This window comes from Equus asinus, chromosome 21 (genome assembly GCF_041296235.1).
Source record: "Equus asinus isolate D_3611 breed Donkey chromosome 21, EquAss-T2T_v2, whole genome shotgun sequence".
Classification (NCBI taxonomy): domain Eukaryota; kingdom Metazoa; phylum Chordata; class Mammalia; order Perissodactyla; family Equidae; genus Equus; species Equus asinus.
Genome location: NC_091810.1, coordinates 98,312,082 through 98,456,260, shown reverse-complemented (window position 1 = coordinate 98,456,260; position 144,179 = coordinate 98,312,082). Strand labels below are relative to the sequence as shown.

Here is a 144,179-nt window from a genome sequence, read left to right as displayed (position 1 = left end):
TTTTCAGTAACTGCATTGATACGGTTGGGTAAATAACTGAAAAAAAAAGTTGGCTGTCTACCTCACACTGTACACTGGTGTAAATTCTAAACGGATCAAATATTTAAATAACTTAATAATTTAATTTAAATATTAAAAAATAAAACCATACAATTACTAAAAGAATGCACGGATAAATTCCCTTATAAGATTTCAATAAAGAAGGCCTTTCTATGACTCAAATTTCAGATGCCATAGAGGATTAACTAAGTAAAAACCAAAAATTCTGCATGGCAAAAAGAAATATGTTAAAGGACAAACAATAAACTGGGAAAAAGATCTTTGGTTTGTGTTACAAAAGAGAACCAATATCTCCAATTTATACATGACTCCTTTAAATGAAAAAGTATATATAATTTTTAGAAATTGGCAAAGGATAGGAAGAGATACAGAAAAGAGAAATGCAAATGGTCCCTAAACTTGTGAAAAGATGTTCAAATTCCTCATAAGGAAGTAAACACAAGTTAAAACCGCATTAAGCTACCATTTCTCGCCTAGTGGACTGGTGAATTCTGTCTGCCTCAGCACATGCGTCTGCGTGGCGGGCAGGTGAACTGGGGCAGCCCCCGTGGAGAGCAGTTTGACGCTAAGCACGCAAGTTTGACGAGCAAGCCCTCTTCTGGGTGTTTATCCTGCAGACGTTCCTTCCCTGTGCAGGATGACGTGTGTGAGCTGCTTGTCGCAACAATCCATGCCCACCAGCGGAGGACCGGTTCACGCTCACGCACAGCCAGACGATGGGACACTTCGCCCCGTGGCGCTGTTCACAACATGGACAGCCTCCAGGATGCGCGGCTCCTCAGAGAAAGCAAGGCTGTGCTGAGTGTGGAGGCTGACCTGGGGGGAGGAAGGAGGAGTGCACACTCACACTGCCTTGTAATTGGACTAAAAATCGGAATAAATGAGAAACATAAAGAGGCTGAGGATGAGGGGAGCAAGCTGGGTTTGGGGACGAGGCCGTTTGTCTGTTTGCAGTCACGTGTGGCTGAGAGTTTCATTTGGGAGAAAAACGTCTGGCGATGGTTTTCCTGTTGGTTCTAACAATGGAGCAGACTTTTCAGCGTGTTCCTTTCTGTGCTGGTGTCTTTTATGAATCGGCTGACCTTGTTACCTATCTAAAACACTAAATAAATTAAAAAGCCTCAGTGAAAAAGCAAGAATGAGCAGATCTCATGTGGATAATGAGTATGCTTTAAAAAATTTTAAATTTTGGTCAGACGAAAGTGAAAGAAATCATAGACCATCCCAGCCCAAACACAAGCAGAAAATTCCCCCCAGAACTGGGTCATAAGTGGGACCTTCAGACACATTTGCCAGAGTGAATGGACCAGCCGGGAACCACGTGTGTTTAAAGATTTTTTTTTCCACCCGGACAGAAAAAATCTATCTAGTGAAATGTTATTACAAAGAAACTAAAAACCAGAACGAAAAGGTGTTACTAGTCCTCAATTGTGTATTTTGGCTGAAAGTAACAAAAAAACCTTTTCACAGTGCTGTAACCAGGAGGAAGCCGGCCTCTGACATTGATTCAGACTCAGCAATGTCACAGAATTGCTCCCCAAGCCCCAGACATACATCCATGTTCAAGGAGGAAGAGAGGAGGAAATGGAGGCCAGCCATGGTTTTTATAAGAAAAAAGGAAAAAACAGTAACTTTGCCCAAATCCTCCAGCGCACTTTTCTCTCGCCCCGTTGGTCTGTGTCCTGTGGCCATTTCTAAATCAAGGGCATGGTTTGGGCAAGTGGGTATTTATCCTTGTTGCTTCTGTGCCAGGAGCGGGAAGGATGAGAGCACTGGAAGGGCGAGCTGGCTTTGCTGGCCTGTGTGTCTGCCCAGCAGGGAAGGGCAGGCCACCTGGTGCCGGATCCATCTGCCACCACCTCTCCAAGTGCCACCGCCCTCTTGTCCCGGGGGGGGCTAACAGATCCCCAGCTGCAGGCTTACTTGAGGCCGACTTCCCCTGTACTAAAGGAAGATGAAAGAAGAGATTTCTTTGAGTCCCCTGGGCCTCTACTCTACAGCTGCCCAGCTGTTTTCTGCAGCTGTCAAAGGGCAGTGCCCTTCAACATGGCGCTATTCAGACCTCCTGCTCCTGTTAACTTTTGTAAAGATGTTTTTAACTTTAAACAGGGCTATCAGCAAGCACTTCAATAACCTTTTGAGAAAGTCTGTTCACTGAGGATTCTAACGGTCAAAGAGGCACATTCTGAAATCCCCTGATGGTGTCTGTTTGGCTTGAGTTACTTAGATTATTTCTGCACCTTTGGCAGCTTGGAAGGCCATTCTGATCACTTGAGTTTTAGAGATTTGCATATGACCTTTCAGCCCAACCAGATAGCTGGTGTGAGCCAAGCTTTGCAAAATGGAAGGGAATGCTCTTAATCAGGAAATACAGTCTTAATAAAGTGCCCAACTGCTGTCAGCTTAGAGCATGCCTTCTCTCCAGCAAGTTCAAGTGACACTGAAGAACGATTTAGATATTTTCCTTATTAAAAGCCGATGTTGTAATTTTTGATGACCAGCTTTTTCAAGAAACACTCTGTACTTATGAGGACCCAAGATAACACCCCTCTTTACTGCCCAAGTTCTGAACTAGTAAAATATAACAGTTATTCCATGGAGAACTAAAAGATTGCTATTGCCAACGATAAGGCTACGTTGTAAGACACAACTTAGCTTGACCAACAGAACGGGCTTGTTAACTCCCCACCTCCCATTCCTGGCCTTGGAGTGACTTACCTGGGGGGAATTTTGTTTCAGAGGAGCAGACACTTATCCAGGGTGCTGACCGCCCCAGGTCCAGACGCAGAGCAGAGAGAAGCAGCTCTGTGTCTTTGCTCCTACTTTTCATGCACTAGCTCCATTTCACTGAGCAACGGCTGTTGGCCCATGACGCGCTCCACCTCCAGGAAGGGTCAAGGGTGGGGTGAGAGGCCCGGGGTCTCGAGGGGAGAGCCTCCTCAGGAGGAGAGGTGTGGAGAGGGGAAGAAGCATTTCCCTGAGACACACTACATGCTCCATATGTGGCATCTGTTACTATTATTAATATGCAGACCCTGACAATTTTCAGTCTGACAGCCTTTCAGTGAATTGCGAGATGAGCCCTGCCCAAACGTAATCAGTGCAGCCCCAAGTTGGAAACCGGCAAACTGTGTTCGTAGGATGCTGAAGGAGGAGCTGGGAAAAACGGGTTCCAGCCTCAGGTAATTTTGGGAAAATGTAGATAAGAGAACAAAACGGCTTTCTTCGCCACAGGACGTCTTAGGGTCTTCTATATGCTAACGTACATTTGACGGATGATAATTATATATAATGGACGCCTCTACTTCAGACTTTTCTCCTACTATATTTATTAACATTTCAGGAACAATGCTTTGTTGGTGACTGTTAAGGAAAGAGTAATTTAGATCAACTTTAAATCAACCAATTTACCCAAATACTTAGGAAAAACAACATTAACTATTGTGTATTATATATGTCAGCTTACACCGACTGAGACCAAACGAAATGAGCACATGGAAAACAAAGGACGTTTTACAAAGTGTTCCTACCTTAAAAATATTGCTCTTTTGTTTTTTGACCCAGAGAGGCAAATAAAAGTGGTTAAGCTGATTCTCTCTCCGGCAAAGCTCTCTTGGCTTCAGTTTGGGAGCAGAGGACATTGCTGTTACCGGCCGGGCCCTCCTTCCTGCCAGTGGGGCGGTTTCTGCACATGGGCCGCTTCAGACGCTGTCGGGAAGGAGGCAGGGTTGAATGTCAGGGCCAACCAAGTTAGGTTTCTAATAAAAGCAAAAGATTTAAAAAAAAAGGATTTTGACCTAGCAGTTTATTGCTTTCTTTCTAAAGTTTTCTTTAGAATAATAAAAGAAAAATTGGAAGACATAAGCTTACAATTCTTGTTCCCAAATGTTGCATTAAAAATTATGTGTTTCAATATTAAATTCTGAGTTTTTCTGGTTTCATTCAACCAGTGTGTTCCCGCTTTGGACTTGGCAGAAAAAGAATTCTAACCAGTTTCTCACACTGCGGACAACCGTTCTTGCAGTTAACTTGCATGGCGCTGTGGTTCAGCCTCGGTGTTCGTGTTAAGAAAAAACGCCGCGACTAATATTTACAGAGTGTGTGCCAAGCACATCACTTCATTTGATCTTCACAAACATCTTCCGAAATAGACGCAGTTATTTTTGCCCGTTTCACAGGTGGGGCCTGGGGCTTCCAGAGCGGCCACCCAGCTTGTACAAAGCAGTGGCTTGATGGGCCTCCAGCCGTCTGCAGGGCAGTTTGTCCTCTGACCACATGTCCAGTTCAAGGGTACTTGGAGATGCAGTTCTTCAGACCCATCTGGTTCTCCAAGGTCTTTGCAGAGTCGTAAATTTGTGCAAATCCAAACATACTTTGCTTACTGTTCACATGAATGAGTCTATATTTGGTAACTCCCAAGGCTCTCTCAGTAATTTGAAAACCACAATGTTCAAACCATCCTGGGAAGGGAGGATTAATGGGAAGAAAGAGTCAGCTGATGCTGTTTAGTTGGGCCAGTACAAGCGGCTGAATAAAGAAGAAGAGACTAGTTCAGCCACGGACGGAGTGCTACACGGATGAGGCCGCAGGTCGTGTTCCTGGACCTCTAAGTGGAAATGGATGCGATGCAAGGGCCAGGTCCACGCCCCTTAGGAGCATCAAGGGTACTTTGCGGCTCAGACCGTGGGGAGATACAAGCAGAAACGTAAAGGCCTCAGACACCTGGAAACTGCTGTCAAAATATTTGCCACAAACTATGATTTATTCTGCCTGGGTACCTTGGCCAATGTGCCAAGATTTATGCTTTGTCTGATTTGAATTCTGAAAGGGCACAGGATCACAAATGAGGATAAATTACCTCTTCAGAGGCAGAAATTTTCCCTCGTTCACTTAGATGTGTTGGGTTTTTGTTTTTCCTTCTTTCTCTTGTTACAGCTTGAGAATGTTCTACTGTGAGAAACAGATGATGCCCAGTGCCGTGAAGCGAGAGCACATCAGAGCCACGTTGCAGCCTGGCGCGGCGCACTGTGACTTTGGGGGCCTTACAGTCCATGATGCTAATAATCAGATAATCGGGGATGAGCATCAAATTCGATCTTCTAGGAAAAAGGTCACATTACTCTCCTCTGCTCCCCTCCCTCCCTCAACCCCACCCCTGAGCATTAAGGACTTGAGCTTTCGTCAAAGCTGCTTTATGAGGTGCCAACAGCCCTGAAACAGAGTCCCTGCCTCCGTGAGACGTCCAGTCACAGGGAGATCCCACCCACCATACGTCACACTAGGGAGGCCTGTGGCCAGGGCTCTCGTGGAGAAACGAAACTCAGAGCCGCAAAGTTCAACTTGGCCTGAGGGTGTTGGAGAAGGCGTCACAGAGGGAGAGACATCCGAGCTTGCGGTGAAGGATAACAAGGTTCCGATGAGCAGAAGAAAGTACTAGGTAGGATCTTCAGGCTTAAAAGTAGCTTAAATCAAAAAGGAGTGGTGGGATGTGTGGGCAGTTAAAGGTTATAGCCCCGTGGAAGGCATGCAGACCCAACTGAAAGAGAGAACAGAACACTGACCTGTTGTTTCAGACTCAGCCTGTGGATTGCTCGCTTTTGACCCTGAGGTTAAAGATCAAAGGGCATGAACCCACAGCCAACAAACCCAACCACCACTCAGAGCTTCAAATCAGCTTTTTTACTGCCTTTTTCTTAAAAGATGGCCACATAATCAGATACCTTTAGAACCTTAACATAAAAGATAAGAACTAAAAAAATGCAAAAAATAGACAACATGAGGAAACCAAAACGATGCATAAACACAAAAACATTGAAAGGAAAACTACCATTAACATCTTTAGAGAGAGAAGAAAAGATATTGCTTCCTTGAAGCATAAGCAAAATGCTATTATAAATGGAACATAAAAAAAAAGAGCTCTTAGAAATACAAAAACGTGATAGCAGACACAGGAAAATACTAAGATTAATGCTGTAGAGGAGAGAAAAGCTCCTGCAAAGCGGCTGTCTTCCTCTGCTGGGGCTGCCACAATAGGCACCTGCCTGGGGCCTAAATCAGACACTTATTTCCCGCAGTTCTGGAGGCGGGAAGCCCCAGATCAAGGTGCCCGCAGGCTGGTGACTCCTGAGGCCTCCCCTTCCCCTTCCAGACGGCCCCATTCACGCCCACGTGGGATCTCGCTCTGTGTCCAAGTTTCCTTTTCTTGTAAGGACACCAGTCACGTCAGATTGGAGCCCACCCTCACGACCTCATTTTAACTTCGTCACCTCTTTAAAGAACTCATCTCCAAAGACAGTCACATTCTGAGGGACTGGCGGTTAGGACTTCAGCATACGGATTTGGGAGGAACACAATTCATCCTGCAACACAGACCAAATAGACGCAGAGATGGAGAACTGGAGAGAAGGAGAGCGTGGCAGAGGACTGCAGAGAAGGTCCCACGTCGGGACAACACGAGAATAAAAGAACAGAAAAAAGAAAGGAGAATAAGTCACTTGGAAAGAAATTTAGGAAAATTTCCCAGAATTACAAGACCCAAGTTGCAAGATTAAAAGGTACTGTGAGGGCTGGCCTGGTGGTGTAGTGGTTAAGTTCATACGCTCCAGTTTGGCGGCCTGGGTTTGCGGGTTCAGATCTCGGGCAGGGACCTACACTCTGCTCATCAATCCGTGCTGTGGTAGCACCCCACATACAAAATAGAGGGAGATTGGCACAGATGTTAGCTCAGGGCCAGTCTTCCACACCAAAAATGAGAAAGAAAAAAGGTGCTATGAATATGCAAGAAAATGAGTGAAAAGAGACCCACGGGGGCCAGCCCCATGGCCGAGTGGTTAAAATTCCACATGCTCTGCTTCAGCGGCCTGGTTCACCAGTTCAGATACTGGGAGGCGTCCTGCATACAAAATAGAGGGAGATTGGCACAGATGTTAGCTCAGGGCTAATCTTCCTCACCAAAAAACCCACAAAAACCAAACAAACAAAAAAGAGACCCACACCAAGGCAATTATCAAAAAATTTGGAATACTGGGGGCAAAGGGAAGATCCTATAAAAATCTGGAGAGAAAAGCACACTGATCACAAATGAATGACTAGGAATCGGGACCCCTCCGTCTCCTCAAAAGCAGCATTGAGAGCTGGAAGACGGTGGAGCAATGACTTCAAAAGTGTGGAGAAGAAACTATTTCTCAGTATGAATTCTGCATCAGACGAGTTATGAGTTGAACAGAGAGCAGAATAAAAGAGCGCTCAGATAAGAAGTCTCAAAATTTTATCTTCTTTTTGCAGGGAATTATTCGCCCTTTGCTAACATCTGTCGCCAGTCTTCTTCTCCTTTTTCTCTCCAAAGCCCCAGTGCATAGTTGTTTATTCCAGTTGTAAGTCCTTCCAGTGCTTCTAGTTGGGAGCCACCACAGCACGGCTGCTGACAGACGGGTGCTGTGGTTCTGTGACTGGGAAACAAACCTGGCCCACCGAAGTGGTGAACTTTAACCTCTAGGCCATCAGGGCTGGCTTTCAAAATTTTGTTTTTTAAGTACTCTTTCACAGAGCTTCTGGAGGATGTGCTCCACCAAAATTAGAAAGTAAAGAAAGACACAGATAGAGTGGTGGTTCCCATCCTTGGCAGCCCATTGGAATCAACTGGAATGCTTTAAAAAATAGAGTCATGAGCCCCATAATGATGTTTCGGTCAATGATGGGCCGCATACATGACAGTGGTCCCATAAGATTAGTCCCATAAAGCCTAGGTGTGCAGTAGGCCATACCGTCTAGGTTAGTGTAAGTGCACTCTATGACGTTCGCACAACAACGAAATAGCCTAAGAACGCATTTCTCACATCGCATCCCTGCCATTGTGACACGTGACTGTGCTAATTCTGGGGTCCCTCCTCCAAAAGCTCTGAGTTAATCAGTCTGGGACAAGGCCTGGGCGTCAGGATGTTTTAAAGCCCCCTGGGTGATTTTTATGTGCGCTCAAGACGGACAAGGAAGAAACAACAGGCAGGAGGGACTCTCCGTGGTGGTGGAGAAAGGATGCTGGGACAAAGTTCTCCACTGAGAACAGAGCGAGACCCATCCAAGATGGAGCAGGCAGGAGACTGTGAGAAACCTCCTCAGGTGGAAGAAACTGGAATAACGTCTACTGCAAGAGGCAGAGAGACTGAGACAGTTGGTGGAGAGTTTGGTGTTGTGCTAGTGATAAATATGTAGGGAACAAAACAAATATAAAAACAAGAAAATTATTCACTCCATGGAGACAAAAAAACATTCAGGTAAAGAAAAGTCAACAGCGCCTACTACATGGCTCCGTTGTGAAGAGTTTACGTGAACTCGGAACACTGCGGGGTGGGCACGGAAGCTGCAGGTGTGCAGTGGTGGGTGGGTGGGAAAGAGTTGTATTTTCCTTTTCTATGGTGGGAATTCAAGACATAATGGTTAAAAATAAAATATCAAAAAGTAACAGCACAAGTACACTATTAGAATTTTGAAAATGGTTGCTTCTGGAGAGTGGGAAATAGGTTGAGAGGCTGGGGGATTGCTGTTTTCCTGACAAATTTTGTGAAACTATTTGACGACTTAAACCACACACACTGTTTTTCCACAGGGGAAGATTCGCCCTGAGCTCGCGTCCGTTGGTGATCTTCCGCTCTTTGTTGTTCCCTTCCCCAAACCCCAGCACATAGTTGTATACTCTAGCTGTAAGTCCTTCCAAGGGCCAGCCCAGTGGTGTAGTGGTTAAGTGTGCACCTTCCTTTTTGGAGGCCTGGGATTTACCAGTTCGGATCCCTGGTGTGGACATGGCACCACTTGGCAAGCCATGCTGTGGTAGGCCTCCCACATATAAAGTAGAGGAAGACGGGCACGGATGTGAGCTCAGGGTCAGTCTTCCTCAGCAAGAAAAGAGGAGAATTGGCAGCAGATGTTAGCTCAGGGCTAATCTTCCTCAAAAAAAAAAAAAAAAAAGAAAAATTGAAAAAATTGTAAGTCCTTCCAGTTTTTCTATGTGGGATGCTGCCACAGTGTGGCTACTGACAGATGAGTAGTGTGGTTCCATGCCTAGGCTGCTGGAGTGGAGCACACTAAACTTTAACCACTAGGCCATCAGGGCTGGCTCAAACCATGCACATTTGTGACTTTTGTTAGAGTAAAAATTAAAAAATACAAAACCCAGAAGGACTAAGAAAGGCAAACAATGAGACAAACTGCTGAGGGATGAGAGAGACAAAAGTGAGAACAGCGAGAAGTTAGATCCTGCTTTGATTTGAACACTGATACCAGGGAGGTCAACCAGACCTTTCTAAGGAAAACTCCCTGATGGGCTGGCCCTGCAGACAAATGGTTACAGTTCCATGAGCTCTGCTTCATTGGCCCGGGTTCGTGGGTTCAGGTCCTGGGTGTGGACCCCTTCTGAATAATTCCCTTTTCAGTCACATCCTTGTGTAACTTTGCTAAGTACGTCCATAGGACCATATCCTTCCCCATAACAGCACCTCCCATGCTGTCCTATAATCATTTTATTCCCCACTAAATTGATGTCCAATGGGAATTAGCGCTCTCCATTGTGTCTGACACCCAAGATAGCGTGGATGGCCAATAACTGCTTGTTGAATAAACAGTCAGATGACGGAACACTGGGTTCTTTGGTCTCTTGAGATGGCTCTACTCTGACAAAACCCTCTGACCTTAAAGGAAATCTACAGCAGTTATTCCTTCAGAGAAGCTCCAGCTCTTTCATCCTAACATTTTCTGGGTGTTCTCAATCCACACTGTCAGTGGGGGCCACTGCAACACATCATAAATTTCTTGTGGCAATAGTACATTTCTGTGCACTCCCTTTGCACCAAACTTAAGCTTACAAATGAGCTCTGGGGTAGTTTTTATGAGGGCAGAAATTATACCTGTTCTGTTTACCACTGTATCCTAAGACAGTGCTGGCCCACTATAGAAGCAAAATAAGTATTTGTTGAATTAATAAAATAATTAATAATTGCTCAATAAATTGTTAAATAATTCATTCTAATGAGCTAGAACTGGAAGAAATGTGGTGGTTGGTGGCTGGTGAGAAATAAGACACAAAAATATTGAATGCGCTCATCTATACAACCTATGATCATGGTCTCTTTCTTTTCTTGCTGCCAACTCACTTCAGTTGATACACAATGGGAGTATGGTTGTCTTAACTGCGCTTGGTGATTTTCCAACTAATTCACAAATTCATCTCAATGTTTGCCAAAAAACTGAACTGGGTCCAGTAAAACACAATCTTATTTTCCATATTATTTGAATTCTATCCCCTTGTGCTTTTAAGCAAACTAGAAATGCATATGAAGGTACTGCCTGAGTTGGGTTGTTAGAAGCTACTCCCAAAGGTTCTGGAAAAAGGTGTCTGTGAAGCTTGTCCTTGCCTGTCACTGCTTGTTCCCTCCGTCTTCACAATCACGAGCTACCTGCACCGAGCTGAAGCTTACGACTGAGTTTCAAGAGTTAAATTTTATCTTCTGGTTTCTGGGCAATACCAATTTCTGCTATAAATTAAAAACACATGTGTCGATTTCACATGCATGACTCTTGGAAAATACAGTTCCAGGAGGCATTAAAATTACTCACCAGACTAAAAGCTTTTATTTTTGTGAGCAATTAATGCCATTACAATACTCGGTTACATCTGACGGCTTCATTTGCTGGATGTTGTAGTGAGCAGAGTAGAATAAATACATGTTGATCAGGTATTGAGTTACTTCTGCCTTCTGAATTTCTATCTGACTTTTCTGGATAATTCTGTGTTGAGTGATTTGCAGCTGTTCTCTTGAGGCCGTGCGTGCTGTTACTGATTCCTGCAGGGTGACCGTCTTGGTTTCAGGAGTTCCACAACAAAACACCACAAGCCGAGCCGTGTAAACAACAGAAACTTACTGTCTCAGGTTCTGGAGGACAAAACTCGAAATCGAGGTGCCAGCAATGCCAGCTCCTCCTGAGCTCCGTGCAGGAGAACGTGTCCCAGGCCTCGCTCTCTAGCTCCTGGTGTTTTGCTGGCAAATGTCGGTGTTCTTTGGTTGTAGATGCATCACCCTGCTCTCTGCCTTCACGTTCACGTGGCGTTCCCCCGGTGCTCATGTTTATCTTGGCATCCCAATTCGTCTTCTTATAAGGACCCCAGTCATACTGGATTAGGGCCCACTTGATGAACTCGTCTCTACCCGATCATCTGCAAAGACCCTGGTTCCAAATAAAGTCACATCCCAGGTACTGCGGGTTGGGATTTCAACAACTTTTGGGGGGACACAATTCAACCCATTACAGTGGCATGTCATTGTCAGGGATTGGTGTAAGGCAGGGTGAATAAGAGAGAGAAACTCCTTCAAAGTGCAAAGCTGGGTGCTGAAGGGGCAAAGTACAAGGCCTGGTGGAGAGAGCCAGATGCTCCACGGCTGTGGGAAGGGAGGTTTACTGCGAGACCTGTGACTGCTGTGTAACCCTGAGCCACACACATGTGGACCACATTTTTGGAGAGAGATAAACAGTAAAAAAGAGCTGGATTTCAGTCCCAGCCCTGCCGTTTGTCCAGTGAAGCTAGCCCTGTGTAAGAAAACCAGCTCCGGCAAGCCTCACTTTCCTCGCCTGCAAACGGAAGACCTAGCAGCTTGAGGCTGAAATGTGACACAACGTCAGGTACTCAGAGCTGCCCCCTCAAAAATGGAACTTCTCCCTCTCCTGCCCACTCTTCCATGCTCCTTCCCTGCATCCTTTAAGTCCTAAAACTGCCCCTACCAGTGACTTCATGTAAGCGAACGTTTTGTAGATCATAAGGCAGCTTTTTAAGATAAGCGATTGAAGGACGAGGCTGCGTGTGTAGTGCAGAGTAGAGGGGTGTGAACTGGTCTTCTATCTCCAGCTCCAATGCTGGGCTGGGCGTCGGGGGTGAGGCAGACAGTCTCTGCAGCTCCTTCTACAACGTCTTCCTCTGACCGGGAGCTGTCACGTGGACACATCAGCACCAGTGACTCTTGGGGGCAGTGGGGACTCCTCACCAGGTGAGCCAGCAGGGTCCTGAGGGGACATGCTGAGATCACGTTTTCTACGTCTGAACGAGCAGGCGAGTCATTCCCCTGGTATTTATTAAGCTCCTACTTGGTGGCAGGCGTTGTGGTCGGTGCTGGGCCTCTGCCTGGGAGAAGCTTGCCTTTTCCTCCCATGGGAAAATGCCCTTCTGAGCACGGGAGGGGTCTGCCCAGGCACTGGCCTGGGCGGGAGGCCAGTGAGACCAGAGGGAGGGTCCTGAAGAAAGGGTGATACTGAAGTTCTGGGTGAGAAGGGTGAGCCTCGCTTACGTCTTGGACGGTCCTGATGGGAGAGAAGACTCCTTAAACGTGAGTGCTGTGATAAGGCAAAGGTAAGAGTTGTTGAGCTGCACTGTCAGAAGACACTTCAGAACAGAGCACACTGAGAGCTTTCCAGACTCCTTTGCACAGCATCCTAAAGGCAGCCCTACTGTGTGCCTGACACAGGAGACCATCTACTGTTAAGGACATGAGGAGGGACTTTAGATCCAGGCACCATGGGTCTAATCCAATGGTAAGAAGTACAGACAACATGAGTTCCCGTGGGGCTCCCATTCCTACTGTTGACACTTCCCCCTTCCCCCTACTCAGTCATGCTGAGACCTTGCAAGTGTGTGGGTGCCATACAACGTTGGAGCTTGAACAAGCGTTAGACACCCTCTACTCCCAGTCCCTCAATTTGGAAGAGAAATTGAAGCACAGAGAGATTAAGAAACTTGCCCAAGGCCACTGCCTCCCCCATGACAGGTCTCAAGGCACGGCCTTCTCCACGGCAAGTCTCAAGGCCACGGCTTTCCCCATGACAGGTCTCAAGGTCACAGCCTCCTCCATGACAAGTTCCCTTACTTCCAGCCTTGTCTCCTCTTTCCTTTGGGAATTGTTAATAAGAAACAGCCTTGAGACCATTTTAATTTTCTAATTGTCAATTTCTCTTTCTATGCTTATAAATAGGACGTGGATTTTCTGCCATGTTTTTCTCACTTCTATGAAAATCAAGCTCTCTGTTGGTGCTGAGATTCTCTGTGATTTAAGCTTGCATTGTTTGAAACGGAATTCATTACCTTGGGAAACTTGAATTCCTTCTCACAGTGTTCCTTCTCTTTCTGTAAATAGTCATCTTGACACGGTTTATTACCATGTATTCCCACCATTCCTCTGGCTATTCTTGCCATTTGGTTTGTATTTTCATTAACTACCAGGTGTTAGGCAGCTGCTCTGGTGATTTTTGGGTTCATCCTAATTTTTGGTTTCTCTTTTATTAGCCTGAACTGTTTTGTACGGGCTATCTTAATGGCTGGCCTAATTCCAAATTACAAAATAGGCTTGTGATTAGTTAGATGCTTGCCAAATCTAGTTGATTTCAGAATGAACCATGGTTTCAAAATATTTTTCACTAATTTTTACTACTGGCCTTACATGACAACTTTATTTGTAATCTTGGATTAAAAAAAAGTTATCTCGGAATGATCAAGCCTGGGATGCCAAGTAATTCTAAGTTTGTTCTTCACGGTACTTGAGCCACAGGCACTCAAACAAAGAGATTGTTATGTTAGTTTTATGTTTCTTAATAAAGCTGGTATCTTGCAGGCACTTATTGCATACATTCCCGGTTTTATTAGCATTAAGAAAGAAGCAGTCTCTATCTTCTCTTTTAGACCCAAGCAATGAAGAAGCCTATTAGCCACCAGGTCAACCTGTGGTGACAGGCATTTTGGAAGTCCACGTTGCCACAAATGTTGTTTTGTTTTGACTGTTGCATAGCGTATTGGTAAGCCTATTAAGAATTTCCGGGGTTGACAAAGTCTTCACCAGCTCAGATTATCTGCACTGACCCCTCGATGACTTATTGAGGGAGAGCTGGAATCCCGGGAGACGAGCAGTGTGAGTGGGTCCTTACCCGGCTGTGCTGAGTCTGGATTTTCCAGGCATGCATTCTCCTGCTCTCTGCTCAGGGTCAGAAGATCCCGGGCAGAAAGTCCTTTTGAAGAAGTGCTGCTTTTCACAAACCCCTCAGGAGCGTCTCGGGCTGGATTGCCCTTCTGGGAAGCAGGGCAGATCTGGACTTTAGCAACAGTCGTCTCTGGGGAGCTATGGGAGTTAGTGTGAAATATTGATTGAGCAAGCTCCTAACCTTTCGTAGGAAGGGTTCAACTCACTCATGTTCTTTGGATCAGGGATCAATTAGTCTGATAACCCACATAAATTTTAAGGTGTCTGCTTTCCATTTTCTTGTACCTCGATCACGGTAAATAACATTTCCACATAAAATTAAACTCCATTTCAAACCTCTAGACCTTTTTAAATACAGTGAAGTTGCTTCCACAATCATGACCTGAGAGCATATGGGGCCATCGAGGTTGCTGACCGTGTTGCTTGAAGAGCTCTGTGTGTCCTCATCATGTCAGGCCACCCTTTCTGCCCATCTCACTCCAGCTCCTTGCTTTCTCAAGTGTAGTGATTTCTGCTGTCACTATTTTTTAAGAAGAGAATGTTTTAACAAATGTTCCATTTGTGGGAGCTCTGCATGGTGGAACCCACTGAATTGTGCTGAAATCCCTTTTGTGAGAATCTGGAGAACGCTTCTTTGGAGGATCGATGTGTCACAGCCCTATAAACACAGCGTTAAGGTCAATAAAACATGTTAGGTTTGAAAAAAGTATTGTCTCCAAAATGTGCAACTCATGTATAGATACACATGAGTTCTATTTCCTGTAGAATCCGAGTGCATTTCAGCACGTTTGATATGAAGTAGGGTGGAGCCTCTAAAGTAAGAATCCTCAAGGTCCAGGAAGCTCTTAAAATGTCCTGGTTTCTATGACTGTCAACATGATCAAAGACATACAATTTCAGATTAGAGATCTGTGGAATACTAGATGTGGCAGACGCCTCAGAAATTGTCTAGCTCAACTCCTTCCTCTCCAGCCTTCAGTGTGTTGTTTGCTTATTATCTCACAGATGAGGAAGCGGAGCCCAGAGTGGGTGATTCTCCAAATCCACACAGCCAGCCAGGGACACAGCTTGATGGAGAGCGCAAGTCTCCTGTCTCCTGGCCCAGCTTTTTTTATGGTGGTTCATCACTGCACACCACAGTTTATGGATATAATTTGAAAAGGCCAATTAAATTCTGGGTTGGAACTAAGTTAGGATGTAATTTCAGGTTTTCACCAAGGATTTCAAATGAAATGAGAAAAGAAACTTTAATCTCTCAACTCCCACAAAATCAGGGCAATGTTGTAGAAAGGAGGCTGTTCCTAAATCCTTCCTAACTCTGGCACAGAACACACTCCAGGGCATCCTTCACAGAATCGTGGGAATCAGGAGCACAAGGGGACAGCAAATGGCAGCCCACCTGTGTAGGGCTGCTGAGGAGGAGACTGTGAATACTCAGGAGTATTGATGAGTTCCCTATACTTCCCAGGTTTGCCTGTGGCTAGTTCTGGTTGACAAAACGTGAGTGAGTATGTTGGCTCTCACTTCTAGGCCTGCGTGATGATGTCCTCTGTGTGTCTTCCCCAGGCCCTCTCTCTACATCCTCCCATCCAAAGAATTCCAAGATGGTGGATAAAAGTACCAGAAGGAGCCAGGAACCGTCACAGGTCAGAGGAAGCAGCCCAGCAATGGAGTCTGGTGAAGGAGGACAGATCTTGGAGTGTGCTCTCCAGTCTGGACAGCGTTTGTTACAGCAGCTGGTGTTAACTCTCTGGTCATATCCAACTGTGTTTTAAGTTATATTTATTCACTCATTGGCTACGAGGCCTGGGAATTAATATGAAAGAGGTGGTTGCAGAGGACGTCAGAAAACTTCCTTCATGCAACTCTCTTTTGTCATGTTAAATCCTGCATAGGGTTGGCTTCCAGACTGTCATGCAGTTTGCAATGTCAAACAACTAATTTTTTTTTTTAATGTTTTTTGGTGAGGAAGATTGGACCTGAGCTAACATCTGTTGCCAATCTTCCTCTTTCTTTTTTTTTCTCCCCAAAGCCCTGGCACATAGTTGTATATCCTAGTTGCATGTCCTTCTAGTTTTTCTATGTGGGATGCTGCCACAGCATGGCTTGATGAACAGTGCATAGGTCGGTGCCTGGAATACCGACTCTTGAACCCTGGGCCACTGAAGCAGAATGTACAAACTTAACCACTACACCACTGGGCCAGCCCCAAGACCTAATGTTTAAACCCACAGTTTCTCTTCTCAACAGGTACTATGTCCACAAGACTGCACCGTCCCTGAAGTTGTATCCGACTTTCTCTGGTCCTTCATATACAGATGGTTAAACCTCTGTCTTCCTTCCAGAGGCTGATGGCTTTATGATGACTCCTTGTATTGTTTGCACACAGACTAAGCTGCTGTATCAAAGAGACCCCTCCATCCAAAAAAAAAAAACCCATCAGACTCAAACAGGTAGGACCTTCTTTCCCTGTCATTTAACAGTCCAGAAGAGGTCCATGCTGAGCTCACCTAGGGGCCCAGGATCTGTCTTGTTATTTTCCACCCCTGGGTGAAACTAGCTGATCGGCACCATGTTTGCAGGTTCCAGTCTGCACCATGGAGTGCAAGCAACCTCCGTCCTAAATAATATGACCCAGAGGTTGTATACACGGCTTCTGTTCACGTCCTCTTTGCTGAGACATAATCACGGGTCCACCCCGGCCTGAAAATGCGGTCTCTAGCTGAGCAGCCACGTGCTCAGGCAAAACTGAGGATTCTGTCACAAGACGGCAGAAGAGGAGAATGGACTCTGGGACACGGCAGTCTTTCCCTGAACAACCACATGAGGACCTCTTGGCCACGTTTCATTATCAGAAGGGATCTGTCACGTTCTGTACTTTTCGGTAGTAAAAATCTTTGTAGATGAGAAGCATTGACACCTCCTGAAATAATAATCAATACCTTTACTATCACATAGTAGTCTTATATTTTTTCCCATTATTGAGGAACCAAGGCATGGAAAATGTACTTTCTGTGAGACTCCACCGTATCTCCCCCAGGATCTAGGGAGTCCTGGAGGCAGGAGACCAGCCAAAATAGTTCTCGTCCATCAGTCAGAATGGGCGCCAGCTGTCAGCACACACATGGGTGCCCACCTGCCGAGCCTCAGCGCTGTCTACTGGGTGGGGCCTGTTCCACAGGAGTTTGTTTAGAGTGGAGTGAGGGGCCTCACAGGAAATAATGCATCTTAAGGGAGGTCAGAGTTGAGATTCAAAAGCATAGTTTGGAAGAAGGGAGATTCTGAGCCCAGAGCATTGTCTGTCACTCAGAGTGTTGCCACAACTTCAAATTTGAGTCCTAGGTCAAGGGGTCTGCGATAGCAAGGCAAATAAGTATAAGCATCTTCTATACTATATGGCATCATATATTCTATTATACACAGCGTATTTTATATACATATATTTCTCCCTCCCCTGCCCAATAAAGTCTTTGTGGGATGTGGGAACACAAGAGGTCAATAACACGGTAATTGATGCAATGGAAAGATTCTGTGCTGGAATCTTTGGCAGTAACAGGAGACGGAGTCCTTGGTCAGATGACAATGCCCTCAGCGTCTGGAATCAGCTTTCTGAGCTGTATCCTTGGGACAGGGGCCACGGCTGTCCCCTTGGTGAGGTTAGCAGGAGCAGCCCCTTCGTGGGCAGTGGAGCATAGCTGCTGCCCAGGAGCCGGCAGTAACAGAAGCCAGAGAGGAGGGCAGCCTTGAGTGGTCAAGAGTACTGGGCTTGGTTTGACATGAAACGTGTGTGGTCCCCACAAGATTCTCAGAAACATTTGAGAGGAGCTTGAGAGGATCGGGAATTTGTTCCCACGTCATGGATGGGAGTTAAGACAGAGAGGGACTTGGGTGACACTACCGTGACACTCTCTCTCCATCTCTCCCTGCTTTATAAGCAGGGAGTTCAGGGTCAAACTGCTGGATCTGTTCTATCCAGTGCCTGAGGGAGTTCTGGTGGAGCTCCAAGCGGGCTGCCCCACCACCCTGGGCTTTGTCATCGCTTTGCCAGGATTCCAGAAAAGGGAGGGGCTCAGCAGTGCACACTTTCTATTCAGGGAACAGGCAATCCTGAGGCTAAAATTAAAGGGGACTCCTCAGTAAGACACCCCCATTTCACTCCACTCCGCTGCTTCTTTGGTGTGCCTCGGCCTGACCCGGAGCACCGTTCACTGGTTCTGATTCGAGGCTCCATGACAGAATGAGAGCCACACCATGAAGCAAATCTCCCCTGCTCTAGCCTTTTGTCCCAATTTTCCACTCTAGTTACATCTGCTTATTAGTCTTGCCTCTTAGCTTTAACTTCTTAGCTTTAATCTGGCAAAATAACTTACCAGAGGAAAAGACAGAAAAGTCGCTTTATGAAATGACTCAAGAAATGGTTTGGCGTTGGCTTAGTTGGGATGTATTGAAAATACTTTAACAGGTGTGTTTTGTGGTACAAGGATTAAGGACAATGGCATAAACTCAGCTTGTGGCCCCCAACAGAAAGCAAGCTGGGGGCTGCGGTGTGCTGGGTGCTGTGCCATTGAACGGACAACGATGACGAGACAGACGTGGGTGCTTAGAAGGCCTCTAGCTTCGCGTCGCCACAACCCCCTTTTTGACAGAAAATCAGGCTTTAAAATTTCAAACACACTTCCACCGTTTAAACTTTTTAGTCTGGAATCCTAGATCCCCACAATTTCGCTCCAAACTACCTGGAGAAGTGACTTTTCTTCAGGTTAGATTAAACCCAATTGGCTCTTTGAAGAATTGTCCCAACAACCAATCTTGACCAGCTTCTTCTCTTCTCTTGGACTTCTCATCCTGCTGGTTTCTCTAGGAAAATCTCTCCATTTTTAAAACCTATCTCAATGGTACATCTTTCTTAAGACTTTTCAAATATTTGCAAGTGGATGTCGTCTCCTTATTTGAGCTCCATCATTTCCATGATGACCGAGTCCTAAACCCCCTCAAGTTAGCATTAGCCCACATGTCACCATTGTGTGAATTGACAAAGGTGCCCCTTCCTCAGGATACTTTACTTTCTTCTACTGGAAAATTATTGTAACATGTTAGAATAAGAAAATTACAGCTCTCTGTGGGAAACGTCACACACACACAAATCTACTAGAAGCCAGATGTGTAAGAAGTCCCCTAGACTGTGTGTTACTTTAGATGGCCTCCCTGTTTCACTTACTAGATGGCGAGTTGCCTCTGATCACGGCCAGTGCTGTGCCTGTAAATGCTTGACAACAGGCTCTCAGGGAACAATCAACCTACCAACCACTCAGCCGACCCCTGCAGCCAACCCCGATTTGCAGTGTTGACTGATTTCAAGCTACCAATATGACATCAACTCGTTTGCAAAATTCATGGAAATTTAAAAATCGGCTCTCACGGGCTGATAAGAGCTGGCTCCAGCACACCACGGGCCAGGCTTTGCTCACTCATTGTGCTTTCTTCAAAACTCAGTAAGTATTGAAGAAGCCCTGAGTAATGGAAACGTGGAACTTACAGGTGTTAGAAATTAAAAAATCAGAAACATTCTTGGTGTTGCTACCAAGGACAGCATGCGCTCGCTAGTGTGTCTCTCTTTATTTTCAATGTTAGAGCACTGGGGCAATATGTCTCTTTTATGACTTTCTTCTGAGACTGATGCGCAGAAGTTTCTGAGCACATAACAGTTCATTAGCTTGCCTAAGGTAAAAATAATACCTATAAATAGGCTTTCAGGAAAATGCAATGTGCCAAGTGCAATAAAATCTCAAGGCTGCTTTATGATTAGTATTCCCATGGTCTTGGGTTTCTATTTTCTCAAAGCTTTGCCTAAACAATTCATATTTTAGCTACTTTAGTGGATAAAGCCATAAATATTTTCCTGACATATTAGTGCTTACACAAGGACGGTCCTCTCAGTGGTTAGTCAGCTGGCACGCTGAGATGAAAGTGGGTGATGGGCAAGGCTTGTCGAGAGTCAAGACCCAACCTCTGTGGGACGAGTCATGTTAATTTATAAAGGCCAATGTGTTAGTCTCAGTGTGAGATGGGAATAACGGCAACTCACATCTAGTTATCTCAGATCCATGTGGTATCCACACACTTCACTGTCTAATAACAGGTAAGTGAAGAACAGTAAATATTCTTTGAATTTTTATAGTCCATATATTTTGCCTTTAGAAGATAATATCTAACCTTAACATATTTGCAAAAAGTTTAAATAATTCTGAAGTATTATATAGTGGGTATTTATTTATATTGTGTATTTTCTATGGCTGCTGTAACAAATTACCACAAACTTAATGGCTTAAAACAACACAAATTTATCATGTTACAGATCTGCAGCTCAGAAATCTGACAGGGGTCTCTGTGGGCCAAAATCAGGAGTCAGCAGGACTATGCTCCTCCTGGAAGCTCTTGGGAAAACTCTGCACCCTGGACTTCTCCAGCTTCCAGGGGTCGCCTGCACTCTGTGGCTGGCGACCTCACCCTCCATCTTCAAAGTCAGCCAGAGCTGGAGGAGTTTTCACCTGGCATCACTCTGACCTTCTCTTCTGCCTCTCTGTGTACTTCTGAGGACCCTTGGGGTTGCACTGGGCCCGCCTGGACAACCCAGGATAATCTCACTTTCTTGGGGTCAGCTGATCAGGAAACGTAATTTCTTCTGTAACCTTTAATTCCTCTTTGCCACGAACCCTAACACACTCACAGGCTCTGGAAATGAGGATGTGGACAGACATCTTTGGGGGGGGGGCACTATTTTGCCTAATACATACCCGAATGACAAAAGTGCAATTACATTTTCCTGCTTTACTTCTGAGCAAACTAAGTTTCTGAGTTGCACAGTCTTCCCAAGCTCCCCGGGCCAACGCCCTCATCTGAGCAGAGAGAAGACACTGCATACACTGCTCCCCCAGATTATCACCTCTCCCAAGACTTCAACTTTGTTTTGAGTATATTCTTGCTTTTGCTCTTTCTACTTTTGAAGAAATCTTCTGCTATTTAAAGAATTGTACATTTTGTGTCTTTTCTGTTTCAAGAATGTCTAGTGAGAAAAATGATTCGAAAGGGATCAAGCAAGCCACTCACCTAGAGCAACATGAAAGACAATACGGTGAAAAGAAAAAACAAAATTTGAGTCTTTTAGCCAAATGCCCTCATATTTTTAAAGACCCACAGGCTTAATTAGTGTCAAGGAAAAGTCAGAGGTAACCTCCAGGGGATTAAATTTCAGTGCAGTTGAAAATACAATTTGCTGGCAGCTGGTACAGTATCTCCCCAGAGCTGTGCGCGTGATGACGACCATTGTGAAGTGGAGGAAATGGAGGCTTAGAGGAGCCAAACGCTGGCCGTGTAGCCATTTGGCTGGTCTTTGCATTGACCCAGGCTGTCCCTGGGTCTATCTGGCTCCCTCTGGATTCAGATTTTTCCATGACACTGTGCCCTAATTCCTCTGCATGCTGATATCTTTTGCCATCTCCAAGGAGTTTGGTTTGCAAACATTCCATCTGCCTGCTTTCTGGTTTGAGAGGGCCTTGGTCCTAACTCTGATTTTGATTCTGAGACGATGGAAATTCAGAGAAATTAGTTATTTGCTCAGTGCCGTGATTTAGCAACAGGACTGGAGTAAGAGTTGAATTCTAAATTCCCAGGAATAGAACAAATGTTTTCCTTATCACACAAGTTCTAGCGAATGCAAGGAACACACAGGACTTCTTTCAAAGTAAATGATAATGAATAAGCTTTGAGAATAACATAAGACACTCAAATAAATAAGGAAAGCGTTTCCTGGTACAAGACAGGTCAAACAGCCAACTGTGAATAATGAATAGTTGTGTCAACAGTCTCAGGGTGAACTCCCTTTGCTCTGTCTTTCAGCTGGCGTTGCCACGTGGAGTAATTGTGGAGTTATCACTCTTGTTGCTGAACTTTGTATACGATGTACACTTAGCCAAAGTATTTCCTAACCCCCTTCCGCAATTGTCCAAATCCACCCATACGGTCAAACGCAACTTACGCGTTACTTCCTCCAGGACGTCTTGGGCACGCCAGGAAAGGATATTCCCCTGAACTCTCAAATTTTGTTTTCTCTCTATCTCTTGGTGTATCACACGTTCCACTGCACAATGTTTGTGTATATTTTTAATGTATCCACTATATTAAAATGCCAGCTGTTTTCATTTATTTTTATCTCCTAATGGTCCCTTATCTGTAACGTAGTGTATCACACTTTATAACAGGCGCCCATCCATGAGTCGAATAAGAGAATGGGTGTCATGGGCAAGTGTAGTCCCAACCAAAGAATGTTACTTTATCTTGTTTTCTTTTTACAGCTATTTTTATTTTTGCTTCTAATATAGTACCTCGAATACGGCAGATGTTCAATAAGTGTTTACTGGTATGATTGTTAAAAATAGTTAATGTCCTTTTAAAAATAAAAAAGGCTTATGTAAAGTAATAAAATAAATTGAAAAAGATATTGTTCTTTATAAAAGATAAATGTTTTAGGAATTATTAGCTACAAATGAGTTGATTTTGATTAGCTAAAATGAGTTTTATAGTGATGTACAGAGCTTTGATAGTGAATTGACATAGCTTCTGGACTTCAACATACCTTGGTTTGGCCCCTGGCCTTGTCATTCACTATCTGTGTGAATCTGGGCAAATCAGTTAACCTCTCTGAAACTCAAATCCACCATCTGTAAAACAGGGGTACTAACATTAACCCACAGGTTAGTCACATTAAAGGGAAATTTTATACAAACAACCTAAATTACGTGCCTCACTCACAATAAATGATAAGTATTTCTTTTCCTTCCCACTCTCTTTTTTAATGACTTTTAATTTTCTTAAATATTAATTCTAACTAAAATGTATAATGTCTTCATTTTGGTCAAACAAAATTAAAGTTCACATTTATTCAAAATTAAATATGCACAACATAATCCAAACTATGTTTTGCAAAGCACTTAAGAAGAACCTGGTGTCGCTGGTGTTTTGGACATCTGTTTCTTGTTCTTTCTCTTCTCGGAATGGTGCTTTTTTTCTTTCGAGAAAACTGCCCTTCTCCAACTCTGTAGGGGATCAGTGATAATTTCTACAACCTACCATATCCTGGTGCCCTATCCATGGGGGTAGGCATGTCTCCAAAATGGGCCAGCCAGGTATTCTTTAGGATTTATCAAATGGGGGCTGCAGTCAGGGCCTGTCCTTGCCCTGGGAGGAAGCAGAGAATCTTTGAGCCGGGGCATGGGTGACCACCACGGCTTCCTCTTGGAGAAAGTCGGTCTGTGACAACAGGCTCATGGGAAGAAGGCTGTCACTCACGCTCGCCTCACGTTTGGTAATGTGGGTCCACATATCAGTCGTGGCGAAACCAGCATGCGTTTGATTTTCACATTTTCAACCACAGTCGAATACAAGCAGAGGGTCACCTAGAATTAGCTGGATCTTGCCTCTTCCCTGCTCAACCTTCAAATTTTAGCGTTGGACCCTGCGCAAAGCATGGTGCTACCAAGTGGAGTACTTAGCTTTCGTCACTGGATAACTTACTGGCTTCTGCTTTGCAGTCATAGGCTGTATCCTTAACTTTGGTCAGAATTTGGCCAATGCTAGGGTTTCGTACGGGGGAAGACTGGGGAAGTGTGTGGCCAGATCAGTCAACCCTTTAGCATTTTCAGGGGAAAAAAACCCTCAAACAAACTCCTCTAGAGCACACGCTTTGTTCCCAGAGAACCAGTTCGAGCATAGTCAGCTGAAGGTCCACCTGCTGGAAATTCCCCGGCTGGGCATTAAGCGTTGTGTGTCAATGCCACCTCGTAAAACTGAGATCTGGCCTGTTGGAGGGAGCAGGGCGCTCCTGACCCAGATCCTCTGCACGGATTCCTTGGGTCTCAGTTGACCGAGATACCAAACTGAACAGCTTCTTAAATAAAATAATACATCTTAAATTCAGGGGGATTATATTTCTCTTTTTTGGTCAATTTCCCCCTTATTCCCCTTTCCTCCATATTTTCTCCCTTACTTCCTTCTTTCTTCCAAATAACACTTTTCAGTGACTTTTAAAATGTAGTTTTCACATTATAGGAATATTTAAAATGCAGGGAAAGAAAGGAAATAAGAATCACCTGTATGTAATGCCATCAATCAGACACACTCCCTAATAATTTTTGGCATATATTCTTCCAACTCTTTCTCTATGAAATAACATTTCAACATAGCTGAAGTCATAATATATACTCAACACCGCGTCCTTTTCGTATTTTCCTTGAACAAATCTAAACATTTCCTGCTATTTAGTTTTTCTCCCTGTTTTTTAGTTTTATAGATAAAGCTGCCATGAACCTCTCAGGCTAACGTCTTTGACGCCGTATTTCTGGGGACATAGAGGGTTGATAGCATGTGTGGTGAAGGATTCACACCAAGGTGACTGACAATCCAGCTACTTGACCTCATTTCTGTCTTCCTGGATGCAGAGTAAACTCTTAGGATGTATTAGAATTTGAGATGATCGGACTGGAGATGAGAGCAAGTGCACTTACAGGAGTGGAATCAGATGTCAATATGTCTGATCCCTGAAAAAGTTACTGTTAGTTTCTGGGTAGAAAGGAAATCCAGAAACAGGAAAGTCAGTCCCAATGGCTAGACTCCCAGTCTTCGTCCACTGCCCAAGCTGAGAGCCTATTGTTATTTCCAGCAAGAGCCACTGCTCACTTTGCCGCCAGCCCTCTCCTACACAACCTGGAGGATCTGCTTTGTCAAATAACAAAATAGAAGCCCAGCAGTTTGGCTATGAAGTTAAAAATGACTGGTGTTTCTCAGTGTTTTAGAAGAAAGGCAAAATACAAAGGAGTTGACATTAAGATGCCATCGTTAAAGGAAAGAGGAGGATGCAATGAACGTGTGCGACTTGGACACCAGTCACCTGCGGCTCCTCTCTTCACCTGATCAACCAAGGTCAAGTCCCTCGGTCCAGGGACAGTGCACAGACACTCCTGGTTCCTGCCTAAGCCATGGGATTATGCTTGTGACTCCTTACGGCACTTGGCAACCTTTTCGCTGAACTTGTGAAAACAAATCAGATCAGAACACTATGGCATCTTTGGAAGAATGGGGTGGTGAAAACAAGAAATATTGGTAAAATAGTTTATAGCATTCTTTTTTTTAAAAGATTCAATTTGAAGCTGGCAGAAAGTGCAGATTGTGGAGGTAAAAGCTCCATTTGGCCTTAAGATTTTTCAAGACTTAAAAGCTGTGGGGCTCACACGGGGGAGGGGAGGTTGGAACAGAGCTGACTGGGCATAAAAGCAATAGTCTGAAAAATGTTTGTTTTTATTTTGTATGTTTGAGACTGGAAACTGATAGAACTTTCTGATTTTCCATCTTTGACAGGCTGGAGTTAGTTCCCAATGATCAGTTATCGTCTATTTGGAAAACTCCATCTGTGACAACAGGAATGATAAAGGTTTTCCAAAAAACTTAACACACTCGATGTTAAGTCACACTCGATGTGAGCACAGCCTCACACTCGATGAAACTTTGGTCCTTGTTCTTTGGACTATAATGTGGTCTAAGTGGACTCAGGCATTCACATGGGAGTTTTGAGATGATCTTACCCAACGGTTCTTAACTGGGGGACAGATTAAGAGTAAGGCAGCATTGGGTACATCCTCCTTCTCTTGCTGAGAACTACTGACAGAATCTAATTCTCTTTATTTCAGTGGGAAAAGCAGAGGCCCAAGAGAACAGATTAAATGCTCAAGGTCACTTTGTCATTAGTGGCAGAATAGGGTTGGAATAAGAAAGGACTCGTCTCCTAGGATAGCACCCTTTGCACCTTGCGTCTAGACTCCACGTAGACACTGCAGCAGGAAGCAGACTCCACACCAATGGTGTTGTCAAGAACGTCTTCTTAGCTTCATCTCTTTGTGACATCAACCCCCAACCCTTGGTGTCTCAGCTTCTGAACCCTTTCCTCGCCCAGGGTTTGGCCATGGTGAAACAGGGTTTCTGTGTGAGATTACAGACAGGTTTTATCTGATGGGAGTGGCTGAGAGCGCCCGTGAGTCCCCATACAACTCAGTAACAGTGTAGATATAACTAACGATGTCTGCATGTGTGAGGGACAGCAGGGCATTGGCAGTCTAACTTTGGTCTATCCCTCAGCCCCAGAAAATCTTATGCTTCTAGAGACAGGAGATCCAGGATTCTGGAGAGGTTTTTTTTCCCACCAGAAAATTTCACTCAAGTTTCTCCAGGGGGTGGGAGCCTGACGTTTTAAAGAGCAAGCAGTTGAGGGTCTAGTGCCTTTATGATTTGTACCAGTCACTCCTCATCTCTGGTTCTTCAGCTGCTCTGACAGGGAGGAGATTAAATAACTCAGAGATGGGTGTTCACTTCAAAGCTGGATGCTCCTATTGCTCCAACTACTGATGTTCCTCAGGAAGGCTGTAAGTTTAAGGAAACACATAAGCAGACTTCGAGTTGTCCGTGATCACCGTGGTGAAGGCAGAGGAGATATGGACATCCGTGGTTGGGTGGAAACTATATTTTCAGTGTTTATAATAATTTTAGGAAGGACTTGTGGAAATTAGTCCACTAAAATGTCCACTGAGCTGCACATTTACGTTCATGAAGCTTTTATATATGTCACATTTCAGTAACATTTTTAAAAAATAGTTAAATGGGCATTTTTCAAGAGGCAGGAAAGTCAACACTCATGTTTTGGATAGAAATTCCCCCACTTTCATGTTTTGTTGGAACAAATAAGGATTTTGGAAGTGCAGCTCTTTTGTAAAGTATCAAGGAATGGAACGCACTAAACTAGCCGACAGGACAGGAGAAGAGAAGGACACAAGAGCCGCAGAGACGGGCTCCTTTCCAGGACGGGGCGGTCCCCTCCCAGAACTCCGGCGAGCTAGGGTCTCAGAAGCATGTCCCTCGGAGGCGCCGCAGCCTCTCTTCTCTGCTCAGAAATGCACTTTCCCAGGCCGGACGGCTGACACAACAGGCTTGGTGAGTAATGGGCTCACAATTTCAATTTATTATCAAAATATTTCCATCAGATGACACATCTGGAGAGATAAGGAGACGCAGACTTCCCTTTTGTCACAGCTCCTCGGGCACAGAATCAATGCTGAAAATCCTGCTTAAACCACAATCTTGAGCATCTGTCCAATGGCAATTTTTAATGCAAAGTTCGCGCTTAAAGCTTTTTATCAATATGATTTATAAGTTTAAAAAGTCTTAAATCTTCATCTGTACATCACTTTACAGACCCTGGTTCATAACTATTTATCTTGGTCTGAAACTTCAATATTCAATGATTACCTATAATAACAATTAGTCATAAATGTAGTTAATAATTAAATATAAAAATTATTATTTATACATTACTACAAATCTCTTAAAAAGACCGAGTGTTGAGAAAGAACAAGAAATTGCTTAGAAAAATGCAGGCAGCCTCCGAACCTCAGCTTCAGTCACACCAGGTGCAACGGGGAACAGCGCTGGACACTCATTTCAGCCCTAAGATTGCTTCAGATAAAACGATTGCAGAGTGACTAACTGACGCCTGGCCAAATCAGTTTAAAAGCGTGTTAAGTCCCAAGGCCCCAAGAGGTATAAGAATTCTTTGGAAGAGTTTTGAAGGAGTGTAACTGTTGCAAATAAAAGTAAAAATCAGGACTTAGGCCGCGTGTTTTTAACTCTCAGGTCACTGCTGTGCTTTTGGTGTCAACCGAATCTTCAGCCTCCTCTTTCTCCTTTTGAACAGAAATCTGGTCTACAGCAGGTGGTCAACACCGTTTTCAAGAGACAACCTCAAACTGGCAGATTATAGGAGAAACAGAAATGAACGGTCGTATTGTGTCTGGAGATTGAGCCTTATTTACACGTGAGAAGCGACTGATTTGACGGACATTAGACGCGCTCCTCCCTCACATCTTTCCAGAATAACCGACTTCGAGGTTACAGATGCTCGCCTCTCTGCTGACCACCCCCTGTAAGCACAGTGACCTCTAGGCCCATTTCTCTCGAGTCGAGTTCCCCACTCCTGTGTGTCGGTAAGTCACCCAAGGCTGCACGGCTTCTGCAGGTCACCACACCCGGCATTTCTTTTCTGGGTTCATGTATGAATTCTTGGGGCAATGGAAGGCTTCTGAAAACTCAGGGGAGTTCTGCAAAGTTCCAATAATCCTGCGAAACAAGCAAACAGAAGTCCCGTCAGCACCTGACGCCACGTTCCCAGCACGCGGGAGCTCTAAGAACTCTGTGTGGGTCGAGTGAGTGAATTTGGAATTTACGGTTTAAAGGGAAAAAAACTGGGTAGAACGAGACTGTTGCTTCTCAGCAACAGAAGTTTAAGCAGAGAAGTAACAAGCTACAGGAGCTGGGAGCACAGGCTTTGAAGACAGACGCGGGAGCCTGGTTGTGAGTTGCATTATGTAGCCTCTGTGCCTCATTATCCTTTTCTACAGAATGTGCATAACAACAGTACCTGCATCTCAAGGTTGTCATGGGGAGTTAACTTATAAACATCCCATACCAGTCTGCAAAATAAATGAGTAATTCATATTTGGAATCACAGTTATTACAAGAAGAGTTTGTTCAAAGAAAACAGTCATGATTTTCCCCTATAGCTAGAAAGGGCTCACACAATAACTTAAATAAAAGACTTTAAATAGACATTTGTCGATTCGATTTAACAGGGAAGATAATGGTTATTTTCTTGTTTTCCAAAAGAACTCCACAGACTTGAGAAGCTGGATTCAGCCTGAACAATGGGAAAGGGCTGGAAAATGGCCAGTTTCACCTTATCTCTGAGGGTCACCCAGTGAGCAAAAACACACCGTCCACCCCATCATCGGCCGCAGGCAGAGGCAGGTCAGGACAGCGAGGCAGAGAAGACCTCTCCATCAGCCGGAACAGCTCCTTCCCTTCTCTCTCCTTGGGCCCCCGCCACACCCACCTCGGCTGGGGAGGGGCAGACCACTTTACTGAGCTCTCCATCCAGGCAGAGGCTCCAATGAGCACAGCTCAGCACTTCTCTCCCTGCAACCCTTCTCCACACGGCAGTCAGCATGATCTTCACAATTTAAACCAAATTCCGTAACTCCCTACTTAAAACCTTCCAGGGGTTGCAGGAAATTCAGCCTGCTCTCATGCCCTCCACCGTCCCGATGGCTCCAGCCTACCTTCCCGGCCTTCTCGCAGAGCATCCTGCCCATGGAGGCCGACCACACGGACCACTTCCCCTGCCTCACACCGTCCTCAGGCCTGCTGCTCCTGCCGGCCCCACTCCCCGCCAAGTTACTCCCCAGCAGCTACACGGGGACCTTCCTCAGCCCTCCTGCCTCCGAGGACACCGGTGGACGGCAGATGGAGCCCCCTGACAGTAGGGTGTCAGCAGTGACCACAGCAGGCTGCAGATGGGGGCCGTTCCCTAATTTCTCCTACAAAGGAGGACACTGGAAACTTCTGAAATTAAATTTAGGTTGGGAGCTTAGTGCTTGAATTAATTTGATTAGAAAAAAAAGAATGATGTGTCCTTTCTTATATCTGAAAATTCGAGAACAAATTCACTTGATACCTGGTCGAAGTGATCATGTTTGTGGAATAAAAAGATTTCAGACATGAGGAATGCCTACTGCTCTTTAGTCTTTTAGGTCCCAGGCTCATGGACTCTCAGTTAGAGCTTGATTCCTTGAGTCCAACTCATTCCCACGTGAGGAGGCCCTGACACTGGCTGAGGGACGGTCACCACGGTGGCCTGACAGTTCCTTACACTGGGGAGCCAGCTCCTGGGGGACAGGGACGGCTCTGAGGCACGACGGGAAGAACTGCTCTGCTTGTTTTTATCTTACTAAAAGTTTCAAAGGATTGTGTCTGAGATATAATCACACAGGGGCAAGCACTTCAGTAAAAGTGTCCAAACCCGTGCCCTAATTCTACATTTCTTTTAAAAACATTAAAGAAATTTAAAAAACACAACTCAAAACAAGAAAGTCTTCCCCAAACACCACTGGGACCCAGCAACACCCAACCTCACGCACACCCAGCTCTCCATCCGACCCGTCTCCTCTCCCTCCGTCCAGGGGCTTCACGAAAGAGTGTGATTCTGAAGAGGCAGGCCAACAAGGTGCCAGGGCTCCACCCACTCTCCTAGGACTCTAACTAGTGTTTGGTTGTTGAAAACATCAAACCTGTGGATGGGTGACACAAATAATCTATTTCAAAAAGTGGATGAACTATTAATAAAAATGAACTCCTTCTCTGAGTGGGATCATATTTCATTAACCTTACATAGAACACTCATATGAATTTCATGCTATATCATAACTATGTAGTGCTTGTGTTTATAATAACAGAAGATAATAAAGGCTTTATTGATTATTTGTTAAAGTGGTTTACTTGAAACTTTTACTTTATTGTATAAAATATTTTACTGTGCTGTGCGGTTTATTCCCTCATCAAACCATCACTTGTATAAAAACATCTAGAGGTTGGGGGCGAGGGGACTTGGAGGAGGGTCGTCAAAAGGTAGAACTTCCAGTTATAAGATAACGGGTCCCGGGGATGTAAGTACAACACGATGGCTGTAGTTAACACTGCCGCGCGATACACAGGAAAGTTGTTAACAGAAAATCCCAAGAGTTCTCATCACAAGGAGAAGTTTTTCTCTTTGTTGTACCTACACGAGAAGACGGATGTTAGCTGAACTGACCATGGGAATGATTTCACAATGTCCAAATGTCCTGCTATACTCCTTAAACTTATACAGTGGTGGATGTCAATCATTTCTCAATAAAACTGGAAAACAAAAGCTGTCTCAGAGAGACGGAGTTGAACATCACGTGACCAAGAGTGGACTATATCCTATAACATATCTGACTCCTCCTACCGCAATTAGCTGGATTTTTGAATCACTGAGGGAACTGTGTACAATTAATGAGCCCTCCAACAACTTTTTCCTACTTCTTTTAAATGACCGACTTGCTTCATTCGTGAATAAACTTTCTAATATTTGCCATTGATTACCGTTCACGATTCTTCATGATTCTTTTAAAGTAAGGTCACATTGATCAGCGTCTGTCCCACTATAAATTCATCAGGAAATAAGTGCCTGAATAGATTCTGAGGTATGGGCTGAAGGTCAGCAACTGTTAACAGGAAGTCTACATGGCTCACCCAAATCCACACCAATGTTTACAAACGTCAGAAACCAATGCTAATGTTTAAGGTAAATGGAGAAAACATCAGTATTTCAGAGAGGGTTTAGCTAAATCATGGGATCGTAAGGAACAAAATGTCTACAGAAAACGCTAGAAAGGATGGTCTTTCAAAAGTATTAGAAATCAAGCTGTGGAAAGCATCTCCCACATTATCGCTGTGTTAGTTCCAGGAAGCGCCCTCTTCTCACGGGTGGATCACATTGTGCAACCTAAGCCTCGAAAGTAACACCACACTATTCAGGTAGCACGGACGTTGGCATCATTCTCTCTACTTGGACCTGCTTTAAAAAATCATCAGACCCTCACATATCATTTAGAAACAGCAGATCTGAATAACTTCAGAAACACATCTATAGGTCATATAGTAAATATTATCATAACTATTCCCTGAAGTGACTGGATGGCTAACAAAAACTGGACTTGCAAACAGAAGTCACTTAAATTGCAGATTCAGTTTCTAGAATATCAAGCAGAAATGCTCTTGCTCTAATACTAAAGTTTTAGAAGTTTATTTTAAAGCACATAAGACTTTAGTTAGAAAGAATGAAACAATTACAGCTTAGACCTAACGAATGGTTTACAGATTCCACTTTAAATCAAGTATATTTTGCCTTTTGTTTTTAATACTGTGGCTATGTTAGCATAAGGTCACAAAATCTCCCTTCATTTCAGAAATGTGTCTACATAAACCACTGTGCACAATTTTTTAATAGCATCTCAATGTCTCTTCGTTTTTTCTTTAAAAAATATGCTTTACTTCGTAGAGCCAGGAAGCAGCCTGTTTCCCAAACTAAATGTAACCTCAACCTTTTGCCAAGGAAATCCCTTTACCTCCAGAGAAAATAATAATTTCCTTGACAAGAGGTTGGCACTCCATTTACCCTTTACAAAAACAACAACACACACGTCTATTGTTATGAATGAAAAATAGTCAAAGAGGAATCTTTTGGGCCAGAACAAAGAAAACGAAAGTTACAAATAATTTTATATATTTACAATAAAATATTACATACTTTTACAAGTACAAAATTTTACATATTTATAATAAAATTGTTTTCAGTTTAAATCGGGGATAGAAAAGTTACTTATTTATCTACCTATCAATCACTTAGCCAGTGATTAGTAATTGACATTCTGAACTACACAACAGAAGAAATGAGCAACAGACAGGCCTTGACTGTCAGCTAAGACGGAATGAAGTCCAGATACTTTATTCATAGGGATTCTTATTCTGTTCATGCCTCTCATCCAAAAATCATCCCAGCACTAATTTCAAACACATATATGTAATAGGACCTTCACAGACAGTAACATTAATGCTCCCAGCAACTCTCATGATAATTTAATCCTCATGTTTTTTTAATCAAGAAATTGAGACACAGAGGTCAATAGCTTGTAAATGGCAGAGCCATGGTTGGAACTCAAGTATTTCTTACTTCGAAGCGTGTGTTCATTTTTACCATATGTGTGTAAGGATGTGTTTTCTGAGCTACTCAGAGTGGAGGAATGGGACGGCTAAAGGCAAGCAATGCAGTTAACAGGAAAGAGACAGGAAAGAAACAGGCAGAAAAGCCCCAATAAAAAGCCAAAATGAAAAGTAAAAGTGCATCACCGTCGGTGGCTCTTTAGTGCAGGAATAAATACACATTTCCCCCACTCCAGCTTTTGAGGATTTCAGTAAACTAATAAACAGTGAAACCATAACTATTAGTCATAACAATAGTCCGTGTCATCAAAAAGAAAAGGTTAGGTTTTGTTCAGGATACTGTGTTAATATGGGAAGGCAGAAAACGTACTTTAAACACAGAAATTTTAATCCAGTGGTTAAGATAAAAATGTTGATACTCAAGAGACAAATTTTAGCTATCAAAAAATTAATTAATTTGCAGCCCCCATTCTCTGAGGACACCAGACATACCAGGCATTACAATAACATTACTTAAATTCACTTGAGTCTTTATGGATATATGCTTTCGTTCAGGGAGATGTGGAGGGAAGACCTTTGGCAAATTAAATTGTTACAGTAGTTTGTATGAGCTTATAACTGCTCTCTGTTATCCTCAGAATTAGGTTCTTGTACCTTAACTTCTGAAGACTTCAGTAAAGAAAAAGACAACTTTAAAAATTAAAACTAAAAGTTACTTGGATAAACCATAGTGGGAATTGATCCAGTGACTTTTGTAGCTCATTACCTAAAACGTAGCCAATTTGGATGTCCTAGCAAGACTAAATTTCCCTGGATTATACACATAATGGGCATACAATAAAAACAGTTGTTGAGCGAATGACTCTTGAAAGAACTGTGAAGGCAAACACTAGATGATGATGATGACAATGATGATACTAGAACAAGCTGAGTAAATTCTTTACTTTTTAAACGTGCTATTTAATTGTTTCATAATTGAATGTGGCTTTTCCCCAGGAGTGAATGATCCGGGCAGTATGTTCACTTCTATTTTAGGAAAGGCTTTTAAAATGTAACCCACTACTTCTCCTCTGTTCTCAAACTGTTTTCTAACCACTCTTCAAATTTTTTAATTTGTTTTTGAGACACTCTTGCCCAAGAAGTGTTGCTGTTAATTAGCAAATGAGTGATGAAGTGTTATAGGGGACAAGGCAGACATAGGAATTTAGTCCTGAATAGATACATAGGGAGTTAGGATTCAACATTCAAAGGCTGGGTAGAGTGATTCTCTTTCAATCCAACGTTCTCTTAGACTTTCTGATTTGGGAAGGACCTTAGACATCTCCTAACTCAACCTTTTCCTCTGCAGAGCATTTTTCTCCAGCATCCTTGGGAGGTTGTTCAAGAAACTCTCTCCTGGAACTTGGGGATAACTTTATTCCATGTGGGACCACCTCTAATTACTGGAAAGTTTCCCTTTGTGTTGAATGGAAATCTTTCTTTGGAACAGCAACTCATCGGTTCCAGGCCTAAACCTTTCACAGCCTCTTAGGAAATATCTGTCCTAGCTTTAAATAGAGCCACGGCTCCGAGGTGCCATCTTTGTTGCAATCCATCAAGCACCGTGCTTAGGTCACATACATTCTGAGGATAAGAGAGTCAAGGCTTTGCTTGTGTAGACATGATGTTTACCCCGATGTGTTCTGTTCATCCCGTCTGTGATCCTCAAAAGAAAAAAACCCACTAGATTTCCAAATTTCATAGACGCAGAGTTAGAAAAGGCCAATTTCCAAATTTGGAAGTAATGGAGTCAGTACTAGAGCAAGCTGACTCCTGTTCAAACCCACGCACCTGAAACTGCCTGGACTGTGGACGTCTGTTTTAATGGAGTTGATCGCATACTCTGGCCTGTAGGTCCCACACCACACCTAGGGATGGGACAGAAAAGGAAAGGAGTGTGCTTAGGTTCAATCAAGGATTATTTGTTTGGTCAGACTAGGGGAAAATCAACCTTCTTACTGCAAAAATTAAATTGGAATTCTGCATTCCTCAATCATTTACTCTTCAAATAATGTTCAACCATAGGCAATCAGGAAGATAACTATCATTAATGTGATATGACGGTCTGTTATACCAGTGAAAGTGTCAAGTCAAATTTATTACTAATGTGATCTGACAGTCTGTTACACACAATGTAAGTTGGTCAAATCAACACTCTGCCACAGTTGCTTAAAACAAAAAACTCAGCATGCAACAGCTAACTTACTATGAAATTATAACTCAAAATGATTTTCACATCTATCAATCAAGAGAGAGACGATACCTGTGCGAAGTTCAAGAAGAACAGTTGTTTGTGATTTAGGTCAATTCCAGGAAGTAATTTTTCTTCACCATTCTTTTTAACATAATTTTGATAGGCCTAGGCAGTTAATGAAATAGAAGCATGATGTTTATAATTTCTAAATTTATATCTAAATCTATGCAAGAGACCATGTAACCAAGAAATTAACCTTTTATGTCAGAATCATCATAATAATATATTAGACATGACAACCTATAACTACTTCACGGATTAGAAAGAAAACTAGAATTTATTTACAAATGCTCTAAGAAGAACAGGATACTGTTTAACAGATGATAAGAGACTAGCACATGTCAGATGATCAATAAATGTCAGTTGAATGAACAGATGAGGAAACAAGTGAGGAAAAACTCGTCTAAGTTGTTCTACAGACAGACGGGTAAGTCCAGCCAGTTGGAAGAACGGATTGCTAAGGGAGTCTGTAATTGCTCCATGTGGCTTAATTATTACTCTCAGCAAAATAGACTCACACTGAAACAGACTCACACCAGACTTCGTTGAGTGATTCTCGCCCAAAGTCAAGGGATTCGCTTGAGATCCTTTAGAGGCCTAGTATCCTATGATTCTAAGAATAAGAATGAGCAATTATTGTGGCCCCCTGAACACAGGGCAAGATAGACGGAACCTCAGTTACATTAGGAAGAAGGAATTTAAGTTACTTGAATGTCAGAAAATGTTCTTAACTCTAAGGATTTATGGAGACTGTTGAAAAGCGTAGCTTTTTTGTACTAAATATACTTAAGAGATTGACAGTCAACTTTCTGAGATGAATTACTTCCAATTTAACACAAAGGAAAGTGATCAATTAGATAAGCAGAAGGTATATTTCACATCTTAGAACAATTCTGTACTTGTTGTAGGTGAGGATCTCCATGGCAGACCAGCAACCCAGAGTGTGGTCGAGTTTTACAGCACTGATTCTTTATCTGGCTGTGTATTAGAAACTGTGGGAGTATTAAGAGTGCCAATGCCTCCACTTCAGGCAAGAGGGAGTGGCAGGGACTGGATTCACCCTCCCACTGAAACAACGAAATGATGGCAAAATATATAAAATGACGGTTTGCAGGACACTGGATGTCAAAGGGCAGCGATCTCTGTGAGATGGGAAACAAATGAGGTGACCCTTTGATTGCCCCAGCTCATGGCCTTGAGCGTTTCCAGGGTACAGAATAGAGAAGGGAAACCCAGTTGGAGTCTAAGTGACTCCTTGAGTCGAGGAGAAGGAGCTAAGAGTTCAGGGACACCCAGGACAGGGTACTGGAGCGAAGAAAGCTGCAGATGGAGGATCTCGAGGTCAGACGGCCCACTCAGGTGTCCAGCTGAGAATGTGACTGTGCACGTGAGCAAACCACCCACAGCTAGCGGAAGGGCCACCAAAGGGTCAGAGACAAATGCCCGGGCTCCCAGAGGACGGACGTGGAAGTCCTCTGGACTCACACAGTCAGGTCTCGTCTCAGCAGCGGGCAACAACTGTCTCTAGACTACGCACCCCCCAAGTCCTCCCCGTCTGCCTGTAAAAGCAAGATCCAAGAGGATCAGACCACTTCTGAGGGAGTTAACCATGTCCTAGAATAAAGACAAGAATACTTACAGGAAAACAAAGATATCCAGCACGCAAAGAGGTAAAATGCACATCTGGCGTCTAGTCAAAAAATTCCCAAGCATTCAAAGCAGCAGCCACTCGCTACCCCCAGGACTTGGTGGGGACTCCATTCTCTCAGAAACCCTGCAGCCTGCTTAACATCTCCGGCCTCACACTCTGATCATCATGGTCACTGCCAAGTCCCTGGCCCACAGTCACCCGTCCCGCACTGCTCTGATGCTTCCTCCTTCCTGACCCGACCACCAGGCTCTCCTCCCCTCCACCAAGACATTTCTATGGTGAACGAATAACCCTGTGTCCTCTTCACTCCATGGAACATTCCATCCACTCTTGTCTCGGAGGAGCCTGGTTCTATCCTGGGGACACCTTGCCCCCTGTACCCCCTCAAGGAGACTCTGCTCGTTCTCCCACATGTGGGCTACCTGGGGGTCAGAAGGTCTCAAAACTACCTCACTCCTCCTATTGCTTCCAAGATCAGTATTCCTCCACTCTTGTGAAAAGTCCTACTTTTTCTTGTGCACGTGGCATCTACTAGACCAATCCTTTAAACTTTGTTCAAACCATCAAATAATGACATATTTCATGGAAGGTTTGCAGCTGTATCTCCAGCACTGAGACTAGTGCCAGACACACAGTATAGCCTTCCACCAGTGTCTGTTGGATGCAAGAATGAGTGGAAGGCTAAATGAGATTCTCAGGGATGCTCCATTGACTAGCTCCTCTGGGTATAACAGCTTGGAAGGCACAGGGCCATGTGCTGGCACCGTATCACTTCAGTCCCTCACTGGGTCATTGTCACTAGCTGGCCTTTAATATTAGGCCTGATGTTGATGCTGATTATGGTCCCAAATGCTGCTTTACCTGCAGTGGAACTGAGGGTCCTGTTCAGTGTATTGATCAGTGACACTGAAAAAGTCCTTTTCATGGGGCATCTTTGCTAAAAATATCTATTTTAGAGATTGTTTCTTTGAAAAACATTGCATCCTCTGTGCGACTTGCATATCTCCTTTCTGCTAATATAACATCCTGGGCTTCCTCTTCTCCTCGCTTTCTGGGGGCTTGGAAACTGGGGTTCACCTCAGCCACGATGGTATTGCTCTTCTGGTTAGCATATTTACCACCCTCTTTCTCCCTGTATATTTCCCATTTTCTATTCAATGTCTTTTGCTTACAGTATATGTCTTTCTATACATTATATATAAATTATCTTGTCTTTTGCAAAAGTCTTTAAATGAATGATTAAATATGACATATATACACTCCAACCACTAAAATGGAAAGAAAATATTATTACTCACTCTGTATGCTTGGCCAATACCTCCATTATCTGCAATGTTTTCTCCCAGCGTATTAATTCCATTGAGCTGTTAAAAAAAATAGATGCTTCAAGACCCTTAACTACATTCAGATTGTTAAGAAACCATCGACAATTCACTTAAGATTGAACATATCTAAAACTTCTCAAGAGAATGCTGACGACATACATGCTGTCCACCTGCTAGGTCCCAGGAGAAGTTTCCATACTGGTACACCATGCACTGGGATTGCTCTTTAAAATTATTTGCAGACTGTTGAGTCCACCAGTCAACCAGGTCTCCATCTTTGTTAAAGTTTCTGCCTGTAATATATTTAAGTAAAATGGGAACTCATTCGGTCAAGAATTACAATAAGATCTTTAATTCAAAGTGCAAGGACTGAAATACCACTGTACGGAGAACATAAAATTGGACAGAGATGAAGGAAACGGATCTCCTTCCTCATCCAGAGCTGATGAAGCCCGGCCTGCGAGGGCCTTCTTGCTGACACGCCTCAGGATTAATCCAGATGGTTCAGCTGCTTGGCTCCTGATATCTCAGCTGAGGCCACCAGATAAACACTTCTGAAATCGCGGCTTGTTTCTGTTGAATGGTTTTCACCTGAGTCATGTCTGTTTAATTGGATGTTTTGAGATTTTAAAAAGGTTGATATTTTTATGCCGGCATTCATTTCACGGCTCCAACCCTTCATGACACATTGTGGACTCCCAGTTTCCCTCTGCTTCAAGCACAAAGAAAGAGTTGCTTTCCTGCTGGAGTTGTCCTGCTACCCCTCAGATACATCGATCTTCCCCTTCCGGAGCCACAGCCGCATTTATATATGTTAAATGTTTTGATACTTAATTTTATCATCTTTTTAATAGTTATCTATGATGCAGTGATTAAGAAAAAAGCTGTGAAGACGAGCTACCTGAACTCACATCCTGGTTTCACCAATTCCTAGCTTCGTAACTTTGAGCAAGTTTTTTAGCTGCCTCCGCTTCTTTTCCATTTGAAAACAAAAAACAGGGAAGTACTAGGACTTTCCTGTGAAGACTGCGGTGTAGTCAACTGAGTTAACAGGCACCTACTAAGTTCTGAAACACACGCTTCCCATCTCCTTTCCTTGCTCTGGCTCTCTACAGCTGGGTCCACTTAAGGCCTAATTATTTTCTCTCTATTGTTCTCATTTTCCTTCCACAGGTTGTGAACAACCTGTGTCACAGTGTCAACTCTCACCTCTTTATGCCTCTCATGTCTTCACTATTCTCAACTTTCACTGAAACTCTCCATCTGTTTGGCCACTTGGGGCAGCATATGCTCATTTAAGTGCCTACTGCGTGCGAGGCGCTCAACCAGGCAGTAGGAATAAGACGCAAAAAGCAGCAGCCCCTGACCATCTGTGGTGTAACAGTCTTACGGGAACCTTCCTTGTTGATTTTCTATCTGATTTTAGGATGTGGACCCTGCCCTCTAAGGGTCTGGGGAGGTAAGATGAACAATTATCAAGCAAGACCAAACACTACCATTGGTATCAACAGACCTCAGAGTGTTTTCTCCAGGTGAGTATTTCCTTCATTCTGTCAGAGGGGAAAGCACACATCATTTACCTCACTACCAGAAATTCCTGATCTTCTCAAGCGACAATTTAAAGGGAACACTAAACGTGGGGTGACTTTCAGGCCACTAACACACCGATGAATAAACGTGTTTTTGTGTTGACAAATTATAATACCTCTTCATCAGGCTTATTAGGACACTTCTCAGCTAGAGGAGAGTGTCCCTGGGCCTTACCATTGTCATCGAAGCCGTGGGTGATTTCGTGTCCTATGACCATGCCGATGCCCCCGTAGTTCAGCGAGTTGGACTGCTGGGCGCTGAAGAAAGGGGGCTGCAGAATGCCAGCTGGGAAGACTGTGGGGAAGAAGGCGGTTAGGGGACGGGGGCGTTATTCTAGGGGCGGCCGGGGCTCGGCTCTCGCCCGCTACGCTGTTTTCCAGGATGCCCACTTCACTCAACTGTATACAAACATCTTCTGCGACAGAAACGAACGCAGGTCTTTTCCTACTGATACGACAAAGAGCTCATCTCGGAGCGGCCCCACGATCCACGATCTAGAACCACAATTCACTTGACGGTCTCTACTAAGACTGTTCTCCGCCGTGGGGAGTTCAGAGCAGGGAAAACCATCATCTTCATTCAGGAGGGCTTTCTCCCATTGCAAATATTTGGGAGAAATAGTTACATTTATCCATCTGCAACAGCTTGTTAAATAAACAGAGCCACTCGATCGAAGGTGTCCCCAGCCCCGTAACCCTATTCTATCTCCATCGAGACGTTTACAACTGTTTCTTTCTTTCTTTATGGACGTTGTCCTTCGCTTTCTTGTCTGCCCTCCCCGCCCCCAGCGCCTCAAATATCAGCCCTTTGAGGGCAGAGATTTGTGTGTCTGCACATAAATTTGTTTTTGAGTCCATTTGTTTTCTTCAGTTCATTATCTCCAGCACCCAAAACCTGAAACATAACAGGTGCTTAGGAAATGTGATGAATAATCGATGACAAATGAATGAATAATGAATTTACTGTGGTGTACTAAAGACTTTAAATAAAGAAGTAACAATTTCTATATGTCTACCCTGACACGTGCATTAGTGCGCTCACTTTCTGCACTCAGATGCCTCACAAACTCCTTAAATCTCAGTGTCAAACACCAGACTCACCATTTTCCGCTCCATGCTATCACTCTCTTGACTTTATTATTCCTGCTACAGGCATTTTAAGGGTCTCAGTCACTCAAAGTGAACATTTTCTACTTATCTTATGAAGTCTTGTACAGCTCACTTAGGAAAGGCCCAGGTCGTGCACCTTCCCTCCCGTGTATCCCTGTGTCTGTCTCCTCCACCGGTCTCTCCCACTGCCCCATCCTGGCCCAGACTCTCCTTTCTTGCCTTAAGAATTACTTCATTTCCTAATTGGTTTTCCCACGTCCTGTCTCACCCAGCTACAGTTTATCCTAAGTCGAACCTATCCTGCAGTCAGATCAAGTGCAGCTCTCATCAGCGTCACTCGTCTGCTGAAAACGCTTGGATGGCCAGCGCTGCTCTCTAACAAATACAGCATCTTCTTCCTGGCCTTCGACCCCGCGGCTTCTCCACCTCCCTCATAATTTCATCTTCCATGTTTTAAAAAACTCTAGTATCCACCAAATAACTGAACCATTACGTTCTGTAATTGAAAAAAAATCTTTAGTATCAACACCTATTACCTGCAAAGCCCTGGGTCACTGCTGTGTGGGATGCCAAGAATTCAAGAGAAGGGTCCTGGCCTTCAGAAATGTAAGATCCAGTGACCGCAGAGGAGCAGATGCTGTCTCTGTGTCTCTTGGGTGGGGTGAATATGACATAGCCTTGCATGGGTTTCAAGAATAAATATTAGATACTTACATAGGTGACGCTGAAAATACACCAGGCAATTTAAATTCTCTCCAGACCTTTAAAAAATCTGGAAAGTTGCCATAACATTCAAAATGAGAAAATAATAAAAAAATAAATACTTTCGTCCTTAAAGACTTTTGATGAAAGTTATACCTCACATGTAGCTGCCTGAGCTATCAACAGTGCCAAGAAATTATTTTTAGCTTAAAGTATAAAAATTATGTGCAGTACTTTATTAACTTAAAGTGAACACTATCTCCCACACTATGTACTTTGATTAAAATCCACCCCATTATATAAAATGCTCTTATGAAATGTGCTATCAAGCCTAAACATTAACTGTAAAGATCCTGCTGCTTTAATTACACCCTGATATGCCATTCTTCAGGCAAGAGATAAGATTTCTATGGCTCATATTAAATACTATCTTCAAGTTCAGCTTTGCAAATTATGATTTCTCCTTCTCCTCTGTCAGCTGAATCTTATGATGAGCATTTTTCCATTTGCCTTATCACTGTTTTAGCAGACTTCACAACTGTTGATAACAACCAGCCGCTTAGCTGTGCATTTTTTATGCTCATGGTTGTCACCAAGTTAGTTAATTAAATAAGTCATTGGCCCATGAAACAAAAGACCCTGTTTCTCCTCACTCACCACCACACTTCCCTGGTTTATTTTTTTAAGGCTGCAAGTGACTCAATTTTAGAATCTTTGCTATAAAACTCAAGATTGCAATCAGGTAAAACCAATTCTTGGTGGAAAAAAATTAAATATTCTTTTTATATTAAATGGAATGGCAATATGTTTGGAAACATTTACTCTTAATTTTCAATTCTGAAAATTAGACTCCTAAGAGTGAGTAAGACAACTTTAGAAAATTTAACTATCTCCAGGTAGTCATAGACCACCCAGGCTAAATACAGCAAATAATCTACAAATTTCCTAAAATTGAAAAAAAAATTATATTGTTAATGAAAAAAGAAAATGCAGCGGTAATAAGACTTCCCATCTGACTTGATCATTTCCTTCGACAAGACTTCAAGGTTTAATAAGATGACTGAATGGCACCTGGAACTTACAGAGAAACATTTGACGAAATATTCAAACGCAACCTTTCTGCCAGCATGGAAGGTTGTTAGAGCTCCACGGGGCAAATGTGCAAGAAGAGGAACCAGTGACTGAAACACTCTTGGGATGCCTTCCTGTCCTGGAAGCTGACTTATATTGATGTGAAGTGGTGGGGGTGCATAAAAATTGGAATGTAGCCCATATGTGTGAGTTATGACAAAAAGTGTTGGGAATTGAATTAAGAAGTAGAAATTATTAACATGAGTAACTCCCTACATGATAACAAAACAAGTTCTTTTTTACCATAACATAGAAAGACCAATCCTATGAGAAACTGTATGAGATCTAATTTAGGGTATTTGTGTGAGGGTGGGAGGGTCATTTATGAGACACGTGTTCTATACCAGTTCTAATTCTGTAATGCAGATGATGCCAACCCCATCAAGACAGTGTTGCAAAAGGTACACATCTGTGTATGTATGCGCACACACACACACTCTTCTAGCAAGAAGAAAACTGGATATCTGGATCTTAAATTATTTTTAGTTAAGACAATCCCCACTTTGAAGATTTAAATGAATTGTCAAAGAGAAAACGTGCACATGTCAAAGACTGTTCTTCTTCATGACATGTTCCCTTTCTCTGAACTGCTGTTATTATCAGACTAGCTTATGAAAAGAGGTTAACAAGTTTTTGGATTTCGTATTTCCATCAGATGAATTTATCTTAAGAATCTTTGAAAGGTCTTTCTTATATGTTAAGAACACTTATTACAGAGAATTCTTGACTATTCAGAGGATAACTGTCTACTTTGAGAAATGTCAGGCCACTTTTACCTGTCGCTGTGTGCCTATTTGGTTTGATGGCATTAAATTCAAAATGAAAACATTCCCACGTCTTCTCTGATCAGGGAATCTCTGAGATGGACCAATTTTGAGCCAGCTCCAGGGATGTGGGATAATTCAGAGCCAAACAAGGTCCCGTCTTGACCTAAACTGTTGATCTACTCTAGGGAAGGGCCGAAGAGATGAAAGCCAGGGTGGACCTGCAGAGAGCCTGCCTGGTTTTCCTTGTTGGGGTGAATAAGGACCAGGTCTTAGAAAATCCAGGGTCCTTCCTGAGCCGGATTAAAACGAAGCTCCATCCTTCAGTCTGCCCTAAGGGGGGACCAAAGTCCAGGCTGCCTCGCTGTGCCTTGGGATCCCACCAAAAGTTAACAATCCTGTTCAAGCCCAAATCTAGAATGAACAGATCTCACACCGAGAGAACTACTGGAGGTAAAAAGAGGTCTTCAAAGTGAAGATCCCCCAGAGACAAAGGCAGTTCGAGGAAAGGTCGGTGTGGTTTCTAGGAACACATTCCAAAGGATGGACTGCATGGGGTCTGAGTTGATCATTAAACAGGCTCTGGTCTGAGTTCAGGTAATCATTTCACTGGTTGGGAAATCTATTAGCTGAGACTTTGACCTCCCTGATTTTAACCAAGTGCACAGGCCTTACTTATTATCTATACGTTATAAAAAGACAAATTTTTCTGGGGCTGGCCCTGTGGCCGAGTGGTTAAGTTCGCGTGCTCTGCTGCAGGCGGCCCAGTGTTTCGTTGGTTTGAATCCTGGGCGCGGACATGGCACTGCTCATCAAACCATGCTGAGGCAGCGTCCCACATGCCACAACTAGAAGGACTCACAACAAAGAATATACAACTATGTACCAGGGGGCTTTGGGGAGAAAAAGGAAAAAAATAAAATCTTTAAAAAAAAAAAAGACAAATTTTTCTGATTACTTCATACAACCCATGTTCATGTCATGTACTAAAATAAATTCCAGATGGATTAAGGACTTACTCCAAAAATAAAAGCCATAAAAGGGGCCAGTCTGGTGGCATAGTGGTTAAGTTGCGCCCTCCACTTTGGGAGTCTAGGGTTCATTGGTTCAGATCCTGGGCATGGGACTACACACCGCTCATCAAGCCATGCTGTGGCGGTGTCCCACATACAAAATAGAGGAAGATCGGCACAGAGGTTAGCTCAGGGCCAATCTTCCTCACCAAAAAAACAAAACCCATAAAAATACTAGAAGAAAATGTAGATACCTTCTTAAACTAACTCTTCCTAGGCTTAAACACAAAAGGGAAAGTTACAATCAAATTTTAAAATGAAATAAGGGTTAAAATTTATATTAAAGTTTATCTTTTAACCAATGGTAAAAATCTTGCAGGATTTTCATCATTTCTAATCTAATTAGTAACAGAATTCAAGAAAAACCAGGGTTAGGGCCGACTCTGAGATATTTGTTGAGAACACCTCTGGGTGTACTGCATCTTTGGGTGTCTTTCTACATACTGAGAACCCTTGGTAAAAAATGGCCCCATTTACGTGATACTTAAGAGAGAGTTTAAAGATGTCGAGGTCTTCCCAGGAAGAGAAAAAAATATATCTTTGTTATATAAGTCATTTAGTTATCCATTACATCATTCAGCCATGAGTTAACTTCCAAGCATATTTCTGTGGTATTACTATGAGAGAACATATGAAATTTTTTTCTTTTTTGATCAAAAGTGGTTAAGTAAATACAATTTCATATGGTTCAACCTAATATAATAGACTTTTCAACTTTCTGAGCCTCTTGGAGTCTTCTAGAAGAAAAGAGGATCCAGAACAGGACTGCCTCCACCAGAGTACACAGAACTGCAGGGAGACCACACAGCTGGCTCTGGGAACCTTGAACCACTTAAGACTCTGACGTTTAGAAAGTCTTAACATCAATACAACTATACAGAGGTATAAGGGACTTCTAAAAAGTATTTAGAAATAAAATACTTAGACATAAGATAAACTATGTGGCTCCAAATGAGAAGACAGTAAAAGAACAATACTCAACGTGATCTGTACTAATTTAAATTCTGCTATTATAGTGAAAAGAGGTAAATGGATGCATTTACTTTCAAGGAGCATATTCAATAAACAAATAACTCAGCCTCAGCTGTGCTTTTATGGCGAGTATTGTAAATTGGTCAAGCAATTCACTACACGTTGGGAACAACAGAAAAATATCAAAGAATTATTTAGGAATGGACCTTACCTATCTGATTTCTGCCTGAAGAATAAAATGCATTGACCACAGCTGCACCGCTTATCCACCTGTAGAAAACATAAGAACTCGTTACAAACGGCACTTATCTGATCCAATCTGCCCACAAAAATAAAAGCACCATTAGTATTCCTAGATGACTCTTAACTTTCTGTTTGAAATACTATCAACAAATTCAAATTAGTTCACTGGGGGAGACAGCTCATTTGAAAGTATTTCTACTCCTTGAAAAATCAGAATATATCCAGGTCTGTAATCTGTTATTTCATTTGCATGAATTTTTATGGAGGCATCTGACAGCACAAAATCCATTTGAATGCATCTCTTCGGAAATTGCAATGGATTAAGGTTATATTGAAATGTGTTTAGCTGTATGTTCCTGTACTAGGTAACTATGCCAATAATTCTGGAGTAGTTGACAGAATATTTAAGTACAGGTTGTTAAAACTTCAGATTCAAGTACATTTAAAATTCTTTAAATTCCTAGTTTACAAAGAGGTTTTTTGAGGACTAAGATATCCCTTTGGCATGTAGTTAGCTTTGGGTAATGTGCCTCTGATTATTGCCTTTTAAAAATGTGACATTTCAACTAATTGAGCAGAGGTGTATTTCTGTATGACTGTAAAATGAAGTCCAGGTGGTCTGTGAGTAGATTGGTCTGTCTGTCTGTATATACCATGACCGAGGCTCTGTAAAGAATCTAGAGATTTTATAAAAGACAGTTCCTGACTTCAAAGACTCTAGTGTAGTTAGGAAGAGAAGGATGCATAAATAATTCTGAGACTGAATGAGAAAATGGAAAAAAATGGCTCCCAGACAATAAATCAGGGGCAGGGTTAAGGTAAAGGATGTGTGCCCACTTTCCACGTCTTTCTGCTCAGACGTCATGAAGGCTGCGTGTCAATCACCATTGTTAAGTACTTTGTGCAACAGGAGTAATATTCACATCTTAATAGCCCATCACATACATCCTTACATACTCATAGAATGGCCACAGCTTGACTTCAGTTCACCCCAGACGCCAGCACACGAGCATACACTCATGATAACCATGGAACATTATCTAACGGCTTCACTGTAGCTACCCCACTGTCAGGGCAACAATCCGTGAGGCAATGACGATCCTACTCACCAAAAGGGCAATCAGTACAATGAGGTTAAATCAGAACTGTTTGGAGACCCTGCTTTTCGAGCAGAGCAGTACAACGTCAGTTGCCCAAATCAGCATTTCAGCTACAATGTCAGGAACTATTGTGGGATGTCAGATGAGGGTCCTGTTTTGAGCTCTTAAAAATAACTGAGGGAGGGCCATGTATAACAACTGTCTGATACATCCTAATTAAGTAAGGGTTTTATCTCCAATAACATGACTAAGACATTCATATAAAGGATTTGGGGGCTTTTTAATCCCGATAGCATTTCTATGAATTTTTCTTTAGGAAGAAAAGTTTGTTGACGGGGGCGGGGGGGGGAGGGGGAAGCGGATGAGGGGTGGTTGATCAATGTGTTTCTTCTTCAGTTTCATGTTGTTTTTTAAGTAGAGGAAACCATTTCCAAACAGGGTGGTGCACTGCTACATCAGCCGTCCCGAATTTCATCACAGCTGAGTCATCAATGTTTTAATTCCTTGCAGGTTGATGATTACAGGCATGTAATTTTATTTATTTTAATTAAACTCCAGTTGTTTCCCACATGATTTGTGGTGACTCACAACAAAAACACGTATCTGTAAACCCAGGCACGTCAGACTAAAATCGAGAGATCAGAAACTACATAAGACAAGTTGATTTTGTTGGTGTGACCAAAAAGTATTATAAAAGAAGATATTTATATAAAGAAAGATCACGACTAGGAAAAAAAATCATTAGGACTATGTTTATGTATACTGACAAAGTTATCATGACTTGGGTTAAGTGTGGTTCTGTGTTGTTTGGCTTGAGGGGCGAAAGGAAAATGGGCTCACACAGCCCCCAGGAGAAACACGGTCCCCTGTGGTGACTCAGGCATTTCTGATGCATCCTCAACATTCTGATAGCAAATGGGGCAGCAGATTTTATACGCAAAAAGCTTATAATTGCTAAAATTGTAATTGTTATAAAAGTTAATTTGACATGTTTCCAGGTCTCAGTCGTTTTAAGGTTCAGTTTCTCAATTATGAACTTCTGACTCCGTGATCACATCCTCTGCAGGGACCTTTCTGGGTGATCACACATAACATCAAATCACCAAATCCTTTGGTTCTGGACTCAGGCACAGTGCTAACACTGAAATGCAAAAGGTGCCAATCCAAAATGTTTTCTTTAACAAGTGTAATATGGAGGAAAGGAACTAGACGTATGAAATTAATGTTTCAGACAGCAACAGATCTCAACAGCGCGAGGCAGGCAGATGAGGTTGACAGCGCCCAGCTCCTGTTTATTGGTTTTGTAAGAATATATGTCATACCTTTTGTTTTAGTGCTTTCCTGCTCTTCTGGACATGGCTTTGAGGGGTGTGAGATTGCATTTTGATTAAGGTTTGTAACTTTCCAGCACGGAGGGTTTTACACGTTAAAATGTCCACAGTGAATTATACCTTCAAGAAAATAGGAAGCTATTTATGACCAAAGGACACTCAAATGAACTCCGAATTGTGGCGGTTAGGCTCACAGAGCAGTGTCTGCCTTATCTCCCCCGAGATCTTTCACGGTGCGTCCCCTGACCGCCCGTCCCTGGTAACCACCCAGATTCAAAAGCACAGGGCACTCTGCCCCTGGGGATGATCGGAACCTCAAGTACTGCAATTTACTGTGACCCAAATGTGACTGGACCATTGCACCCTAAGTAAAGCGAGGAGAACAGCTCCAGGCTCAAGGTCTAGTATTTGTGGTCAATCATGAACTCTCTCTCTATGTTAACGTAAAAGCTAAATTAATAAGGCAAAGAAAATACTTCTCAGATTAAATGGTGATGTAACAAAACCCATAAGTTCTTTTGATGTGGAAGCACCTCAACGTTTCAGGAGAAGCTTCTATTTATGGAACACGGCCAAATTTGACTCTGAATAGAAGCACAGAAAAGAGAAAACGCACAAGAGAAGAGCAGACCAAATGGTGGTGATTCTTGCCTTGAAACAACGGGACCCGAAGCCGCCTCTGGAGCATGGAGGCCAGGCACCCGTGCCTCCCAGAGCAGGGCTGGACCCGACAGGGGCCCCGAATGCCACCTGTCCTTTGGCTGGTCTTCCTGCCTCCGGGGCTCGGTGTGCGTAGGTGTTTGGGTGTGTGTGGCGTGAAGATGGGAGAGTGAGAAGCAAGAAAACTTTGCTTTTAATTTCTGAGATATAGTTTTGTCAGGTAAACTCATTCTTGTCTGGGGGCATGAAGGGCCGGCATAGGCAGCGGGGCCCTCCACGCTGGACTGACAATGGGACGGGGGATAAACTGAAGGACCCTGGAGAGGGGACCAGGGGCTCCTCTTCTCTCTGTATTACCCTGAAGGAACCTGAATGGCAATGAGGTGGAAGCACACGGACATCATTTCATGGCAGGGAAGGAAAGCAGCAGTCTGACCCTAGAGCCTTTGGGATCTAACACACCCACCGATTGCAAAAGCACCTGAACTAAAAGTTCTCCTTCCCTCACTCGTGTGTGCCTTTAAAACCCAAAACAACAAAATCGTTAACACCCCTTTCCCTGCAAGCGTTCAACTTCTCAGCACCTAGCGGTCTCGAGGGAACTCCTTTGAAGTCAGCAGCACGATACAACGGTTTTCTCTGTCTTCCTCAAGTACTCTGGAAACGAGGATTCTCATTTTATAACTGAAGTAACCACCGGCATTCTTTACGTTTATTAACATTCTGTCATCAAAACTTCAAAGTTTTCTAGAGACCCTCAGTATTTTCAAACCATCCACATAAGACAGACGGCACCTCCAATTTTCAGGTGGGAAAACTGAGGCACAGCATAGTTATCAAACTCTTTTTCCTAATACACTTATAAACTAAGTGATACAACTGGGAACAGAGCACGCAAGCCAACAACACAGAGGACCGTCTCATCTTCCAATCAAACCCCTGCTTCTCAGCTGTCGATCTGCATCCCACACAAAACTCATTACGATGATGAATGCTGTGTCCTTGCAAATCACTCTTTAAAAATGGAAGTGCTCCCTTTTAAAGTGCTTCACACTTAGGGTGCCCTGTCACCCTAACAAGCTTCAGGATGGTGGCCTCCACACCACCCCGAAGGCCCACCATGACCAGACCGTAACAACAACAGCATCTACTTTTTAATGAGAACCTAAGTTGTGTGGTGGGCACACTTCACAATACACAACACGACGACCCCACAAGGCAGAAGCAGATGTCCTTATCCTCAGTTTATAAAGGAATCATGGAGGCTCAGAGGCATTATACAGGTTGTCTAAGTTCACACAGCTAATAAGCGTCAGAGCAGGAATCTTAACTCAGAGCTGCCCACTCCCCCTACCCCCACCTCCCACCATCCTGCCTCCCTCTAGACTCTGTAACGCAAGCTCTTTCTACTGTTCCATAAGCCGCGATTTTTCACCCAAAGACAAAAGCACAGTGGGACCAAAGAGCCTCACTAGAGCGTTCGCTGTTGCCCGAGAGTCGCTAACATAACTGAACTGTTCTGGGCGACCCACCTGACCGTCTGAAGGTGGAGCCAGGACGCCCGTTCTGACATTCAGCCGGGAAAACCCACTTCTCTTTCCACAAAGGCAGGAGAAACCACACTCTGACCTCCTTCCAGGAGGTGCAGGTGGTTGTTTGTGGCTGTCGGTTTGGCAGTAAGGCACCGTCTTTTTAGTCAATAACTTCATAGGTGTGCACACGCGTGCATGTGTGCCCTCACGTGTGTAACGTGCCAAATTCAGGGAAAGTCCCAACGTGGAGCTACTGTGTAGGGGGATCACTTCTGTCAGAACTTCCTTTGGTGACTTTTCTCCTGATTTAGGATAATCTTGGGACCTTTCGAGAAAGAGCTAAAACGTCTTCCATCCCCTATAACCCTTGGCAACGATGTAACTTCCCATCCTAAGTCGACCGTCTGTCCCGCTCGTTAGACAGTAACTCAATGTGGGAGGGACGTCCCATGTTTGGTTGTTTTTTTAACTGTGGTAAGAATGCTTATCTTGAGAGCCATCTTCTTAACACATTTTAAGCGTACAAACCATCCTCTGATTTTATTCATTTGACTCTCGGATCCCTCATATAGGTGGAATCATGCAGTATTTGTCTTTCTGTGTCCGACTTATCTCACTCAGCCTAAGGTCCTCGGGTTCATCCATCCTGTTGCACATTGCAGAACTGCTTTTATTTTTTCTTGAGGTAGAACAGTATTCCATTGCATGCATATACCACATTTTCTTTACCTGTCAATGGACGCTTAGGTCGTTTCCACATCTTGGCTGTTGTGAGTTCTGCTGTAATGAACATGGGAGTGCAGACATCTCTCTGAGATCCTGATTTCCATTCCTTTGGATATATGCCCAGAAGTGGGATAGCTGGGTCACATGGTATTTCTATTTCTAATTTTTTGAGGAACTGTCATATTGTTTTCCATGGCAGCTGCACCATTTTGTGTTTCTACCAACGGTGCAAGGGTTCCCTTTTTTCCACATCCTCAACAACACTTATTGTCTTCTTTTGTTCCTGATAACAGCCATCTTGATAGGAGTGATGTGATCTCTTGCTGTGGTTTTGACTTGCATTTCCCTGATGATTGGTGATGTTGACCATCTTTCAATATACTTGGTGGCCATTTGTATTTCTTCTTTGGAGAAATGTCTATTCAAGTCCTTAGCCCATTTTTCAGTTGGGTTATTAGTTTTTTTGGTATTGAGTTGTAGAAGTTTCTTATACAGTCTGGAGATGCACCCCTTATCAGATACATGGTTTGCAAATATTTTCTCCCGTTCCATAGTTTGCCTTTTCATTTTGCTGATTACTTCCTTTCTTGTGCAGAAGGTTTTTGGTTTGATGTGGTCCCACTTGTTTATTTCCTGTTTTGTTCTTAATTGTCCCTGCAGGGCCAGCACAGTGCTGAGAGCACGACAGGCATTCCATGCATGCGTGGGCCTGGCACATCACTGGATCCTCCCAGGCCCAGAGTGCGGCCCCGCCTCATCCCGGGACTTGGGGAAGGCGCAGAGCACTGGGCCCCGAGAGGCACTGTGGCTGTGCAGGCTGCAGAGTCATGGAACCGGAAGCCGAGCACCGTCTGGACACGGTCCTCTCAAGAGGGTGCACTGATAGAAAGTTCCAGAACTCTTCTGCAAGGTTCTCCCAGTTTAAAACTTCAACCTTTAGATTATTTAGCTTCCCCCTCTACCTCCCCTTCTTCCTTGAAAACAAAACAAAATCCTCCTGAGTGCTAATTAAAAGCAGAAGTGTTTTTACTGATAACACGTGTTTTGTTTATGACCCCAAAACACATTGGAAAATTGCAAAGTCTGTTGGTTTAATTGGAGAATAAAACACAGAAATCTAAACTTTTCATCTGTTACAACCCATGCACAACACAAGGCCAGTGCAGACGCTGCCATGGGGCGTCAGAGTGACTTGTCCACGTGAGGTCTGAACGCCACGGGGAGTCAGAGCGGTTTGTCTGTGTGAGGTCTAACTGGTACCTGGGCTCCATCTTCCTGGCTGCGTAGTACCGATGAGCCAGACAGCCTTTCTTCCCAATCTTCCCGCACGTGCGCCTGCGTGGAGATGCATCAAGCCCTGAGCCTCCGCACTGCACGCCCACCTGGACAGGTTCCATCACCTCCACCTTTGCGCTGGCTCATTCACCCACAGATCCTGCACAACTGTGTTTCTCGAGATAGTCAAGTTCTCTGCTACAGGGCTCGACTGGGAAGAAGACTGACTCTAGAAATATCAGTGAAGGAGAAAATCAGAAGGGATGTTTTAGCAAGAAGTGAGGGACTTCCCCACCTCTCCAGAGCATGCTCTTTCTCTTGGGCCACCTGACGTGGCCACCAGGGAGGAACCCGTCCTGGCTCTGCTCAAAGCTTCACAGTGAGGGCCGTAGAATTTTGATGCCAGAAAGAACCTTGGTCGTTTTATGGATAAGGAAACTGCCCGGCTCGTCAGAGGCCACAGGGAGTGACTGGAAGAACGGGGACCCCAAGACACGGTGACTCACTGTGCTGGCAAAACCATGGTGTCACTTCACAGGGTCCGAGCTCCCTGCCACGTCTGGAGGTGGGGCCTTTTGGGGGGGGACCACACGGAGCCACAGCTGTCAGCAGCCCCACTTGCTCCAGGGGCTTCCACACCCGTGAGCCCAGGCTGAGAACAGACGGCTGGAGGCAACGAGGGGGAAACAGGAATGAACCAACCGTCCTGTTTGGATCCTCTGTTCTCAATATTAATTTAAATACTGACGTGCTGTTTCCAGAGAATGTTTTGTTAATAAGTGAAGGTTGAATTGTGGTTTTAAAAACAGTGCTGTCCGAGCTCTTTGTTTCCTCGTAGTAGCAGCAACCAAACTCTGCCTTCCAGAGACTTAACTGTTACTCACCCGCCTCCTTCACTGGGTTGTGAGCTCCCCGTCGAGGGCCACATCCTACTCGCCTCCACCCTCTAGGTGGTCTTTGCACAGTGCTCCACACGTTCGAGATGCTCAGAAAAACGCTTAGTGAATTGGCTGCTGTCAGTGTCAGGGTGTCGTTATTTTGACGCATAACAGCAAGAAGGATGCACAACGAAATTAGTCTTTGTGTTTTATGAAAAGCAACTCCAAGCTCAAAGGTCATGACTTACAAACAACGGCACCACCTGTCAACTGTGTTAGGAAAGTCCTGTCCCGAGAAACTGACGACGTGACACCAGGTCTAAAAACAAGAAAAGGAATTCATTTCATTTTGCTCTTGTACATTGTTCTCTTTGGAGGTTTAAGTTTGTTCTACGGACTCTACGTGAGTTACTGTGTTGCCAGAAGTAAATTATTTCAGATACGTATCTAAGTAATCTTGCCATTGGATAGTACATTGTCAATTTGGTCTTATTCCATCTGATAACATGACGTTTGAAATTCTTTAAAAACTGGCACCAAATCCCAAAGAACATAATGTTTGAGATAATTTTGGAAACACATGCTAGGCACTCAGAAACCACAGGAACCAAGACCTTTTTAAATTTAACCCCTTGTCCTCTGCTCAAATGGGCAGAAAGGGGTGCTTTCAGCCAATGATTGACTCAGGTCCTGACTTCCTCAAATTTTCAGTTTGCTAAACAGAGAGAGGGACAGAGATCTCACCAACCTTGATGGTGAAATGCTTGGACGTGGCAATTTTTACCTTACTGGCTGAGTTAACTTTACTGGTATTATTACAAACTGGCTCTTCTGTCGTTTATTCACTCCATAAACATTTAGGAGGGGTCTACATTCTGTCCATCAACATGCAAGCTCTGGTGACACAATTACATGGTTTCTTCTTTCAACCAGGGCTCGTTCAGCTAAAGACTGAAATGTCTGTAGGGTAGAGTGCAGGCACCAGGTGAAGGGGAAGGTGTGATGGGTGCCACGAGGAACGAGGGACGCTCGAGTTCAGACAGACCACGTGAAGGTTTCTGTTAGATGAACAAGGGCAGAGAGGGTGGTCCCAGGAGAGGGGTGAGGAGGAGGAGAAGACGGAGCAAAGACACGGAAGTAGTCCTCACGGCCGGAGCTTTGCTGCAGGGTGGCAGGGTCTACAGGAGTTCTCGAGAGCTACGGGAGGTGCAGAACCTGCACACGCCCTGGGAGACGGGCAACACGGGTGCACCAAAATGTTTTCATCAGGGAATAACATAACTCAATCTGTGCCTTTAAAAGCTCTCCAGGGCTGCAGTATGGAGAATACACTGAAGGAACGTGAGACCAATGGCGACAAGATTAGGGAAAAGGCTGTAATAACTGGTGAACGATGAGAAATATTTGAATTAGGGCAGTGACCATGGGGACGGTAAGATTAGTTTCGTCCTTCCATTTGCCACCTGCGTGACATTTCTGTAGCAGCCGGTGGATGTAAGCTTTTTCCTTTTGGACGAGGATTTGAAGTAGATATCATGCATGGTAGGTGTCAGAGATGAGAGGAAGAGACTAGTCTAGGATGATAAGATGAGGCCCTGGTTTCTGTCTCGGTAGCAATAAGATGGAAGTTGTTGGAAAATACGGGGGAATGGCAAATGCTGTGTTTGCAGGGAGATGGACCACCCATGTGGGATGTTTCACAGGCAGCTAGACATCTGGGTGTGGAGCTCAGCAAACTGACCTGGGCCAGGTACAAGCGTTCAGTGGTCATGACGACTGTAGAAGATGCCACGCAGTGGACGGCTTGTCCAGCGAGAGCATGTGGCGTGAGAAAGGAAAAGGTCTAGAAGGTTACTATTTGGTTAATTGACTGAATTTATTCAAATTAATTGCTCCCTTGAAAATCTAATGCCTTCTCATTTTTCTCAATACCTTACAATATAACCCTACTCTGATCAATAGTTTTTCTCATTTCTAGCCCATCAGTTTTGGGCATGGATACCTATTTTTCCTACCAGACCTTGGGAGTGAGGATCTTAAGCACCTGAAAATGTAATTCACCGAGAGGTAGCTACAGGCCATGTGAACAAAGCAGAAGTGGGGACGTGATCTGCCTGAACACACACTGTGAGGACCTGAACTTGATGTTACATAAAAAGGAAGGAAACGGAGTAGTGACTCATGACTGTTAAGGAGATGCAGCATAAGTCAGAAACTGTCATGCAGGAAACCTCCATAAAACCTGAGGAACTTTTAGGATGCTGTGTCCTGTGCAGTGTTGTCCTCATGACTCGATGCAATCACTGTCAAAAGTGCTCCCGGTATTTTGGAAAGTTTAAACTTTAAACCTAATTGCCAAATTAAGGGCACTGTCTTATAAAAAATTTCACAAAATTAAATGTGAACAAGTGTGATTCAATACAAAAAGGAACTAGCACTAACTCAGGGGTTCTCGCTTGAGGAGGGGACACCAGGGCCTGGGTCCACGCCCACAGGAAGGACATGACCCTCGCGGGTGGAGCTGGCAGTCAGCACCAGCACTAACGCTGCCCAGGTGCCCTGACTGTGCAGGCGGAGTCTGACCCTGCACTCAGCCTACAGGCAGGAGATGGGGAAGGAACCCAGCCTGGCAGCAGAGGACCTCACAAGTCATATCGCACCGGGACCGAGGAGCAGACGCTGACAGAAAGGATCCAAAAAGTACCCCTGAACCATGGGAGCCAGACCACACGTCACAAAAATATCGTGTACAATTCTGGCTTCGATTATCTGTCGTAACGAGAAAGGGACTCGGAGAAAATTGACACGTATGAGGAAAGGGAATGAAAGGCGCAAACTATATTACAAAACGATATGGAACGGGGACCACAGCAACTTCAAAAGGAAACGTCAAGCTATTTTTAAAATTACGAAGAAATCTTCTGGGGTCATGTGGATGGTGGTTATATTAACCATTTTGAGGAAGAATATCTGGGAATGTTTGTAGATAAATTACACGGTGCTAACAATTATTAAGTGTAAGTATTTTTAAAGAAATAAAAATATTCAGACTTGTAAGAAACTTCCCAGATAATACATCTGCCCACAGAGTATTCTTTTTGATGACTTTTTATGGGGTTCCAGAGACAGGATTTAACAACCAACTGTGACATCACCCACATGGCGGCTGGGACATGAACCTTCTCTGACACTTGCAGCCCGTTTAGCACCAGACAAGACGTTTACTGAGGCACAAACCCAGGGGTCAGCAAAAGAAAGCGGTCTCCCCCTCAGGGTGCCTGAAGGGTTCGAAACACGGTGTGAGAACTGAAATGTACTGGCACTTCCATTTGGGAGTTCTGTCCCGCCTGTACTCGGTTTGCTGAGAACAGGACAGTCCCGTCATCAACCGGTCCCACACACTTTGTACCTTCCCCGGCACACTTCCCTGCGGGGGGTAGTTGACTACACCATGTCCTTCCTGTCTTCTGCTGTCATAACGGAACACAATCAAATGTCGCCTTTGACTCTCCCAGTACCAACCACACCTGGACTTAGTCCGTGTTCCAAAATACGAGTTTAACAGATGAACAACCGAAAGAATAAATGGATGCACGCGTGAACTCTGGCACGTCTTCGTGTCAGTCGCCACACACGTCCAGCTAGTGCATTTTTCACTTGCTCACTCACTCGTTAATCCAGCTTTAACTGAAAACCTTCTACGTGTTCAGCACTGTGCTGCGGCCGAGGCTTTAACGGTCAAAAGGAACAGCCTTGTTCTCTAGGAGGTTAAAACTCAGCGGGAAAAAGTCAACATAAGCCATTCTAGAGACTCAAATGCAGAAACACATTCGCTGATCAATATGTTAGACACGCCCATTTTTAACTGAACAATACACCTTAAACTAACAAATGAAGAGCTAACCCCACTAACAGGCAGAGATTAAGAGTGTTTGGAGGCTGTGAGTGGCAGTGATCCTGGCGCCTCCTACGTGGCCACCACAGGTTGAAGAGACGTCACACGGAGCAGTCTAGGAGGGGACGGACTTGTGGGGTGACCGACCGACAGGAAACAGGTGGCTGTGGGCAGAGGAGCTCTGAGTACAGCAAGAAAGACCTTGGAGAAGACTTGAAGGAGCTGTGGGTTCCTAGGGCAAAGGCGTTCCTGAGAGCCTGTCCACAAGCAGAGTTGGGGGGACAGGCCGAAACATGAGAAGAAACCAGAGAAATGAGGCAGTCTGAGGACCTTCATGAAAAGTTTTAAATCTGGCTAAATCCCCAAGCCCTCTCTAGCCTAACACTCTTAGATGCCCTCAGAGCTCTCCACTGAAGAAGGAGGGGCCTTTGTAACATTTTCTAAGTCAGGCTCTTTCTCTTAATCCAACAGAGAGGAGCGAGAAGGCCCTCCTCTGAAGGAACACAGGAGAAACTGGGATATACGTACTCATCCTTGTCCACCTTTTCTCGAAGCTTCTTCAGTTGTTTATTTTGGCTGAACTTCAAGTTTTGAATGATGTTCTCAAAGTACTCATCTTCCTTGTAGTTCAACTACATTACATAAAAGATTTGGGGAAAAATGTTAAAATCAGTGCCTTCAAAATTTTTGCTAAAAAACATAGGGGATATTTTCTCAAATTCTATCAGTTAATAAAGTAACAGAGAGCATTAAAATTCACCAAAGAAGGGTTCAGTCCCACCAGCCCAGCTCTGAGCTCACAGCTCAGGCTGCTCCAGCCAAATGGCCACCTCAGTCTATTCTTTCATAATTAATCAAACGAAACCCAGTGTCCGCCCAGCCCTATAATGTGGATGTCAACCCTTGCATGACAGACGCAAGAGCAGCACATTCTCGTCTACCTCCTACCACGTGCCAGGCGCTGTTCTAGGCACTTGAATATATATTTCACTCTTCTAATCCTTGTCATAATTTCATGAAGATGGGCGGCTATCACCATTTTAAGATTGAAGACACTGAGACACAGACAATTCGGTCACTCGCTCAGGTGAGTGAGTGGGGAGCAGGGATCTGAACCCAGGCAGCTTGGCTTGGAGTCTGCGCTCCACCACTAGACCCCGGCCCCCAGCGCCCCGGCACTTGCTCGCAGCAGCAGCTCATGTAAAATAATCAGTCAAGCTTTTCTTCAGGAGAAGGGGAGGCGAGCACACTGGCTGGCAAGCCCCCGGGTCAGGCCAGGAATCCCTGTCCCCAGATCTGGGGAGGACTGCCCTGCTGTCACCAGGGCCACCTTGGTGAGCACAGGTTAGCAACAGGACCCTCAGGGAGTCTGCAATGAATGCTGTAGTGACTTCAATCAATACTCTTTGCACTGTCACATTACCGAGGAGAATAAAACACTTCCCAGTTCCCAAACAGTGCGTTTTGTTGGTTTTTAAATGGAGAAGGCACAACCTGGTTTACCAGGGGAGGAACAGGCAGACGGTGGGAGGGAACCTGGAGACCCGATTTTTCAGGCCTGAACAGATGGGATGAGGAGCCTGGGTACCCTGCTGGTCATTGCTCTGGTGTCCACCCTGACGCCCTTCAAAGGGCAAAGGTCACTCTCACTACGCTTAAAATGGCACACGTGGAAGTCAAAGCAACAAATTCTTAAATTTCTCAGCACAGAGAGGGCCAACGAAAAAAAAGGCTGAAACTGAAACAAACAGTTCTGGTTCCTGCGTCAAAGGCTTCATACAAGAAGGCCTACGTTTTAGGTCATTTCACGTAACTTCTGCAAACCATTGTTGGTAATGACATTACCACCAGCCCCGGGCATCTTACTCCAGAGTCTTCACAGATTTACCTCGAGGTACTCATTATCCAGTTTGCTGTCATTGGAAATGATTTCGTCAGGATAGCCAATCCTTTCTTTAATTGCTAAGGCCTGTGAAAATTATAATATTGAATGTGAGGATGATTGTGTAACTTTAAACACAAACGCTGTAATTTGCCCAAGACTAGCAATCGAATAACTTGATTTACACTGTTTACGAAAAGAATATCCAACGTCACCTAGAGATCTTTGCAATGGCTTCTTCTTGGAGTTCAAAATAAACACAAAATAGGCCTGCAACTTAGGTTCCAATGCCCTATTCTCACAGGCTGCAGCTTTCCACGAAAACGGACAAGTCATTGTTCCACGTGTATTGTACTTTATCGACTTTTTCTCTGAAAACTTTCCTCTTCGATTTTACAGGAGGGGTAATATTTAGAGCTCCCATTCTAGCATTTTATAATTTATCTTTCCACCTCACTGAACTGGCTGAGAACACAGATATGGGCTCGCAGGTCTAGTGCCAACACTTTTCCTGAATATTGGCTCCTCGAGTTTTTTTCTTTTTCTTTGGTCTCCAGAGCCGGTGCACCCATCTTCTCAAAGTTAAATGAATGGCATTAATTAAACGAGTGGAAAATAGTTTTCCTGTGACACCAGCTCCTATCTAACACTTGCTTACTACCATTTCTATTTTTTATTACTTTAAAATTGTTGATTTTACTTATTTTCATTATTTCATTCTTACTACTTGCTATTTCCACTTCCATTTTTTTATTTCTCAAAGATATCTGACTTTTGATTCTATGATAGCACATTGCTCTGGTTTAATTTTTCACGGGGGATTAAGCCTGTATCTCTGAGTCATTTGGTTTGCCATCAAACAGGTGTGTTTGCCATCAAATGGGTTTTATTACAGATCTGCTTCCTCAGCCCAGGATTTCCTCAGTGGACCAGACGGGATACGTGTCACTGAGTCACTCAGGCCAAGGCCATCGTCATGCAGGTTTTCGAGCCACAAGCTCATTACAGATCAGCCCCCTCAATGGCACTTTCTTTTCCATGAGAGAGTTCTCCAGAGGGTGTTCTAAGGGGCACGAACTCTACAGAAGTAAAAGGTACTACAGAAAAAGAATTTATCGTGAACGACTTTGGGTAAACGCTGTGACAAAAACATTAAGCAGGGTTCGTCACTGCAGGGCTCCTTAGGGTCAAGATTAGGTTGTTCTAAGTGTCCAAGAGGAGACTCAATTTGCCCACTTATTCACTCAGTATGTGTTCAGGGTCCACGACGAGCTAGGCACTTTATAAGGGGCTGAGGATACGACGCCAGGCAAAGATTTCTGCCCCAGAGGGCTGACCGTACAGAGCAATGACAGGCAGGGACATGAGGACCAACTCTCAAGGGTCACGTCTGGGCCATAAAACCCCAGCCCAGGAGCGCATGGCCTGGTCTAGGGTTGGGTCAGGGAGCCTTCCCGCAGGAAGTGTCTCCTAAACGCTCTTGACCAGGGGACTTTCATGGAACAACCTGCAGGCTCAGTGTTTTGTGACACCCCCTTCGGAAATGACGATCGAGAACAATCCACTGGGCTACAGAACCACGTCCGCAGAGTTGGAACGTGCCGGAAGCAAATCCAGCTCGAGCTTCTGAGGACACAGAGCGACGCGGGGGAGCCTAAATTCTTGCCCGGCCACCAGGGTTCTGTGAGAGCTGAAAAGACAGTCCTCCCACGTGAGTGAGCCTGGAAGAGAGCTAGATCTCAGCCTGACGCTCTTAGAATAGGTTCATGGACCCCAGCATCAGGTCAAAGCACTGTCTGTTCCTCCTGCCGCCAGAACTACAAAGGCATAATCAAGCTGCCTGTGAATATCGCTCATGAAGCACGTACAGTTCCACTGGACACGTTACTTCTAGTTTTTACATAATTATCAAGACAAATGATCTTACTAAATTTAAACCTAAGATTTCCTTAGAAATCTCACCTTTATTCTTATGCAAGCTATTAAAAGTCCTAATCAAAGGTGCACAATGAGGTAGAGAGGAATAGTTATAAAAAGGCTCCTTCAGCCTCTTTCTAACTATAGATCAACTTATAATACTCAAATAATACACCACCTCGCATTTACCTGAAAGAAATTTAGTATTATTTCTCCCTAGGCCATCTAAAAAGCTAAATAGGGCATGTTTTAAAAAACTTAGCTGGAAATTTGCATTAAAAATTAAGGGGATATTTTTAGACAGTGGTAGAGGCCCAGCAGATATGTTTCATAAAGGAGGAAGAAAATGAACCATGATAGCATCTTTTAATTATTTACTTGTTCACACAAGATTTTCTTCTTATTCTTTGATGTCTCCCTTGGAAAAAAAGGGAAAATTGGAGATCTTTCAAAGTTTTGCACTGAACACGGAGAGAAGGAGCTGGTCGCAAAGACTTGATAAAAGATGAAAATCATAGAAAAAAATCTTCATCCATGAACACTGTTCCTGGAAACACTACATTTTGAAGGAGGTTGCTTTTATTTTATGCAATCCTTGATTATATTGTTTTCCGAACTTTCTTAAAAGTTAATCTTTTCTCATAAACAAATTTTTCTTTGACAGTTTACCCGGTCCTCCTCTTTACCTTTTCTTCTGCTTTCTTCTTCGTTTCAGCATCCATCCAAGTGAGGTCATCTAGAGTCTGGATAAAAACTTCCCGGATCTGTGCAATCAAATTCTCAACCTCAAACCAGAGGAAAAGAAGACCATTTAGGCCATTAATTAGCTTTTTTTGTAACACAAATTTTAAAAAATAGAGCTATAAGCTGTCTTAAGGTAACTCAACAATATGTTAAAAATGTAAATTTATAGACAAACGGATACATGTGGATAATCATACTTTTAAAGCAACACTGCTATAAGCAACACTAATGATTAACCTGAGGTTACTTTCTGGGTTTTTAAGAAAACACTGACTCTTGCTCACTTTCGCTGACAGAAGGGTTCATAAGCGACTTACACTGACTCCACTGCCTCTCGGACGGGACAGGTGGTTTTCCACTAAACAATATTAGTATCAGAAACACAACCAGACCCTGGGGGTGGGGAGGATGAGATTTATTGGGAAACAATGGCAAATTGCGATTCAGAGGTCCTCTGCCAATTAGTAAACTTTTAGCCAAATCATGGCCCACTGTAACTGCCATCTATGCAAATGGGCTCGGCAGTGCGGCTCGCTGAGGACATTACCACGTGTTTACTCTCCCCAGCAAAGGCCGCCTCCACGTACAGCCTGCCCACAGCATTTTCCATGTTCCCGTTGACGTAGTTTGCGCAGCGTCTCCAGGTGGCTGTTTCTGACGTTGTTCCGTAAAGGGCCTGCGGGAGAGGAGGAGGCAGCGCTGGACCAGGGCAGGGCACGGGGGCGCAGGAAGCGCCCAGGTTCACAGACTCTACTCTTTGTGTCTCCTAAGTTCTTGCAATAGTCACCGCTTCTCCCCACAAGGCGCTGTGTCCTTGTAGACGAGAAAACGTAATCCAGCTGGACCGTTTAAGTACAAAGGATCCGAAAATGAGGGATATTTTCAGGAGCAAGTCCCAGTAGAACTTCTGGCTATTACAAGTTAATATCCTTCCAGACAGTTTAGAAAACAACAACAACAAAATAACACTGTTACCACTGCAAGAAATAAACGTGAAGTAATGTCCAATAAACGTGGCAGGGGAGAAATATGGTAATAAGAAAACACATTCCTGTCTTTTAACGTTTTAGCTGAACTTCCAGGGCTCAGAAGAATTGCATGTGTATAAATTTAAGTACCGATAAGGGGGTTAACTTACGTAAGGGAAATTTAGCAAAGCATCATTTTTACATTCTTTAATTTTAAAAATGTGTCTGCACTTTCTTTTAATGGGTAAAAACTAAAAATTTTAATCAGAGGGTTATTTCCTTTCCCTGACACCAACCAATACGTTTGCCAGAATTCCTCCTTCCTCAATTCTTCCTGCCTTCTCCTCTCACAACAGGAGGGGAAGGATCATGCAGGTACAGCCAATAAAAGGCCTCCAGGTGTGTCCAGGGAGGTGCATTCTCAGTGCACTGTCCACACCAATGTCGTCCATCCATCTGTATATCTACTGTGCTATGAGCACCTGAAAATCAAATTAATTGAGATAGATGCCCCTGCAATTACTTTTAACACAACAAAAAACCAAGCCAGTACTCTTTCACGAACCGCTCAAATTAATCAAACGCATCTCCTTCAAGGGCAGTTCAGTCCTGGTGCCAGGGTGGACATCACCGGGTGGTGAAGCCCATGAGGACAGGCTGTCCTGGGCGACACAGCTTAGACACGTGCAGAACAACCAACATTCGGCATTTTGTCTCTTGGCAAAGTTCACCACCTCCTAGCAGCGTGCATGGCAAGCCTTCATAACCATGTATCTCTTTACCCTTCAAGTCTTAAGAAAAAGAGAGATTTTTTCTTCACCTTGCGGAAAGCATTTCTGGACTCCTTGTAGGTTCGGCTGAGGCTGCTTACAAGATCCATTATGAACCGCCAGGACATTAAATTTTGAAGATCTCTGTATAAAAAAACCCACCACCCAGCAACAGAAAAGATGAGGCTGCAAAGCTTCTCAAGAGTGATATTAAATGCAAACTTTGACGACATGAGTTTTCTGACATACCCACCTGGCAGAGTATTTGGTAAGAATGAGCTTAAGTTTGGTTAAATATTCTGGAGCATAAACAACCACATCTTCCTCATTTGGAATATTAATATTCACAGTTGACATGATTTCATTTGTGAAATTTGCCCAGCTGAATGGCTGGAAAAAAGCAGGCAGAAAATATTCAATAATTATGGATTTTTCTGCTTGGTTCCAAGACTCAGTTATGGTTAACAGGGTCAGACGTGGTTAAGACACCAGTTGCATCACTCTATGATTATAAAAATGGTCAGTTTGATTTTTTGGTTTTTTTTTTTCTCAATTTCTTCAATCAGTTTTTGAATGAAAGTTAGTTCTGCAGCATGATTATTTAGATAGCAGAATTAACATAACCATTTAAGAGCAGAAGCCAAGTCTCTAAGTGGAGACAACATGCACCAGAAATTAAGCCGGTGCCATTTTTTTCGTCTGACCAACTTTAAAGAAAGAAGAAAAGAGAACTCAGCCTTAAAAAGAAAGCTTCCTAGGTGTATGCAAAAATCTAAATGGGTATAAAGTGTTTATCTTTTAGAAGCGGATATTAGTTACAATCCATTCGAGCACGTCCTCCATCCCAGTGGAGCTCCTGCTGTAAATTTAAGCACACGATTGTCACAGCAAAGGCACAGCAAGGAAGCCAAACCACATTTCACTATCAATACTGAGTCCACAGGCATGCAGTTTTTACACATCAGAAGCTACATTTAGATTTGCCTAAAGGAGGAATCTTGTCTTTCTATTATTCTTTAAATGGGAATTTTAGTTATTCAACCACCAGTGGATAAAAGAAAAGAAAGCAGAAGCGGAGATTATGCAAATCTTGCTGAAATGCCACATTTCAGTGTTTGAGAATATTTAAGATTACCAATATCTTAGGCTCTATGATTTTATATATATTTGTATATACATATACTTGTAAGTATACGATCACTTGCTAAGAATGAGGTGCTATGTACTTTTCCTGATTTCCTTTGGTGGTTTGAACCGTTCTTTCAAAACATATTCATTAAACACTCACTATATTAAAAAGTTCCAGGTGAGAAACTCCTAACTCAACAGGTCATGCCTTTGAAAAGTCCTTGTTTACTGTAATTAGTGCCAAAGAGAATTCCATCACTTAATGTGGTGGTTTGTAGATTTTCCCATGAATGTTGCTTCATTTCCCAATCGTGCGCATCAACTAACACAGGAGAAAAGACGCACGGCCCCAAGAGGAGATTATTAGACATCAGCTAGTGAATTACAACCAAGAAAAAAGATGTCAACTGCTGATAAGTGGAATCTATGGGGTGAGTTTTTCTTATCTCTTGTGTTCTATCTCCCCATTATTGCTCTGAACACCTCCACACATGGCCTTGATGAGAACACGGCAAGTTTTATGAATCAATTATTCTTTTCAGGAGTTAAAAAGAAACCTAGTGCTTTTATTATTTGACTGTCCAAGTGTCTGCCTATACAATGGTCTTCCAGAAGGATTTTCAGTTTTAATGTTGTTCAAACCCTTTTTGATGATAGTTTCTAATATTATTGCACAGCAGCCTTGAAAAGACTTTCGCCTTTGAAATTCACTCTAACTAAATATAAATAAAATGATTTCAAATAGAGGGTTTTTTTCCCAGGTCTTGTCATGAAGTCAAATGGTTGATGTCACCTACATTCATTTTGTACTTCAATTTATTTCAATAAATAAAAAAATCATCGAATTTTAATAAACTGTATTTCAATGTTATAATTTTGGAAATGGGACAAGAGATACATAAAACTTGCCACTTACCTTCCCGTTGATCTCTAGTGAAAAGTTCCTTTGGATCTGGGCTAACGTCATTTTGTTGTAAAGAAGTATTGGATCATTTCGATCTTCAGGTTTAGCTGTAGCCTACGGATTTAATTTTTGATCATTATTTTAGAACTAAGAATTACTTAGAAAAATATAAGCAAATATGAGGAAAAGAATATAGGATAGACGTAACATAATTGTATTTAAGTTTTATTCTGTATTTGCTTTGTAACTTATTCTGTTGTATCAAGAAGAAAAGTGAAATATAAGAGATTTTAAGTGTATTCAGTAACAATGATCAAATTATAAAATTCTTCTAAATTCTTTTTATATTTTGATAACTGCCAAACCACATAAGCAATATCCGCAGGTCTCTTTCCTTCTATGGCTAAAGGCCAGCTCCGTTGTGTCGGTGGCTGTTTCATATTATAAATAACTTACTTGAGTATTGTTATCTCCAATTTCTCTCTCAAATACTCTGTCTCCACACGGCCCCCCCACCCCCGCAAGCACCATTCAGTGTCCCACCAAAAATTCAGACAGGAAAAAAAAAAAAAAGCCATGCAATGGTTTCTGCAAGAATTTAAAGCAAGTAAGAGAGAGAAAATTCCCAGCACGCAGCACAGGCTGGCTGCAAGTTGTCGGAGGAGATGTTGGCATGCCCTGCGTGTGGCTGTGCCCCTATCCTGCTAGCCTGCTACTGCTCCACACTCCATAGCACCCAATTCTACTTTTTCGATGAACCAAGAAAGGAAAATCACAAGAACAACTCCCCAACTAGTGGTTGAAATGAGTAAAAAGCAATTTTAAGTGTAAAAGAGACAAAAGACAAAGTTTAAAGTGGGAATTATTTCTCAACTGACAAAGGCTACAATTTCCCCTTTAGGTCACTTATTTATTCATTTATTTAAAAAATTATTTATTGAGCATATCCTGCATGCAATAATATGCGGGACACTGTTAAAGATGCATAGGTGACTCAAAGATGGCAAAGATCCAGCTCAACCTGAGTCAGAGAGAGGAGAGAAAATTCAGACACAAACAATGCTGAGCTAAGACAGTGCTGCAGGCTGAGGTTGATCAAGGGGGAGCAGGTGCCGGGGGTATGAGTGGTAAAACCCAGGGAATGGACTGTTCTCTGCAATTCTGTTTCCAAAACAGAACCATATGCAACTCGTCAAACTGCCATTCATCCAGCTGCAGCCCTGAGCAAAGTCTGGTTCTGAGTGGAGATTTTTGGTTTCACATAGCCCCAGGGAAGCTAAAATTGCCCTCAAAGATCTTCAGTCTTCAAGGTTCTGAGTGGTAAGCAGATGGGGATTCGGGACTGCTGGCTGCTTTCGCATGTCGGAGAGAACTCTGTGGATCTGAGACTGCACCGGCTGTGGGCTCAATCAGCAACCCGGATGCTGCTTAGACAGCACTAATTCGCTTGAGACCAGAGACCCCGTCAGAGGAGCATCAGGCAAGCGAGCGCCAACTCAGACTCCAAGGGTCCATGTGGAGCTGGAGGGAACTCAGGAATGCAGCCCTTGGACTTTGCTGCTAAACTCCTGTGGGATCTCTGTCGAGCTCAGCAGCCTGAGTCTGAACCCGGGGACACTGCACTGTCATGTGGCCAGGCTCAGGGGCTCATCCTTCTTAGCAAAGGGATAGAGACAATCTCTGCGATCACCTGAAACTTACAGTGCAATTGTACATATCAAGACTAAAGCAGCTCTGCTGAATAGCTGGCAATCAAGCTTGTCCTGTGTCTCAACAACAGTTTGACTGTAAATAGTCAGGATTTTGATGCAGTCCACTTACAACAGGTAATTAAGTCTACCGAGTTTAATGTTTGTCAAACTGGGCACGTCTCCTGGCGTCAGGAGCCCGGTTCACTGTAAAATTCTACAGTTTCAAAGGTCCGCTTGAAGTCAATGATCCATTACTGAGCTACGACTTTATCACTTGGTTAAGGAGTTGCACTTTTTACCCTCAAAAGATGACAGAGAAGAGAAAGAAAAAAAAGTGGTCAGCATTATTCAGTGTATTAGAGAAAATGCATCTTACGTTGGCAATTTCTTTTTCCAATTCCATGACTTTATTCATTTCTGAAGAAAGCTGGTTTTCATCGATGGGCAGTCCTTTTTCCTGACGAATCAATTTGGCCACAGAAATCATAAAATCCACATATGCTGTACAAGCCTGCAAGAAATAAATAACACAAAATTGCTGGAGAACCTGCTGAATATCCAGCATGGTGCTTTAACTTAAATTTATTTTCAACTCAATATTAATTTGGTAAAAGATAAAGCAAAATAAAATAGAAATCCTCTCCTAAATCCTAATGGAAATAACCTGCACAGGGTCTTAGAAAGTCCATGTTTTTGCATCAGAGCAGAACAATAAAGGATCACTTTGAAAGTACTAAGTAATTTATAGCCATTTAGTTACAAGGTTTTATAATTTCCAATTTTTAGTCATTATTTTAAATTGCCTTAAAAAAATTGCAGTTGCAAAACACTTGGTAAGCAGTAACCTAGTATTTTTTTCTTAAACAAATAATGACTTTCTTGACCAAATTTCTCTTTTCTTGGGTTTTCTTTGCTTATGTATATATTTTTTCAGCTACTCCTGCGGAGACAGCCACAGACTCATCTATTATTGGGACATCTTCCTATCTGTCTCCTCTGGCCAAGCATGTTTTTCTATGAGACTGTTCTCATGAGCTCCTCCAACACAAGGCTGTGGGTTTTAGTCAATGGCGTAGCTGGCCCCCTTTACTGGGAAATTTCTGTCTAAGATACCATACATTTGGATACCAGTTTTCTTCTAAGAACTCAAATTCTTTCCATTTTATCTTCACATAGATTTTAACTTTGTGAAAATAAGCTATAAATTTGTCATATCATTGACCTTTTACAGAATACACAACTGCCTTACTCCAGTTTGGAGAAGCTGGGACCCCAGGGAACTGAGAACCACTTTCCCAAATCTCAGCCCATTGCCATCCGGCCATTATCGTCCCTCGGCAATTAGAATAAACTATGGCGCCACCTCATTAAACTTTACTGAAAGCTCAAGCTCCCAACACCAGCCTGACGACAAGCAGGCGTGAGCAGGAAGCTGGGCTGCACCTCTATGCTTCTGAAACTGGCTCACAGGGCCAACAGGAAGGAAGGCTATCCAGTGCTTAGCACTGCCACGGCTTCAGGAGGGGTTTAAATCCTTGTTAACCAACTATCAGCGAGCAGGGCAGGCTCACATTCGCCGGGAACGCCGAGGCACAGCTGAATCTACTGTGACTCATCAGGAGGGTCAAACGTAAAAGTTAAGGAAAATGAAAACATGCATCAAGCAAGACCCTAAGCAAGGGCACAGTCACCATCAACTTGAAAGCCACGAGGACAATCTATAGGGAGGGTTAGAGCCTGGCCTTCTGTGACCTTTACTACATGTCAGTGAGCAGCCTGGGAGACGGTTCCTCCCTCATGGACACCCCGGATGCTGGGCTGTCAGCTCCCATCGCTATCCGTGCGTCTGCTCCTCTCAGAACCAGCTATTTTTCAGCTGTGAGTCTGTACTAAAAACCTAATCCCTAAGGTAACAGGAATAAAAGGATGTCTTCTGATATGCTCGTCAGCTCCATTCTTTTCCTATTAAAAGGTAATCAGAATTCTTGCTCCACTTTGAAGTAAACAAATATGTCTGAGTTCATACCTCCTGGGATGCGCTATTGCAAAGCACAAGCACGCAGTGTTTTGAATTAACTGTACTCCAAATTATATAAATTCTTCTGCATTCAGCAGGGAATTACTCCTGACTATGAAGGAAATGGTAATTTGAGTTTTCCAATATCAACCTACTGAGATGTTTTTTTCACTCTGTGGGATGCTTTTTTGTTAATGAGCTGAGAAAACAGCAACAGGAATGCTCTCCTACACTTTGTCAACTCTGCAAACCAGGTCTACTCCAGCATCTTTATCTTTACAGATGGACTTAAAGACTTAGAACTTGGCATTGGCAAGCACGAGAATTTGGACAATGCTTCTCGTCTGCTGAGCTGGTCAAGTTTCCCAGAAAACTGGGAGCACATGCTATCGCCAGCTTCTGGGACGCTCGAATATTTAACACTGCTACACGGAATACACCGCAACCTCTGATGAGCCCCATTACCTGGCAACTATTCCAGTGCGTCTGATTAAAACATGCGCCTTCTATCTTGACTATCTTTCCTGGCTTCCAAATTTATCCAGCAGCTGTCAGAGCCCAAGCTTGCTGCTGCTGTTAAATGCATTTTACAAGATATGATTCTACCGTAAGGTTTTAATTTTCTTCCTTGAGATACTTCTAGAAATATAAAATGCCAAATGATAGGAATTGTCATGATTTGAGGAGAAAGTAATCAACACATATTTTAACACTTAAATAGTACGTTGGCCATGATATTTTTAAAATTGAAATTCAGTTTTTATTTTGGTCACTGAGAGTTACCAGGACAAGGGCCAGGTCGGCCATGTTTTCGATCGTCACAAGGCAGCCTTGTTGACGCCTTCACCTAGTGAATCCTTTACGTGAAAAAGAATCCACCTAGATATCTAACCAGCCTTTCCTTTAAAAATAAAACACCGTAAATCCCAATACTTATAATAGCAGGTTCAAAGACGATAATTGGCCTTAAATGGTTGGGTAAAATCCATAACAGCAGTTTTGTGAGTTTTTAAATTACACAGTATCAGTGAGATGGAATCTGCCAAAACCTGAGACCACGAATTGTTTCTTTGATGAAAACTACCTTCATTTTGCAGGATCAAGCTATGACGTTTGTACATCGACTCTGTTCAGAAACCGGGCTCCTCCTTCTTGGACGAAAGCTGATATTTGGTGGAGTTGCCGAATAGGAAGAGAGCAATGCTGTTTGACTATTGTCCTTTAGACTTTACCGTCTTTGTTAATGACTGACAGCCAGACTCAGGAAGAGCAGACAGCTTTCCAGTTAGACAGCTGACGCGTGGGTTCCTTAGTGTGACAATAATCTATGGGTCAGGGGTTTCAGTTCCAAAGAGTCTGTTTCAGGACCCCCAGCTGATACCCACTTTCTGCCTTCTGCTTTTTGGGAAGAAAATGACGTAAGGTAGAGCATGAAGTGACTGAGCTGTGCAGATGCAGGGGGATATTCAATAATGCTACCCAGGAGGTTTCCCGAGGGAACACACAGGGGGCGCCAAGCAGGAGAGAGGAGTTCCTATCAAAAAGGCATGGAATTTTTCCCAGTTTGAGCAGCATGTCAGGGAGCAGGCAGCTGCCACACGAAGGGACTTGCTCCCCAAAGGGGCCGCAGACAAGAAGCACACAGCTGTTCACAGGGCTGGAGACGAGAACGGCCCAATCCGAGCAGGACTCTGGGGCGGGGGACACGCGGGACAGAGGACCCCTCGACCCGTGTGGGGACTCCTGGGGTTGTCACCAGCTGCCAAGGAGGGGGACTCATGCAGAGCATCTAGGGTCCATTGCACGTGTTCAGGAGGCTGCACGGACTTCTGTTTACAAACTGGTCCACGGATCTCAGAAAGCTCTCGTCAGTGCCACCACGACGAGGCGAGTGCTGACATGTCCGCCAACTAAGCCCCCTTGTGTTTTGTTAAATGCAGACGCCTGCATGCAGATGCCTGCACCGGGTGGGGCTCTGCTGACCAGCCACCAGGCGCCCAGAGGGCAGGACGAGGCCAGCAGTCTCCCTCCCAAGATTTGCTCTATCAGGTCAACCAGGCAGCAGTCAGAGCAATCTTTTAAAACCAAAGCAAGTTACTTCCAAATTATCCCCTCCTCCTAACCCCGTCACTCGCCTTGAATCATGTTGTCTACCTTCACTTCCCTCATAACCTGCTCCGTGCATGTACCGTATTCCTGTCCACCTCCCCCCATGGGACACAAGCTCCCTGTGAACAAGGACCTGTCCTGCCTCCTTTTCTTGGCATCCCTACTTTGCCTGCTCATCTACGAACGGCAGACTGCAGCCTGTGCTCTTTCCTGAGCAGGTGCAGTGTGAGAATTTCCCGGCTCTGTGCTTTCTCTCCCTCAGCCACCGGCCCTGGGTCATCGCTTTCCGGCTTCAGACCATCCTGGCCATGTTCCAAGTCCTGTCCTCATCCCTGAAAGTCCCCATTTTTATATGAACCCCCAGTTTTTCCAAGAGCGCCATGTCTTCATGACTCTGGCCTCGACGCCCCTGCCACGCCCCACAGCACGACCTCCCACAGCTTTTCGCCTCCACCGCCTGCCCCACCTGCTCAGCCTCTCAGCTGCCAGACCAGTGGTTTCCTCACCTTTCTTTTAGTCCTGAAATGCTCTGTTCAAATAAGTATTTTATCGATGCATAAACAAGTGAAATAAATCATGATGGACCATCCTGAAGAGTAAGCGCAGGTGTGGCAGCACAGAGCCCTGTCTTTGCATACGTGAGGGAGCCCTGTCTTTGCACACAAGGGGAGCCCTGTGTCGGCACATGCAGGGGAGCCCCATCATTGCACACGAGGTGAATCCTGTCTTTGCACATGCGAGGTAGCACCCTGTCTTTGCACACAGGAGGTGAGCCCTATCATTGCACATGATGGGAGCTCCGTCTTTCCACATGGGGTGGTCCTTGGGTTTGGAAACCACTCCCCTGGCTTGGCTACCTTCTCTGACAAATACAGACCATAAACACATCTATAACCCAATTACGCTCCAATATTTTGGGTCTTAACCTACAGATTTCCCCACGAACAAGAAGCAGGTAACAAGCAGCCTTGAGAAGCGTTATGTGGAGAAAGAGAAGCTGTGAGAACAATTCCGACTCGTTCCCAGTGCAGAGTTCAGACTCTTCCGAAGCCGCGTGGTTTCTTAAGAAAATTAAGATCGCCCTTCCTTTCAGTGAATCAGGCAACACACAGGAACTTCCTCACGTGAGGTAGCTGGCTGGTTCCATTTAAAAATCTCCTGAATGGGATGATTACTTTTTGTGGGCAACATGTATCTGTCCTATTGTTTTCCTGGAACAGGAGTTTACGCCCTGGGAAGGGACAGAATTGTTTCAACTCTCACCACGCCTGTCCTCTGAGGGAGCAGGTGTGACTACGCCATCTTTTCAGACAATCAGGGCACCTCAGAAGTCAGCTTCTTTCTCCTTCACGACCCATCTTGAGAACAGGCCCTTCTGAGGTGACATTTCGGACGTTCTGTCTATTTCCTGGGAAAGGAAGCTTTACAAACGAGAGCCACACAGACAAATGGTGAGACACATCAGTCTCTGGTGTACGTGTTCATCTCGTGTTCACACGGAGGCTTACCTGCCTAAGGTTGGGCCTGTCAACCCAAAGGTCTATATTCTTATTTTTTTTACCTGACAGAATTGTATGTTTTCTTTAATAATTAAGGTTACTTGTGCACAGAGTCTAGGAACTGGAGGGGACACGAGAGGATTTGGTCCAACCTCTCATCTTACAGATGAGGAAACAGAGTCCCAAAGAAGTCGAAGGACTTGTTCAGAGCCACAGGTCAGAAGATCTGTGGGTCAGTCAGAAACGTTAATTATACACAATAGAAGCCGACCCTGGATATCGGTTTTAGGTTATAAACCCTAGAAAAAGACAGTCTTATCTAGTCTTGTTTGGCAATGGTGTCATGCACACGAGCTGGCTTAACTGATACTTTCACATGAGCTTTGCTCTCCGGGTTTTGTAGAAACAGCACATCCAGAAGGAAAGCTGGAGGGGGAGCAGGAGGCAGCGTCGTGGTGAGGTCAGCACAGCAGGTGTTTCTCCTCATTTCTCAGCGGACCCCTCTGTTCTGTTTCCTCTCGGTGGAATGTTGATCAGGGGGTCTCCCTTCCCGAGCCATGCAGACGGGTTGGCAGCACCAACTAGCCCATCAGAGAAGGGTTCACCGGACACAGTGACGGTCGGGGGGAGCGGGTGCCTCGGGAAGGCCAGCCTGGGTCCTCCCCATGGGGGTGGACAGACGTGGGGAGGGGCCATTTCCTTTTCCTGGATGGTGAAGCTGCCAAGCACCATCTTTGAGGCCGCCATGCAGACAGCACACTAGGGAAGGAAGCCCCCCAGAAGGAAGGAGCACCTTGAAGACCGGAAGCGAAGAGCCCGAACGACTTGACTGAGCCTCTGGAACCAACCCCGTGTGATCGTGCCTCAGACTCTATGGTTAGCTGACAGATAAGAACAGATTTTACAAAGTCCAAGTTAATCAGAGCTTCTATTGTGTGTAATTAATGTTGCTAACTGACATGGATCTTCCGACTGCGGTTCTGAACAAGTCATTTCACTTCCTCGGGCTCCGCTGCCTCCTCGGTAAGATGAGGGGCTGGACCAGAGCCTCTCGTGTCCCCTCCAGCTCCTGAAGTCTGTGCGCGAGCAAGCTTAATTATTGAAGAAAACGTACGATTCTGTCAGGTAAGAAACGTGAAGAACACGTATCCTTGGATTTCTGTTGCCTTAGAGCACGCTCCCTCTCCAGGGGAGAGGGAGGGACAGACAACCAGAAGGAGCTGGTGTTTAAGTCTAGAGTGACAGCCAGAGGAGATACGCCAGGCAGTTCTCAAAACACTATATGGAAACTGCCAGAATGAAAGCACAGAGCAAGTGCGAGAGGCAGAAAGGCCTTTTAACAAGATGCGGGAAATAGGTCTTGTCTCTCAGGAAGGGGGTGAGACATAGTTCTTCAAAAATGACGCACTTATTTTCATCACTTGGCGGTGTGATGACACCAGCACTTCACTGTTCTGAATGCCATACAAGTGTCACACCAGAAAAACTCCACTTCTAGGGCATCCAAAGTGAAAGACGCTTCTGTGCAGTGCAATGCGCTTTCCTGCAACTGTAGCTGCTGTTTTCACTGTTCATGAGAAGAGTGGCTTTAGAATTATGGCGGACGATTCCCCAGACGAGCTGCGCATCCCATAAGGAGGGATTGAAAAGGACCCGGGGAAAACGGGCTTGGACAACAACTTGAGCAAGATCTACGAGGAGGTTCTGATGGAACAGGGGTGTGACCTCACTCATCTCCAGCCCCTGAGCCACATCCGCAGAGCCAGACCCCACGCGACAGTGTGAAAACCACCAGCCAGAGCGACAGGCAAAGAAGCCAGGCTGCTCTCGTCAAAGACCAGAGAGCTCCTTCCTTGGCAAAGACACTGGTGACGTCACGTCCATCCTCAGAACTCCTCTGGGTATTTTCAATAAAATAATGCAGAATGCAAAGCACGGGCGTGAACGTATCTCAGGCAAATTGAGCACAGCGGAGAAACAGTGGAGACTAGAAAGAGCAAGAGGGATGTGTGGTCTGCAAGGCGTTGTGAGATGCCCAAGGGGTCTTGCTCTAGCTGTTGGTGCCCTGGGCTCACGCTTCCCCGAGGATCAAGGTAGCGACTGGAGGAACCTCTGAGAGACTGGCTTCTTCTCTGCTCCTGCTCTTTCCTCTCCTCCCTTCCATCTTCCCCTCGACCACGCATCCCCAACTCGGCAATATTTACTCGATGATTACGGCCAGAAACCGGGACTAAAGCAAAGGATGAGCGACACAAGCCACTGCTCCCACTAAGTTTTCAGTTTTCTAGAAAAAAATGACATTAGATAAAAACGTATACAGAAACTCAGGTGCTGTGGGAACACGTAGGCATCTTCATCTACTCTACAGTTGCAGGAACAGCCTTCACGAGGAAGTGCAATGTAAACTCAGATTTAAGGGCGAGGCGAGAACGACAGGGCTGTGCAGGTGTGTGCGGAACATTCGAGGCAGAGGGAACAGGACCCATCAGAGCTGATGAGGGAGAAAATCGGGGAAGACCAGGAGACACGAGGATACTGAGATTTCCTCCAGCTTTATGACTTCTCCACCATGCATCTTGTTATCCTAGCCTTTTCACGAAGCAATAAAACACTCAGAAGAAAATACTTAAGGGGTTTGAGTTGGTGCAGAAGTAGCAGGGTGGTGGGAGAACGAGAATTAACTTCTCCTTGACAGCCGGCTGGGGATACAGAGGAAACTGAGCGAGGGATCACAGGGCGTCTGACTCGGGGAGAAAAGTTCATATCACGGCGGAAATAAGGAGAAAACTGGAATTTTTTCCATGGCTAGACACTCTCCCCAACACCCCCCAAAAGAATAGATTACAAAGACAGGGAGGGTACAAAAATATTCTAGTAATTACCCACTTCCAGATGACGGTCAGATTTTCTCTCATACGCCAACTCCCTTCCACTGGGAGTCTGCTCAGATGCCGGGCTGGGGAGGCACCCTGAGGCCCGAGGTCAGCAGGAAGGTGTGTGGTGACCTAACGCCAGAGTTGGCAAAGGGGACAGGGCAGCACGCCCGCCGTGGGTCTGCCGGAGGAATCCAGATCACCGGGGGCCGACCGAGCTGAGGAGACGCTCCGGCTTGCGGGCCTGTGCGGCTGCGCCCGCGGGATCACCTGCTCGTTTAGAGACTCTGCCGTGCGACGACTCTCTTAGGAACGGGGCACGATGCGATGCAGGGAGCAACAGACGGGGCAGAAGGTTTGCTGAGTGTTCTGGGGCGCCTCGGAGCCTCAGCGTTCTCACCCACGACCTCTACAGACCCAGGTGTCGCTGAGTCCAGCTCTGATCACCTCTGCGCTGTCTGACCACAAACAGAGCATTTCCCAGACCAGTGGGCGCAGGCTCATCGGTATCCACGCTCCCCGCTTCCTAGCAACAGATCTTCCGCCTCATCGACTGATTCTGAACGCGACACATACAGCCATGCGGTTTAAGACTCTCTCTCCCCTCCTTCCTTCTGTGTAGTTGTGGCCACGTGACAACGTCCTGACCAGGGACCTCATGCAACCTCTGCATCACTTGCCTCAAAGGGATCGTTTGACTACCAACTTCCCTCTTTCTTCTCCCTGAGGCCTGAAATGTGAACAGGGCACCGGTGAACCAAGTTTGACCAGACAGACTAACACAGACACTAGAAGGGGCTGATGTTAGAGCAACAAGCTGCCGTTCCAGCCATCCCGCAGGGTGGAGCTTCCTCCCTCACCGGGACAGGCTGCCTACCTCTGCCCTGGAACGGGGGACAGAAACAAACCTCTTCTTGTCTGAGCTGCAGTGTTTCAGGGTCTCTCTGTTCCTGCAGCTTAGCCAAGACCCAACTAATTTACAAACTCAAGTGCCTACAGGGACTGGAAGGCAGTGTAAATCGAAGAATCATCTAGGAGAGGATCGCTCAAGCCCAGACACAAGACCCAGTCTCAGGTGGAGACCGCGCGTGGCCCCGTCCTGGCTGCCACAGACGAACACAGCGAGAGCTTCCAATTCTACCAGTTTATCAAGACGTCCGGATTCTCAAGTGAAATATTCCAATTTCTTAAAATATTGGCAACTAATCCAAAATTAAACAAAACAAAACTGCAGGCTAAGCAAAAACGCCTCTGTAACCGAGTCGCGCCTGTGACTGCCGGTCAGCGACCTGTTCCAGAGTATGAGACAGCATCGACGTAAAATGCACACAGACACCATCACCAATGGCTTCTTTGAAAAACAAACAAAAAAAGAAACTGCACCACATTCAATGTGTACACTGCCAGGTATACCTTGATATCAGAAACATTAAAATACAAAAAAATATATTTTTAGGATTGAATAAATTTGATATGCTTTTTAGGATACAATCCTAAATATGAAAATACCCCAGCTGATGATAATGGAAATGTGGGCTAATGAGCCAAAACTCTTCTGCAGGTTCAGCTCTGCAACTGGAGGCAGCTGGACAGCTCATAGACTGCCTCACTGTGGCCCAGCAACAACAAGGGGTGATGAACTCACATACCTCCCCCCACCTCTGTCTGTGCTTTTAATTGTGGCCTTTCACATCTTTTCTGCATCTGAACGTGTGCAGCCACTCAAAAAGATATGTTACAGTGAATTTATTCCTTGTTATTTGAACTTAATAATTACGCAAATAAACGCTCAGCATGAACATATTTAGCTAACAATTTGAAGAAGCAATTTCAGCCCCAGTACCACACTGTGACCCGTTGCGATCATCAACGGTAAACTTAACTGACGTCTGAGCTACAATGATGCGGAGGAAAACATTTACAGAGTCAACACCTGCCCCAAATGTCTAAGGACGGCCACACGGCTGAGCCGTCTGCTGCGGCTCTTACGTCAACAAGTCGGAGCTCAAACACAGCGTGAGGGAGGGGAGGCCGGGAGCCAAGGAGAAGCCTCCAGAAGGCCCCCCAGTTCCCAGGGTATGACGCTCCCTGGCTGGCTGACCAGTGTTAGGGTCGGGGGCGGCTGCAGGGGTCTGTGGGAGCCTGCTGCCCCTGCCGAGGCGGTCACCTGAAGGTCCCGTCAGAAGGCCCTGAGGGCCTGGGGATGAAGCGTCTCACGCTGGACCAGTCCCCAGGCCTCCTTGCACCACCCAGACCACGATCAACCTGTTCATTTTCAAAATGACCCAAATTATAGGGGGATTAAAGTATTTAAAATTGACTTTTCAAAATGAGTCATATGACTTAAATCCTAGAAACGAATAAGGAATCCCCAGTTTGTTTCCTTCTGCTGAGAACGTTCGCTCCATCTAAGGGAGCTTGTTGGTACGTCTGACTCTAAGCATCTGTCCCGAGGGAGGAACACAGAGGCGGGCTCACACTCGGCTTCTGACTTTTTCATTATTTCTAAGTTTACACCAGATGACTCTGCACTTTTGTTTTAATTTGTTGGATTTTTTTTTTTTTTTTTTTTTTTTACCTCTTTATATATTCCAGTGCATTCGTAGTAATCTCTGGAGGGGAGGCCAAGTCGAGGTTGGTCGATCTATAAAAACACGAAAGAAGAAAACAGCCACTCAGGCGACACAGGACAGCGGGAGAGGACACTGCACGCCCGTGCACGTGAGCGAGAGCCGAGGGCTCCTGCTGCCTGAGGCGCCACTCAGACTCCGATGAACATAGTCAGGAAGCTGTTTCCACATGACTTCTAAGCGTTAAACTGATGGGTAGTTAGATAATCTGGAAGATTTGAGGAAAACCAAAGAAAACCCAAATGAAAGTACACTGGGACGGATTTTAACGCAGAGCAGAAGGTGGAGGTGAACAAAACACGTCTGGATCCAGGACTGAAGAGTCTCCGGATCTCACACTACAGGACGTTCCGCTTCCTGAGGTTCTGCTATGTGCGCCCCTGGGGACAGTCTCCTCCATGCCCATCCTTAACCGGGATGGGAGAAAATGAAGGTGGAAACCTCCAGGTGACTCGAGCACTTTGCAGCTGGTGGGAATCTCCCAGAGATGCTGTGAGACCCTCTACCCCAGGGGTGGGGACGCCTCCTTGGCTCTCCGCAAGGCTGCCCTGCCCAGGACCCAGCCCCCAGCCGAGACTGTGGAAGGAGAAACCGCTCGGGCTCGTGCGTCTGTTCTGCCCTCAATGCCCAGTGAGGGCACCTGGACACTCGCGGCTCTGGGAGGTGGTCTCTGTGTGCTGCATGGGGAGAAGGGTACAGGGGCAAACCAGAGCGTTCATGAGTTAAAGCAAGGATCCCAAGGGCTGTAAAGAGCCAGAACACAAGGATGGAACCCAGAGGGCTGGCATGGAAGGGCCAACAGGCGTCCCCACAGGAAGGCTCTGCTCCTCCCACCTCCCAACCCTCCTTAGGGAACCCCTCCTGTGACCACAGGACTCCTGTGACCACAGGACACTGGCACTGGGGAGCCGGAGGAGAGGACGTCAGAAGGGAGGAAAGGGTCCATGCAGAAGAGAGCTGGGTTCAATCTTTCATGGTTTCAATAAAAACGACCATAAAGATTTATGCAATGGTGACGTAAATATGACTCTGTGACCTGCAACTTTTGGTTTAGTTTCTTTTACAGGAGACCAAATAAAAGCTCTATAAATTTTTTAGTCCATTCCAAACAGTCATTAAGTATTAATCTCGTCTTAGGTGACCATCTTAGATAAACTTAAATGAGTGGCTTACATTTTAAAAAAGAATCTAATAAAGCCATTTAAAAAGAATGGCATTTTGTTTACCTTAATCGAGAAAAAAGTACAGATGCTCTTTAGTAAGAACAAAATTGTGTTCAAAACCCCTCTTCTACATTCTTTTTGGAAGCAATTAGGAATTTCTGGTTTCCAGACCCATGTTACTCATATAAACCAGAGCACGTTCCTCCCACAACCATACAGAGAAATCAGGGGCTTCCTCTAAGTAGGAGGGGCCTGAAGCCTTTACTTCTTATCAAATCTTCTTTGTTAAGGGAGAAGGATCTACAACAGAGGTAGCAGAAAGGAGAGATGACTGTCTAAGACACAGCATTGAAAATACCTTCAAAATTGGGAACCAGTTAACCGAGACAGAGCGTGAGTGTATCACCTCCGTGCTCACGCAATTCAAGCGAGAATATGCAGTATTTCTAAACATCAACAATGGCAACATGTGTGCAAGTTTTACTACAATTTAAAGATAACTCCGGCCATTGGCCACACAAACTTACGTGAATTATATGGTTCATAGAATTCTTATCATCAGTGCCAACAAAAAAATTAATAATGACTTTTTTCCCATATTTAGAATTCAGTTGTGCAATAGACTTCTCAGCCGTCCAAGAAGTACCTAAAACAACGAAAGGTCAAGGACATCGTTAGAAGCTTTAGCACTGACATGAGACTATAATATAATAACAGATTTTGCATGGAAATTATATTTTTTGAAGAAGAAAAATGGCCTCACCGTATACTTGCTCCCAGTTTTCTGTCGCCACCGGCCAGTCGTAGATGTCCGGCAACAGTCTGAGGAGAGGCTCCCCGCCTCTGCTGTCGATCACAGCTGCGGAGACAACGAAGACCCATCGTTACGGGGTCCACGCATCCCCGGCTGGCACCCTCCGCACGGGATACCCCGAGGGCACTTACATTCGTTCACACACGATCTGTACAGAGTTTTTGCTTTCTGCACTGCTGCTATATCTTCAGTTTTAGTTTCCTGAAGGACATCTGAAATAGGGCATTTAGTAACACACATCAGTATAATCACGCATTGGCAGCTGTGATTAACATTTTCAATGCAGGATCAGTAAAAACCCTGCTTGTGTGTATACATTCACTCCCCGCTTTGTCAAACCCTACAGGAAAAGCCAACCCCTCACAAGAGCACTGTTCTCGTGCACAACTGAGGGTTGGGATCATCCGCCAAGTTGGATGAAAATCTTTTTGACGAGCCTATCTTTTTTTGTGAACAGTGATGTGTACTCTGCTCTGCCATAATAACAGTTACTTTTTTGGAAATTGAGATTAAAAAGAAAACAGTAAGACAGAGGAATCTGGAATTTAATATAATAGTTTTCTCGATGGCTGGAAAATAATTATCTCTGTGTGATTGTACTGTTCGTGCTCCAAACGAATTGAATGAATTGTTCTACTTGTTCGGATGTTAGAAAATAGCAGAAATTGTTTTTCTACAAAGTAACTTCTGGAAGAGCCAGCCCTGGTGGTCTGGTGGTTGAGATCCAGTGTTCTCAGCACCACGGCCCAGGTTTGCTGCCGGGTCAGGGAACCACACCACCCGTCTGTCAGTTGTCACACTATGGCAGTTGCGTGTTGCTGTGATGCTGAAAGCTATGCCACTGGGATTTCAAATACCAGCCGGGTCCCCATGGTGGACACGTTTCAGGAGCTTCCAGACTAAGACAGATCAGGAAGGACCTGGCCACCCACTTCTGAAAAAACTGGCCAAGAAAACCCTATGAATAGCTGGAGCACTCTGACACAGCACTGGAAGGTGAGAGGACAGCACAGAAAGACCGGGCAGGGTTCCCCTCTGCTCTCCACAGGGTTGCAGGAGTTGGGATCTGCTCGACAGCACTACCCACCACAGACTTCCACGGGGTGGAGGATAGCAGATGACTAGACACGACTTTCTCAACTTCCAGGGAGAGTGTCTCAGCTGGGTTAGAGTAAATATACCCCGGGGCTGGGGTGGGAAGACATGGAGGTGCTGTTCAGTGACAGTTCTTTAATTTCTTCTTCTGCAAGGTGCGTAAAGACACCATCTCCGGAAATAGTAGAACTTTATTGTTTGTGCACCTACAAATGAAGGCAGGGGTGCTAAGAGATGTCACCACAGCCGTTTCAGTGTTTACCACCCCTGGAGTGACTCAGCGTGGTCCACAACACTCGGGTTATCTACTCTAACCTTTGTGACCAAGAGTTGTGTCCTAAAATGTGGATATATTAATAGAGAAATCTTTGATGCACAGACACAAACTCCACTAACCTTTCAGAACGACTTCCAGTTCATCTCGTAAAATGTCAAAGTTACCGTAGCGGGAGCTTGTCTCAGGGATGATGTTGCGTTTCAACCAGCCTCCGCAGGCGTACTTAAAAAAGTTTGCGCAGGGCTCGGCAGTGGCATCCATGTTTTGGATCAGTCGAGCAGCTGAAAGACCAGGGGAACCATGAGGTAAATCAAAGGGCGTATTTCTTAAGGAGCTTGGAAGGGGAAAAAGAGACATGCTCGTCTCCTTTATGATCAAGTCAACTGAGCTGATGGTCCTCCTTCGTCCTTACGTAACTGTCAGTCCAGGTGGCACGATGGACACTACCGGCACACGGCCCTCCTCTCCTTCACTCTAGACAGCGCAGGTTGGTTTTACTCTTGAGAGGCCTGGGACCTCCCAGGCCCGCACCCTACATCTCCCTCCCTCCTCCAGATGCTGAGGTTCTTGGTGGCTCCCATCCCAGATGAAAAGAGCACAGGTCCGCCCTGGCCGTCCTGGGCCGGGGTTAACAGGCTTCACTGAGAACTCCAGCTGCTGACTCTGCCCTTCAAGATGATGTGACTTCTGAACGTCTCTGAGACTCCAAGGGTGCGGGGCTGGTAATGGAGTTTATCATTTTAGTAAAGATCTGGAATTCTAGTTATTACTTCTTGGACCTTGCTTACAAAGTTTTTGCAATTCAAATTTGACATCCAATTTGCATTTGTTTATGTAGAGTCTGCCATTATAAAATTGGCTGTAAACTTGGGAGTTTTTCTCACGTCCACTCTTTTATCTTTGGGAACTAGAATGAAAACAAAAATCAACTAACACAGAGTATTTAGAATACGCAAAACACTGACTGTGCCGGTACTGCAGCTGATAGAAAGATGCATAAAACACACATTACTATCGTTGAAGAGAAAACTATCACGTACAAGAGGCCCAACGCCCACAGTCTCCACACCCCAAATAAGCAGATAACCCTCCCCATGCTCTTTCTCATACAAGTTGAACTGCTTTGCCATGAAAACAGAAGAGCAATTGGAATTCATCTGTCTCAAGCGAGTGTAAGTTCTCAAACGAGCTTTTGAAAATACTTCACTTTCTGAGTACATAAATTAATCAATTAACAACGTCAAACAACTGCTGAGCTGTGTGGATCTTTTCAACTTAGAATGGAAATCGTTTCCAGCTGAGCCTCCAGCCCCCACCTGTGACCGCCTTCTGGACCCATGTGCTGGGCTCCATCTCAGGCTCCAGCTCTTCCACACCAGGCTCCGGCACCTCCAAACCAGCCCTCTCTGGGCGTCTGACTTTGGTGGACAGCACAGTCCGTATCATGGCTTCCCAGGCTGAAGCCCTGGGGAGAACTTGCGCTTCTCCCCCCCCCCCCAACACTTGTCAGTCCCTCCTTCCCTCTTTTCTATACTCTTTCCATGATCAGTGTCAACCTAGTTTACATCTTCCTTCCCTTGACTAGAAGCCACCCAACTACTCATCTTGCTACCGATGTCTCCCTACTTTCATACATTCCACACATCTTTCACATATTAAACTTCCCCAAATATCCTTTTGCACAGGCCATTTCCCTGCTCAAAAATGTCAGTGGCTTGACATTGCACAGGTTAAATGACAAACTCTTTCACTTGGCCTCTAATCTTTACTAGACTGATCTTTACTAGACTAAACTCTACTGGACTAATCTTTACTAGACTGATCTTTACCAGACTAAACTCTACTGGACTAATCTTTACTAGACTGATCTTTACCAGACTAAACTCTACTGGACTAATCTTTACTAGACTGATCTTTATCAGACTAAACTCTACTGGACTAATCTTTACTAGACTGATCTTTACCAGACTAAACTCTACTGGACTAATCTTTACTAGACTAAACTCTACTGGACTAATCTTTACTAGACTAAACTCTACTGGACTAATCTTTACTAGACTGATCAAAAGGCTCCCCCTTCTCTGTTTTCCTCTCTGTGTTTTTACACAAACTCTCTGCTCCCACCAGATGGCCTCGCTTCACGCGCCACACTCCTGTGTTCCTGCCCTGTGCCTTGGCTTCCCTGCCCCTCAGCCCACCCTCTCACTCCTCCTCCCATTCTTTCCAAATTCTACCCACCATTCAAGGCTCCCTTCAGCCCCACCTCTTCCCTAAAGCTCTCGCTGCCTCCTCACGAGCCACCTGCCCCATCAAATGACTGTATTCGGTTTCTGCTGAGAGACACCTTGGGGTTTTCTGTGTCTGTAACCTGGACCATGTTGCCTTGTCCCCTCCTAAGATATGTTTTCATTTTTTCATGTTGAGAAATTTGGGCATTTTCAAGGCTCAGTTCAAATCTTCCTTCTTCACGAAGGACAGTCCAGGCAAAGCCCGTACAGCTGGCATCACATTCAGTTTTTGCTGGAAAACCCGTTATCTCCCAGCCTGGTTCTGGTAAGGAGGGCATGTGTGCTCCGGGTCTCACAGAGCCCAACATGGCGCTCGGTCAAGACTTGTCAGGAAAAACTCCAACCTGGAACCTCAGGCAAAGATCAGGAAAGCGATCCAGAAAGGCCAGAGAGATAACAAGTAATTCCCTGGAACAACGGAGAAAATGAAGATATGATGACAGGGGACGTGAAAATAAAGACCCTACGTACGTGGAGGATTAGCACATAAAGTGAAAAACCAGAAAATTGGAACCCAAAGAAGGGCCAGCTAAAGACATTCTGAGCGCACATTTCTAGCAATTTATGTAGCTCCTGTCTTTTAAAATACTTTAAAAAACTTAAACTGCATGTTGCAAAGGCTGCTGCCGTTTTGGGAGCACTTCTATCATCTTCCTTTCTCTGGGGAAATGGTTCCTGCGCCAACACCACAAAGGGCACCACCCTCCCAGCGGGCAGAGCGGTGGACGGGCGACGGGGGAGGAGAGTGAACGAGGAGAGCAACGAGCGAGTCCCAGCGAGGATTTGCACATGCCACGTGTCCTTCACAGCATCCTAATAAAAGGGAGGAGCGGCTGCAGGTTTATGCTCCTGAGTGGGAATCCCCGGGCCGTGGGGACCCTCTGTTCCTCCCACGTCCCCCACAGGAGACAACGGCCTTCCCCGTGGGCGGAACACCTCACCTGAGACTCAGCACAGCTAAACTGCTTACATCTGGACCACAAACCCAAGAGGCAGCATTCCAAAGGTCTGTGAGGTGCACGCGGACAGGAGAGGGGAGAGGCAGCTCGGGACACTCCCCCAGAGTAAGGCTCCCTCTCACCCGGGAGTCACGGGGCAGGCGCTTCCAATCACTTCAAAGCAAGCTCTCTGTTCTGCTGACTGTTCGGGGCCACGGCCAGCGAGTCGTGGCCTAGCGCCTCTGTGCTGGGTCTTTGATGGCCTCCCTTTAATCTCTTATCGCGGGTCTGAGTCCCGTGGGCACCTCATCCTCCGGACCTGGTCTCTGCTGACTTTTCTTTGAAGTCAGCGGTAGACTTGCGGGCAGAAGGGCCGCAGGAAACAGCCGCCTGACTGTCAAATGGGCTGTAATTGTTTTTATAGTTTGTGCTTTGTTTTGAATTACGTGGCCTCTCCCCAGAGCCACACCTGGCTCTTCAGATGTCTGCTTATCTGTGGGTCTTCTGAGTAAACAAAGGTGGTTTAACAACAAACAGAATTATTCACCTTCATAGGCAGACACAAGAAACGATGCAGCAAAGACAGATGTGTTGACGCAGAACGCTGTGGAGCAGATGTTTGCAAAGTGAAAGAAAGAATGCACCATGGTTTGTAAAAATCTGTACAAAAGCAGAGAAAGTTGAGCAGGCATTTATTCACAGCAGCTGTGTCTGGGTGGAGGGATTATCGGTGTGTTGAATTTTGCATTATTTGCTTATCTTTATTTTCCAATTTGTATTAGATGAATATGCATTGCTTTTGCAAAAAGAAAAAAAGTTTATTTTTAATTTAAGAAAATAGTCACATAAAGACAAGAAAAGTAATCTTCTGTTAATAATGAGCTTACTTCTTACGAATGGCAATCCTGAATGTTCTAGGCTGATAATAAGTGACATACCATTTTTTCCACACTAATCTTCTTGTAACACTCTCCCAACTTACTTGACCGTAGGAATTTAAATACGAGCTCAGCCACCATCTGGGAGGTTATTAATTACTGTATTCATTGCCAAGGGTCTGCTCTGTGGCTATGGATTAGGAGACACCGTATAAGCTAGAAATGTGGGGGCGGGGGGGCTTAAATGAGGCAGACCTGTTTTGAATCCCTGCGGGTCACCCCTTTTTGGTGGAACAAGATGAAGAAATCTCCCCAGGATCAAGCAGCTAGTAGATGATGGAGCCTCAGGATGGGCTCTTAGGCGTGTGGTTTCCAGCCCACCCGCTCGCTCCCCTCCAGACTTTGGCCACAGCAGGTGCCGTGGGAGAAGCACCCTCTGCCATTCTCTTTCCACTCCTTCTCAGTCGTCCTTCATTTTCCTTTGCCCAGCCCTCTTCTTTACACCTTCTCCTCCCAGCCACTCCGTCTACTGCGCAGCTTCCCGCCTTCCCCAGGGTCAGCCTCACCACCAGCACCCACTGCTGGGACAGAGGTGGGAGAAAGCCTTGGGACTGGGAGGGTCTGCGGGGCCAGGAAGAAGGACGGGGAAAACCAGATGGACTCTGCACAGCAGGGCAAGCAGACAGGAAGATGGCATGAAGGCCATTATACTCAAGGCACATCCAGGGGGGCGTCTGCTGGAGGCGGACGTGCCTCAGGACTCTGCCCACCCCGGCGTGGAGCAGAGCACGCTGGATCGTGGAGAGGGACAACTCTCAGCGATGCATTTTAGCGAAGTCCTTTCAACTCTGCTAACAACGTGAATCATCCTGAGGCTTTTCAGCATACGGATCCCAGGACCCACTCCTGACCAATTAAACCACAACCTTTGGGGCGGTCCAGGCATTTTTTCAAGGCTTGCTGAGTGGCTCTAACGTGTGGCCAGGGGAGAAGCACCAGGTTAGACAGGAGAGAAGCATGGAAGCTGAGGACGGAGAACCCACATCAGAAGGCAGAGATGTCCCCATCCGTAGATGAGTCCGCACATCTCGTCCTGCCTTTCCACGTGCCAGCGTGAATGGCGCACATCAAGACACCCGTGTCTCACAGTGCGCTCCATCCCAAGCCCATGCACGGCCCTGCAGGGCACCACATGTGCGGCTCCCATGCAAGCCGGCTCCCCCAGCCGGCCCCTAAGCTCCGCTGACTTTGCCCCACCATGTCCTGCCCCGACCCCATCCATGACCAGTTTCCTCCTAGCAGGGGCCATGGGATGTGGGGAAAAGGCCTCTCTACCTCCGCCACTGTCTGAGAGGGTCCCAAGGAGGGCTTCCCGGGCCTCAGGGGACGAGCACTCTCGGGTTTCACTGCCTCGCCTCCTTCTCTCAAGAACCACAAGGACCAACGGGCCAGTCCCGGGAGATCACAAGAGCAAACGCTGCACTGGATTCAGAATCACTTCGCTTCTCCCACGGCCCTTTGTTGGGGGTGTTTTTGTGGAGCTTGACTTCCTGCTCCTTTAAGATAAGCTCTCTCTATCTCCGGGGGCTCCTGGCCTCACAGGCAGCAGACTTGAGGACAACCGCTCCACCAGTTGCCAGACATGATCAGATGGGTGGAATTCCAGCTACATGGAACCCGCTACACGTCTGCCTGGAGAGGAGGCAGTCCTGGGGGTGCCCGTGAGCACCAATGGCCTCTGTGCCACCAGGGACCCCGCCATCCATCCCTGCTCCCCAACAATGTCAACAGTTTGCCAACTGAAAGCAGGATGGCTGGCACTGGACACTAGCTTTGTGCTGTGGCACTTTTTGTGGGTTTAATTTTATCTAATGTTGGTCCATATTTGGTAGGTCACTGATGCTTTCCTGTGAGAAAGAATTCATCAGAATCACAAAACAAATACAGTCGGTTCTTGTTATTTGCAGGAGTTTGTTCTAAGGTCACCACTTACACTGAATTAGCAAACACTCCATCACTGATGGTTGGGGAAACACAGCGTTCGGTTCCTATGAGCCTCTGATCACAAGATCTCCATCAGCTTGCTGATACATCATCTTGCTTTACATGTGTTTCCTTTTAACTTAGAGACATCTATTTACTATACATCACTGATTCACTCAGAGTGAACTCAGCCCACAGCACGGACCTCCTGCCTCAAGGAGGCCCACCTGACACACGTCTGTCCGTAAGCCCATCACACCGTCTCGTGCTGAGGAACCTAGACAGCACCTCAGCCCTGGGCTTGGGAGACATTTTAACATTGAAATCACCAACAAAAAGCGCAAAAAATGCGAAAATCGTGGCACCAACTAGACCAAAAGAGACTCTTGCTTAGTGTCCTTGTCAGACCTCAGCTGGGTCCACGGTTGTGGGTGGCTCGAGTCTTCCACCCACCAGCACTCGTCTGTGCCTGTCTGAACCACAAGAGTTGAGTTTGGGGGACAAATAAATTTCAGCCAGTAGGCGAATTAGCAACTAGGGGATTCACAAATCATTAGGATTGTCGATATTTTTGTCCATTTTATTTTGAGGTTTTTAGAAACATCCAGGAAAATGAACAAAGCAGGCAACAAAATTAAGTGGGAACTGGACCCAAATAACCTCTCAGTCACGACTGGACTGACATCTCTGGCCACTCTGGGGTTCAGGGTCGAACACTAAATAGGTGGGCGTCTATGTACAACACACACCACACATCTGGCTCCCGGGGGAACCTATTCACTGCCTCTTCCTGCTGTGCATGGAGTGAGGTTTCCGGAACGATCTATGAGCACAACTGCTGTCAGCTCGTTCTCCTCGAATTGCCTGAGCCGTTGGCTTTTTGACCCAACCTCACAGCTCTTCCATTTCAGTATCTTAAAATCACGATGACCGGCCTGGCCCGTGACTGCCCTGGAAGTGTCCAGAAGCGGTCCTGGGTGCGAACGCTCTGTGAAGACCGCAGGACGCCCATTTCTGACCCAACCTCCAGTCCTAACAGACACTAAGCCCAAAACCACTTCTTAGGAAATTTGTGACCATTTAGAAATCTCCTCTGACAACATTCTGAAAGCACTGCTGACCTCGCTCCCTGCCGCCCCCCAGCCCCCACCGACCAAAACCAAGCCTGAGGCAGGACGTCTGGAAGATCACAGGGAGAGGCAACGCAATCACGCCTGTCACAGAGACCCCATCCAAGGCAGCGACGTGGAACCCAGTGAAGAGAAGACGGCTAGAAACCAGCACACAGACTAACACTAATAGAAACCACGGTTTTCATTGCAAACATTCTGGATTCTTCCACAATCCACTCCTCACTTTTAGATGAAACCCTGTCCCCAAATTGCTGCTGACCCCTTGGCTGAAGGCGGGTCGAGTGTTACCCCCGACACTGAGTGTAACCTAGACAGCTGGTTTATCCTTCAATTCAAACTCTTTCTGTCAGCCCCTGGGTCAGTTCCGGCAAAGCTGAGGTCAAGTCTCACCTGACCTAGCTGGTCACCACCAAGCGAAGCGGTCACTACACAGCAGTCCAGAAACTGCACGCGCACTTACACCGAGATCTGCGGGAAGCTTCCAAGCACGGCAACACCACCCTCAAGCAAGGAGACCCACTCTGGTGTTCTGGCTTGAGGAGTGATTAGTTTATAACTGTATGTCGTTTGTACACGGGGCCAATTAGCCCTAAATGCACAGGCGCGCACACACGCATGCACACGCACAGCCCATGACCAGTGCACCTAGAGTCCATTCACTATCAGACACAGAGAACGTAAACTAGAGGATTTTAGTTCAGGTTCAGGAAAGATGGTCACGTGATAACAACAGTAACAGAAGTCAACGCTGACACGTGTCAGGCATCAAGCACTCACTTCATGCTAGCACTTCTCTAAATTCTTCAATATTTGCTCTCATTTGACTCTATATGCTAACTATGTTTTGTCCCCATTTTAGAGATGCAGAAACGCACGGGAAGTAATTTGTACACATGAGGTCACACGGTTGGCAAACAGAAAGCTGAGGTTTGACCCCAAGCAACTTGGGGGCCAGAGTCCGAGCATCTTAACCGTTACGCTAAACTGCCCCACTGGTTTTAATTACTTTTTTCCTTACAATTACTCTATAAAGAAGGACATATTACTTCTATTGTAAGGAAACCCAGGCACACGGTGGCAACAAGCCAAAGGTCACCAAGATGACTTTACACAGAGCCCAGGTCCAATTTCGAGCTGATGTTTTTTCTGCCATAACTCCAAATAACATAAAAAAACAAAGAACATTAAAAACTTTCAGGAGCTCCACAGAGAGAGGGAGAGAATCCAAATTAAATTACACAGCAACCACTGTTTGTTTTTTCTGATGCTCAATTAAGATTTTAATTGCTCCATAATATGGGTATAGCTACATGAATTTTTTCACCTCATTTGGCCCTGGATTTTAGAACTTGTTGAGACAATCACAGAAATCTCAGCTCCAATGGACCCACAGTGATGATCTCCAGTTGGCTCTCCCCAGATCAGAGACATTCTTCAGCTGATCTCGGCCCATTTAAACAAACGGTCACAGCCAAGGAAGGACAGTCAATAATCTTCCAGTGGGGATTCTCCGAAATTCACAACCCCAAACACATCCCATCAATAAACGAAAGCCCTGAAGCAGTGTTACAGTTTAGTTAAAGTGTCGTAAGTCTAAAAATAATTTTTCTTTTTAGGTCCAATTTGCATTTTGAATCCTAAAAGATTCTTTGCTAGCAAAAAGCTATCAGAGATTATACTGCCATTTAAATACAATATATCACTTCAAATAAGTTATCAGGGCTACGTGTTGATCATAATGTTAATGAATAATAATGTTCCTTTTTTAAGGAAAGATGTAGAAGGTTATGAAAAGGCCACACTGCTCCCCCAGTCACTCTCGTCAGGTGGATCCCAAGCTCCCTGGACACTGGTGAGTTTCTCTGAAGAGGAAGCAATAAGATCACACACCCAAGTTTCTCCCGTTCAAACATTTTGTTATTTTGGGTCATGCTTTGAACAAGAATAACCAGGCCGACTTCAACAATACGTAATTACCGAGAGAAACTCGAAACATCCTGCCTTCGCCTCCATCTTGGTTAGGGAGCGGCACAAAGACATGACAGCGGGAGGATGAGCCGGGTCAATGGTGCTGCCTACACTGGAGTCAAAACCACAAAAAGCCTCTTATCCAGGGAGCACCATCAAACTCAGCACGTGTTTACAAACCAAGCACTGAGCTGACATCAGCCGCGTTCGGCTCCACATGTTTACACTTTTTAATGAGTAAATAGCTCTTTCCTATTCTAGAAGACTCATAGGAATAAGATAAATCATTTTCCTTCTCCAAAAAGACTTTCTCTTCATGGGGCATGAGAAGACTCTGAAACTTTTCATTTCATTTCAACAAATGTTTTCAAGAACGCCTGCCTGTCGGACACTATTTGGAACTGCACATACCATGGCAGATAAGCTGAGTCGGCCCTCACAGAATTGGCAGGTTTTCTTCTGAAACAAGCCTGTTTCTTTCACACTGCACGTGAACTCCTGGAACAGAACTGCACCTAGACAGGAAGGGCGGCTGCGCTTAGTTCTCATTTTCAATGACCAGACTCACCCAGTCTCAGCTGACAAGCAAAGCTCCTATTTTGTGTGTTACCTGGGGGTTGGGAGTCACCTGCAGCGGCTTCTGTAAATGAGCGTACGCTCGTGCGTGTGAGCTGACCAGGAATCTGAGTGGGCGGGCTACGAATGGAGCAACTGGGGACAGGGGAGCCACCGAGGACGATGCTCAGAAAAAGCAACTCAGCAGGTAGTGGTGTCCAGAAGGGCACAGGGCTCCGTTAAAGGAGAGCAGAAACAAGTTCCCGAGAAGGGAGAAGCTCCACGAGCACGGAGTTGGAAAAGAAAGGACAGAAGTGGAGACTTCGGTCCTAGAAAGCTGAGAAATGACTCCAAGCGTGCTTGCAGGTAACCCGCAGAGGACAGAAGCACTGACACCTGCAGGTGCACCCTCACCCCAAGCACGGCTCTAACCCAGCACGCTGCACGGTAAGCGGTCCATAAGAAGCCTTCGTCCTCAGTTAAGGCCTCTTACAGCAAATCATCACCATCGGTTACTTCAAAGCTTTAGAAACCACACGCGTACTGCACCCGAATCCGAAGACATGGTGACTCCGGCTTCTTTTTCCTGTCAACACTTGAATTAAAAACGACTTCTATTGTTCATTTAAAGTTAGGCGATATCTGAAAATCTTTCAACTTTTCACACATAATTACAGTTTCTTGTATTAAAACAAGATAAAGAACTGATTCCTCTGTCCTAAGTTTTTAACATCAACAGGCGTGGTGGCCGGTGGTTGAGGCAGAAGCAGGCGCCGTGCTCTTCTGCGCGGCATCCTAACTCGGGAGCTGCTCCCTCCGCCGCACACGAGGAACCATCTTTCTTCCATATAACATGTCAAGTCCACAACCTGGGCTCAGGTCCAAGTGGTCTGAGCCGGTCCAGTGAGACTGAGTCCTATTTAGATGGAGCACAAGGGTCAGCAGCCGAGGACGTTCCCAGCGAGGAGCCAGGGAAGGAAGCTACAGAGGGATGAGGACCGACGGGCAGCTGGGTGGGAACCCACTTTCTAGAGCTGGGGCTGAGGCAGCTCCCCAGGCGTGAGCCCGACCCGACACGGAGCCAGAGGCACCAACTGCGGCCTCAGTGAGCGCTTGGGCCTCGAAAGGGGCTGACCCACAAGGGGGCCCGTGGAACCCAACCAGCTGTCAGCTTACCACATCTCCCCACTCTGTTCTTTGTTCTGATTTTATTACCGTAGTTGAAATACATGCTGTAATACAAATACATCACAGCACCTATTGCTACTACCTTACATTCTGTTTTAAAAAATTCGTATTTGCAAAGATACGAGTTTAAAGGGCCATTCGCTCTCAGCAGGCCGTCACACCCTTGCTAGGGAACAGTGTCGAAGGCGCTTCGAGAAGCTTCTGTTCGGTTAATGACTTTGTGTATGCTGCTTCCTTTATTTGATTCACTCAAATAAAATTAAATTATTTCTCTGAACAAATACGATTACTAATATTTTGCTTCTTGGCTTCGAAGTCAGTGAAATCACTAATTGCTATATACATGTCTTGGGGGATAATGAGTCCATTTTGGCTTCAGACTGGCAGAGGAATCAAAGACATCTTAATTTCATTCGGCTAATTTCATTACACCAGAAAATTAAGCCCATGGATTTAACAAAAGCTTTCTTTTCTGAAAGTATTTATAAGTAACTATTGGATCTTTAAGCACATTTATTATAGGTCTTTAATTATTTGGGATTTCGGTAAGAAGGAATTTCTCTGAAGTTCAGGAAAGCCTTGATTACAAGAGAAACTACTTACAAGTAGTTTCCATCCTTTATAGTTGCTGGCTCATTTTTGCTCGAAGCATCGAGCACAGAGAAGCAGATGCTCTGTGGACGGCTGGTCGCCTGCTAATGGGTTTCTGTTGGCTTCCCCATCGTCCAGTCCGTGCCGTGCACCAAGCCCTTCTCAGCTTCAGGGCTATGGTACTACTGACAGACTCCTCTGGATCCAAGAGTTTAAAAAAAGACATTTTGACATCACATTTTAAATGTGACAATTCTGTTTGTTTGTTTTTTATTCTGAAGGAAGGTCATGCCTTTGAGAAATGTTTAAATAAACATTTTAAGACAGGAGCTAATTGGTTCGCTGAGTTTTTATCTAGGCTAGTGAGAAGATAAATAAGAAGGAATTCAGTAGCCATTCTCATTCCATCAAACGGAGCTCCACCGTGACGCGCCAGACAGGCGGGCCTCCAGCATCAACATCTGAGGGTGCTGTTTGCCCCTCCAGCGACACAGTTCCGTATGGCAGCACACGAGCAAAACCCTAGCCTTCAGGGACCAGTTTCCAGATGCGGCGGCCCATCCTATGATTCTAGACTCTCACCCTTGTCAGCAAACATCTACCTCCGTTGAGAAGAGCTTCTCCTGCAAACCTCTCTAGAGGAAGACGGAAAAGCCTGTGTGCTGTGAGAGGACAGGAGTAGAAGAGCGTTTCTGGACACACCTTGGGCGCAAGGGCATGACTGACTTAAGCTGTCAGCTGACTCGGAGCAGGCTCCCCCAGCTGATTTCGCTGAGCCGTGCCCCCAGCTGCTCTCCCCGAGCACCCCACAGCACTGAAGGCAGACCGGCCGAGCAGCACCCACGTCATCACTGCCGCTGCTCCTTCAGGCTTCTGCAGTGGACCCCTCCAGCCTCAGCCGGCTTATCTCTGTCATCTACCAAGTTCCCAGACCTTCTCTGTTTGCTGAAGGCCCTGACACCTCGCCTCCAGTCTTCCCTTCCACGGAAGCTCCACCACCTTCCCAGGTGCCATCGGGGACCCTGTGGACAATGTAGCAGACAAAGTGTCTGCTACCCTCTGGCTAAAGAAATTCTTGACCTTCCAAACTCCCCTCCCTCTTCCCACACTCGACATCGGCACACACATTTTCAAGGTGACATCCTGAGGTTGTTATCGCCCACAACACTTCCACCTTCGGAACCTCTGACCTGAGCGACCCACGCTCTGACCTTCCCATCCTCAGGAGATATTTCATCTCTTCCTTCCCTCTGCACTCGCCCTGGCCTCTCCCTCGGCCCTTCCTCCCACCTTCTGTCCAGGCTGCCCCCTGGGGCACCACCGTTTAAACCGTCATCGCACCAGAGCGTTTCACTCCCTTGTCCCCACAAACAAGCCTACGTGGTCTAGCCAGCCGCACCCCTCTTCCCTCCCAACTCTAGGCTGAGACACTCAGTAAGGCATTCCACACATTCAGTGACTGGTTTATCATCTGTCTCCTTTTTCATCGGGAGCTCCTGTGAGCAGGGACTTTGTTGCTCGCTCCTGCATCTGCAGCGATGGGACTGTGCTCAGTAAAGATCTGTTGAAAGTTCTATCAGTGACGCTGGAAAATCCCGGCAATGCCTGGTTTAATGACATTAAAAACTGTGGCCTTCGACTTCCGCAGGGTCGTCACTTCTGTGCACAGCCCTTCTACGTGGCCCTGGGCAGCTGCCCCTTCTAGCCTTCAGCACTCTCCTCACTGTCTTGCCAGCTCAGTCCCGGGGCAGAGCTTGCCTCTTACTTCACAGGGAAAACTGAAGTAGCTGGACGATGAGCCAACGACTTCCCACCCTCCCCAGCCCCGAAACGTGTCTGCATTCAAACCATCCTGCCTCCTTCTGGTAACGGGGAGAGGGCCCTCCTCCGAGACAGTCCTGCCATCTCTTCTCTGGGTAGGTCCTCTCTTGCGTCTCCAGGAACAAGATCCAACATTTTTGCCCTCTTCCACCTGAGTCTTCAACCTCTTCCTCTCTGCTCTCATTTCTTGTCTTACTCAGCCCCTCAGCCGCCTTTGACTCCAACGACCAGTCTCCAATGTCTAACATACTCTCTTACTTTTACACATTATTGATTTTCCTTCCATTTCCCAACAACTCCTCCTCACTTTCTTCTGGGAACCTCCATTTCCTGCCTGGGAAATCTCAACCACAGCATCCACACGCTGATGACCCCATATCCTGATCTCCAACTTGACTGCCCTGGACTTCTCACTGGAAGACCAGCACCTCCCACCTGTGGTCTCAGAGGGAGCTGGCCACCGACTGGCCCAGCCTCTGACCGCAGCTCCTTCTCTGTGCCCCTGGTTCAGTGGATGGCAGCACTGCTCACCCAGTTTCCCAAACCAGAAACTTGAGTTCTACTTACCCCTTTTTCATTGCCTCACATATTTACACAAACACTATGCCTTATGGATTCCAGCCTCTAAATATTTCCCAAGCCCCTCCGCTCTCCACCCTGTTACCACTCAGATCCAGACAGATACTAGCCCATCTCCAGAGAAGTGGGCAGCAGCCCTTTTCCCGCCCACGCCATCCTTTAGTTATAGTCAGTGATCTTCAACAATTCCCATCAAGTCACGCTTCACTTAAAGCCCTTCCTTCCGTAATTTCCCACCGCTATTAGGAGAAGGTCCAGATGCTTTCACGCGGACCTCCGGCTCCGGCTCCCACTTAGGTCTTGGGCCAGCGCTCCCACCCCCGTCCCCATCCGCTCTCACATCCTCACACGCGGCCTCGATGACAGGCCCCGGAGTTCTTCTTTCAGTTCCTCCAGCCTGAGACGTCTTTCCCTCTAACCCGGGACACGGAAAGGTTGTTCTCTTGTGTGGGTAAATCTTTGCCTCCACTTCACCAGGTCTGCCCGACAGGAGGCAAGCTTGAGAAAGCTACAGCTCTGCTTAAAAACATTTCCATGCTCCCTGTAACCTACTGCTTCATTTTCTATAGACTTTTGGAGAATTACAAGCCACACCGCATAGACCCTAGCCCGATTACTTTTCCAGCATCGGGCCCTGCTAGCCTGGTGCCTCCCACATCAGTCCAGCTGGCACGAACCCCTTGCAGGTCCTAAGCTCAGCCAGCTTCCGCTTGCGTCCCGCCTATGCTGCACATCCTCTGCCCCAGTGGCCCGGCAATCCCTGAGTGCCCCGCAGGACTCAGCGGGCAATGCTTCCCGCTACGAGCACACTGGCTGCCCACATCCACTGATCTGGGCTGGACGCTCCTTTCTGAGGGCGCCTGCAGCTGCCCTGCTTATCTCTGTCATGGCAGGTGTGCAAGCCATGAGGTCATTTTGCTTACTGGTCTCTCATGCTGACCCCACTATTGCTTTCCTGAGGCAGGGGTATCCCAGTTCATGTTCCTGGTGTCTAGAAAAGTACTCAATATTTAGAAGGTATTCAATTAATGCTTCTAAAAAAAATGAATGAATGAGCGAACAGATGGGTGAATAAGTGAATGGGGGAAGAAGCTGCTCTAAAGTCTCCACGGACACGCTCATGCCCACGTCATCCTGGTGAAATTCAGCAGGACATTCCAGGCTCAGCTTCCCCACTATCGGCAGAAAGCAGGCCCCGCGTCCAGCCTGCTCTGACTGAACCTTCACTGAGCAGCACAGTCTGAAAGTGCTCCCGTGAAAGCCATCCGCTGGTCCACATAAACCTTCCTTTAAAAGTGCAGATGTCCCGTAATTCCCACATACCTTACCATCAACGAATTCACTCAAGTTGCTTTTCCTCCCAACACCTAACAGAGACCTCTCCACCGAAGGGCAGGAACCTCGTGTGTTGAGGAGAGAAGGTCTGACAGGGGGACGTTTTAGAAGCTTTCTCCTTATCCTGAGAAGCAGCCAGAGCTGAGAACCACTATTCCCCAGTGCTTCTCGAACCTCACTGTGCACATCCTGGGGCTTTGCTAAGAATGCAGCTGCAGATTCAGAAGTCTGAGGTGGGGCCTGAGAATCTGCATCTTCACAAGCTCCCAGCTGACGCGGATGCGATGCTGCCGGTCCACAGACCACCCTCTGAATGGCAAGGATCCAACTGTTCTCCTCTTGCTGCAGCCTCTGGCTTACTTGCTTTCAGGGATGACCAGGGGTGAGGGAGGGGCCAGCAGTGAGGGTGTGCGACGGCGAGCACAGTGTGGCTGTGAGTTCAAATCAAGGAGTGCCTGTTGCAGGTTTGGCTTCACAGGAATCGTGGATGCAAGCATCCGTTTCTGACTCTGCTGATTTTAACTGATTCACAGGCCGAGCTGTCACCCCGGCGCTACGACAGGGCACACACAGGCAATCTCTGCAGCTGTGAAACAAACCTCAGATCCAAATGAGCCTCGCAGGCCTTGCTGACTGCCTTCCTCTTTAACCACTTGATTCAGCTTATCTATGTCTTCCGTACCTTGACCGCGCATAAAAAAATGACGCTGCATTACCGCTTAGAATCCACCCAGAAGGCATAAAAATGTTACATACATGTGTACTCAACACATGAGCAACTTAATTCCAAATTCCTGGGAAGGATTTGACTGACAGATGCTAATTCTGACTGGAGAATTTTTAAAGCAAGGACGGCTCCATGACTGTGGGGAGCACACCTCCTGGGAAGCTGCTGGAGTAACCCGCCACACGCCCCTTGGCAAACCAGGCGTGCATGGCTCCCTGAGACTCCCGCGGTGGTCTCGCTGCCCGAGGGTTCTTTCAAGCCTCAGCACCAAGGACGCAGCCTCACCTCCTGCTCTGGAGGGTGTGAGGTGGCGGCCGCCCTCGGGGCCAGGCCACCATCCTTCCTGTGCTTATCCGGTCTGCAGTCTTCCTCCTGGAGGCTTCGGGGTGTCAACAGGCAGGAAAGGCGAGGCTGTGGCCCACGTGAGGCAGAGCTCTGTGCTGCCCGGAAAGGGCCACTCAGTGACCAGATCCCTCACCCAGGGCACGACCAGGCTCTGGCCCTCGCAGAAGTGATCAGATATCTGGAAGGTTCACTTACTTCAGGTCTTTAGCTCAAGCCACACAGACGTGACAATACATCAGAACACGAAAACATTACCTTGCCATGCTAAATGTACCTTTCAGGTGAACAGTGTGAGCCCTTTCCTTTATTTAATTAACAATTAAATACTCATCCAAAGTTTTCTTGGTGAGGAGGGAATTAAAGCAAAGGACATGGATGGTTCTGAGATATTTCACCCAGGTCTTAAAGCTCCGCAAACCTGTCTCTCAGGGTTGCCACAACTGTGCAGTGTACAACCTGCACAACCGTACAGCTGGTCTCGCTCTCTCTTGTGAACTGCACTGCTCATGTATTTTCACTTGGTTTCTCCATTCCCTTGAGAATTTAGGGCGACGCTGCTAATATTCGCTTATTTAGACCCCTCAGTTCCACGTTGTGTTTGATGTACTAAAATCACCAACGAAGCAGCTCACTTTCTCAGTAAAGCAGCCGGTTTCTGGGTCTAAGAGACTTGTTCTCCCCCTCCTCAGTCTGGATTTAATCATTTCAGCTCTCTGAGAGTCAGCCCTGTCTTCTGGCTCCAAGCTCTAGCAGGAGGGGAGTAGTCTGCTCTCCTACACTGTACGTACAGGCGCAGGGTACGAACAGTCAGACTGAGTCCTGGTCTCCTTAGAGGCCACATGGAGAAGTGGGGGTGGGTCCAGGCTCCGGGGCCGGGCAGCCTGGCCAGGCCTAGCCCAAGTCTGCTCATCTGTAAAAAGAAGGTACAAGGGTCCCCACCCTGCGGGGTCACGGTGAGCATCAGACATGTTCATCCACGTAAGCAGCTCACGACGAGCCGAACACACACAGTTGGAAGTGCTAGCTATCAGGATTCTGTTTTACCATCTTTTACTTTTATTATATTCTATTATTATGCTCCTCTATTTATCTATTTAACATTCCTCCCCTGTAACTGCACATTACACACCTCGATTTAGTAATAAAACACTCATTTGGCAGGAAACACTCGCTTGTGCTGCGTGTGTCCATGTTCCAACTCCCCGAAGGCGGCCCTGAAACAAGGGAGCTGTGGACAGGTGTGTCAGCTGCCTGCGGCCGCTCTAACAGACTGCCACAAACTGAGTGACTCACCACCAGGCGGACTTATCATCTGACGGTTCTGGAGGTCAGGAGCCAGAGGAGGTGGTCTGACGGCGTTCCTTCTGGAGGCTCGAGGGCAGAACCGTTCTGTCTCCTTCCAGCTTCTGGAGGCCGCACACGTTCCTCAGCTCACGGCTGCCTCACTTCCTCTGCTGCGTTGTCACATCTCCTTCTCTGACTCTGACCCTCTTTCTCCTCCTCTTAGGAGAACCTTGTGATTACGTAAGGCCGCCCAGACAATTCAGGATAATCTCGCCATTTCAAGATCCTTAACTGAATCACACTTGCAAACTACCTCTTGCTATTTAAGGTAACCTATTCACAGGCCCCACGGATAGGAAGTGGACATCTTTAGGGGGCAAGATTCTGCCTTCCACAAAGGGAAGGGCACTGGATGACCTTGGAGGTCATTTAGGCCAGTGGCATCCGACTGGAGGTGACTGCGCTGTCTCAAGGGGGCGCCTGGCAAAGTCTGGAGGATTTTAGTGTCAAACTGGGAGGGGGTTTTACTGGCATCTAGCAGGTAGAAGCCAGGGATGCTGCTAAGATCCCACAAGGCAGAGGACAGCCCCCCCAACAAAGGATTATGCAGCCCCAAATATCCACAGTGAGGAAGCTGAGAAACCCTGCCTTAAAGCACAGGATTCCTAGAAACCTCCTGAGTTAGTAGGGCTGCAACGCAATAGAAGCTAGTCCAGGATTCAAGTTTTCATAGTGTGAGAACTCACACACAAGCTTTACAACTCCACGCTTTTGACAATCTTATACGGTAAATAAGAGATGAATAATCTTACTCACACTTTAATAGTAGGGTTTTGAACTCTGCCTTAACCTGTTATTTGTTAAATAGTGTTTGTTTCATTTCAGGTCTGGTGAAATCATTCATAATGATGCAAGTTAACTTAAAGTACGCATTATAAACATGATTTTATGTGAATTATGAATATTTAAATTTACAGACGCTCAGATTTAAAGTACCTAACCCCGGCAGGTTTTAAGATGATCCACAGCCCTCTGGAATATTCTGTTTTTGCCTTGATATGGCCTAACTTCTCTCCCTCGAAAGATTTAAGTTAGAAGCAACATTCACTTAGCGTAAGCACTCTGGGTATCAACATCGACTTCTCCAATTCTCAAGAATTTCTCTGCTCAGGTTTGAATTCTCCTGGTCCTTTAAAGTAATCTACAGAATTGCCGGTGGGAGATTTTATATTTTTTCCACATCTTTGTTTCCATCTCTCTTTTCCTGCCCATCCACTCCACTCTTCTCACTCCTTCTCATTCTTTACTTTTTTCTGTCTAGAATTTCCCCTAGAGTTTTCTTAATTTGCAGCAACTCCTAAAAGCAATAGTTGCATTTTCTGCTGCAGAAAAGCTTTCCCAATCAGCAGAGGACTGTGTGTGCGTGTGCATGGGCGTGAAGACTCTACCCATAAGGGTGAGTTTCATCATCTTCCCCCAGGAGGAACAGCAACTAGGAATGTGAGAGTACTCTGACAGCTTGACCCGACAGAGAAGAAGGAAGAAAAGCACACAGGCACCAGCAGGCTTGTTTCCCACTGAAGCCCTTTCTATTGTATACATTTCTCTGCCAAGATACAGTTCTGAGAGGTGTTTCACATTTGGTATGATCGCTAAGCTACAATTAAAGGATACAGTTCAGATACGTTTTAATGAGCTGGGACTTGCCAAACGCTATGAAAAATCCAGAGCCATACCCCTAAACATCAAGTCACAGCTGAGATTCCAGATTCCAAACACCACCTCGCTCGTTGTGGGGGACGAACAGAGGGGCCTGCCCAGGTCTCTGGGGCACAATCACCTGCAGGGTTTTACAAAAGCAGGCCTATCTAGTCAAAGGATCTGGGTTCTTCAAAAATAAACTTCCAGAAAAAAAGAAAGAGAAAAAAGAATGAGAGGGAGAAAGAGATGTGAGCGAGAGAAAGAGATGTAACAGATAGTCAAGTGTATTGAGGACCCAGCAACCCGGAGATAAGTAGAGGTCGACACATAAGGGGGAGTTTCTCAAAACAGGACACTACGAGCACGTAACAGGGCAGCTGGCAGAGAGCTGAGGGGACAGGCGGGGAGCAAACGGTGACCGACAGCTCGGGCACATCCCGACTCTGGCACCCTGAGCCCGACGTCTCCCAGCCAAGGGACCTGGGCAGTCACTGGGGAATCAAGAACCTTCTTCTCTTTCTGGGAAAGCCCTTAGAGGGAAAGTGCATGCTATTCCGTTGAGCAGCAAATGGCCGGTTTCCCAGTCAGGTCTCTCTCAAGCTACCGACACCGCGTCTGAGGGTGAATGGCCAGTGCACTTGAGATCCAGAGGGAAGAAAGCAAAGAGCAACGCAGAGCAGCAAAGGGCTCATGTGCAGGATAGCAGACGCTGACCAGAATCCCAAGACATTTCCCAACATTACGTTGCAAAGGTCAGTGAACAACAAAAACAGACAAGAACGTCTAACAGGAAGTGGTCCCCCATTTGGGACCGGCTACTTCTTGGACGAAATCTAGATGCTGGAAAAGAGGTTTAGCATCTCTCGTGCAAAGAGCAAGGGCACCCATCCTGTGCTCACGCCCGGGGTGCCAGCCCTGCCCACCTCCCGCCCTTTCCCACCTCATGCTTCTGCAGCTCCAGACCCCTCTCTGCTCTCTGATTTGCTTCTCTTTATGCTCTAAGTCCTCATCTTCTCTCCTCCTCATGGGAACTCAAATTACCCACAAGGCTTCAGCGATCACCCCTGGGCTGACGATCCCAAATCCACCCCATCTCCTGCCCCCCATTCCCACTTGGATGTTACCCCTGGCTCAGACCCTGTGTCCACATCCGTGTCAATCACGCCCTCCCTAAAACAAACTCACCTCCTGACTTCTCCACCCCTGTGGGCACTGCCGCCAGTCTCCGCGTCCCTGAGGCTGTGAACCTTGGCGTCACTTTCAAAGTATTCAAATCCTCATGTACCAGGTCAGCTCTCCGAGCCCTCAGATTTCCCGTCCAGGCCGTCTCAGGCTGCCCTCCTCAGCTCAGACGGGGTCACAGCAGCCCACCTGCCTCCCAGTCACTTCTGACTCAGCCCACCCAGCCTAGCATTCTCGAACCACCTTTCAACTTCTGCCTCGTCCAGTGATCTGCTCAGGAAAATATCCATTTCGCCCTTCTTACAGCATCAGGGCTCGAAGCGGATTTTCAGACCTCTCCTTACTGTGCCCGATCTACCAAGTGTCTGTTTCCACTGCTTCTCCACATGTGACTGACTCCTGTCGCTCTGCTCTCTCTCCTTGGCTGGACCTCCCTCTCCTGTCTCTCCACTTCCACATCCTGGCCCTGCTTCTGGGCCCCGGAATCTCAGCTTCTCCCCTGGCTTCACCTGATCACTCTCCTCAGCTCTTACCCTCTAAGGATCTGCATCCAGAAATTCAACACAATGATACAATGTGCACCACTGCAGCACGTTGACTTTCCTTCTCCAATTTCATGGCAAGCTCCATAAACCAGAGACACCGCTCTCTATCACTGGCCATACCCTCCAGGGTTGAAAAGAGTGAGTGCTTTTTTAAAATAAAGAAGTTAATTAAGCTACTGCTCAAATACATTTTGATATTCCTTAACTATAAACTTGTGATCTATAATAATAAAAGTACAAACAATGCAACTGTAGAGATATGTCTACTAGCATTTGATTTTTAAATGTTATACGTTAATTATAAAACTATTAAATGTCAAAACCATCTTCTTACCTGATTTTATGCAGTCTGATGATTTGCAGATGCCATCTAGAAAAAGGAGAGTATACACATAAATATTTGTAATAACGTGTTTCCTAATTTCTCCCTATCTTTTGTTCTTTTAAGAACTGCCAATTAAACGATTAATTCCTTATAGCAAGAACTAAAACCTGAGTGTTATATATCATTGTCAGTAGTTAGAAAAAACTTAGCGGAATAAAATAGGCAAATTTAAAATGTTTATTATGACGAAAACAAAGTATGATGTCATCTGTACTCACTAAGCCCTAGGTCTGTTAAACTGAAACAATCAGTTGCTTTGTTGGGGTAATCATTTTTTCTTCCCATTAAGGAATTAATCTTTTCTATTCCTTATTGTGAACAACGTCTCAGACTCAAATTAGGCCTCTTAAATTCCTGCGAAGTCCTTTAGAACTTCAAGGACACAACAAAAGTTGACTAATTAAAGTTGGCCATAAAATTACGTATACTTTAATCAAGTAAAATTATACACCAGAATCTTCCTAAAACAAGCATGTGTGCACTCAATAGACCTGGCAACTAATAACTCAGCTCAAACATAAAAGACATCGTACTTTAGTCGAAGTTACGTGTTTTGACGTGTTGATGTTACATTTCACGAACGGATCTCTAAGCCACCACTGTTCAGTGTCTCTTTCCTTGACACACTCGCCTGCTAGGTGGGAAAGCACAGGAGAGGACTGTGGTCTCCCGAGCCTCGTGCGTGCACAGGCAGGAGGACTCACCGTCATAGGTGGCGTAGAGCGCGATGGTCGTCACGGCGATGACGGTGAGGAGCACCACGAGGACGGAGAGGCTGACCTCCAGCGGGGTCCATCGCTGCTGCTTCTTCGGCTTTGGGGTGTTAATGTCAGTTATGTCCATCTGACTTTCTGATCTGCCCATCACCTAGAAGCTGCAAAAAGTTAAAAAAAAATTTTTTTAACACTAACAATAACAAATTAATAGACACAAAGAAGAGGAAACGTGCTTAATGTGGCTGAATAAAAGTAAAAGGCTAATTTATTTTAAAGTAGAAATAGAAGTTTTTGTTTGAAAGTCAAAATTTTGGTTCTGAAGGTGAAGAGTGGAGAGCCAGACGAATTAGCCACGTCCCGGGCACAACTTTTTGTAGGTTTTTTTTGATACATCACTGAAGATCCAAACAAAATTAGACAGGAAGACTCAGTTGAATGCTCACGTAGGTTGTAGGTTCCCTTGGCAGTTCCTAAGCAAATAATTGCTGTACCATCATTAAGGACAGTTTTAGACTCACCCTTCTGAACTTTGGACACTGTCAAAGGCAGATTTTGTATCTTGTGCCAGTGGCCTCCTTTATAAGCTTGGAAATCAATGACTAATACTCTGAGGTTTTGACTAAGCATTAATTTGAAATATGCACACAGATAAAAACAAAGAGGAACAAACACTTGTGTAGTTTATTTTTAGTCTTAAAAACAACTCTTATTTTTACAGTTCAAAATTACAACCACCGCTGCTATGGGTGTCTACTAACTGGGGAGACAACATTCTGAAAATGGCCACTCGCTGGACCAAAAGCCATGGTGTACACCCTGGGATGGAAGATATTAACCACAATCAATGTTTCTCCCTGCAACTGAAAGAGAAAAAATATATGATTAAAAACCTTCTGCCTTGCAGGTCATGGTAACAATTGTTACGATACTTATTTACCTTGCATTTAAGTTAATAATATTAATACTTCTAACAATGGCTGGCATTTAGGGAGTACTTCCCCTGTGTCAGTCACAGTGCTTGTGCTTTGCAAGTCCTAACTCACGCAGTCCTCATAAGGCAGACGTTCTCGGTCCAGATCTACACCTTAAGAAAGGAGCCACAGGAAGGTCGGCCACTCGCGCACGGCCGCACGACCGGTAAATGTTTCTGAAGGACCACATCTGGTCACTGGAATAAAATTCTATCAGCACACAATAATGGCTTCTTTAGATCTTATTGCACAAGCTCGTGGATAAGGGGACAGAAGCCTGAACACAAGCTTTCATTAGGTTTCTTCTAGGCCTGGCGATCCTTTACTGCCTGCTCACTGAAGCTTAGAACAGACAGCGCTGATTCTCCTGCTGACTGAGGGAAAGAGCGTGTAAACTAACAGATTAGCTGTTTATAGCTTCATGCAAATTAAGCCTATAATATAGATCCTAGATGAAGTGACTGCTCAGAAGTGCTCTTACAGTTAGAGACCTTTGTTGAATACACACAATTCCCCGAGGGTGTTTTGTGGAAACTGAGGCACAGGAGAAAGTAGAAACAGATTCTACATTTGAAGCGTGGCCTGGGAGAGCCAGCAAATAACTAGGAATTTAGTCTCCCCAGTGAGTTATTAATAAGTGAACCACAAATGGACTTTAAAGTCTGGATACGAAGTCTTAAGAGGGCTGTCCCCTTGATTACAGGAGGCCATAACCAAGGAAAGACTAGGAAATAAAGATATTTTATTAGACCATGAAAATCGTGTCCGCTCAGTAAAAGTGGGATGGAACGTATGTGAATGCTAAAATGTCCTACTTGGTGGTTATGTATATCAGGCCGGCCGAGCCTCACAGCCCCTGGGCCTAGGATAGGAACTGCACTGACTGCAGTCCTCATGCATTTGATAGGGTTGGTGGTTGGGAAAGAAAGAATGGGGACAAATTTAACATTTGGACACTGTACAGAGAGGTAAACAACAAAAAGAATAATCTTCCCGGTTCCCCCAGAAGAATTCCAGACTGACCCAAAGAACATCTGACTATCAACCACATTTGCTGGAGGACCCCCTCTTGAGTATTTCCGTCCTGCTCTAACAATAAGTCAGAGGACGGTCTAGAGACACCTTTCCGTGGTGTGACACGGCCCCCTGCCCTTTGCAGTTCTTTCTTAGAAACAACAGCCAGTTTCTCTGGTAAAACTCTGGGCCAGGAACCGGGCGGCAGGGCTAGGGTTACAGGTGCTCCTGGGCACCCCGGCCTCCACTGCACAGGAGCGCCAGTGGGCACGTCTCCCCCCTCCTGGCTCCTTCTGCTCGCCCTTGAGATGGTGCTGGTGCTGCCGGGCTTGCCAGGGCTCTGGACTCCAGGCAGCGGGACGGCCGCGGGGAAATGAAGGCAGGCCCAGCTGCCCAGGCCTTCACCTGCGTCGCAAGGACTGCATCTGAGTCACCTGCAGGCTCTCCATCTGCCCCTCTAGTAAATGCTCTGCAAATTTTCAGTCGTTTGCTCCTAAGCAGCAGTTTTCCACAGCACTGAGCTAAAGCAGAAACCACGCCGGGTTAACCTCCTAATGAACCGTCATTCATTTTCAGTTAATTCCGGAGGTTTCACTCTTTTCTCTTAAGAAAACAGAGCTCGGAATCTTGAACCTCAGGATGAAACATCACCAACCCTCAGGGACGCGAGCACCCAGCCCAACCACACCCAACCCCATGTCAGAGAGGGGGAAGGTGGGCAGTTTATACAACAGAACACAAAAAATCGTGAAGTTGATGCTTGTAGTCCCACAGAAAGCAGGAAATGCCAAAACATACCTACATCCTTAAAATATTCCACCTCGGCTGGAGATACGTTAGAAAGTTTAAACCGAAAAGCGGACGCTTCCACAGGAGAGAACAGACAACTAGGAGATTAAGCCAACGAGAACCCGGCGAACTTCAGCTTGCCAACATCACCAAAAGAAGGAACGGTGATTTTGCTTAAGTAGAAAGTGAATTTCAAAGCAACATAAAGCAGACATTTTTTTACCAGCTGAGACACCCATCACTTCTCACAGTCAAACCGAGAGCCGGAGTGCTACAGGGAGGGCTGTCAGCTAAGCGAGTTCCGTCTTCACGGCTCATTCCCGCAGGCGCATTTCTGCAAGTCCCTGAGGTTCGCTGCGCAGTTCCAGGCTGCGCTGTGGAAACTGAGGCACAGGAAGCAGAAGCGGCCCCACAGTCAGACTGTGGGTGCGGCAGTGGAGGAGCAGGGACTAAAGAGACATCAACTCCTTGCGTCCCGCACATTAATTTGTAGGAACGTGGGGCTCTGGACAACAAAGTCCCAACCCCGTCCCTCCCATATGCAGTGCGGCTAGACAAAGGCAGCCTCGAGTCCCAGAAACCCGCGGACGGTGCTGCGAGCGCTGGAGCCCAGCAAGGGCGCACGAGCAGGAAGGGCTGCGACCCCCAGCCGGGCCGAGCGGCTTCCGAGCGCCGGCACCGCCGCTCCCCGTCTAACCGGACCACCACGTGCACCGGGCCCGGAGGGGCAGGCTCATCGGCGGCTACAGAGCGACGTTCGGCTGCAATTACGCTTACTTCAAATAACACCGAGAGGACCGAGCAAGGAAACTTTCATCTACAGAAGAACCGCACTCCCGCCCGCCAGCCACCCGAGTGCGCTCAGGTCTCAGCGCCGATTACACAAGAGGAAACTGAGGCTCGAGGCGAGACGGGGGTCGCGGTGGGAATGAAGAACCCTCAGGTTAAGAAAGTCAAACAGACAAGCGAGTTACAACGCGAGGGAGCGCGGAGACAGAAAACAAACCTTGCCTCACCAGGGAGCCGGCGTCTGCGCCGCGGGAGGCCAGTCCCCACCCCGGGTCCCGCGGCCGCTGGGGGCCGAGGCCGGGCCGCGTCACCTGCAGCGCCCCCGGGGCCACCCCGCCCTCCGCGCCTCCCGGCGCCCCGCCCAGCCCCGCCCCGCCCCGCCGCGATCCGCGCTCCGCGCTCCGGGGGCCAAGAGTCCGGGGTCCCGGGGGTGCCCAGCGCGGACCGCGCTCCCTCCGCCCGCGCTCTGCGCCCCGCGCCCGCGCCCCCCACCCCGCTCCCCGCCCGGACTCGCCGCGGGCCCCGAGAAGTTGGAGGCTGCAGAGCCGGCCGAGCGGGGGCGGGGGCGCATCCCCGGGCCCGCCAGCCCCCGGGACCCGGCCCAGCGCGGCCCGCACGTGTCCGCGCCCCGCTCGCCCGCTCACCCCGCGGCACCAGCTCCGGGCGGCCTGGAGGCTGCGGCGGGGGCGCACGGATCCTGCCCCGCGCGGGGCCGGGCCGGGGGCGCGCGCCAGAAGCCCCCGCCTCACCCTCCCCGGAGGGGCTCCGCCGACATTCCTGGGATTCTCGCCCCGGCTCCCCGGAGCGCGCGCGGCCGCGGCGAGACGCGGCGGGGCCGGCGGAGGCTGCTTCCCGCCCCGGCTCCGGGCCCGCGCCGCCCGCGCCCTCCGCGCCCTCGCCTCCCGCGCCCGCGCGGCCCTGCCTGCCCCGGCGCTCCGCTCTCTCCCTTCCCTCCTGCCTCCCCCTTGCTCCCCGCCCTCCGGGCTTTCCCTCTCGTCTCCTGCTTCTCTTGCTCTTGCTCGACCCGTGTGGTGTCAGGAGCTGCTCTGGACTGAAACTCTGCGCTCCCACCTCTGACTCAGGAGGCTCGCGGTGTGCGCACCTGCGGGGCTGGGGATGCAGAGCGAGAGTCGGAGGAAGACGGGCGGACGGGTGTCTGCGCTGCCTCCTCGAAAGAGCCGAAATGCGTTCGGACCCGAGTCGTGTCCATGCAGCCACGCAGCACACGTTTTCCTGTAAGACTTGGGATTCCCTCTCGGGGGTGAAAAACCAAGGAGATGCTTTTTGCACAAAGGTGATTCCTTAATAAAAGCTGCCTTTGGCAGCTAGCTCAAAGTGCCAAGGAGCTCAGAAGAAGGAGCCCTAGTTTTCTTTTTACTTCCATGGTTTTTAGTTCAGTTACTCAGTGTCGAGTATACAAGCAGCTTTAACACCCATCCCTCTCCTTCGAATCACATATTATTGCAAATACACACACACCCTGAGAATTCATTCTGAAATACAAGTGGGTTTTCCAGAACTTGCAATTATCTGTTTTTAACATGAAAATGACTCCCTGCTTGAGAGAAGAGTCCCTTTGCACTGGCAAATCTTACGTCTTTATCGTAGTAGACACAGCTGGAAAGCAAGGAGAAAAGTGATTCTTGCTGATGAAACAGTAAACGGAATACAAGGGAGACACGTTGAAAAAAGTTAAAACAATCCTCAAATAATTAGATTAATATAGAGAAATTTAATGTCTGAACCTCAAAAGCACTCTCTCCATCTCTATGCTTTACTTTCTTGGTGCATGTTAGAGACACTGCTGGACGTTCACAGCAGCCCTGAAATATGGGTGTGATTACTCCACAAATGAGCAGAAGGGGCTTAGCTCCTTGGGTTAAAACCACCGGAGAGTGTCTCCACCGGGATTTGAACCCAGTTCATTTTGACTCAGGTGCTGAGTTACCGTTATCCCCATTTTACAGACAAGATTGAAGCGTAGAAAGGTGGTTGACTAAAATTCATTCTGTGAGAAATCTAGATGTTCTAACCCTCCCGTGCTTAATATTCATTACTTTTCAGCTAGGTTACCAAAATGTTATTTTGACTTTACATAATCAACAATAAATTGAAATGGTTAAAAAAAGTCTTTTTTTCATGTAACCAGTCTTCAGTTTAGTCATGTGCATTAAAAATTTAATACATTTCTTTTAGTTAGAATGGTGGTGGGGGGGAGAGTGTCTGGGCCAGAATAATCCCCAAATTTGCATATCAGCAGGAAATGAAAGTTAAATTCATATGCCTGGTCTTAACATTTCTATTTAAACTTTTCAAGCTAGGTTCTGTTTTCCAATTTGCACACAAATTTTAAACAGAGAAGGTTCCTTTGGATGGTACTAGTAGACGCTTGCAGTTCAAGAATATCTTGTTACCAGTAAAGAATAATATGGTCTGACTTGTGTGCCTCCAGACTTAGAGCTGAAAACAAAGATAATTTGCTTAAATTTTTTAAAAAATTTAAAGATTTGTTAATGCAAACTTTTTAGACTGTTCAATTATGAGCATATATCATAGTTTTAATTCTATCTTGTTGCAAAAGAAAAAGATCCCCGTAGGAAGCCAATTCAAAGACTCACTCTTAGTAGGCATATTTTACAGGGAAAAAAAATGGATACAGAGTATACAGCAAAAGAAAAAAAACGCATAGTGAAACTTATTTTTAGACTGTGACCTTCACTTAAGAGTGTGTGTTTCCCAAAAGAAGTCTTAATTTCATTAAAGTTCACCAGAAGTTTACGAATATCATCAAGAATGCTAAATATCTCCCCAGAAGAAGGCAATGCAAGTTTAGGAAGATTTCTCTTTTAAGGGATGTAACAAAGAGCCCCAGGTAAGGACACTCAGAAAGCCGAGGTCTACAGAGGTTGTCCAGGGTCCTACAGTTTGCTCAGTTACAGGAACAGTGACCACCTACCCACCCTGTATGAGTTATTAGGAGTGGAATGCGTTGGTTCTGGCAAGATCAGAGTAGAACCTTAAAAGCTGTCCTTGTGTACAACGTTTACAAATGCTTGATAAAGTATCTTTTAAAGGCCCTTTAAAGGCACCATTGAGCCAGCAAGAGAGTGAAGGAAAACCTCAGAAGCCAACAACATGAGGTAGCCAGGAATCCAGAAAGGGATGCAGTTGCAGATAGCACTGCCCTGGGGGCGTCTACTGTCCCCAGAGGCTCAGCAAACCCAGGGGGCCTCAGTCTCAGCAGAACTTGGAAGAGCCAAGGGCTTCACACAAAGCTAGTGCAGAGCAAGGCGAAAGCCAGATCAGGGGTCCCTCCCTAAAGCTGAGACTTCTGAAAGGAAACGTCTGCCGGGAAAAGATGAGCCAGAAAAAAGAAAAACAAAACTCAAACCCAACCGCCCCTCAGGCTGGTAAATCTACACTAAAAAGCTTCCAGTGAAAATTAATGATCAGGTCAGACTCGAGAAGGATGTCGGCTAGGATTTATACTAATTGTGTGGCCCGAAAACTCCCAAGTTAGAAAAATTTATAGGCAAGTGATCCCAGTGAGATGGTGACAAACAAAAGCTGAGAGAATGATTACCACCCGATTATCACTAAGGGAGCTGCTTAAGAATGGATTTGTGAAGCAAAATTATACGGGATAGAAGATCTGATGTGTAAGGAGGAATGGTAAGCAAAGAATATAGTACCAACACGGGTAAATCAAGTGAACAGTGACTAAAAAGATGTATGCAGATAGAAAAGGTCCACTGAAACACCGGGCAGTGGTGGCATGTGACTTACGAGTGTTAAGTACTCAAGTCCTTACTTATGTTGTTGGAAGGGAAGATAACGATACTGATGAATTTTAGACTTTGTTGAATTAATTATACACATAAAAAGGACTGGTGTCACCCCTAAAAAACTAGAAATAGAGTGCGTAAGGTCAAATCTTACAAAGACAGAAAAAACCTAAAACTTAGTAAAAGGTGATCTAGAGAAAGAGGAGGAATCAGAAAAAATGAAATATTAGAAAATGACATAGAGAAAGTAGAAAACAAGATGGTAGAAATAAACCCAAATATATTAATCACAATAAATATAATTGGACCTAATTCTCCAGCTGGAGGACAAGGATTGTAATACAATGAATAAACAAAATCCAGCTATCTTATAAGTGACACCCCTAAAACATGAAACTGTGGAGTGACTGAAAGGAAAATGACGGAAAGAGCTTTATCAAACAATTACCAACCAAAAGAGAGCTGGTGCAGCAACCCTGTAATCAGACAAAGTAGACCCAAATCTCCCCAAAGAAAGAGTGCTCAGTTCAGCAGGGTGACACAATTCTGAACCTGATCACAGACAGCAGTGTAAATTTTAAATGTGCTGTTGAAAACCATAGAAGTAGTACATGAGGAAACTGGTAACTCACTGTGACTGTGGGTGACTTTAATATACTTTTCCCAGTATTTGACAAATCGTGCACAAATCAGTAAAGATATGGAAAATTTGAATAATGATATTAAAAGCTTGTCTGATGGAAATGTATTGAACATTTCACCCGAGAATTGGAGAATACATGTCTTTTTAAGCATCCATCGAATATTTATAAATATTGATTACATACCAAACCATTAAACAAGCTCCAGTGATTTAAAAGACTTTTCATTGTAAATAACACATACTTGGACCTTAACACAACAGAAGAAAGTTAAATCAAAACCACATGCACATTTAGAAATTGTTAAATGATTCACACAAACACTCAAACATGTTAAAGACAAGACAACACACCCAAAATGGAATTGCTTATGCTAAGCCCCACGTCACCAAAATGAGGCTTAATTTAATTACAGTTTCGGCTCTCCCAGAGACACAATTTTGAACCACTCCGTCAGGAGCCGTCTGACCAGCACTAGTTAGGAAATCTGCCGGATAGGCCACCCCCTGCAGGAAAGTGACCTTGCATGACCAGCCCACTTCTCTTTGTCAGTGCAGCTTCCTTCTTCCCGCCCCTTCTGCCCACACAGTCTCCCACCTTGTACAGAGCTCCTTTCTATCTCCTGGACTGTAGGCTGCCTGATTCATGAATCACTGAAGACAGCCGATAAGAGCTGTAAAATTTACTCAGTGGAATGTTGTTTTTTAACAAATAACATGGGAATCAAAAATGAAATCATAATGGAAATTAAAAAGAAAAAACAAAACTGAATGACAATCAAAATGTGGCATATCAAAATTAATTGAAATCTCTAGAGGAGAATTTATAGCCTTAAATGCTTTTACTTTAGAAAAAAAAAGACCGAAATTTAATGAAGTGAGCATCCAACTTAAGAGGTTAGAGGGGCCGGCTCCATGGCCAAGTGGTTAAGTTCGCGTGCTCTGCTGCGGCGGCCCAGGGTTTGGATCCTGGGCACAGACATGGCATCGCTCATCAGGCCTCGTTGAGGCGGCTTCCCACATCCCACAACTAGAAGGACCTGCACCTAAGATATACAACTGTGTACAGGGGGTGGGGTTTGGGGAGATAAGGCAGGGAAAAAAAAAAAAAGATTGGCAACAGTTGTTAGCCCAGGTGCCAATCCTTAAAAAGAAAAAAAAGAAGTTAGAAGAACACCAGAATATATCCTAAGAAGGCAGAAAGAAAGAATGACCTTAAAATAACAAATTCCTGAAAACTGTATAATAGAGAAGATCAACAACTCCAGAGTTAGATATCAGAAAAGACAGAATTGGCAAGAGTAATTAAGACGGGCACCTGGGGAGGGTGCAGTCAAAGGGCACAAATAAAAGGGAGAAGTGTACATAGAGCAGAAGTTGAAGACAACACACGTGCTCTGGACTGCTGTCTTCAATGTACGTACGAAATTAGAGGAAACAGATTCCCAGGAAATGCAAATTGAAAAACTGATGCAAGAAGAAATAGAGAGTCTAAATAATCCTATAACCATTGAATAAATTTAACTAGCAAGAATCTTCCCATAAAGGGAGGAAAAAGAAACAGGCCTAGACATTGTTTTTAGGCAAATTCTCCTTAAATCAAAGGAATGGACAATTCCATTTTCACAAAGAGTTTTCTAAAGAACAGAAGAAAGAGGAATATTTCCTAACTCATTTTATGAAGTTACTCTATCCTCGACTAATAACAGAAGGGTCTGAAGGGAAAGTTAAGATCAAACTCTTGAGTTTCAAAGCAAAAAATGCTAAAACAAAACATTAGCAAACTGAATGCAGGCAGTGTATAAAAATCACCCAAGGGGCCGGCCCGGTGGCACAGCAGTTAAGTGCACACGTTCAGCTTTGGAGGCCCACGGTTCGCTGGTTCGGATCTTCACTGAGACCTGTGAAGAAGACCAGGGAAATTGAAGGACAGATCAGTTACCTGGAGTTGAATATTCAGTATAATAAAAATAGTAGTTCTCCTTAAATTAATCTATAGATTAATTGATGCCAATCAAATGCCCAATAGGTTTTTTGGGGGGAAATATGATAAACTGAGTATAAACTGTTTATGGAAGAACAAAGGGAAAATTCTAGCCCAGACAATCCTGAAAAGAAGAACAAGGCAGAAGGGGTTTAACCTACTAGACAACAAGGATTATAAAGTTATTTTAATAGTAATTTATTAATTAGTAATATTTTATTGGTTCAAAGAAAATCAACCAGTGGACTACAATAGGGATGCAAAAAAGTAGACTCATGTGTAAAAGAAAACTTGATATATGCACAGCTGACATCACACACAGGGAAAGGATTTAAAATTCTTTAAACAGTGCTGAGACCTGCAGATGGAAAAAATACTGCATTTCTACATCATAACAAAAATTCAGTTCTACGTGAATTATAGATTTAAATTTGATAAGCAAAATTTTTTGGAAGTGTCAAAAGTGTTAGAAATATGTGTAAGAGAGTATCTTTATGACCTTGCATTAAAGAATGATTTCAAAGCCTAAAGCGTTCAAAACTTAGAGAGATTGATAGGTTTAATTACGAATCAAATTCTTCTTCTGTTTGCCAAAAAAACTTTGCGAAGAAAATAAAAAGACAAGCAATGCACTAAGGAACATATAAAAGTGGAAAATTATTAGAATATATAAAGAACTGCAAATAAAAGCCAAACAATCCCAAAAAATGGACAAAAGACATGAGCAGGCATTAAAACGAAGACTAAATAGAAATGACCGTAGCGTACAGAATTGATTGAAGCCAAGTTTTGCTCACCTGACTCCCTACACACCACCGGCAAGAGTATTAATGTGCACAATCTGCCAGGAGAAAACACCTGTCCTTGTAGCGAGCACAAGAGACCACCGGCTGTCTTTTAGGTAGAGTTTGGCACTGGCGAGCACAGAGTAGGAAAACTCGCTCCGTAAAGGGCAAGACAGTTACATTTTTTGGCTTCGTCCACGACAAAGTTTCTGTTGTATATCTTTTTTTTTTTTTTTCTTACAACCCCTTAAAAATGTGAAAAAACAAAACCTTAGCTTGTGGGTTCTATAAAAATAGGCTACTGACCACTCCCGGGTTTGGCCAGCTGGCTGCGGTTTGCCGATTCCTGGCTCACGGGTCCTCCAGGGGTCACCTGGTTCTGTCGGGGTGGACACCTTGGTTTGACTTTCTACTGACCAAGCTATACTACAGCTCTGAGAAAGCAGCCCTTGCTGGAAAACGAAGGTAATGCAGATGCACTAGTTTAGGAATTTGTAGAAAGCTCATAGCAATGGAAATTATTTGTTTAAAACATTGAAAATACATTTTTTTCTGGCAGAGATGCTATTGATTTCCATTGAAAAGATAACCCAAACATTACATTTTATTGGCCTAGGTGGATAAAATATAGTTTTGAAAAAAACGACAGGTCAGCAAACCATTTTGGAAAACATTTGCATTATCTAGAAAAGTTGAAGAAGCACATGATTTACAATCCAGCAATTCTACCTTCAGATACTACATACTCTAGACAAAAGCCAGCACCCAGGCACCTGGACATACATACAGACTTCATAGCAGCATTGTCTATAATAATAATTTAAAAACTGGAAACAATATGAAACTCCACTGACGGAAGAACGGATAAAATGCTGTAATACATTCATAAAATGGAATAGCAGAATACTACACAGAATGCAAAATAACCGACTATAGCTAAACAAATCAATATGGATGACTCAGAAAAATAATGTTGAGTGAAAAAGCAAGCAAATTCTGTGCAGGATTGTGTAAACACAAAGAAAACAAAAGATGTAATGATTATGTAATCAAGGAAGCCATCGTTTAGTGGGTAAGGGAAATGCAAACAAGCATTTACAATGGAACACAGTAATTTTCATAACTGAGTTATAGTCAAAGTTCATTTGAAATACGTGATAGGGCAACTTTTTGTCATTGGGTATATCAGAATACTTCATCACTTAAACATTTTGTATTTGATTTGAGGAATTTGCCAGATAAAGGAGAGGATAAAAGCATTCAAGACAGAGAGAATTTCTCTTTGGTTCGAATGTTGTGTGAGACCCATCTCAATATTTTGATAACTTCAAGTAGTTCGACGTTGCTGAAGTGTAGACGGTGCAGGGAGAGAGGAGAGATGCGGAGCAGTTTCCTGAGTGAAGACTGAAGAGGTGGGGACCAGAAAATGAAGACATTAGTATGTGCTGCAAACTGTTTACATTTTGTTGCACGCAGTGGAAAGTTGTGGTGGAATTTTTGCAAGAGAGCAATGTCAGCGTCGTACATGAGAACGCCTGAGCTGCCTTGATGGTCGTGAGAAGCATGGATGGAGGAGGCAAAAAACGTAGGCAGAGAGAGCTGTTAGAAAGCTGGCACCACAGTTCTCGTGAGAGATGTTTTAAAAATAAATAAATGACCTAAGGCAATTAAAGGAGAGATTTTGAGGTGGAATCCACAGGACTTAGTGGCTTTTTAACATTGAAGGTAAAGAAGAAGAAGGAATCTAGAATGACTTGTAGAGTTTGGGGCCACCAGGTAGATCTGTCACCTCACTGAGGGAGGGGACGTTTGGTGGTGGTGTTGGGAGTCGTGGATGGGATGTTAGACGCCATGTTGAGATTGTAGCATTTCGGTCATAAGATAGACACAACAAGGGGATGTTTGTTGCTTCTGACAATCTGGCAAAACATCTAGATGTTTGCTGTGTGACAAATGCAATAATTAGCTGTGACGATGGGACAAATAAGACATAGAAACCTTGTAACTTCAAGTTTCACTCGTCAAGCAGTCTTTTGACTGACTAACTGAAAATTAAATTTAAAAACATGGAACTGAGTCTATTCTCTGGCTAAGCTGTTCCACGCGCTGTGATATTGCAGGACAGGAAGGTCCCTAGGGGAACAGGCTGCACTTTCCCCTCACACGAGCTGGCGACTGAGCTCCATCAGAGAGATGCGCTCATCCCCCGACATCCTCAAGATGATGACATGTTTCATCCCAGCCACACTCTAAAATTCCTTTACTGACAACGTGTAGGGAAAGGGGTCAGGAGGGGTGGTTTTATAGCACAACGTCGTGAACACTTGGCATTCGCAAGCCTGGAACCCATTCTGACCTGGAGGGAGGGCTGCCCTGAGGGTGTCCACCACCACATACCAAGGAACATGTGTGTCTGATTCGCTCCCATTAGACCTCTCTGCTGCATTTCCTGTGGACATCTGTGGGGTTGACTCTGGGTAAGCGGGGAGTTGAGCACCACGCAGCAGCGGCCACAGGAAGAACCCAGACTGGGGATGGATGGCTGCTCAACCTTGGCACGGCTTACCTTTAAATCTCTGGTTCTTTCTGACTCTGACCTTGGGCAAGGGTGCTGATTACAAATAGTTAAAACTAGGACAAGCAAGATAAAGAAAGGAAATGTGGCCTCTAACAAGCCCTGAGGAGGGAAGTTTGCATCATACCTTGGTATAATCGTACCCTAAATGTAATAAATTTCCAACTTCTCTTGGATCTGTAATGTTTCCAGGAAGAGAGCCAAGTGAAATAGAAGTATCTTGATTTTAGATTCTTACCTTTTCTGCTTTGTTCCATACCGATCCATTTGCAAAGACAAAGCTTATCTTTAACCCCATCATTCTTAATCCTTTTCATCAGTCATTCTCACCAGTTCAGATTACTGCATTTACCTATATTCAAGTCCAAGTGAGAAGAAAACTCTTGAAAATTCAACCTGATGTATATATGCAGATAGAAATACATAGTGACTTTTAGTGTACATTTCTATTATGATGTTTAAAATATCTGAATTCCAAATCCTAAAGAAAACTGAGTGCTCATTGTTATAAGATTCTTTTTGTTGTAAAAAAAAAAGTCTTTCCAAGTGTAGTGATTTGGGAATGCTATGTCACAATAGTTTGTTTGATACACGTTAATACATTGTAGCTTTTAAAACGAGGTCAGGAAAATTAAAGAAATGAAAGTATTAATAGGATCCACTGACTAGGGCAAAATCGTAGGCAATTGAAAGGTAGTTCTGAAAATGTTAATCAGTGTGGCCTGTCTTGTTTTTGCTCATATCAGACTGATTGTATCACAGTAGAGTTGTTGTCTGCTCCCCTGTGCACCTGTGGTGTCTTCTGGGTTTTGGTAGCAGCGGCAGTAATATTTCCAGGAGGAAACAATCTCTTCCTGTTCCCTCTGGTTCTGTCCCTTTTCTGCTGCTTCTGGAGCTGGGTGGGGAGGCAGATCCCAATAAGATGCTTCTGCTGGGATTGCCTGATGTCACAAAGACAACGGACAGTTCAGTCACATTCTTGCTAAATCGAGCGGGTATCAAGGCATGGAAAGAGCTGGAGGTAATGGAGCCCATCCCCAGCCCGTTGAGTTGAGAGTATTGCTTTTCACTCATTTGAAACTCAACGTGTTTCTTTCTGCTAAGGAACTCAGGGTCAGATTAATTTCTCCCTAACTCTTTGAAGTAGGTGTTAATAAAAGTAAAAGAGGTTTCTGTATAAAGTACAATTTTTCTCCTCCTCCAACATCTCCAGTAAGTTCCTACGGCACGGCTTCTCATTCTAGCAGCCAGTGGTTAAATTATTCCAAGATGCCTCAAGAAAAGGGTCAGTGACAGGGAAGCCCATCTTCCCTCAAGATCCGTCATGGTGGGTGCATCTTGTCCAGGCCTGGACACACCTGTGGACCCTGAGCTGCCCCACTCTGACTCAGCCCCTCACCTCTTACTGGAAACCTTCTTTAAGGTTCCCCATTATTTCTAGCCGTGGACCTTGTTAAATCTTTGATAGGTACGTGTCTTGAGCGCTCCGTTCTCAGCTTCCAGGACACTGTGCCGTCTCTGTGCTCACACGGGCCTCTCCTGGCCTCTCTCTTCTCCCTGTGACTGCTAAATAAAGCGTCTTTTCTTCTCCTTTCATCTCCCCACCATTTCTTCCTCCATTGTTTTCATCCTTTCTCATTATTTCAGCTGTGATCCCACAGCAGACATACCAAACCTACATCCACGGGTCCGATGTGTCTCTGAGTGGTAGACGCACTCTTCCCTCCATTTGCCGGACACTCACACACCCATGCTCCGTGAACCCATAAGTTTTATGGAATCACATTGCTGAGTTCACCTAGGCTTGACACATCCAAGGTCTTCAATGACTTCTTTATTACTCCCTTTGTGGTAAGTTTCCAAGTCCTAGGATTTTTATCTCCACGGGATCTCATGAATCCCTCCCCCACGTTCTGTCCCCAAAGCCAGAGTTAGCCAGCATGAACTCTCTTCTCTTCTCTTCTTTTTCCTGGATTATTATGCTAACATTTTACCCACTATCCTTACAAAAACACGATTTCATCTGTTCTTCATCCCAGTTCACTGTTCACTTTGCTGCCTGGCTGATTGTCTTAAACTCTTTATTCCTCTTTCCATTCTGAATGATAAGCTAGCTGGGCAGGGTATTCCTGGCTGTAGGTTTTTTCCTTTCAGCACTTTGAGTTTATCATGCCTCTCCCTTCTAGACTGTAAGATTTCTGCTGATAAGTCAGAAGTTATGGGATTTTCTTCATATGTACCTTGTTGTCTTTCTCTTGCAGCTTTTAGGATTCTCTCTTTATCTTTAATTCTTGACATTTTAATTGTAACATATCCTGGTGTGGGTTTCTTTGGGTTCGTCTTGTTTGGTGCTCTCTGTGCTTCCTCTACCTGGGTGTCTGTTTCCTTCCATAGGTTAGGAAAGTTTTCAGCTATTATTTCTTCAGATAGATTCTCTGCCCCTTTGTCTCTCCCGTCTCTTTCTGGGACACATATAGTACAAATAGTGGTGTGCTTCATGTTGTCCCAGAGCTCCCTTAGACTGTTCTCCTTTTTTAAAATTCTTTTTTCTTTTATCTCTTCAGCTTGGGTGATTTCCTCTACTCTTTCACCCAGCTCACTGGTTCATCCTTCTGTATCATCTACTCTGCTATTGAGTCCCTCTAGTAAACTTTTCATTTCCATTATTGTAGTCTTCATTTCTCATTGGTTATTTTTTATATTTTCCAATTCTTCGTTGAAGTTCTCACTGAGTTCATCCATTCTTCTTCCCAAATCAGTGAGTATCCTTATGACTATTAGTTTGTACTCTTTATCGTTTATCTCTGTTTCATTTAGTTTTTATTCTTAAGATTTGTCCTGCTCCCTTATTTGGAAAATATTCCTTTTTCTCCTCATTTTGCCTACATCTTTGTGCTTATATCTATGTTTTAGGTAGATCAGCTGTGTCCTCTCCTCTTGGAGAAGTGGCCTTATGTAAGAGATGCTGTATGAGGCCCAGCAGTGTGCTTCCCTCTCATCAGCAGTTCCAAATGTTCTAGAAGTATCCCCGTGAGGGCTAGGTGTGCCCTTCTGTTCTGGTGGGGTTGCTTTGCTGCAGGTGCACAGGTAGGCTAGGCTGGCCCCTGGGCCAGCTGGTTGTAAGGCGTAGCTGCTACAGTCACTTTTTTCACTTCATCGAGAGGGGAAAGCTGCAGCAGGGTCTAATAGCACACACCTGTCACTCTTTTGCTGTCACCTGAGTCAGGCCCCCAATGTGGTTGGTTGCTAGCCTCAAGGGCTTACGATTGCTGTAAGCCTCTGGTCTGCAAAGCTGTTGTGAACTCTCTCAGGAGGGCAGTTCAGGGTGGGTTGGCCCCAGGTGTGGCAGCACACAATTATTTCAGGAAATGGCAGGCAGGGAAGATCCCCTGTGTGGCCTGCAGCACAAATCTGCTGTGGCTGACCTGCCCCAATGTGTGCAGGCCCACACACCCAACCAAGGCAGGCCTGCCAGTACACATGCCCCGCCATGGCAGACCCATTTGCCCTGCTGCAGAGGCCCCACACAGCCTACCTACCCAGGCCCACAAGTTCTCACAGACTTGCTGGTGGGCAGGGCTAGTCCCTAGGGTGGGCTGCCTGCCCAGACAAAGCTGGATCAAATCAGTGCTCTAGTGAGCATGGAAAACCCCTGGGCTCACAGGCCAGGAGAAGATCTCCACTGGCATCTCTCAGCGTCCACGTCAGCACACTGGCACTAGGTCACAGTAATGGCTGCCACTAGTGCTTCAGTCCCTGGGGGAGGCCCAGCTGCCTCCTGCCTCTCAGGGATGCACTCAGGGCCTATCAAGTGAGTCTCTTTTGCCAGTGAACTATGCATCTTTCCTGTGGTGTTTTGTTGGTTTCCAGAACTGGTGAACCTGTGTGTAGTTCCTTTAAGAGCAGATTTTTCTCTCTCTGAAGTTCAATAGTTTTTCTGGGGTATTCCCAGTTGGTTTTCAAAGCCAGAAAAGCCATGCATTATGGAAAAGTGTCTCAGTCATGCTGAATCTAATGTCTGGGAGCCTATTGTGGCATAGATCCTCTGCTCAGATCCCCTGCTCCTCCAAGAACAGCTTTGTACCTTTGAGAGTGCTCTCACTGCTCTAGGTAAGATGAGATTTTTCCTGAGCAGAGGTGTATTTCTGTCAGTGTCATCCCTTGTTGTGGGGCTTCTTTTTATCCAGTTTCCATTTCTCTCAGAGAAAATAATTCCACAGGTCATTGTAGATTTGCTGTGTCTGTGAGAGGTGAGTTCAGAGTCCTCCCACACCACCATCTTCCAGGAATCCTCTCCAGAAGTCTCTGAAGTTCATAGAACTAACAAGGGGGAAAATCCAGGCTATTAATTCAGGTATTCTAAATTCAAGATTAGCATTTTTTTTTCCACTTGAGTATGATGACTATTCTATATATATGTGATTTCCAGCACAGAGATTCTCTACTGGGAAAATTTTGATCTCATGCAACATTTGACAATGTCTGGAGGCATTTTTGGATGTCCCACTGAGGGGTGCTGCTTGCATCTTGTGGATAGAGGTCAAGGTGTCTCTGATCATCTAACAATGTATAGGAACTCCCCTCAGAAAAGGAGTTATGCAGTCCAAAATGTCAGTAGTGTCAAGGTTGGACAATTATGATTTAGTATAATGGCTAATAATGAACCCCTTTATTAAATATTTACCCTATGCCAAGTGTGGTGCTAAATAAATCATTTCTAAGCAATGTTTTCTTTACTCTCAAGACATCCCGGGTTAAGTACATACTGTTATTATTCCCATTTTACCAATGAGGAAGCTAAGGGTTGGAAAGATTAATTTTCCCCAGCAAATGACAGGACTAGAACTCAAACACAGGTATTTTTCTTGCTTGTAGTGAATTGTAAGCACTACATTCTAACTTTCTCACTGCAGGGTGGTTGTCACATGATAAACTGTGATTCTAAATAACTTTCTGTTAAAGATTACTTTTTGCTTTGGTTGCCTTTGCCAGACAGCAACTATTGTGCCCTTTCTAAGACAATGACATGGTGTAAAATTTGCTGAGCTTAGTTGTCGTAACAAAATCAATCATGGAGAGTGACATCAGCATCATGGCAGAGTGAGCCTTTCCCTTTGTCTATATCCTCTAAGTTACAACTAAACAGACATTCATTAACCAATAGAGGATTCCTACACAGCACAACAGGATGCCTGAGAGACTCAAGCAGCCATACCTCTGAAGGGGGGTAGACTGGATCCCTGGGAAGCAGCAAACCAGGTGAGCAGACCCTTCCCCCTTCCTGGCAGTAGTGATCCAGGTCACGAGTCCTCACACAACAGTGGTACAACTGTAGGAGGAGGCAGGGACAGCCCAGACTATATGCAAATGCTTTCAGAATGGTGGCCCAGCCTTCGGGAGTGCCCCACCCAAGGGAATGGTCCCCACCAAGTGGTAGTGGCTTCACCCCTGTGAGGGACCCCTACACATCAAGTGCAGCTGCTCAGGTGAACCACCCATGAGGGCAGAGCCAGCTCACACGTGAAAGTGTTCCTCCCCTGCCACACAGAGCTGCAGCTTGGCAGGTCCCATGCAGAGCACAGAAGACATGCCTCCATGAGAGTAACCCTCCAGTTGACCACAGAGGACCCGACTATGCATGCATGCATGACCTGTCAAGCAGCAGTGGCCAAGCCATGCAAATGCAGAGCAACCGCACTGGCACTACTTCCAACAGATGGGGCAAGATGAGAAAGCACAGCTCCTGCTCCCCCTTCTCCAGAGGTGGCAGGTAGAATCTGTGACCAGATACTACCACAAATGCACCAGCAAAGGATCACAGCATCAAACACCATGAAGAAATACATTAACAATTTAGATCAGAAGGAAAATGACAAGTGTCTAGAAGCCAATCCTGAAATCACAGAAATTTACAATCTAAATGACAGAGAATTCAAAATAGCTGTCATAAAGAATCTCAATGAGTTAGCTAGAAGAAAACTCAGAAAGACACTTCAATGAGCTCAGGAATAAAATTAATGAGCAGAAGGAATACCTCACCAAAGAGATTGAAGCTCTAAAAAAAAAACAAACAGAAATTTTGGATGAAGAACATAATTAACAAGATAAAAAATAATCTGAAAACCATAGCAATAGAGCTGACATTATGGAGGACAGAATTAGTTATTTAAAGCCTAGCAATATAGAAATACTTCAGGTGGAGGATAAGAGAGAAATAAGATTAAAAAAATGAAGAAATTCTTCAAGAAACATCTGACTCAATTAGGAAAAGCAACATAATAAGTATTCAAGAGGGAGAAGGGAGGGAGAAAGGAGAAGACAGCTTCTTCAAAGAAACAATAGCTGAAAACTTCCCAAACCTGGGGAAAGAAGTGGACTTACAAATACATGAATCCAAGAGATTTCCTAATTACATCAATGCAAAAAGCATCTCCAAGGCATATAATGCTAAAACTGGCAAAAGTCAAAGACAAAGAAAAAATATTAAGGGCAGCAAGGCAGAAGAAAATAACCTACAAAGGAACCCCCGTCAGGCCTCCAGCATATTTCTCAGCAGGAACCTTACAGGCTATGAGAGAATGGAATGATATATTCAAAATTCTGAAAGACAAAAACTTTCAGCCAAGAATATTCTATCTAGAGAAACTACCCTTCAGATATGATGGAGAAATAAAAGCTTTCCCAGATGAAAACTGAGATTGCTCATCACCATTAGATCTCCCTCACAAGAAACATTGAAAAAGAGCCCTCCTATCTGAAACTAAAATGAAAAGGTTTAAAAACCTTGAGAAAGGAGATAAATAGACAGAATCAGAAAATTGCAGCTCTCTATCATAAGAGGTTAGCAAACACTTAGTTATAACATAAAAGTTAAAGGGAAGGAAAGCATCAAAAATAACTATAAGCACTTAATTTAGTCACAAACTCACAACACAAAACAGAATAATTTGTGACAATAATAACTCAGAAGAAGGAGAGGAAGGGATGGAACCTGCTTAGGCCAATGGGATTAAGAGGCTATCAGAAAATGGACTTTCTCATCTATGAGATGTTTTATGCAAGCCTCACAGTAACCATTAACAGAAGATGGGAGCAGAGCCACAAATCATAAGATACAACATCCATTCATGATAAAGACTCTCAATAAAATGGGCATAGAAGGAAAGTACCTCAACATAATAAAGACCATATATGACAAACCCACAGCCAACATCACACTCAGTGGGGAAAAACTGGAAGCCATCCTTCTGAGAAGAGGAACAAGACAAGGGTGCCCACTCTCACTACTATTCAAAATAATGCAGGAGGTTTTTACCAGAGCAATTAGACAAGAAAAAGAATTAAGAGGTATCCAAATCAGAAAGGAAAAAGTAAAACTCTTGCTGTTTGTGGACAACATTATTCTATATAGAGAAAACCCTAAAGAATCCACCAAAAAACTATTAGAAATAATCAACAACTACAGCAAAGTTTCAGGGTACCAAATCAACTTACAAAAATCAGTTGCATTTCTATACACTAATAATGAATTAGCAGAAAGAGAAGTCAAGAATACAATCCCATTTATGGTCACAACAAAGAGAATAAAAAATCTAGGAATAAACATAACCAAAGAGGTAAAAGACCGATACACTGAAAACTATAAGGCATTACTGAAAGAAATTGAAGAGGCTATAAAGAAATAGAAAGATATTCCATGGTCATGGATTGGAAGAATTAACATAGTTAAAATGTCCATATTACCTAAAGCAATCCACAGATTCAATGCAATCCCAATCAGAATCCCATCGACATTCTTCACAGAAATAGAACATAGAATCCTAAAATTTATATGAAACAACAAAAGAATCCAAATAGCCAAAGCCATCCTGAGAAAAAAGAACAAAGCTGGAGGTGTCACAATCCCTGACTTCAAAATATACTACAAAGGTATAATAACCAAAAAAAACATAGTACTGGCACAAGAACAGACACTCAGATCAATGGAACAGAATTGAATGCCCATAGATAAACCCATACACCTATGGACAGCTAATCTTCAACAAGGAGCCAAGAACATGCAATGGAGAAAGGAAAGTCTCTTTAGTAAATGGTGTTGGGAAAACTGGATAGCCACACGCAAAAGAATGAAACTAGACCATTATCTTATGCCATACACAAAAACTAACTGAAAATCAATTAACAACTTGAAGGTAAGTCATGCAACCAAAAAACTCCCAGAAGAAACATAGGCAGTACACTCTTTGACATTGGTCTTAGCAGCATCTTTTTGAATACCATGTCTACTCAGGCAAGGGAAACAAAAGAAAAAAATAAAGAAATGGGACTACAGCAGACTAAAAAGCTTCTGCAAGGCAAAGGAAAACAGGAACAAAATGAAAAGACCACCCACCAACTGGGAGAAAATATTTGCAAATCGTGTATCCAACAAGGGGTTAATTTCCTGAATATATGAAGAACTCATAAAACTCAACAACAACCAGAAAAAAACAACCCTATCAAAAAATGTACAGGAAATCTGAACAGACATTTTTCCAAAGAAGATATACAGATGGCCAACAGGCACATGAAAGGATGTTCAACATCACTAATTATTAGGGATATGCAAATAAAACCTACATTGAGATATCACCTTACACTTGTAAGAATGGCTATAATTACCGAGTCAAGAAACAGCAAATGTTGGAGAGGATGTGGAGGAAAGGGAATCTCATATGTTGCTGGTGGGAATGCAAACTGGTGTAGTCACTACAGAAAACAGTATGGCAGTATGCAGATTTCTCAAAAAATTAAAAATAGAAACACTGTATGATCCAGCCATCCCACTACTGGGTATTTATCCAAAGAACATGAAATCAGCAATACAGGGAGATTTATGCAGTCCTATTTTCATTGCAGCATTATTCACAATAGCTAAGACATGGAAGCAACCCAAGCACCCATTGACTAAAGACTGCATAAAGAAGACATGGCATGTATATATACAATAGAATACTACTCAGACATAAAAAAGATAAAATCGTTCCATTCACAACAACATGGATGGACCTGGAGGGTATCATGTTAAGCAAAACAAACCAGACAGAGAAAAACAAATACTGCATGATTTCACTCATATGTGGAAGATAAACAAACACATGGATAAAGAGAACAGATTAGTGGTTACAGAGGGGAAGTCGGGGTGTGCAAGAAAGGGGTAAAGGGGCACATATGTATGGTGACAGATAAAAATTAGACTATTGGTGGTGAGCACGATGCAGTCTATACAGAAATTAATACATAATAATGTACACCTGAAATTACACAATGTTATAAATGAGTATGACCCCAATAAAAAAAATCAATCATATAGTCACCAGGATCACATTATCCTGCCTGAAAAATAAATGTTTCTGCCTGATTTATATGTTGGAGAACTAGAAATGTAACTTTAAAATGCTTTCACCTCTTTTAAGGTAAAATTTATAAGTACTTCTGTGATCAGTCAGTAACTTTTATCTAGCTATATCATGGTTTAGAAAATGTAAAAAAAAGTGACCTTAGGAGTTTGAGTTTAAATGAAGCAGTTATCAGTAATAGCAGATTGCATAATTCAGAACAAAAGCCCCACTGTGGACAACAGAAACACAAAGGAAGATAATATGATAAAATTATGGAGAACCATGGGGTCAAGATCCAGGAGGAAAAGGTAACCTAGGAAGTGTGCCCTTGACCTGGGGTACTTTTCCTCCAGGGTCGCGTGTCAATTCTCGAAGAGATGTCTGAGACCCTGAGACTGAGCAGTGCTTTCAACAGCTTTGCACAGCTAGAAAGAAAAGAATGGAGACTAGTAAAACCCTCAGTGCTTTGGGCTGAGATCTAAAAGGGCTACACCTTAAATAATCTGCCTCTTCTAGCAACCAAAGGCCAGCTTAAATCATGTGTATCCCTAAAATTGGATTAAGGTATTCCAAGATTGTTAGTCCCTCACCAACAGCAAGAAGCAAAACTAAATTCGCTGTGGAGAAAAGTAGCATCCTACTAGACTTGGAATTATTTCACCGCTTTCTATAGACATAATTTCCTGCACTCAATCAGAAATAACCAGGCACATGAGCAGAAAAGAGAACAGAAACAAAACTTTAGAGAAACAACAGACAATAGAAGCAGATCAAGTAGCAATAATAATGGAATTATCAGAAATAGATTTTCAAATAATTACGCTTATTATGATCTAAGACATAAAAGATAAGCTTGAAGATTTTGACATGTAGCTGGAAACTTTATAAAAGAAAGACCTAAGGCAAAGTTGAATATAGGATTAACGGCCTTGGAGCTAAGTCAGAAAAAAATAAACAAGCAAACCAGATGGACTACTTAGAGAATAAGGGCGGGTGGGCGGACAGTAAAGAACAGAAGGTCACAAACAGAGTGGCTACAGAATCCAGTGAGAAGACCTGACATCCTATAATGGAGGTCCCAGAAGAGAAGAGAGAGAAAATGGGGCAGGAACAATATTTGGAGATCACTGCTGACGATTTTCCCAAACTGATAAAAGACATCAATTCATAGAGTCAAAAAGCTGAAGCCAAATTTAAAAAGAAAAGAAGGAAAGAAGAAAATCTTGCCCGGGTACATCATAGAAACCACGTTGAGAGCCAAAGTTAAGGAGGAAAGTCTTAAAAGTGGCAACAGAGGAGTAAGTGAGGAGAGGGGGGATGGGAGTTTACCTGGAGTTTCGTCGGTATTGTCTGCTGTTTCTCTAAAGTTCGTTTCTGTTCTCTTTTCTTCTGTGCCTCGTTATTGTTGATCGAGTGCTGGAGATGGCATGCAAAATTCTGTGATATAATTCCTAGCCTCGTATACTGCCTCCTCCAAAGGACTCATGTTTATTTCTTGCAGGTGCCTAGAGACTAACATTCTTGAACTCAGAGAGCTAACAATTCAGCAGATACATGAATTTTCAACATGAAGAATGGAAGCCCGAAGGCAATGGAAAAATAGTCCTCAAGTTTTGAAGAAATATATTCTCCAAGAATGAAGATAAAATGAAAGGAATTCACACCAGAAGAAATATTACAGCATGTTCTTCTTGCAGATAGAAAAGGATGCAGGTCAAAGCTTAGAAAGGCAGGAAGGAGTAATGGGCAAGACAAAGGTAGACAGGTAAATTGAAATGCTATTAACTGGATAAAAATTAGCTGTTCAGGAGGCCGGCCTCGTGGCACAGCGGTTAAGTGTGCACGTTCTGCTTTGGCGGCCCGGGGTTCGTCGGTTTGGATCCCAGGTGTGGACATGGCACTGCTTGGCAAATCATGCTGTGGCAGGCGTCCCACATATAAAGTAGAGGAAGATGGGCACAGATGTTAGCTCAGGGCCAGTCTTCCTCAGCAAAAAGAGGAGGGTTGGCAGCGGATGTTAGCTCAGGGCCAGTCTTCCTCGGCAAAAAGAGGAGGATTGGCAGCAGATGTTAGCTCAGGGCCAGTCTTCCTCGGCAAAAAGAGGAGGATTGGCAGCAGATGTTAGGTCAGGGCTAAGCTTCCTCCAAAAAAAAAAAAAAAATTAACTGTTCAAAAGACTTTTACAATGTATGACAAGGATGCCATCTGGTACCATTTCCATTCAACAGTTAGCAAAAAATCCTATCCAGGGCAATAAGGCAGCACAAAGAAATGAAAATGTTATAAGGTTTGGAAAGAAGCAAATAAAACTGCTGTTATTTGTAAATGGAATGATATTGATAAACAAATGGCAAGCAATAGGATATATTGGAGGATATTAGGAAACCATTTGGTATAAACCTAATTCATCCTGACCTTGTTTTTCCAAAAGGGCCTGACGTGGCCATTGAGCATGCATTGTATGTCTGCTTAAGCATTTGCTATGTCCCAAAGACAAGAACTAAGGCCCTTAGGAGAAAGGTGCAACCTCCCCACATTGGCATTTCCTTAAGGATAAGCGTCTCTCCCTAGGCTAGGAACTGATTGCTGTGCTCATCTGTGACCACCCAGCTCGAGACAACAGACCTGCCACCCTGCTGTGTCCACCAATCGCTGTGTGGACAGAGCAGTCTCATGACTATTGTAAAACGGGCATTTCAGTCATAAGTGAAACATCCTCTTTGAGGGTATATAACTACTCTGTACACCCCACTTCTTTTCTGCCCTTCCTTCCTTGGAGAAGGAAGGCCCCAGGCTAAACTAGTCCTCTGATCTGGCTCAGAATAAACTCACACGAATTTTGACTTATAGGTTGGTTATAGATTATTTGCATTGACATTTCTTGGAGTAGTCATGGAGGGATTTCAGAGAAACCCACAGGAGATCACCTGGAATCTACACTGAACTGGCATTCAGTACCAATAGGGGCCCATTGAGCACCCCCAGATCACTGCATTCTCCTGGTGAGTTCTCCTGAAACCCAGACCTCCTTATTTTAAGTCAATGGTCCAGAGTTTTTATGAGCTGTTTCAAACCCTAAGACTAGGTGTCTTAGGGGTACTGGTACATACCCTAGGTAAGAGGAGCCTAGAAGGAACTTTGGAGTGAGTGGGGCAGGCTGATATTTTTAATTTGGCTTTAAATTGGAAAGAATTGTGTTTATAAGGTCTGAACAAACTGCTTGATAGAGAAATGAGAAACTGAACGTGTTCAGCTCCGAAGAAAAGGAACCCTGCTCTTCTCGGCCAAAAGGTATTCTCAGGTGACTGAGGACCTCAGCGGGAGTGTTGGAGGATCAATCCTCATGACGTGTAGAAGTTCCATAGGGAACTCCACTGTCATTCAGGTTAATTAATTATGGCTCGACTGGGGAAGCTCATATGAGGGTTGGTAACCCAAGCTCTAAACCCCCACAGAGGTTATAGACTGCCAGGGGGAGAAACTGAGGGATGTAAGATAGTGTTTATGAGCTTTCTCTAGGGAGTAACCTGCACAAGCAGTACATTTTCTGACCCATTACACTGTCCTTAGAAGTTGTTTGGACCTTACAGCAAAACAAAATTAAAAGAAAAGCGGGAAATTGAGCTTCTAAAAAAAGCCCAACCAATTCCAGAATGGGCAGCCTCTCCTCCGAACTCTGGTTGGCTTCATGCTGTGACTTCCAAGTACTTAACAAAAGGGGGACTATTCCCATCCCAGATTCCTAAGACAGAAAGAAAGAAAGAAAAAAAAAACTGGGAAGACAAGTTTTTGCAGACTCACTCTGCTGTGAGAACACCCTAACCTGGAAATCTAAGGAAAATCTTTGTTGTATCTGTCTGTTGTTTGTGTGTGTCCATGTATGTATGCTATAAATGTGTGGTGTTTTACCTCTGGATGGTACAGTTTCTAAGGAGCTCTATTCAAATGACTGAAAGTAAGTGCTTACAAAAGTTTTCTAAATGCAACTAACCCAAATGTCTTTCAAGTTAACATGGGATGAAATAATCTTTGGTGAATGAAAGCTTGTTTAAGTTTCTCGGTTTGATTAAAATAGGCTTGTCCTTAGAGTTACCAGTATTGGATATGATGCAGACATGCGGCCTTTATTCTAGGTTTATTGGTCAAATAAGCTGATATTATTTCTGTTACAAAACTGGTTAACAAAAATAACTTAAAATGATGGCTAATTTTGTCTAATGTCTCATGAAGTCTTGTAGGCAATCTCAACGACTATTGTGAACAAATAACTAAATGTGAAAAAGATGAGTGTTGGGTGAAATTTTAACAACAACTATGTGTTATGGTGTATGTACTTAAAATAGCTTCTAAAATCTCTTTGGGAACTTGAAACTTTCAAGTTTTGTTAGGTTAATTTAAATGTTAAAGTGTCCTTGAATATCTAGATCACCTCCAAATAAGATCAAATATAGACACTAATTAATTATTAAATGTAAGTTTACCTACTTTTGGATTTTTATAACAAAAAACTAAAAGGTGTTTTGGTCTATCAGTAAACATTTTTCATATTTCATTAAAAGATTGTACTATGAAGTAACATGTTTTTAGAAATTATAAAAGATATTTATATAAATTTGCCAAACCACAAAATCCTAATGTAAAAAAAAGGTTTATAATTACTTCTTAGTTTTCGCTAAAAATTACAGTTTCTAGTGTTAAAAATTCTAATATATGTGATTAAAGCTACTAGAAATTAAGGGAAACATATTTGTATTCAAGGAAAGTAAGATGTAAGTTTTCAGTAAAGAAGATATAAAGAATAGAAATATTTTGTTTGTTGGGTTAAGAAAGATAAATTTTGTCCCCAAGTACTAGGAGAAAAAAAATGAAAGGAACGGGACAAATTCTCAATGTAAAAGAAAGTGACAGAAGGTTGAAGGAAGTAAAACCCTGAGAAGTTTTGTACATGGCCAAGTTGGCTAAGATTGAAATGAATCTAATTAAGTAAATGGGTTTTAATATCAAAAGTCAACTGGTGCAAAATTAGAATTTGGCTTTCTCTCTTAAAAGGATAATTTTCTTAAACTCTTAGTCTGTTCTTGATAAAGAGATTATAAAAAGTCTTTCTTTTGAGTAAGTTTACCTAAAAGACAGAAGATCTATGTTTTGTTAAGATAATTTCCTATGTTAAAAAAGACTGAGGTCTCTCTATTAAGGTACAAGCTCCCCATAATTCATGTCCTAAATGAAGTCTTTGTTTTGAAATTCTCTGAGGATTTTCAGAGGGTCCCTGGGACTTCTCAGAGAAATTTGTTCTCTCTTCCTATAAAGGGGGGGATACTAATTAGGCTGGTTGGTGCTAAATTGCGTGGGAAGCATTGTCAAGTAAATGATGATAAACCATCTTAGGTTATATTGTGTAGGTAAATATTATTCACTATTTTAACCCTGCTACTTTGCTTCCAACATCACAAGGGGAGAAGACCATGACTGCATACTATTATTTGACTTGGTTTACAAATGTGTTGTATTTAAACGATAAGCAAGGATGTTACCAAACTGGATATGCTGTCCAGCATCAAGAATGCCTGATACTTTCTATTAACTCGGCTAACCCAGTAAAAGATTTCCTTCTTTAGGCTCAAGAAATCACCATGGAAGAGGAGAAAGAAAGGTGGCAACAAAAGGCGAAAAACAATACTTTTAGAAACTTTCTTTCATGGTGGCTCATAAAGCCTATACCCTAGAGAAACTATTTCATGAGTCACAAGGCCACTTTTCCCTTCCTAAGAGACCCTTAGAGATATGACAATTGGACTTTTCCAAATGCCACCATCTCAAGGATAAATATATCTTGTAATGATCTGTATGTTCTCATATTTGGTTGAGGCTTTTCCTTGTAGAAGAAGGATGGCTTTAGGTAAATTATTACAGATAAGGATAGTTCCTGTTTGAGGAATTCCTACTAAGCTACACAGTGACTGGGGAACTTATTTCACCAGACAAATAATTAAATCTATTTGCAACATTTGGCCAATAATGCAGCATTTTCACTGTGTTTACCACTCCCAATCCTCAGGATTGCTGGAAAGAACTAACGGCACAATCAAAACTCAACTGGCAAAGCTTTCAGAAGCATTTACTCTCTCATGGCCAACAGCTCTTGTGCTAGTGCTCCTTAATCTTAGATATACACTTTTGGTAAACATCAGCTGTCTCTTTTTCAAATAATAATAGGACAGCCTATGCAATTAGACGAGGAAATATATGAACCAACTTTGCTTAAGAGAGATATATTACACTGTTGTAAGGATCTTATTGAGATGCTTAAAAGAAATAAAAGTTTGGTACCTGATTCTTTTCACAGAGAGCTCCTAGACCTTAAGGATCATGAACTATAACCTGGAGTATTTATTTATCTGAAGAAGCATCAAATAAAAGACTCTTTGCAGCCCAGGTGGAAAGGACCACACCAGGACGAGAAGAAGATGGCATCTGCTGTAGACAGCTGTCCCAAGACTCCAGACCAGGCCTGTATTCCCAGACTTATATTCCCTCATTTAAACCTCTGTCATGCTTAAACTGCATACCCATTTTATACTTGTTCCATTTCAGGTTTTGGAATACTATCATACTTAAAGAAAGCGATTGACTTGGAACAGACTGGTCTTGAAGGCCAGTGATTTATCAAGTGGCTCCAAATGGAACTCAATGGTTATGTGGAACAAACCTCTGTCCTTGGCTGCCGCCTGGATGGCTAAAACACTACACCTGAGCTTCCTTTAAAAGCAGGAAAGGATTCACATTGAGCTAATACCTGTTGCCAACCTCCCTCTCTTTAAGGCCAGATGGGCTCATTCAGTGTTCCACTGGTATGGCCACCAAGCGGCTATATTTTCTCCTTCTTTGGGGCTAAAAGATGTCATTACTACATAGGGAAGCCCTGACTAAATTTAATGAAGACCTTAATGCTAGTCAAGCAGGAATAGCCTTACTAAATACTGAAATGTCTTTAATGAAAGAGACTATCCTTCAAAACAGAATGGCTTTAGATATTTTAACTGCATTCCAAGGTGGTACATATGCACTCACTCAAACCAAAGGCTGTGCTTTAATATGTGATGAATCTTCCAATGTGTCATCCCTGCTAAAGCACATGAAGAAACAGGTGGATGCCTTATGCAAGCCCACACCCAGTCTTGATTTGTTTGGTTGGCTCCCTTCCAGTATTGGTTCCCTTTTTTGATCCAGATTGCAATTCTTATTTCTATTACTTCTTGGAATTCTTGTACTAGTCACAGTATTCAAACTAGTTGTTGTTTTCTTTACTCGGTGTTGTAAGACTGGCACACAAGCTAGAGTAATGGTTACTTGGTGACTTGAGATGGTGGATCGATCTTATAACCCTGAACAAATTTCCTTTTCTGAGAAGGACTATGCCTAAGAATTCATTTTAGACTAATCTTTTCAAATATATGTTGAATTATTATTATTTTTACTGTACTATTTCTGTGATCATATACAATGTAAACATGAAGAGTCATAGAAAAGCACATGTACAATGTTTGTGCAACAATTTAAAATTAATTGAAAATATACAACCTATGAAATGCTTCCTCTATTAAAATATATACCACTGTGCTCGTCCACTATATCTGACTGTTTCTCCCCAAAGTGGACAACTGGGCAAATAAATGAGATAAAAGCATAGCACCTAGGGACATGATGGACCCAGGGCAGGCGGCAGCCACACTGGCCCTGAGGGACAATATTTTGATCATCAATGCTTTCTATCAAAAGCTTATAGATCAAAAGGAGAAAAATGACAAACAAATGGCAAGGAATAGGCTATATTGGAGTATATGAGGAAGCCATTTGGTGTAAACCTAATTCCTACTGACCTTGTTTTTCCAAAAGGGATTGATGGGGCTGTTGAGCATGCGTTGTATATCTGCTTTAAGTATTTGCTATGTCCCATAGACAAGAACAAATGGCCTTAAGATAAAGGTGCAACTTCCCCCCACATTGGCATTTCCTTAAGGATAAGCCTCTTTCCTTAGGCTAGGAACTGATTGCTGTGCTCCCCTCTGACCACCCAGCTCCAGAAAACAGACCTGCTACCTGCTGTGTCCATCAATCGTTGTGCCGACAGAGCAGTCTCATGACTATTGTAAAAGGGACATTTCAATAATATGTGAAACATCTCTTTGAGGGTATATAACCACTCTGTACACCTTACTTCTTTTCTGCCCTTCCTTCCTTGGGGAAGGAAGGCCCTGGGCTAAGCTAGTCCTCAGATCTGGCTCATATTAAACTCAGCCCAATTTTCATTTATATACTGGTTATGGATTATTTCGTAGACAGTGATTTATGATGAGAAATATATATTTGGTCTTTATCCTTTTCCTAGCACAGACCTAAAACCCTTGGAGTTTCCAAAATAATGAGCACCATAAAGGTGTCTGTGTTCCGTTAACGAGGTGACTTTTGGAAAGCCCATTTTGCACCTAAGGATGGGGCTGGTCGCCAGAGAAACCAACCCCTGAGTACAGGGTTGGAGCTTTCAATCCCACTCCGTCCTCGCCCCCCCCCCCACATCTGGGGAGAGGAGCGGGACTGGACGCTGAAGCCAATCATCAATGGCCAATGATTTTCTCAGTCACGACTGTGTAGTGAAGCCTCCGTGAAAGCCCTGAAGGGCGGGGTTCAGAGACCTTTGGGTGGGTGAATGCTTGGAGATTTGGGGAGACCGGCAGGCTCAGTGGGCACAGAAGCTCCTTGCGCTTTCCCCCTATCTTGCCCTACATATCTCTTCCATCTGGCTGCTCCTGAATTATATCCTTTTATAATAAACTGGAAATCTAGCGAGTGAAGCGGTTTCCTGACTTCTGTGAGTCGCTCCAGCAAAGTAATCAAACCTAAGGAGGGACTTGTAGGAACCTCTGATTTATAACAAGACACTCAGAAGCACAGGAGACAACTTGGACTTGCAGTTGGCATCTGAAGAGGAGGGCAGTCTCGTGGGACTGAGCCCTAAGCCTGGGAATCTGATGGGGTCTCGGTAGATAGCGTGAGAATTGAGTTGAATTGTGTGACACCCAGTGCTGTCGGGGAATTGCTTGGTGTGGGGAAAAAACCCCCACGTGGAAATTGGTGTCTGCATCTTAGTGATAAGTGGTTGTTATGGTGATAGAGTTCCCTCCATGGCTTCCTATCCCAGAAGAAAGCTGAGTGAAGAGTGCTTGATAGTTTTTACTTGCATAGCTGGTTTTAATTTGGCACAGCTGTTTTACATATGTGACATGCAAAACTGTCCTTTCCTATGGCATCCCTTAGACACGGTTCTGAAAGACTGGGGTTTCTCTGCAGCCCTGGAGTCAAATCTCCTCCCCACCCCATCCTCACTTGGCTCCTTCTTAGTGTCATCAGGACCTCGGGATGTCCCCTCCCTTACGACCATCAGCACCTGCTCCCTGGGAAGGATCTGCGGGCGCCCTAGTCACGGACTGTTGGAGCTGGAAAAATCTTAGATTATCTTGTTCAAGCCCCCCCGTGTTACAAACGAGTAAACTAAAGACCAGAGAGGCCAACATATTTGTTTTCTTCTTTTATCATTTAATATACTTTTGAATTAAACTTGCTAGTAATTTACCTTAGATGGTGGCATCATCATTCACAAACGAGGTCAGCCTGCAGTTTCTGTTTTCTGTGGGATGCAGGCTGGAATCATCAACAGCTTATCTTCTAGAACCAAATAACCTGCTTCCATCTGGTTCCACCATTTGCTAATTGTGGGATCTCAGAGAAGTTACTTAACCTCTCTGTGTCTAAGTTTTCCTATCTTTAAAGAGTGATAATAATAGTATCTATCTTGTAATCATTTTGTGAGAATTAAGTGGATTTATATTCCTAGAACACTTAGAATAGTGTTTGTTATACAAAAAGCTCTTTATAAATATGCACTATTTTAATGTCATTCTGGCCAGGTTTTGGTATCAATATTCTAACCTCGTGAAATACACGTGGAAGCAATCCTTCTCTTTCTGTGATCTGGAAACACTTAAAAGGCAGAGGAATATTTTTTCCTTGAGGATTTGAAATAACTCAGTTATGAAATCATGTGGAACCTGAATTCCCTGAGGGGACGGCACTTCGAGAAGTTCACATTTTCTTCCTCTTCTTGGAGAGGATTTAGAAATGGACCTTTTCCTTAAAAAAATTACACTCACTATTTGCAAAATATTAAGAGTTTTCAAATGTGTCAGTATGCAGCTTTTGTTTTCAGTTCTTTTCCTGATGAGGTTCAAAAGATATTTATTCATTTAGTGGCATTTTTAAAGAGTCAGGTTATGGTTTTATCAACTTATTCCTTGTTTATTTTCTGTTCAATTCTGGTGTAATCTTTTTAATTATTTTATCTTCTTGGGTTTTAATTTTTCCAACTTATTAAGTTAAATGCTTAGTTTGCACTTTGGCACAATGCTGTCAAACTGCTTTAAATGTGTAAAGAAATAGCTCAGAGATGTTTCTTCTCTCTTTCCCCAACACCAGCATGCTATATTTATATCTTATTTGTTATGATTACCTTCCCAACCATTAGTTTACTTCTTCATTCACAAACACTTCTTCAGTACTGGACATTGTCCAGGGTGCTGGCGGTGGCCAGGGCGTGAGCAGTGAATAGGACACTGTCATTGCCTTCAAGAAGAAGGAAGGCAGTGGTAAATGTCCTTCGAAAAGAGGGAGATGCTTTTCTTCTTTCTTGGGTCTGATCTGATAGAATTCTATTACTTAACACTTTGGGTCAATTATGATCAGAAGTCTTTATTAAAAGTTTTGACAAGTTAAACTTAACCTTGTACATGTATCATTATTATTTATAGGAGTTTATACAAATTTTTTAATCCACTACCTACCGATGTATCTTAGAATGTATGGTACCTAAGTAAGTTGGTAGTTAGGTAAACTTAGTCTGGACTTTCTGGGGAAAGATGGTGGAAAAAAGTTATGTTGTAGACACTTCCTTTCTCCAATAATTGAAAAATTAAAAAATTAAAGATAAATTTAAAACAACAACTACAGACATGCCTGAAAGAAAAGTTTAGTAAGGCATCAGGAGTGAAACAAACAGCTCTATAAGCAAGCCCGGGAGAGAGGCAGAGGACGACAGGCACTTTGAAGATCGCGTCTAGAAACAGAACACTGCTCGTCCTCAGAGCCCTCACTCTGGTTATCTTCCACCTCCCCCAGGAGTGATCATTATCCCAACTTCTAATTCCATGGGTTAGTTTTGCCTGTTTTGAACTTTATATAGAGGAGGAATGGAGGAATCATGCACTAGATCCTGCATTAGTTGGCTTGGGCTGACGTAAAAAAAATTACCGGAGACAGAGTGGCTTAAACAGCAGAAAGTGTTTTCTCACCGCTCTCGAGACCAGAAGCCCAAGATCAGGGTTCCAGTCGGTTCGGTTTCTGGTAAGAGCTCTTTTCCTGGCTTGTAGATGTCCACCTTCTTGCTGACATGGCAGAGAAGGAGAGAGGGGGAGAGCCAGCTCTCTGGTGTCTCTTCTTCTGAGGACACTTATCCTATGGGATTGTGGCCCCACTCTCATGACCTCATTTAACCGTAAGTGTCTCCAAATGTAGTCACACTAATGGTGAGGGCTTCAAGACATGAATTTTGGATGGACGTGCATATTGAGTCTATAACAGATTCTCTTTCTTTTTTGATAAATTAGGTTTGTGAGATTCATCTACAGTGTAGACGAGTAGTTTTAGTCTGCTCATTGTTATTACTCTGTGGTGTTCCATTGTGTGAGTATATCACATTTTTTTCCATTTTATTGTTGAGGTATTTGAGCTGTTTCCAGTTTGGAAATGCTATGAACATATCTTATATATCTTTTGGTGAACAGAGAAATACACTTCTGTTGGGTATATCTATAGAAGTTGAATTGATGGGTCATGGAGTATAAATATGACCAGGTGTAGTAGATAGACGCTGCCAAACAATTTTGCAAGATGGTTGAACTAATTTATATCAGCAATCTACAAGATGTCTGATTATTCCAGATCTTTGCCAACTCAGTTTTTTCATTTTAGCCAGGTATTTATTGGCCATTTGGATATCTTTTTGTGTGAGGTACTCATTGAAATCTTTAGCCCATTTTCTTATACAGCAAATTTTTAATAAAACTGTATGAGAGAGCCTATAGGCAAGTTCATCTACCTGTGATTGTTATAGCTGGACTTAACTCTTCCCTTTGATGCGTAATCAGAGAAATGAAGGTATTCATACCAAAGCTCTGAGGAATAAACAATTAGATCTCAGTAACATGGAAGGAAGTCAAGAAAAATGTACCCAGTTACTCAGGACCAAAACAAGGTTTCAACAGAACAACTCAAATAATAATTAAGACAAAAGGAAACAGCGTGAAAGCTGCACAAAAAGCCCTAAAACATATATCATTCAAGAAGGGAACGTTGTATGTAAAAAACCCAACAAACAGAATCCATCATATAAGAAAACAAGGCCAAAGAAGTAAAAGTAAATTCCACCGTGTATTGGTGTCCTATGACTGCCATAACAAATCACCCCAAACTGAGCGACATAAAACAATGGAAACTTAAAGTCTCTCACGTTTCTGGAGGAGAGCTTCTGGGGACTGCTGGCAATCCTTGGCAATCCTCGCTATCTGTGGATCTGCGAAACTAGAAAGCAAGTTTCTGCTTCTAAAATACATCCCCACAGGGAGAAATTGGAAGGAATAAAGGGGTCACTGGTTCCAAGCAAGTCTGAAACCCAGCACAACAATTTCCCTCAGATTCAAGGCCTAGGAATAATAATCTGAGGCTTGACGTTTTGACCTCTGCACTGTGGAAGTGGCCTTACCCTCCCAGCCTGTGGCAGCGACCCTGTCTCTCTTCTTCTGTGGCTCTGACCTTGAAGTCTTTCTTCTTTTTTCCCTGAAGGTTAGCACATATTTGCAGCTGAATAGCTTTTATCGGTTCACTTTTTAGCTAATAGATTCCAGAAGTCTGACAGCCTTTCTTCGTTTTATCCCTTTCAGCCCAGGCTGGCAGTGTTTCTGCTGGTATAACATTCTCAAAAGCCTTGTTGGTCTCCCCTGCAATTCACAACAGTTCATGCCATCAGACAAGAAAGCCCTCCACAGATCTGTCCTTGATACTCCCATCCATCTCTATTCCTGGTTTCTGTTGAGATGGTTGATTTGATCCACAAATTACAAACCCAATCTTTGCAGCAAAAGGTTGTCTAGAACTCTTGGTCCTGTCTCTAGAGCATGCCATCTAGGTAGGCTGAGAATTTTCCAAATCATCAATTCTAGTTCCTTTCTGCTTAACATTTCCTTCCTCATTCTATCTCTTTCCTCTTGCATTTTACTATAAGAAGCAGGAGACCAGGCTGAACTTTCCACACTTTGCTTGGAAATATCCTCAGTTAAATATCCAAGTTCATCACTCATAAGTTCTGCTTACCACCAAACTATAGAACACAATTCAGCCTAAGTTTCTGTCACTCTATAACAAGGATCATCTTTCTTCCAGTTGCCAAGAACATGTCCCTCATTTCCTTCTCACACCTCACCAGAGGCACCTTTGACGTTCATATTTCTGCCAACTTTCTGTAATGATGATATATGTATTCTCTAAGATGCTTCTCCAAGAAGCTTTCTCTGCCATGTTCCTCACTTCCATCTGAGCCCTTGCTAGAATTGCTGTTAACATTCATATTTCTACCAACCATCTCTGCAAGGGCAACTTTCAGAATTGTTCCAGCCTCTACCCATTTCCCAATTCCAAAGCTGCTTCCACATTTTCAGATATGTTAGCTTATAGCAGCATTCTAATTTATAGTACCAAAATCTATGTTAGCTTCTCAGTTCTGCCAAAACAAATCACCAAAACTCTGTACTTAAAAAAAACCAAATTTATTCTCCCACAGTTCAGGAGGCCAGGAGTCCAAGATCAAGTATTAACAGGGTTGGTTCTTTCCAGAGTTTGAAGGGGAAACTCTGCCACTCCTCTCTCCTAGCTCCTGGTGGTTGCTGGCAATCCTTGGCATTCCTCACAGACACATTATTCCAACCTCTGCATCCATCTTTACCTGGCTTTCTTCTCTGTGTCTCTCTATTTGTTTTTCTGTCTCGAATGACAGTCTCTTGGGTTTTAGGGCCAACCCTAATCCAGCATGATCTTATCTCGATTCTTAGCTTAATTACATCTTCAAAGAGCCTGGTTCCAAATAAGGTCACATTTTGAGGTTCCAGGTGGACACGAATTTTGGGGAGACACTGTTCAACCCACTATCACACCATAGAAGAATTATGAAAAACATGAATTTAGTAAAAAAGAGATAAAAAATAAAATAATGCAGCAGCAGAAAAGGATGAAATGGGAAATTTCAGGACAAAGAAAACCAACTAAGAGTGCTTAGTAAAGGAGTAATAAATAAATTAGAATTAGTAAGGATTAGAATAGACATTTAAAAACAGTTTCTGAAATGGAGGAAAGGTTTGGGATAATCCCAGTTATTTGGTATGAAAGAGACAGAGATTAAAGCAATTAGAGGTCATGTAATAGATATGAGCGAAAATCAGTCCTGCAGGGACCTCCAGTACCTTTGAATAAGACAAACCAAACCCTGGAACAGAAAAAGTATTCAAAGATAGAATAACGAGTATTTTTATAAGAAGAACTGGAACTACAGATTACAAGGCCCACCATGTTCTAGGGAACAGTGATACAGGGTGTTCATTATCAAGGGAGATTCTGAAGAAGTTATTCAACTTCAAGGACAAAGAATTCTGCAAGGATGTAGGTATAAAAAGGTTATATTCAGGAAATTTCAGACTCCGTCTGATTTTTCAGTGAGGCAGTATCTATTGAGCTCCGAGGAAAGAGTTAACAAAAAATTTCACGCAGGCCTTGTTATGTAAGCACAAAGGCAAAGGGTATCCGAAACAGATGCAAAAATCTCATGAAATAATCTCACTACAGTCCATCTCTCCCACTGATTATGATGAAAAAACTCTGAACAACATACCAACAAGCAAAAATGTTCTGAATTACTTGAGGGCTCTGAAAAGGAACAAAAGCAGACAGATTGTAGGAGAGCAAAAACTGGGTGAAGTGTTCCACATGGGGTGAGTTTCCCATTTGTGTAAGAATTTATCTTTCCTTTGTGGTTCTGCTCTAAGAGTAGGCCCCATGGAAATCAGAGGAAGGGGCCTGCACAAGCAAGAGTGTATATTAAGGGGAAATCCTGGACAGGAGAAAACCAGAGAAAGGGATTTCCAGTTCTGTATATGAATCTGCACAGGACCTAACGCCTGACCTTTGCATGCATTGGTCTGACCTAAACCAGCACATAGCAAGGTCTTCAAAATGGAACTGAGCTTTGAATCACGTGCACAAGTCTCACTTTTAACCCAGTTAATGGCCCCCTGGAACAATGCCTACCTAGGAAAGACCCAAACAAAGGCTTAAAAAGAACTGAACTGAAAACTGAGCTACTTGAAAATTATCATCTTAGCCCACGAACTATAAATGCATATGTCAGACCTACAACAGATTAGCAAAGGCTCAGAAAACTGAACTGAGGTTTGAATTCCCATCCAAAGAAAAGAGACAGATCTTACTGTTTGAATCATATTGGTTTCTCCAGAGAATTACAAAAAGACCCATAGTCTACACAACATGACTTTCACAATATCCAAGATACAAGAGAAAATTACTCTACATGCACAGAACCAGGAATATGTGTCTAGCTTTCAAGGAAAAGACAATGAACAGCCCCTCATCCCTGAGATGTATCTAGACATTGGAACTATCAGAGACTTTAACGCAGCCATTATATATCATAACTATGCAACATGGTGTAGAGAAAACACTCCTGAATAGAATGGAAAGAGAGAAAGTCTCATGAGACACATAGGGACTATAAAAAAGAATGAAAAGGAAATGTAGAAATGATAAATACAATAATAACTGGGGCTGGTCTGGTGGCGTAGTGGTTAAGTTCATGCGCTCCGCTTTGGCTACCCAGGGTTCACCCGTTCGGATCCTGGGCGCAGACCTAGCACCACTCATCAAGCCATGCTGTGGCAGCGTCCCACACAGAAGAGCTAGAATGACCTACAACTAGGATGTACAACTATGTACTGGGGCTTTGGGGAGAAAAAAATTAAACAAGAGGAAGACTGGCAACAGATGTCAGCTCAGGGCAAATCTTCCTCACCAAGAAGCACACCTTTAAAAAAATAATAAAAACAGTAATAAAATTCTTGCTGACAGATAGGCTCCCAAGTTGAATGGAGATTACAGAGGAACAAGTAAACTTGAAGACAAGTCAATAGAAATTATCCAACGTGAAGAACACAGAGAAAAAGTTTGAAAAAACTCCTCAGCTCCCAGGGACCAAGGAGACAACATCAAAAAGTCCCAGAGAGTCAGAGCAAGAGACAGAAGCAAAAAAATAGTTTAAGAAAAAATGGCTGAAACTTCTCAAATTTGGTGAAAAACGTAAATGTAGAGATTCAAGAAGACTGGCAAACTCCAAACAGATAAATTTGAAGAATACCATGAAAAACGAGGGGAATAAAATAGTTTGGACTGAATTATACTGAAAAGACAACATATCAAAACTTATGAGCTAAAGCCAAAGCTGGGCTGAGAGGGAAACTTACATTTTTAAATGCTGATATTAGAAATGAAGAAATGTGTAAAATTAATGCCTAATGTTCCACCATAAGAAGCTAAAAAAAGAGCAAAATAAACCCAAAGTGAGTAGAAAAAAAGAAATAATAAAGATAAGAAAAGAAATCAACAAAATAGAAAACAGACAATATAGTAAATTAACAGTCAATTAATTAAATTAAATTAATTAATTAAATTAACAAAAGTGGTCCATTGCAAAGACCAACAGAATCAACAAACTCTTAGGAAAAGTGATTAGGTAAAAAGAAAAAGAAGACAAATTGTCATAATCAGGAATGGAAAAGAGATTATCAGCACAGAGCCTACTGATATTAAAAGAGAAATTAATTTTAAAAAACCACCACAAACCCCAACTACCTGAAAATTTATACTGTTACTTAAAAGACCTATTGTAAAGAAGAAATCAGACCAAATTTGCAAAAAACATAGCAGTGGTACTCTCTGAAAAATCAGCCTAAATGATTTCATAGGTAATTCTAACCTGATTTAAAATATTTCAGTAAATAGGGAAGGAAAGAAAGCTTCTAATCTCTACCTACTAGTTCAGCAGAAAAATGACATCCAAATTTTCTCTCCCCTCCCCCCAACTACAAACTAACCTCACTGGTAATATTGATACAAATATCTTTTAAAAATTTGTGAATAGCATTAAGCAGCCAATTAAGGAAAACTACTTCCTGGCCAGGTGAGGTTCATCCCAAGAATGCAAAGGTGTTCACACATAGAAAATTAATTGATGTAGTTCTTCATGATATTGGGCTAAAGGAGGAAAAATGATTATTTTATTCCCAGTAGGAGTTGGAGATGTTTGACAAACATCCAGCATAATGAAATCACTTAATGGAGAAACATTATAAACATTCAGGACAAAGGCAAAGGTTTCCAGTGTTAACACTATTAGTAATACCATTCAGGAAGTAAAAGCCGATACAAATTAAACAAGAGAAAGAAATATGAGGCATAGAAACTGGGAGGAAAAAGAAATGGAAACAGGGAGAAAATGATCATTTGCAGGTGGAATGACTGTCCACACAGACGATTTCAATGAATCACAGAAGAAACCCTCTTACAATTAATAAGATAAATCTTGGGAAGATGGCTAGTTGCAAAATTAATATACACAAGTCAGAACCT

At 44.3% G+C, this 144,179-nt stretch overlaps 1 protein-coding gene across 10 annotated transcripts; it reads right to left on the bottom strand.

Moving 5' to 3' along the window:
* Positions 1–27,103: 27,103 nt before the first annotated feature.
* On the bottom strand, positions 27,104–108,414 carry MME (membrane metalloendopeptidase). Of its 10 annotated transcripts, none has more exons than XM_070493753.1 (23): positions 108,280–108,414; positions 103,603–103,772; positions 102,848–102,883; positions 81,592–81,753; positions 80,232–80,312; positions 80,050–80,145; positions 79,814–79,932; positions 78,072–78,137; positions 67,372–67,506; positions 65,317–65,418; positions 63,526–63,662; positions 63,323–63,416; positions 62,082–62,210; positions 61,477–61,575; positions 58,880–58,960; positions 57,520–57,623; positions 45,563–45,621; positions 39,775–39,894; positions 38,170–38,303; positions 37,984–38,049; positions 35,044–35,139; positions 34,572–34,648; positions 27,104–28,280 (listed from the first exon to the last, which is right to left on the bottom strand). In XM_070493753.1, the coding sequence occupies exons 2-23, from the start codon at positions 103,760–103,762 to the stop codon at positions 28,181–28,183; spliced, it is 2,253 nt and encodes a 750-aa protein (XP_070349854.1). In that variant the 5' UTR covers positions 103,763–103,772; positions 108,280–108,414; the 3' UTR covers positions 27,104–28,180. The 10 variants fall into 10 exon arrangements, with proteins under 10 accessions (XP_070349854.1, XP_044610536.1, XP_070349855.1 ...); XM_044754601.2 differs by lacking the exon at positions 108,280–108,414 and adding an exon at positions 107,822–108,017; XM_070493754.1 differs by lacking the exon at positions 108,280–108,414 and adding an exon at positions 107,927–107,949.
* Between the last annotated feature and the right edge of the window lie 35,765 nt (positions 108,415–144,179).

Excerpts from the sequence above, each read along its gene's own strand:
- MME (XM_070493753.1), bottom strand. The coding sequence starts at position 103,762 with ATGGGCAGATCAGAAAGTCAGATGGACATAACTGACATTAACACCCCA. Across the intron at positions 57,624-58,879 it reads TGGATAATGAGTACCTCGAG|TTGAACTACAAGGAAGATGA; the intron begins GTAAATCTGTGA and ends TATGTAATGTAG. Across the intron at positions 39,895-45,562 it reads TTCAGGCAGAAATCAGATAG|TCTTCCCAGCTGGCATTCTG; the intron begins GTAAGGTCCATT and ends TCTTCCCCACAG.